Below are 144,179 nucleotides of genomic sequence, written 5' to 3' on the forward strand. Positions count from 1 at the left end.
GACTTCATTAAGCAAACAGAACACAAAAAGCTCAGTATCGTAGAAACAAAAAACGTACTGAAGAACAGGAGAGGGGCGAATGTTCCACTTTCAGGGAAAAAATCTGGTGACTCCTTTGATAACAGCTTTACAAATCCAAGCTGGATATTATTAAAATGTGCCTCATCTCTGTAATTGTGTAAAAGGTGGTGTAAATCTTTGGAGCTATTTTGCTTATATCTATCAAAATAGAAAGACTCTTAATTCATAATTTATTAGCATAGCCACTCCAGTGAGTGCTCCTGCAGGCTACTGTGACTACCTTAATAACCACCAGAGAATACTAAGCAGAAACAGCAGAGACCCTTCTGGACATAAACAACTTTTCTAATATCACTTAATGTTTTTTCTTTAAATCTTTGGATTGTTAAGTCCTTTGCCCTCTGCTACACATGATGTTACCTGGCCATCTCCATACTGTTGTAAAGATGGAAAGACTGGAAATAACACCTCACCATCTTCACTGCTCTGTGCTGACAGAGCCGAGGCAGCCAGTATCGATCGCCACAGCTAACCAGTAATAAGAATGTAAACTTAGCCTTGTGCTGCTCTCCATCAAAGCAAGGCAAGTCAAGCTTTCCTCTTGCAAAGGCCTGCACTCATTTCTCCAGTTGTCAATATATCCTGATAGAGCTTTTAGAGACTTATCAATATTTAACTGCACTTCTATTGACTCAGCAATTACACAGTAATTGATTTAAGATTGATTATCATCATGTTAACATTTTAATGGTCAAAGACTAATATAACTAACTGAACATGAAATTATTTTAGGCTTTTATTGCCTTTGTCCATGCATATTACTGTTGCTTGTCACCAGATTTTAAATTTTACTTAATGTTTTATTGTTCACCAGAAATAGCTGAGAATATTGTTTATAAATTTATTCTTTGCCAGAATTGATTCCTATTTCTACAGCAAAATATTTTTATTATAACCAAAACATTCAAGTGGTTACTGGTTAAAACATATGAAAAGTGTGAGTACTGGCAAGCAATTAATTAATCTACTGTGCCAAATGTGAGACAGTTAGCTAAAGGATAGACAACAAAGTTGTTTTATCAACTGCAGAGCTGTATCCAAGACCTAGGTTTGATGCATGATGCTTTTCATTAATCAGGTTTATTGATTTCTTGCATGGAGAGATCTGAGACATAGTTGGAACTACAACAACTTTGAGCTCTGCTAGCTGTGGTGGATATAAATATCAGCCAAGAAAAAAGTACCTAAAAAATAAAACCAAGAACGTGGAAAGATGGAACCTTTTGTTCTGACCTTGTTGCACTTTTCAATTACTTTGCACTGTTTGTAGATGACTAGACCAGACCTGGGGCCTGCATTGGGCTGTTTGACTGCTCTCATTCACTGGAACTAAATTAGGACAGTCAGAGAAAGTCAGTCTGCTGCCTCAGAGAAAGTGGGGATTTCTGTATCAAGGATTGCTCTGAATTCAGTCAATTCAGATAAGGAATTACACTTTTGGGTAATCATGAAAAAGCTGATAGAGGCTGGGCCATCACTAATTCTTAGTTTGATTTTTTTTCCACTTTTTGAATGAAATTTGCAGTAAGTACAAAACACAGCTATGTGTATGAGGTAAAAAAGTTGATTCCTGCTTAGTCAGACTACTGATTGTGAATTGAATAAAGCATTTTAAAAGGACATGCCAGTCTACATGTCTATCATTCATTTTAGAACTTCATGTTTTATTTAAAATTTTTATAAGTCGAAAATACTGAATTTCAAATTAAATATTTCATTTTAATTAAAACTCAACAGCAGGGGGAAAAACCCAACAAACACACCTCCTTTAAAAAAAAAAAGGGGGGGGATCAAAACCGAAATCCTGATGTGTCAGAATTGTAACACAATTCTTAGAATATCCTTTTGTAACTGTACTGCATGAAACTGAGTTGCTAAACTTTTAGAGCCATTGGGTGTCACAGTTTTACTTGAAAGTAGAAGAAGCTGCAGCCGCCTTGTATTTCTCAAAACTATATCTGAGATAACTCAAAACAGATATCTCAGATATCTGTCCCTGAGGAAAGAAACTAGTTCTTAATTTCTGGATCCCTGAGTGCTGCAGGCTCTTTTCTTCTTCCCTAATATCCAATCAGGACTCAAGGAATGCATTTTATTTGTTTCTTTCTTTGCTTGTTTGTTTCTAATGAGCTTTGGGTGAAATTTAGATAAAGATATGTGTTCCCTGGTTGCCAGTCAGAGCCAAAAAGAAGCACGCTGAGCCACCATGGTTCTCATGGTCTTCTCTCTGACATCTGCAAACCCCAAGCATGGATGTTCTCCAGCCTTTGATCTACCTCTTTTCATGCTGCTTCTTTCTATCGTGCAAAATCTAGGTGGATTCCTAAATGGACTCTGTGATGATTAACTGCTGCCAGAGTTAATCAAGGGAATAATAGTTCCCTTTCATGAAGGATTTTAATGAGGTGAGTGTTTGAACAGCTCTGAAAACTGTGATATAAGATACATCTCATTTTGACCACAATTCTGCACGTTACTTGTTTTTAAATGATCAGTGCTTTGTTTCTGTTTAGCTTCCTTAGAACAACTTTTTAAAATACATTAAAATTCCTTTAAATACAAAGTTTGCACTGCAAAAAAGTTAATCTGTTCAAGTTGCCAAAAGAAATTTGAATGTGCAGCTAAGAGAACACCTGTGTTAAATTGAGTCTTATACATGATACTCATTATAATGTGGCTCTGTGGAGCCATTAGTATTCAAAAAGCTAGAGAAAAAAGGCAATTAGGGTAGGACTGAACTTTTACAAGGCATCTTCTACTCTGACTTCATCTCTTTTGGGCCAATATTAAAAAAAATACCAAATTAAACAAACAAGCAAAACCTTCTTAGATTATATGTCAACATTCCCTGGCTCCAAATGTAGCCCCAACCCAATTGCTTCATTTCAGTGTAACACAGGATCCAGAAACAGCTGGTTTGCATGACCAATTACACTGTCACTGCTGCTTTTGTAATTAGAGTGGAAGGTAGATATGCTAAATCCACATTTAGGAAAAAAAAATCTACGAAAGATTAATAGTAGTCTATTAAAATTCTAAATTCATCATCACTGGAAATTTTCATCACTTTATTCCAGAGTGGAAGAAGTCCAATGCATTCATGAAATGAATCCCTTATGTGTTAACCTGCCATGCCAACCTCATTCAAACTTGAGGGCCCAAATGTATTATAAAGCATAATTACTCCAGAGTTAAAATCTTAAGCAAGGCTTTGAGGGCCATGTCTGTGAAACACAAATTGAAACTGCTACGGTTCATGTATAAACAGAGAACTTAATCTAGTAGAACCCATAAAACTAAGACCTTCTTAATTTACCCCAGGTATCAAAACAAAAGTATTATTAGAATATCTATATATCATAATGATTTTGAACCCTCCTCAAAGGGATTTTAAAGACCTCCAATGCAGTGAAGATTTCCATATGTCTTAAATGAAGCATTTTTAATTTCATTTACATTGGCTAGCAATTGCCACAGTAGAACTTTTAGTTTTTTTAAACACCATTATACCTGCAAACATGCAGTATTTGGGTAGATTATTATGAGTCGATGTATCTCTTTTTTATTTTCTTTCCTGTTAGGTATATTATTATAAGCTGAATTGTACCATAGAATACCTAAGACTTTTAATAATACATTGTCAGTCACTGAATTGTCATAGAGGGAAAGACAGTTGTTCTTCATTAGCCTTTTTTTAGGATAGCACTCTAACTTCTGGGAATACCGTTTGTGTGGCTCGGCCTCGCAAACGAAGATTTTGGGAAGGGCTGTCCCCACGTGGGTGTGCCCTTCCAGCCTGCGCAGTGGATTTTAGGTGAGGCTCAGCGTGCGCAGAACTGGCCCCACCGCTTAAGTCCTGAGGTTCATCTGCCACGGCCGAGCGAGCTTGGACAGTGCCAGTGAAGTCCTCAGGACTAGAACCTACAGCACCCGGCATTTCCCAGGAGGTCTCCCATCCAAGTACTAATCCGGGGCTGACCCTGCTTAGCTTCCGAGATCTGACGGGATCGGATGTCAGGGAGGCCGTTTAAGACCATTTAAATTGGTACATCATTTTTTTTCTTTAGGTAATCATAGAAGTCATCTTTCAAAAGTTACTTCATGAAGACAAGTGGGGTCAAAGCTGACAAAAGCAAATGGTTCTTTGCTACTGAGAAAACCATTTGGTAATGAAAAGTTCAGTTTCAACTAGAATTTCTGTTCTGAGCTTTGGGAAACTTGTATCTGTTTAGTACAAGTGAAGAAAGGTTAAATGCAAAACAAACCTCTTCTGCCCTCCCAGTCTGACTACAACATTAAAAAAACCCACAAAAAATAAAAAGGCAACAGCAAATTCCTGACACTAGCACTTCTTTACTTTTCTGTAATATCCATAGCTTAATTTATCCTAAAATTATTATAGCTTGATGATCAGCTAAGTAGGAACACTCATCATATGTTTCATTGGCTATTTGCAAAATATTACATCTGGGTAATTTAATGCAAATTACTTCATGAATGCTTGTGTAAAATAAAACACACAGTCAACATAAGCAGATGAGACACCTCTGTGCATGATAGCACTTGAAACAACACTTTGTAGCTGACTATGTAAATGCTCATAGGAACAAACTAAAATCATAGGAAATGCATAATGGATAGACCTAATGTGCAAAAACATGTTATCTTTGTTTCTGTGTAAATTGTTCTCTCTCAATAACTCTTTGCCTCGTATTTTTCCCTGCTGCAATAGATGATGTTCAAAATGTTTCCTTTTACTTCGTACGCATAAAATGATATTATGAGTTATTTTTTAAAAGCTTAAGTTTACTGTTAGTGTTCACCATGTGTGACTCATGACTTAATGGGCCTTATATGCACTTAAGAAATTAGTGCCAAGTATTCAATGCCCTGAAATCATTAGACTGGCTTTGCTATTTGTTTCAGTAAAGATGCTGTCCTGTGACCTAATAATTATGACTTTTTAGTGATAAAATGGCTGCAAAATAGGGAGCTCTCTGGCATTGTCTAGAGAGTGATTCTAATCCATTATAATATCACAGAAAATAGTTTGATATTTAGTTTTCATAGCCAGCCACAATCATTAGGGTATAGTATTTCTTTCCTTCTAATGCCATTCCTTCTACCTGAGTTTTTGATCAGAATTAATTTCTCCAACTCTGCCTTCTCTGATGTCCTGAACCCCTTCTCCACCACTCTCTACTTGGTAATTCACAGTGTCCTCATTCTACCTTGAGAACTAAAACAACGGAAGTTGGTAACATTCCCTTGACATTGTAGATACTCATTTCTTGCACTCACATTCCATCTGCCCCAGTAAGGCCTGTGGTCCCATGACAAGGCTGAAGTTGCCCAGGGGTGGACACAAGGCTCCTCCTTAAACTGGTGGTGATAAAGACTGGCAGAAGGGGGAAAAAGGGGAGGGTAGTAGTGTCATAAACTAGTAAGGGAATACTGAGGGAATGAAGGGAAAGGAAGATGAAAGAGAAGAGGGGTTAGTGGGCACAAGCTGTAAAAGAAGAGTGGTCAAAAACATGAGAGAGATGGTGACGAGAGAACTGGGGAGAAAGTATGAGCAGAATACCAAAAAAAATGGCCCATGCATGAAGCAAAAGGCATGGATGCACAGCAAATTAGTGGTATTAGTCCTCTAAGATGCCCTAATGATAATCAAGATTAATAGGACAACTGTCCAAATGAACATAGGCTGAAGGCAAGGCTGTAGCATGTTTCCTAGTGGGGCTTTCATTACAGCATTGCACAGGTTAATTTTATATATTTAGCAAACTAATTTCACAATTTCTTTTCAAGATTGCTCATTTAGGGGTCTCCCACCTGAATAGCTTTAACCTGTGTTCCTGACACATTTTTGGTTTTGTTAGCAATGGGTGTTCTAATACTGTTTTAGAGACTGGCATTGGATTTTAATTTTCTTTCCAGTCTGCTCATGTAAACCTCACTGAAGTTATCGCAGTTCTACAGGTATGAAATTTTTTGAAGGAGGATGTATCCAATCCATGTTTCTGGAAAGCTCATTTTGTACTGTGGCAATGGCTTAAAATATTCATAACAAATACAGCATCATTACAGCAAGTAGCAAAACTTAAATTTTAACTAGTAGGAGAGAAACCTCATTTGTGATTTAGGGTATTAATATAAAGAAAATGAAAGAGAATATTAGATTCTTACTTTTCTTATCTTTAAATGGGATTTATTTAAGGCAAAATTGTAAGATTCCTTAAGGAGAGCAGAAAATAAAGTCTCTTGGGGAGGATAGGGCAAGATGCATTGTGAGGTATTTGCTGCCCTGGAGTTGCAGCGAGAGGATGAAATGAGGCAAGAGAATGTTTTCAATTCTTTTGATCTGCACATTATTTTCAGTTTATATGGCAGACATAGTCCACTTCAAGATTCAAGAACAGGGACTCAATGGCAAAGCAAGTGGGGTTTCCCAGAAAGTGTTGTAGAGTGTATTCCAACTGCTATTCTATTTTCTACTTCCAATAAAATGGATTTTATTGAGGGTGTACATGTGCAGTACATAAATTTTCATGTGTCATAATTACATGGAATGGTTATAGCAATTAGACAACATACAGAAAACAGGAGAAAGTAGAAGAATAATAGTCAATTTTTTATATAACCAAAATAAGTATTCTTTTGACAGGCCAAAAATTTTACACAAATTTAAGTTTAATCATAGCTATTTATACAGTCATTGTTATGTGATCCACACTGAAAGTATAAGAAACTAATTTATTTTTTAAGTACAGAATGAAAAGGCCTGTTGAGTTGCAGCTTTTAAATGAGTAGCTTTCACTGTTTATTAGCAGTATTTATACAAATATGTCTATAAATAAAATAGGAACTCTCTACAACAGAGACTATTTTTGGTACTATAGAGCTCAAAACAAGTTGCAGGTGCTATAATTTTATACAAAACTAAACAGAAAAATATCACTGTCAAATAGGATATAAGGGCATAATCAATGTGCATCTTTTCCACACTGAGTTCACTGTTCTGTAAATTTGAATTTTACGTCTCTGTAAAAAACTTCATGAAATTTTAAGTTTGCAAAATAAAAATTTGATCTTTAGTCAGTTCAGAAGAAAAGCTGGGGATTTTAATTCTCTGGAAGGAAAAATTAGACATTCTTTAATTATTTTTGTTTGCTTTCTTCACTTTAAATTTGCTATAAATGATCAATTACATAATATGTTAATGTTATCCTCTTTAGAAAATGATTGTTTGAATCATAGAAACAGGGATATGGCTCTTCTTTTTAAATTCTTTCTTTAGGATAGAGGAAAAAAAGTTGCCCTGACCCCAAACTTGTCAGTTTTAGTGTGTTTCACCTTTATCTCAAAGAGGAATTCTTGGTAAACAGTAGGTACTGGTGCAAGAACTGAAAACATACGACTACAATTTGTGAGCTAGAAGTAGAAGTTAAAACTCTGAAGACAGAAGGAAAAAATAGAGAAGTTTCTAGATGAGGGAAAATATTGGCTAAAAATTGACAGAAAAGTCTAATAGTACATCAAAAAACTAATCTCATCCAAGTATGCATGAGTGTATCTGTGGGTTTTGGTTGTTTTACTACTAAGACTAATAATTGTATAGATAGATATCATAATGACTGAATTAATATAGGGAGGATTAATGCCAGGTAGACTGAATATGGTGCACAAACATGTCTTGTTATGTGACACATGAAGTACAAGCTTTCCAACACAGCAAATGTCCCTTAAATATGTCTGCTGGGGGTCTGACTGGTGGCTCACTGGACTACACTTAGCAGAATTAAGTAAATAATAATAGCAAACAGAAAACAAGGTTCAATAAAAAAGTTTGCTAAAGTAGAATGAAACAAAAGTAGCACAGAGCTCGTGATGACCATGATGAGTTAAGGGATTGTTACCATTGTGAAAGCAACACATAGCAGAACTACACTCATCAATGTGCCAGAAGCTATTGTCATATAATAACTTTCCAGCAGAACCCAGCCTTGGTGCTAAACATAGATTTGCCTTTTGGGTCCTCTCAGAGCCCAGGTGTCCTGTCTGAAGGGGATGTTCTCGTTCCATCTGGAAGCCACAGAAGGTCATTCTCTAACTGCACCGTGGAGTCAGGCTCTGTTTTCCTTAATTTCAGAATATCTTGGCCAGTAATTTGTTGGGGTTTGTTTTGTTTTATTCTGGTTTTTGGGTTTTGGGTGTTTTTAAAAGAAAAATAGAAAGTGACAGAAGTGTTCAGATATGGAGCTGCACTTGGAGAATAATTAGTTTCCTGTTTGGTGCTTCAAACTGCTTTATTTCACATTAATCTAGGACATAGGTTTTAAGAAAGTGGCAAATAGTCTCTAATTTTATGTATAATATAAAAATAATTGCTTTCTATAGCTGCTTGCATTTTAGGTCAATTCACTGTCTAAAAAGCTATGATACGCTTTAGTGTCATTTTTTTCAGCTACAACATTTTAAAACACAAAAATTCCCTTTTTGCAGATCAGTGTAGAATGCACTAAGAATCTGCCACTTTCACGTCTGATATTTGCTTCCTTGGTCATTTCCGTAATCTCTATCGCTTTAGCTGTCTATACCTTCACTTCTAGCATTAACCTTGATGTTTTGTAATATATGTGTCACATGGCCTTTGCTCTTTCCTGTTCTCTCCCTTAATTTCTTTGGCTAGCCACACTAGTGGTTTTCTTCTTTTATAGCCTATTTATTTCCTACTGTTATGTTCTTTCCTTGGACTCCTATTTAATTAAAGCTGTACTGTCAACTTTAAAATCACATTTCCATCTGAAAATGTAGTGTCTTTGCTTGTTATGCGGAGCCCTTGAGATGACTCCAGCTAAAAGGCAGAGCAGATTGAGGGGGTGTGGGGAATGCGCCGTCCCTTCTTTCATTTAGCTTAACTCATGTACCATTCCAGCATTATTTTAGTGTCTGGCCTTTCTGCCAGCTTAGACAGATCTGCCACTGGCTGTTTGCAGGAGGAGGAGAGAAATAACCCTTCTGTCCTCCCCTCATTTCCCCTGTGGCCCTCCAGGAGTATGAGAGTCAAGATCTAGTCAGTACTGAATGAATTAAGCTGTATTACAGTACTGCTTTAAGGGAAAATTAAAACCCAAGACCTCTTGCTCCCCCAGTTGTGAGGGAAGGACTACGATTGCATATGGGAAATTCTAGAACTTTAAAGCCATTCCCCCTTATCCTAAACTGGGCCTGCCCTTTGCCTGCTCTTGCCAGTCTGGTCTTCAAGCCTCTGTGCAATCACTTCTCAATTAAATGCTTAGAAATGCATAGGCTACCAGCCTGATTTCCTTAATTTTATAGCTCGCTCTGACTCTCTTTCAGTGCAAAGTATCACTGTGATTTTGGAATGAATGCTGGAAGAGGAACAGCTCTGCCAAAGTATTTTTTTCAGGAAGGCAGGAGCACAAATGTAGAAAATAGTAAAATGGATGTGTTATATGAAAACTGGTGGGGAATATGGGTGTGCTGTGTGTCCTGGAGGAGGAGGAGGGAGGTGTGTCCCGCATACCGCTGAAGGGGGACAGAAGTGCTCCGTGTGTCCCTGAGGATCTGTGAGAGGGGGAAGAGGCTTCCCTGAGGGGCAAGAGAGTGTGTCGTGTATCCCTGAGGGGCTGTGAGAGACACGGGGGCAGAGACAGGGACAGACAGTGCCCTGAGGAGTCACTGAGGGGCCGGGCGGGTGTCCGGAGGGAGCCGAGGCGGGCGGCCCGGAGCGCGTTCCCCGCCGCTCCCTCAGCCGGGCTGTCCCGCTCCTGCCCCGTCCGTGAGGCGGGCGCTGCAAAGTGCGCTTCGCGTACTTACTTTTAAAATGTCTAGTTTTAATGCCTCAACCAAGACAGTTTTATAATAGTATTGTCATCTGTTACTCTCTTTATCTGATACACTGTTTCTCACATTCTGCAAAAGATGTTACGTGTTACAAACTTCAAACTCATTTGAAAATAGGCACTGAAAATACTCGCATTAGCTGTATGGTATTAAGAATATGGAGCTATTAATGTGTTAGTGTAAACCGGAGAGTTCACATACAGAACTGAATTGGGAAATGTGGTCATGATTTAGATCTTTGAGTAAGTTATGACCTTCATAAGTTAAGTGGCTGGAAAGATTGACCACAGCAACACCATGATTGATCTCCCCAAACTCACAAGGACTCTTTTTTTTTTTTATAGCAGTACTGTGCAGCATTGTTGGTGGTGAATGCAGATTTATTGAGTTGTTGTAACACTTAAGATCACTTTATGGGGTAAGATAGGGAAGAAGTTAAGAATAAGGGGTTCTCTCTTTGCATGAAAGAAAAAATAAAAGGTTTTCAAAAGTTTTATACCATGCATGGTTCTCTTGCTAGCAGGCTTAGTCATGTAATTTCATGTCTTTTACTCAGAGCTAATGACTTTTAAAGGTTTTTACACAACAAAGAACCTAGTATACTAAAAAACCAGCACTGCACAAGCATCTTACCAAATGGGTTGTCACATGAAAGGGAAGCTTCTCCACATTAGTATTATGAATTAAATTGCCTACATTGTTAGTGGGTGTTTAGTCAATTCGAGACATGTTTATTAAGATTTTCTTATGAGCTACAATGATAAATTTTGGCAAGAAACATTTATCAAAGTAACTCACAAGCTGGCTTCCAATATAGAAGGCCTTTTTCATCCTGGTAAAAGAATAAGTGGTGTCTGGGCACATCTCAGAGCTTTCTAAGTGTATTATACAGTATCTTGAAAAATGCTACAGTAAGTAGACCTGATTTTACTAAAGTCTGGAAAGCAATGACTCAGTCAGCATGTTGTGTGGGTGAATTCCTAATGAATGTACTTGATCAGGGTTAGATATCTGTTTACCAGAGAGCACTATCAGTGCCTTATCTCATGCATTGTCACAGACCCCAGCTTTAGATCAGAATGTTATTGCCTGGCAATATTTCTGTTCCTACTCTGAAAGTGCTGTCTCAAGCATTTAAAAAAAAAAAAAGGTGCAAGCTTCTTTCATGTTTGGTGAAGAAACACTTTTATTTTCTGTAAACCTGATAATTAAAATACCATTTCTATGTTCATTAAAAAATCCTGACATTTAGAATCCAGATCAAAATAATAGGTTATTAAGGTTTTTGTCCTACTTTTAACCAAGACTTTTTTTTTTTAATAGAATGGAAGGGTTAACCCTGCCTGTTGTTATTCAGGGGAGTGTGAGTACAGACAGTCCATACATAAAAGAGAACTTTACTTGCCTATTACCAAAGCTCTTCAAGGTGGACTAGGCTCATTCAGAACCACCAGCACCAGTTCTCTTTCGCTCTGAGTTTTAGTATCAGTTCTGCTGTTGGGCAAACCATGCAAGTGCCATGAGCAGAACCGTCCCAGGAGGCACCGCTGGCTGCAGCTCTGTTGTAGCATTCCCTGTGACAATATGCCCTGGAGGATGCTCATTTCAGGCAAGTAACTTTCTTACATGTAAAATATATTTTTTTCAGTGGTAAACTTGACAAACTTTAACTGAGGTGTACTTATTACCGTTTTATCCTATGAATTTCATAGTCAACATGAAAGATACTTCATCCTACATGGAGGCAGCCATCTGAAATCTTCCACAGTGTACTAAATCTAGCAACAAATGTTTATAAGATAGAGCTGTGATTGAACAAAGGTTTCACTGACTGCGGTGACTAGCTGATAGGGACACCAGGTGGAAGGACAAACATGGAGTTTTCTTCCATAAGATGAATAGGAACATTGGAGATACCCTCATGATTGGGAAAAGAAGTAAAAATTTAGTTCTTTATAGAATGATTTATATAAATATATTTTTACACATTTTTTCACATACACGTTTGAGTTGTTCCTCTGCTTAAAATGAAAGATATTCAACTAACCTAAATTAGCTGTTTGGAGAAACAGAGTAGTGGGGGATGTTAAGCCCTAGAAAGGGCAAGGGTGGCTGAAGAGCTTATTTAAGAAAATGTCAAAATTAGAAATAAATCTTTTCACATTTTAAGGGTCACTACATTTTATTCTAAAGATTTCATTGCTGAGGGACTTTCAGAGCACTCTGCTGTCCTCCATAGTCCTGACAGTACTTGACTTTCTGTGACTTCATGGAAAGGACTTACAGAGCACGTTTCATTACCTGTTTTGATATCTCTGGAAAAAATGTCTGGTATCAGTATTTCCTGAGACTAATGAAAAATGATATTTCAAGGATGTTAAAGATTTTTTATTATGTAAGTTTTTAGAGAAACACCATCCAACACTGGTGTTAAAATTCTAATTTTCTTTGCATTGCTGATAAGAACTCAGAGATATGGTAACTGGGAATAGAAGCAACTGGAACAAACGCGAATAAGTCCTTTTAATGGAATTAAAGGCCATCTGAGCAAACAGCATACCATTTTCTCATTAAAGCACATAGTCAAAGTGTCTTGCTGGATATTCATCTGCTTCCACATGCCCAGACAGCAGCGAAAAGCATCTTTTCTGTCTGTAGTTGCAAAAGAGCTTGTGTCCTTTTCTGTCTGAGTGTCTCAAAATGGTTATCCATTTCTTTTGTTCCCAGGTTAAATTTCACTGAACAGCTTGTAAGGTTTGTTTTCTATTTTCAGTTCAGCAGCATTGTAGCAGCATATTATCAATGTGTGAGGTTGATTTTTTTTTCCTGTTTCTGTATTCATTGCAGGTTCCTACATTCAGTTTCTTCTTTGGATCTTTCAAATCTGCTTCTCTTGTCATGCTCTGCCCTTGTAACTGAGATGAGCTGACGCATTTGAGATAACCCTCTGCAGGTATGTTGGCAGTTGCAAGAAAGACAGTGTCATTGGCAGGGTATAATTCAGCATTTTCTTTCACTCTTGATCCTTGAGGATTATTGACCTGCACAGTACATAACTCAGCTTATTAAGTATATTTTTTAGTTGGCTTCATGGTGCACTTGAAGGAATACTGAGTTATGAAGGCAGGACTATGATTTTACCTTCAGTCAAATTAAGTGAAATTTAAATCAGGGGACATTTCACAACTAAAAGTGACTCACACAAGGATCAGTTTTTTCCAAGTGCATTGATTTTAATTTTTGGTTAATATGATTCTCCTTTCACACAATATAGATATACCAAACTTCAGCAAACTCATTGAATCCTCAGAATTAAAAAAAAAAAAGGGCATTTTCTGACTATGTACCTTAGCTTTTTTTACACTGACTGCTGGAAAACAGATGTACATGCACATAGTCAAAGACACTTGTTCAGTTTTTTCATTTCTCATGACAATGCAGGAAGACGTCATGTGCTAGCTATCTCTCAAATGCCTGCTACCTTAATGTCTAAAACAGAGTAAAGTAAAACGAGTCTTACTCCTCTCTCATTTCACAAGAAAATTAATTTTCACTATTGCTTTATATTGATTTGCATGATGGTAACTCTATGTTAAACAGACTTCTCAGCTTTTCCACTCAAATTTGTGACAGGAATAGTTCCTTGTAAATCTCATTGTCATAAGAAAGAAAAACCCAGAAACATTTACATTCAGGTCTGCTTTAGTGATTGGCATCTTTATGATACCTAGGTGCTCTTCATGCTTCTTTATGAGAATTGAATTACATGACCTGGAAGTTCAGAGTAAACGTTTAAGCTTTACTGGTCCTTGAGAAGCAGTAAGATGGAGAAGATGTTGCAATACTTGTTAGTGAAACTATTGAGAAATTGAATTACAGATGCTCTCAGGGCCACATCCCATCCTTATATAATTTACAGAAGCAAGTTATCTCCCTGACCCTCAAACCCGCTGTACAACTGCTTCCTTGTTAAATAAAAACAACTAGATCATCTACTTTGACAAGCCAAAACTAGGAATCAATTTTTAAAGCCAAACTCTAGCAAGCTATTAAGTGTTCCTTTCTCAGTATTGCCGGATTGCACTTCCTTCTGCAGCTGAAGGTGCTCAGCACTTGGATGATGTTTGCAGCACGTGTAGGCAGTGACCTTATTGTTTTATTCTGTTTAGTGGTGGTTGACTGTGTCTGAAAACTGCAAAATGCAAAGTTTGCTTTGAAATGGGTTGTTTCACTCCAAGCTTCCATTTTACCCTTTCTGTATTCCCTGACTTTGAAGAAACTTTAGTCAGTGTTCTGGCAGAGCCAGATAACACAGACACTGCAGCCTGCACTTGAACTCCATTACTGGGGTGTTCAGGTTGTCTACTCTACATGCTCATACTGACTCAGCTGTGCTGCCAGTGTGCATAGCAGATGGGGAATGTGCTGATAAAAGCATTTTTCTGTTGATGTAGATAGACTCTTTCATTGAAAGATGTGAAGTAAATGGGCAAAAAACATTTTTTCAGCATACTTCTCTATCAAAACACATCTAAAGTGTCCTTGTCTGGTTGTGGCTCTGCAGAGGTGGACCCATTAACTTATTAGCTCAACAAAGTGTTTAGCCAGAATTCTATGTATTTTGTGTTGCTGAAAATGAGAATAAGAAAATGGGATGGTATGAAGAGCAACGTTAATAATGCATGCAAAGATGTCAAAATAGGCAATTCAGTAGTACAACCAAGTTTTTACCGGATTCCCTTAATAATGTAAATATAGAAGGGTCCTGATGTAGCAATAGAAACTTAGTTGGGAAACTGAAGAATAACACTTCTGAGCTAACATATTGTATTTTATACTATGTTATATTAATCTGAAGTGTCATTGTTTCCAGTATCTGATGTAGATGGAAATTTGCAGAACTTTAAAATAAGGCTATCACAACCAATGCCGGAAGTTTTGGACAATGCAGTTTGTTTCCATGGGGAGAATATTTATACTCTAAATAATATTTTGTAGTCAAAAAAGAAAATTGTTAAGTTCTAGATCTCCTAGATAACTTATAAAAATGTGAACTGGATTGCAGCACAATAATACTTCTTTAAACTGTAGTGGACTATACTCCTCATTTTGAAATGCATTCCAGCCTCACTGACAGAGGGCTCATTATTTAAATGCCTTCATGACTGGCTTAGTTAACTACTCTGTCGTGCAAAAGTGCCAGAAAAATAAAGCTGTATTGGGAAAGTTGAACGTGCTAGTGGTGCATAGGTTACCTGGGCACTTCATCTCGAGAGCTTCTGAGACAGACATAATCCTTTAATCTTCTGTGTGTCTCAAGGCTCTCTTTTTTTAATGCTGTACTACATTTTCATCTTTTACTATTCTGAATATCCTTGCTAAATCTGTTCTATGTTTATAAGGTGGTAGAGATGTCCCTTCAACCTTACTGTCAGGAAAGGCTTTGGTGACGTATTTTTTATAGAAAAAAGAAGATGATTTCCCAGGGTATGCAAAGGGTTTATTACTAATGGCAAGGAAAAGATTTTGAAACCTATCTTGGCCAAATGACAGGACAGATCAGTGAAAGAAAACACAGGATGTTACAGAAAATGGGACAGGATAGTAGAATGGAAATATATATTGGCTGAATGCAAGTCTTTTATATCTAGGAGCCGACTTCTCATTCAAATATCTGAATTTAATTAAATGGAATTATATTTATTTATTACCTTCTGGTAAATTATGAAGATTTGTATATTTTACTCTTCCTCTTTTAGTGGAAGAAATGGCTGGGCATGGGAAGGTTGGTGCACTCATAGAACACAGATTAGCTTGGTTGGAACCTGGTGCCAAGAATGCCAAGGTCACAAGTTTGACCCTATATGGGCCATTCACTTAAGAGTTGGACTCGATGATCCTTGTGGGTCCCTTCCAACACAGAATATTCTGTGACTGACTTAATTTGCCTGTGGCATTGTTACCCTTCACTTTTTCACATTAACAGCACTACTACTCTTGCACTACAGAATAGCAGCTGCTGAACAGCACGTCACACACATCACTGAATCTGGCCAGGGTGCAACTGATAAGTCTTTATTGTGTTCAACAAGCTGTGCAATTTCTAGCCTAGTGCTGCTGAATATTGAAATGGTATAGCATCAGAAACTGATATATAGATAACAATAACTGTAGGTGTTATATCATCTTGGAGAAATTACAGTTTGGAATATAACGTTAACTGTGAATATTTGCATCATAATCTGTATTTGCATCAGTTCTATACTGCCTCCTAAATTCCTTATTCATATGCAGAGTAAGTGTACAAATGTTACCAAATACCACTAAGACACAGCATCTCAGAAAATAAATGTAAAGTATAACTTACAGACTATGTTCACACAATCAGCTCAATCACTGTCTTTGCCTGTGCTTGAGTCCTGACTCATGGGCTGTCCAAACGTATGTGACTCCCTTTCCTAGTACCTTATACAGTGATTATGTTGGATGATGATGTCTAAATGCCTAGAATTGCACTGCAGTTGATTCTGCCTTTCAGTATAATGCAGCAAATCCAAACTGGAAATGTTCCTAATTCTAATCACCTCCTTCAGATGCATTTGACATTTGTCATTCAGTTCTTCCTTGGTTTTGATGCAAGACCTAGTTCTGCATTGTTCTTAGTACAGGGTCCAGCAGGGGAAGAATAATAGGTAATTTGTCCAATGTCTCATCTCCTTTTCCTTTGAACATTATTTTAAATCTATTGTCAGAGAAATCATCAAATATCCTCATGATTTCCTTCACAAGGTGTTCTTTGTTGCTATAATGCTAGTTAAATGTCTGGTGAAAGCAATGGACAAGCGATGTGGGCAAGTTCAGCTTGGCCTGAGGGTATTTGCCTTATCTTCAAACTGACTCCAGAATCTGTGGTTTAAAGTGCCAAAGCAGTAGAACTGCTAAATCAGTAGAAAGCTTAAACAAGATAGCAATATCTTATGTTGCCATGTAATGTGAAGAAGAAGAGATAGCAGAAATAAGTAATATATCCAAATATAAATTGTACAAATTAGGGTGCTTTGCTTAGTTTAAAAAGTTTCAAAAACTAGAAAGAGTTTAGTACAGATACATCCATTGCAAGAAGTTCATGAAAATACCTCAGGTGGGCATTATTGAAATAATATGCATATAACATCTGACTTTTCTCCAAGCAATTTGATCTGAAAAGTCTTTGAAAACTTTTTGCTTGCAGATAATTGAAAAATCACACTTTGTATGTGAGATCAAAATACCATCTCATCATCTGCTATGAAGAAGCTCAGCATAGCATTGCCATGCCATTCTTTTGGTTTTAATTATATTTGCTTACCAATTTATTGACCCTTTTCTGCTTTCTACAGTATTAGTTACTCTGAAACTTTAGAATTTGTGTATATAAGATTTATTCAGCTACATGTACTTCTATAATACTAGTTTACGTCTTTATGAAAATTATCTATAAAACTTCTATCAGCACTGAAAATGGAGTAAGACTGTCTTGTCTGTGCAACTAATTGTCTAGAGCTGACTGCAAATTCTAGAGCCATCACCAGTGATCTTGTGTCATCATGAACACAGGCCTAGATTTTTATTTAGGACATTAGATACATGAATCAGAGAGGTCTGGGTCTCAAAACTGACATTCCACATTTCCCTTATCTGGAAACTGGTGCTGTTACCTATCTTGCATCTCCTTATCTCTTCAATTCCAGTTGCAAGTCGTTTTAATTATACTGTTGATTTTTGAGCACAGGCACAAAATTGTTTTTTCCAGAACCCTACCAAAATCATCCTAAAGGTGGGGACAAAAAATAAGTTATTTTGCACAAATGTAAAATATAACATATGTTTTTCTTTCTCCCTAATGGGATGAAGGTATTCAAGAAGCATTTCCTAAGTTGACCCAAGACAAGAGATAATTAGTTTAATTCAGATCAGCTCAAATTACTGGTTAGTTTCACTGGCTATTTGGGGGGAATATGCACTTAGGACCCCCTCCTAATCAGTTAAAAAAAAAATAAAGGAAAACATTCATTTTTTTGTGCCTCCAGGCCATCTTTATGAGAGAATAATTTTTATCATTCTTACCTATTTCCCCTTTTCACTCTTAGAGGTTTCATGCATAGTTAGGTCAAGAACAATACTCTGCATTGCATGACGTTTTGTTTTTAAAGCTTTCCATGCACTCACCTAGAGTGGCTATTACAGGAGGTCTCTTTTTAGGTTTGCAGTTTTTGAAAGTTTAAGTGATAAAAAAAATGAAGTAGAGGTAATACAATTACAGGTTTTTATTTCTTGGCGTTAGTCAGCTGGAAAACTGGCTATCTTGCCTTAAACTGTTTTGCTATTTAGATGTATCAGTTCAATGTTCTGAAAGATCTCTGTGGAATATATCTTTTATTTAATGGAAAAGGCATCATTACTGACATCTGACTGAAAACTGTCATGTTGATTAGTAATTAGTCTTCCAAGGTGCAGTCTCCAAATACACTGACAGTACAAGGCAGAATCTGGGCCAACAAAAAGGAAGTACTGGATGTTGGTGCTGCCTCCTGTGAGACCCCTAGAAGATGGGGCAATACTGGAGGACAGGAGAATATTGGAGAGATTTTTCTAAATAGCAAATATCATTGCCTTTTAGACACTGGACTAACCATGTACTAATATATCTGCAGGGATAGCTAAGGTAATTTTATGACTAGCAGAGAGGGAATTCAGGGAGGTGGTTCAAGCTATACTAATGCCCAGGGTCTTAGTTTCTGGCATTTTCTGAAAAAAACAGCAACCAAAAAAAAAAAAAGATGTTAATGTTATTGTAGTGGTGGTGATGCTGTTTGATGAGCATAACAGTGGATACAACCATCAATCTCAGAGACTTCTCTCAATGAGAAAAAAGGTTGTAAATTCAATGGCTTGTGTCACACAGGGACATAGGAGATGGGATCTGCCTCCTCTCAAACTCTGTGACAAAGTACAGCTTTAACTGCTCTGGAAGTCAGGGACTGTTTTTCATAGTAACTGTGAAGGCATATACTGATGTAAATCCCTTTGGCTTGATTCCATCCTCATATTGACCTGACTGAAAGTACACTGCAGTCAAGTAACTTACCTCAGGATGAAAAAGTAGAGTTAGATCATAGTTATGTCCCTGGTCTGCTTTTACTGATCTTTTTTCTCCCTTTTAAATTTGCTTTCTCACTCTGTAGAATCTTGTGTAGTCAAATTGACTTCTGCCAAGGTAATGCACAAACTTCTAACAAATGTTCACATTTTACTTGGAAAAGGTCTTGTTGTAGGCATCTCAGGATTAATATGTAGCTGGCAAAAAAAAAAAATCTCTGCAGTGAAAATTCTGTGGTGCTGTCCTTTAGCATAGGACTAAAATTTCTTGTGTAGGAAGCAAATTAAAGAAGCTTTTATTCCCTCACTTTGATTTGATGAAACCCCACTACTTGTTATCCCATAAGGCTCTTTGACCCACTCCAAAGGTAAAGGTCCCCAAGGTCTTTTCTCGTTATTTCTCACAAAGTCTGTATGTCCACCCTGAGTGTGCTGTGTCACACCCTGTGCAGTGCAGCGTTTTGCCTTCTTTGCTCTGTGGCTTATGTTAGGGCAACAGGAATATAAAATGGGATTGGGTAGTAACAATATTCCCCATGGCTACCTCAAGAGATCACATACTTTATTCATGGGTCTTTTGTGCCTAAAGTTGAATGCTACACCAGAAATAAAATAATGAAGAGTCAGATAGGAAAATTGAAGTTATTCCTGGTTTATTCTGTCAGAATAAGGAAAAATAAAGAAGGGGGGGGGGGGACCCAAGCCTTCAACCAAGTGGTTTTCATTTAAAAACTGCTGTTTACACATATCACTATAGTAGTATTTCTCAACTCTTATCCATACATTGTCCTTTAAAGAAAGAAATGTATCTATAGGCAGTCATTCTTAAGAGCAAAAATCTCCTTGATATGTCATTGCAGGTGGGGTTGAGAAAAAGCTCAGCTTTATTAAGTGCTGTGAGAAAACCTTTATGTCCCTTGCAAGATTTAGACAGTGCATTTGCAATTCCTTTGCATGCTTCAAGAAGTATTAAACAGGAAATAAATGAGACATTTTAAATGTTAACTTTCAGATCATTTTTCCCCAGACAAAAAAAAAATAGCAGGTTACCTTAATACAGTATTGTTTTTGTTGGTGAGACTTCATTAACAAATGCTGTTATAATACAGATAATACTTTTTCACTAAAATACTGAATGTGTGTGATAGCTGTCTATAAACAGATAATTTAAGCTGACTCCAGAAAACACTCACATTGTGTCTTATTGAGATTGTCTTTTACTGGCAGTTTTGCTTGAGTTTTCATTGCCAGCAAGGGTCATTTAAGTGAAGAAATGCAACTCCCAGCATGAAAGGATTATTTTGCTAATCTTCCTTAAAGCATCCCCCTGACTATTCTATCAATATGAGGTTGTTGGTAGGAGACAAACTTAATACAAATCCTGTTTTCTGGAACTGTGATTTGAAGTTGCATGTCATTCCACAGTCATGTGAAAGGGTATTTAGTAGAATGCTTGTTATTCGTTCTTTCTTTCTGCTGTCCTTTAAATCTAAGACCCAACGGGAATACTGTTTTCCTGTAGTTGCCCTGGCTTTTATTACAGGAGATTCACACAATTTTCAAATCCAATTAGACTCATGCCACCCTGCTGTGGCATACATTAAAATTTAGTAAATGAATCTTACTGAATGACCTGCTTCTTCTGCCATAGTATTTCTTTCTTTTGTTAAAGGCTCCTTCGACCTGAATTTTATTTTTTCTGTTTCCCTACAGTGGGTTCTTATGGAAAAGGGAAAATATGGAAACACAGAAAATGTATTCAGCAGCAGTGTTGTAAATGGGACAGTATGTTCCATCTGAGATAATAGACGTGACCTGCTGGTTAATAAAAGATAAAACCGTTTCCAGGCCCTGAACTAACTGGCAAGAGAACCCAAAAGGAAAAGAATTTTTTCTGTGTAGGTTTTTTAGAAAAACAAAACAAAAAACCTAAACCCCTTTCACTTTCAGCCTACATGTATGTTGGAAATACATCTCATTAAGTAGATGAATCTTCTGTTGCAAAGGTACTTTGCAATGTGATTTCACTAAGAATAAAATACTCAGATTCTCAATAGTGAAAGAGACACTTGGAAAATCACAGATCATTACAGCCAGATTTGGAGCTGACAGATTCTTGCTGTTTGACTGACCCTTGATTTTGTTAGGTATGAGAAAATTTTGTCTAGCACATCGGAATATGAGATAACACACTAAATATTTTATTCTGTGTTAAGTTGAGTATTACAGGTTTTAATTCATGTTCATCGAGTGTCCTTATTGAAAATAAAACAGGCACAACTCTGGAGAGTAGGAGGGCAGAAGCATATAATTAAAGCACAAATAGTAAGAGAATGTGACTATTAAAATTTATTATTGAGGTATTCTTTGCAAAATGTGTCATACCTCTGGAGGTGATTTGTCTAAATGAAGTGTTCCAGCCAAGGCGCTGGTGTGTTGTGTTCTTGAACCTTGCAAAGCCTGTGTGGGTTAAGTGGACTGTGCTGTGTGTGGCAGGATAAAGCCCCTTTTTGCTCTAGTAATTCCCATCAATTGAAGGACAAACTGGCCCAGGACATAGCCAGATCCAGGAAGACTGCACTACCCTGCACCCTCTAAATCCATCTCTAGAGCACCAAAGAGTGCTTTTTTCAGGTGCCTTAGAGAAAGACCGAACTGCTGGAGCACAAATAGTTTCTGGAGGTAGTGGTGCTCAGTGATTCCCTGAGAGCTGGCACTGCTGTTGATACAAACCCTGTGCTGCACAGTGGTGTGCCAGGACTGATCTGTTCAAGTGCTACTCCAGGATTAGTGAGACACATTACCCTTGCCTCTGCCCTTCCCTGTGCCTGGCATGAGCGCCGGGACTCTGAGGTCTGGACCTGAGGGGGTTTGTTCTTCAGATCTAGGCCTGCAGATCGAAATCCCACCAGGTCTCCAAAGGGCAAAAAGTGTTTGCTTTTGACACTTTAATGAAGACTTCTCTATTTGTAATAAAACTTTCTGGATAGCACAGTGGTTTATCTTTGTTTATCTATTTTATGTTATTTTCAGTCCTCCATTTTTAATGGTTCATTCATTTTCTCTTGTGTTGTTTAGAGATTCTTATAGTGAGATCATCCTATTTATGAATGCACTTAAGTTGTCCCTGCAGCTGCCATCTGAAAATCCTTTCTAGCTATGGCTGTTGCAAAGGACTAATCTGCATACACTGTTGTTCACAAAAATATTGTGTCATATTGGCTTTAGTGCATGGTCTGGTGTCAGAGTGTACAGGAAGCCTTTCTGCCATTCGTGTTACAATTTTTTTTTTTTTAACATGGAGTCTGAACTGAATGAATGGGATTTGGATTATGTTAATTTTGCTTTTCTGCCTTGTTACCTTGTGATGATGTGGTTCATATTACAACTTTGTCAATTCTTCAACCAGTCTGTTCAGTTTCCAAGGGAAATAATGATCCTTTTTCCTCTATGCAATACCTGCATTTTCATGTCAGTGATTCACTCAGACACTCTTCTGAACATGCAGTTTTAATAGAAATGCCAAGGGTAGTGAGTCTACTTTAATGACTAAATGCATTGAAAAACCAGAGTGCATGCATTAAAAAAGCAGTTGAGAACTTGCCCCCAAAAAGGTTTTGAAACTTTAAGAGCAAGATTGCAACTATGGTGTCATGTAGTAGGAACCTCTTTCATACCTTGAAGGGGGCTGGTTTGTATCTCTCTTCCAGAGGTATGACATTATCAGGGAATTTGCCAATTTTCACATTCAGCTAGGCAAGGGGGTAGGGCGGGAGGAACAGGCAGAAAAAGACTATACAGCCTGATTTCCTTCTTCTTCCCTCATAATTGGCTTTTATTTCTGATTTGGAACAATAATTATTTACTATTCACTTTTGCTCAAGGATTGATATGAAGGTAAAGTCAACCTTCTGTCAGACATTATATGAACTAATTGATTTTGTAGCCACTGATTTGTCAAAGATACTTTTTCCAGTTGAACTAATGGTACTCCAACTAACTGTTCTCCAGTTCTTGTTTATGCTTTATTTGTATCAGGTCCTTTCCAGAGCCAACAGGAGCCATTGTTAGCAGGGTTTGGTTTGGGACTGTAAGTTGGAAAGCCCGGGTAAAGCTCAAGGCTGTTACAAAAGTGTAAGAACTTGCTTTGCACAAGGCAGTCACTCAGGAAGCAGGGCTCTCCATGTGAAACACTCCTCCTTCAGTTACTGCCAGAGTCACAGGCTCCAGCCTCTGCAAACAATGTAGGTTGATGTGATCCTCAGGGATGAACATTTGCCTTGAAATCAGTGACCCTCTCTGCCATATTACCTCCCTCTTCTCTCATTTAGTACTATTTAATCTACATTTTCCCCATGAGTAATTCTGAGCTATTACTATGCTTTCACCTGCTTTCCTATTCTGCCAACAGTCCTCCCACACCATCTTCTACTTTCTTGTTATTAATTCTTTGTAAGTACTCACAGCCTGTTATCATGACATCTTTTCTTGAGACAGGTCAAATTCAGCAGTTGGTTTTCTTGTCTAACTACTCTTAATAGTATAGTTGCTGTCTTCTGAACTTTGATGATTTCTTTTTGTTTGCTTCCTGCCCTAACTAATTGTTCTTTTTTATTTAAATCTAATGTGATTTCCTAGCAGGGAATGCTCAGAGCTGTGCAGATATAGCCTTACCATCCAGGACTGTGTAAAACATTTCAATTCCATGAATATCTTTCTTCATGTAACCACAGAAACAGTAATCAATGAGATAGCAGAAATCACTGATTTTGAGAAGTTGAAGGAAAAATCTGTGAGCCCTGTGGAAATCAGTGAAAGATTAATAAGGAGAGAAAGATTAAGAAATTTACAGAATTAACTTCTGTCTTCTTAATAATCGAAAGCTAGATGTCCTAATAGCTTAGCATAGAGATAAGGTCTGCTCTGAAAGAAAAGCACCAGTTTGGGTTTGGAGTTAAGAGCATATTGGTAGTTATACTGTGAAAAGGAACACACAGCCTATCTTTTTTAAAATTGCTTTTAAATCAAGGGCATGAAAGTGTTGGGTTTTTATATAGGTCTTATACATTGTATTATTTATATTATGCTTTACATACTATTTGTTTGCTTTAATTTTGTTTGCAAATAATTTTCCATAACATATGCTCGAGACTGTTAGAAACAAATATTTGGTAACTTATTTCACTCTCAACACATTGTGAAAAAATAATGGGGGAGAAGGATATTTGCTTAAAACCAAAAAAACTTTAATTAAAGGTGTCTACATGGGAAGTTTCTTTCTGCAGAATATTATTAAATACTGCCACCTTTAGGTGAAAGTGTATCTAGGCATTTAAGGAGACTTTTTCCACACATAATCTTAAAATTTTTCATTTCAATTATTTTTAAACTATGTTACTTATTTTTCTTTTCAGGGTTGAGAGAAGGAGGACAGGCAGTGGTGGTGTACTGAATTTTGGGGAAATTAAATTCCTTGATCTTGAGGAAAGAAAATCAGAGTAGAAGACAGTGACACAGTTAACACATTAAACCCAAATAGTGTGTGGTTTCCTTTAACAAATCATCTCAGAGAACTACAATTATGTTTTTAGGTTTCCTGCAGTTTACTTTTATGTCACCATGTCTCTTGCAAAACTTCTCCCAAGTTTTCCCTTTCTTGTATATTGTATGGCCAGACTTCACGAACGCAGATTTGGGCAAGGCTCTCCCCACATGGGCGTGCCCTTCCAGCCTGTGCAGTGGATTTTATAGGTGAGGCTCAACGTGCGCAGAACTGGCCCCATCGTTTAAGTCCTAACGTCCATTTGCCATGGCCAAGCGAGCTCAGACAGTGAAGTCCTCGGGTCTGTCTCCAGCACCCAGTACTAAGAGGAGCTGACCCTGCTCAGCATCCGAGATCTGGCCAGGGGACTGTCCCCACTGAGACTCAAACTCAGGTCCTTGGGATTCAGAGTCCAGAGAGCTCTCCTTTACACCACGGGACCGCCCCTTTCTACTGTGGAAGGAGAAAGGTTTTTAAAGTGAATAGGTTGGGCTTGGTTAAAATTCAGATCAAAGTTAACTTTACAAGAGAAATTTCCTAAATTAGGGAGAGACAATGAATTCTGCTGGAAAAGAAAGTTATGATTAATTGAACTGTGATTTGTTGAAGAGTTTAGTGAAAAACTTTATAAATAACAGTAACCCTACTAGGTAGGCACTTGCATTAAGTGGCATTTGCTTTGTCCATAGTCTTGTCTCTGCTGGCTTCTTCCAGTGCTAAGTAGGGAGATTGGTCCATGGCAGTGTGTTATTGAAAACTGATGGCGGGATCCGATTTCCTGTGTATGCAAAGCCAAATCCTTTGGAAAAGATGGCATTGCACAAACAGAGCTTTCCACCAGGAGAAAAATGTCATGCTGTTCAGTAATAACAATGGCAAACACTCCCTTTGGACTGAGGCATAACGCTTCACTTCCCACTTAAATGGTTTTGCACTGTTGCACTAAAGAGCTGGCACATTACTCCCCACAGGTGGCTGCATTTCAGCGCCTGGGTGAAGAGAGTCTCTATTTCATCTTTCAGCTGTAGTGAGTACTAAACATAACATGGGGCTCCTCTATTTCCACAGGCTATTAACCTTCCAAAACATTTACCTCCGAGGCTAAACTTCTTGGTACTTCAGCTTCAATTCCGAGAAATGTCTCTATTCAAAAACAATGCATTGGGAGTGAATTAAGTCCCCTTGCAACAAATAGTAAGCATATGCCAGAGCTAAACATGGGCTTATGCAGATTTCTGAATTAGTGCTTCTCAAAAGTAACATTTTTATTTTAGCAAGTATGAGCAAAACCTCTTCCTCCATTGTTGAATAATGAGAAAATGGCAATAAAACAAATAACTTTACTGAGCTTCTGCTTGTAAAAGCATTTTGAAGTATGGTACTTTATCTATAGTATTTTCGTAGTATTTTCATATTTCACAAAACACAACAGAAGGTCAGGAGAACTGAAAGCTGACATCTCCAAAGGAAAATGGTACTTCTGCAGCACTTTCCAGCATCCTTAGCGTAAAATAAAAAAAAAATTCCCCTTGCTATCTTCTGGAGAAATAAAAGCCTCATGGCAGCAGAAAAGCACAACCTCCTAAACAAATAGTTTAAATTCTCTGTTAGCTGAAGGTGATGTTTGCATAATAGAGCAGATGGGAAGAGTTGTTTTCAGTAGGTAGCTGGGCTACTGTAGCCACAGGCACTGCAGTATCTTCAAGTGTGAGTACAATCCCAGTTGAATTTGAAGGGAGAGGATTTATCAAGGAAAAGGATGTATGTATATGTTACAGATGGACCAATGTGATGGTGTGTTGCCCCCAGCCCAACCTGACCTTTATTTCCTGTAATCTGCTTAAGTGAGAACCACCTGTGGCACTGCTCTGGCTGTGTCTGGTTGGGATGGTTGCAAACAGCTCCAAGCAGATTTGAGAGAGACAGATAACAACACAGGAGCCAAGGGCTAATTTGAGCAATACGCCCAACTAACCACAGTGCTGGTCAGTGTTCCAATTCAAGCAAAATTTGGAAGAAAGAAGCATCTGTAGTTGGTTTGCAATTGTAATTATGATTCTACGATCTTACTCCATAAATAGTGGACAGCCCATGGTCTGTTGAGCTCCCCTGCCGAGCAATGGGCTGCACACCAGAATCTCACCTTGAGTAAGGATGCCTCTCAAGGTTGCTACAAGTAACTTACTACCTCAAGTTTGAGAGAATCCTTATCATGTCAGATATTCAGTAAGTGAATTAGGAATAAACATACTGAAATTTTGAAATTTTAGCTAGGTGGTATGTACTGGATGATAAGGATATAATCCTTTAGACATAAGTCATGGAGCAATCTGGGACTAAGTGTGGATTCAGCTGCACCTGAACTCCCCTCTGAGATGTTCAGAATGCAAGGGGATCCTTTCTGAACATCAGTTTTGTCTGACCCCTGACATTTATGCAGTAGATTTTGTGTACCTCGACATAAAAACTCTTGTTAAACTGTGTTGCATTTACCATTGAGTGTTGTTTATTCACTGTCTTACATCAATCAAATGTATTGTTGCTTCTCTCTTACAAGTGAATGAGTCACTCCATCTGCAACAACTAAACAAGATGCTGTATACACCATGTATATAAAGTATTGCACAAAACTTGCAGAGAGAGGTAAGCTAAGCATTCAATACCTCATTTTCATTTCCACTGTCATTTAGAAAATGTAACTGAAGATGAGATATTCTCTGCATTTATAAAATGGAGGATTATAACAAAAAATGAAGGGCTGTAGAAGTGGATGGTTAGTCAGAAATACTTTCTACAGTAAAAAGAGGAAATAAAACTGAAATTAGGTACTGAAGGAAGGAAAAAACATCCAACAGTAATTCAGCATTCAGTCACTGGCAAAGGTAGCTTAGCAGTCCAAATAACGGATTTTGCAATATTTATTCTGCAGAATCTGTGGAATTATGTATAAGAGATGTCTTGGCTGTTTTGTGCAATTAATTTGATTGAGATCTGTGCATTTTATTCCATGGATTTATTCTGATTAGTTATAAAGCTAAAATGCTTTCTTCCAAAGACAGATTCAGAAACTGAAAAGCCTTTTTAAATTTTTTTTTTTACTTTTTTTTTTAATACCATGGGTTTATCTCAGAAACTGCAGTATTGTTCCTGCATCCGTGGTAGCTCAGAAACTGCCATGCCAATTGGCTGCTGCCTTGCACTTGGAAAACTTCTATGGTTCAGTGTGGCTACATGGAGGCAGCTATACCACACTCACCAGTGGTATCAGAACACTATAATCTCTGAAGGGCATGAGGATGAACAGCTTGTATAAATGTAGAATAGTATTACTGTATACTCTACTTAATTGGGCCATACCGAGTGGGGATAGTTGCTTTAGTGGTTCTATCTCTGTGGAAACTGATGACTGTGTAGTATTGACTGTTAGTTAATCAGGATAGTATTGGCATATGCTCTGCTTATGAGGTCTGATTTAGTTTCTGCCAAATAAAGTGCTGCTTAGCCAGGTGACAAATAGGTGTGAAATCCTGAACTGTTTTTTAATTGTGACAGTTGCCAAATAAAGATGAAGCAGCATATTTTCCTAACCCTGTGGGTAGCTCACACAGGGGTGGCTGAGTTCAGCGGTGCTGGCTGAGGGTAGGGGCACTCTGGCTGCATCTCACCAAGTCACTTTTGATTGTGGCACTGAATAGGCCACTAGTAGTGATAATTCTTGCCTGGCATTTCTGTGGTTCACAACAAGTGAGTGTGTGCATTGCACTGCATAAACACACACACACACACAAACACCGTGTCACACTGCCCAGTTAAGCACCTGACCACCCAAAACAAATCAGTGTGTGTGTGGCACCTTCTTCCCAGGTGCCCCAGGGGAAGAAAACAGAGCTTTTTCAGTATACGAGGAGCACGTAGCTCTCTCCTCACCAAGCTGTCTTGCTTTTAATTTCTTATTTGCCCGCTTCAAGTGTGCCTGAGCCAGAGTAGACCTTTTCATGCGAATTCAGTATTTTCCTTGGACTATGGCTCAGTGAAGTGCAAAGCAGTTCTGCTAAATTAAACAGCAGTCTATGGAAGAACTATTTCAGTTTTTAGTGTTGAGAAGCACTGGGGATTGATGGGCTTGGCATATGTGGAAATGCTACACCTTTGACTTCTCAACCTTAAATCATTCATTTAGCTGCACTATGGCAATAAATGAGTCCACCTTTTTCCATAAGAATGCTGATTTTCTCTCACCTGTGCAATCATATATCCTCTTTGCAGGAAAACAAACAAACAAAACCCAAAGGAACAAAACCCAACACAAAGTCTTTGATTTCTCTGTTAGAAAGATAATCATGCCAGTAAACACTGCAAATCATTATAGTCTTCATGATGGGACATTAAAATGAAAAGCCCACAGATGCTTTGTCATGATTTACAGTCTTGCTGGTTAAACACCTTGTGTTGTTTTATTTAACCATGAAATCAAAGAGAATCTACTGTTTCTTCCATATGGAAAACCCTGAAGACACTGATAAGCATTTTGAGTAAAAGTTAGTAAAGTAATCATGCAAATGGCAGCTGGTCTCAGATACTATTAAACATTGTTTTCAAAATTATTATTTGATACACGACATATTGTTTTCATATTGAAAATCCTTTTTCTTTGCAGTGAGTCTGGTAACTGCTGGAAGCTGTGTCTTATTATAGGTGCTTGCAAGATACATTGTAAAATTAAAATCATTCCAAAATGCCTTCTGCTTCTGAGTTTCTATAAAAGTTCACTGTAACTCTGGGTTTCTCTTCAGACTGTCATCAATTTCTGGACTCTGGAAAAATTTGTTTCTTTTTCTTAACTGAAAGACACAACAAAAACCAAGCAAACTTCATGATATTCTATTCTTCACTTCGAACCTGGACTACAAAACTTTTTTGTTAATAAGCTGTGATGCCTTATATGCTGTATTTGATGCGTTTCTTGAAACCTTACCTACTGAAATCATGTCCAGAATTAATCTCCTTTAACTTATACTTTCTGAAAATCAAAGCATCTGTTTTAAACTGGTTTCCTAAGTGCTCCCACTCCCATAAGCAGCTGTGTGAACAATCTGTTTGGTAGAGTTCCAGGACAAGGTGAGGTGTGAGACTCTTTCTGGAGAAGATTATCTCTCTTTTTCCACTAAAGAGACTTTTGCTGGCATGCTTAGCCTAAACATTACCTTTTCCCTTTCTGAAACTCATTCTCTGTATTATCTTATTTAACTCTTTATATACTTTCTATTGGCTACCTTTAAGCAGAGTAGTACCTTGCTTAGTGTTTATCTTTGCAGTTTAAGAGTCCTACACTTTTAAATGTGTCTTCTATTCCCTATTGCCTGAGTTGAGAATGAAATCAATGGCCCAGCTGAAGTGCATGTACACCAATGCACGCAGTATGGGAAACAAACAAGAGGAGCTGGAAGCCATAGTGCAGCAGGAAAACTATGACATAGTTGCTGTCACAGAAACGTGGTGGGATGACTCACATGACTGGAGTGCTGCTATGGGGGGCTACAAGCTCTTCACAAAGGACAGACAGGGAAAGAGAGGTGGAGGGGTGGCTTTATATGTTAGAGAGTCTCTTGACTCTGTTGAAGTTGAGGTCAGCAGTGACGAGGTTGAGTGCCTGTGGGCCAGAATCAGGGGCAAGGCCAACAAGGCTGACACCCTTGTGGGTGTCTGTTACAGACCGCCCAACCAGAATGATGAAGGAGATGAATTATTCTACAAGCAGCTGGCGGATGTCTCAAAATCTCCAGCCCTTGTTCTTGTGGGTGACTTTAACGTGCTAGATATCTGCTGGGAGCTTCATACTGCAAAGAGGCAGTCAAGGAGGTTCCTGGAGCGTATAGAGGACAATTTCCTTCATCAACTGGTAAATGAGCCTACCAGGGGTAAGGCCCCGCTAGATCTACTGTTTACAAACAGAGAGGGGCTGGCAGATGATGTAGTGGTTGGAGGCCGCCTGGGGCATAGTGACCATGAAATAATAGAATTTTCAGTCCTCAGGGATGTAAGGAGAGCCACCATTAAAACCTCTACTTTGGACTTCCAGAGAGCAGATTTTGGCCTATTCAAAAAACTGATTCAGAGCATACCCTGGGAAACAACCCTTAAAGGCAAGGGGGTCCAGAAGGGATGGACATGTTTTAAGAAGGAAATTTTGAGTGCACAGAAACAGGCTATACCAGTGTGCCGAAAGGCCAGCCGGAGGGGAAGACGGCCAGGTTGGTTAAATAGGGAGATTCTGAAAGAAATCAGGGATAAAAAGAAAGTTTACAGACTGTGGAAAAAAGGGCTGGCTACTTTCGAAGAATTTACAGATAGAGCTAGGTCATGCAGGAAAAAAATTAGGGAAAGAAAAGTGGAATTTGAAGTAAATTTGGCTATTTCAGTTAGGGATAACAAAAAGTCCTTTTATAAATACATTAATAACAAAAGGAGGGGCAAGGAAAACCTCCATTCTCTGTTGGACTTGGAGGGAAAAATAGTTAAGGAAGATGAGAAGAAGGCTGAGGTACTTAACACCTACTTTGCCTCAGTTTTCACCAGTAAGACAGGTGGCCCTCAAGACAACTGGCCTCTGGAGCTGATAGATGGGGAGAGGGAGCTGAATAGCCCTCCTGTATTCCAGGAGGAAATAGTTACTGACTTACTGAGCCAGCTGGAGCCTAACAAGTCTATGGGACCAGATGCAATCCATCCCAGGGTGATGAGGGAGCTGGCAGAAGAGCTTGCCAAACCGCTCTCCATCATCTTCCAACAGTCCTGGCTCTCTGGGGAGGTCCCAGATGATTGGAGGTTGGCCAATGTCACCCCAATCCACAAAAAGGGCTTCAAGCAGGACCCTGGCAACTACAGGCCTGTCAGCCTGACCTCCGTGCCTGGCAGGGTTTGGAGCAGTTCATCCTGAGTGCAATCACACAGCACCTTCAGGGTGGACAAGGGATTAGACCCAGCCAGCATGGGTTTAGGGGGGGCAGGTCCTGTCTGACCAACCTGATCTCTTTTTACGATCAGGTGACCCACCTGGTGGATGAGGGGAAGGCTGTGGATGTGGTCTATCTGGACTTCAGCAAGGCCTTTGACACTGTCTCCCATAATATACTCCTGAAAAAGCTGGTAGCCCATGGCCTGGACAAGTGTACCCTCTCCTGGATTAAGAGCTGGCTGGAGGGTCGGGCACAGAGAGTGCTGGTGAATGGAGCTGCATCCAGCTGGTGGCCGGTCACCAGTGGTGTTCCCCAGGGGTCTGTATTGGGTCCAGTCCTGTTTAACATCTTTATTGATGATTTAGATGAGGGGATTGAGTCCATCATCAGCAAATTTGCTGATGACACCAAGCTGGGAGGGAGTGTCGACCTGCTGGAAGGCAGGAGGGCTCTGCAGAGCGATCTGGATAGACTTGAGAGATGAGCTGATTCCAATGGGATGAAGTTCAACAAGGCCAAGTGCCGGGTCCTGCACTTTGGCCACAACAACCCCCTGCAGCGCTACAGGCTGGGCACAGAGTGGCTGGAGAGCAGCCAGGCAGAAAGGGACTTTGGAGTACTAATTGACAGGAAGCTCAACATGAGCCAACAGTGTGCCCAGGTGGCCAAGAAGGCCAGAGGGATCCTGTCCTGTATCAAAAATAGCATGGCCAGCAGGACCAGGGAAGTGATCCTTCCCCTGTACTCTGCATTGGTGAGGCCACACCTTGAGTGTTGTGTTCAGTTCTGGGCCCCTCAGTTCAGAAAGGATATTGAGGTGCTGGAGCAGGTTCAGAGAAGAGCAACAAGGCTGGTGAAGGGACTGGAGCACAAGCCCTATGGGGAGAGGCTGAGGGAGCTGGGGTTGTTTAGCCTGGAGAAGAGGAGGCTCAGAGGTGACCTCATCACTGTCTAGAACTACCTGAAGGGAAGTTATAGCCAGGTGGGGGTTGGTCTCTTCTCCCAGGCACTCAGCAATAGGACAAGGGGGCACAGGCTTAAGCTCTGCCAGGGGAAATTTAAGTTGGATATCAGAAAAACATTCTTTACAGAGAGAGTAATCAGGCATTGGAATGGGCTGCCCAGAGAGGTGGTGGATTCACCATCCCTAGAGATTTTTAAACGCAGATTGGACGTGGCGCTGAGTGCCATGATCTGGTAAATGGACTAGAGTTGGACCAAGGGTTGGACTCGATGATCTCTGAGGTCTTTTCCAACCCAATCGATTCTATGATTCTATGATTCTGTTTTCGCATCTATTTCACTTTTAAGTGAAAGGCTGTAACAAGTCTGTCTCTGTTGCTCTGTGTACCTCACAGGTTCTGGGATTCTTACCTGCCTTCCTGGGTGAAAAAAGTTATTCAGCTTCTTCAGTGCCAAGTTCTCAGTCGGACCAAGAAAGAGTCAGAGGTACCTCCTCGAGGAAATGCTCAGCAAAGCTCATAATACAGGCCAGGAAAGCATTTCTACTCAAATATTCTATTCACAGTTGCAGCTGTATAATCTGGAGGAATATCTCCTGATTTAGAGATATGAGAACAAAATGTTGCTCTATTAACTGTTCCTAGGCTGTGAGAATGTCAGTTATGAATAGTTTAGCCCTGGATAATTAGACAACAAACTTTTTGTTGACTGCTCTAGGAGTCAATTATTTTTCTGCTCTTAATTTATTGTATTTCACAGAGAAAATGAATCAGTCTTGTGATAATTTTTATTCTCCATAAGCCTTTTCAAGGCATAAGATGACAGATAATTATGACCAAGTCTAATGGCGGACATAGAACAAAATGTCTTTTCTCTCTGTCATGAAATGGAGTGTTATGAAAAGGTTTCCATTGTTAGTTCAGGAAAGAAGAATCAAAATGAAAAACAGGTCAGAAAATAAAGGGGGAATTAAAGTCTGCAGTAGACAGAGAAGGACCACTTCATCTCTTCCCCATGAGCTAGAAAATTCCTTTCCCTCTGTCAGTATCACCTTTCAATCCCACATTATACCCAGATTATGTTAAAATATTTACTGAGATTGTTCTTTAAAACTAAAGCAGCTAAACCACTTTGGCATAGGGTGAATTTACAACAGGTTTCTTATAGTTTGTGCCCAAGGACTACAAGGAACAGTGCATCATTGTATTACTGGCATATGTAATAGTCATGCTAAATGGTGAAACCAAAAGGAAAAGAAAGGAAATCACCTGTGGACATGCCTGAGAATCCACACAATAGTTTTCTCTGATGCAATTCAGTCATATTATGAAAATACATGTTTGAACCATTTTAAAACTTATTATTTACCCAATAAGCTGTTCTAAAGCTTACAGCAGTGTTTGTTCAATAGGCCAGCTCTCTGTATTTGGTCTATCATGTCAAAATGCATTTGAGCAATTATAAAAGGGCACATTTTACTGAATGTAACGTAGTGGGTCCTTTGGAGCCTGTTATGTTGTATAGGGTTTTGTAGTTGCAGTTCCAGTGTTAATACAGACACACTCATCTCCATGGTGTGCTCCTTCAGTAAGCTCTAAGGGTGGATTCCCTTCTAACCACTCAGGTACCTGCATGGGAAGAGAGACTGTTCCAAGCAACACTATATGATGCCAAGCTTCTTTCTCTCTCTCTCCTTAAAATGAAAGACTTGCCTTCTGGGTGTGAGCAGACCAGTTGGAATTAATGCTAATTTGCAAATTTTACCAGAGGATTGTATAATTAAACTAAGATAAAAAAATCAAAACTTCCTTCCACCCCCTGGTAACCCCTGTCTAGTTACTTCAAAATACTATTTTTTGGTGTACCTGTGAATGTCTCAGTGATATTATGGTAAGCCCACAAAATTTACTGACTTTTTTGAATGACACAGACATTTATCTGTCTTGCCCTGGTTCCTGTCAGCATCCCCCTGCAGAAGAGATCTGTGTGTTTGTGGTGACCCAAAAAGGAAGTGAAGCAGCAAGCTGGAGGATCCTGTGAAAGCCTGAGGTGCAAGGCTGTACTTCTCCAACCAAAAACATCTCTCCAGGTTACATGAGGGAGGAGCTCTCCTGTAAGCAGCAGTCATGAAAGACTACAAGTGTTTTCACTTCTGCCTGGCTTTCCCACAGAATGGAAAATCCTGATCCTGAGTTATTTGCCTGAGGCCCTTTGACAGGACAAGGAGTCTGTATTAGCTATGAAAACACCTCCTCACTTAAAAGCTCATCCAGAATCTCAGTTACTGCATGTTGGCATTATGAAAATATTTAATAGCCATCTCACTTTTGTGAAAAAACCTGATTGTTAGATTTTTTTTTATTATTTCTGTCGTTTATTGTTTTCTTATTTCCTTCAAAGCTGCTGGCATTGCTGAGGCATTAACACCAGTAACAGGGGAGTGTGCATATGCAAATGTAACTCCCTTAATTAAAATTGGAAGGACTTGATTACACTGCCGAGCCCCAGAGCTGCAAATATGTAAACAAAGTTTACATGCTCAGAAAGGAAAACTGAGCCCTAAGTCATGGCTTTGTGACAGAATTTTGTTAGTTCTTAGGATGCTGTTAAGATGAAACCAAGTGCCAAATTAAATGCCTTATATCTAGATTGAAGTGCATGCTGTTTCAGGACCATGCTTTTTTGCTGTTTTGTTTGAGGTCGGGATTGTTTTCATTTTATGTTTGCTCCTATGACTTGGAGTCTCCTTCCTTTCTGGCTGGTAGCAATAAAGAAATTAAGAGCAGGGGTATTTTTGAAGAATCTAGAAAAAGTGATTAACAGGAAAACTAAGCCACAGGTTTTAATTTGTTTCTTAATTCCCATCCAGGTGTGGCCTTAGTCCTTAAAAATCCTAAGATTGTGTCTCTGCTGATTCTAAGAGTCATGAGGACTTTGTTGGATCTGAGATTATGGTTTGGTGAGACCTTGGCTTTTGTGGTAACCACTTTTCTCAAAATGCTTGTTCCTGTCCTTGCACAGCAGTTTTTAGTCCCCTCAGTTATGCTTATATGACTGTCCTCAGTATGACTTGGTCACAAGAAAAACAAAAAAACAAACAGAGCACCCTAGTACTGCGTCCTTTCTCCAAAACAGTTAATTTCAATTATGTGATTCACAGCACTGTTCCACAAGGAGTGCTGGTGTGATTTAGAGCCCTGGGGTTAGCCAAGGAAAAAAATGGCTGGGGAGAGAGAAGCTGAGGAATGAGAATTGTTCAGAATATATACACCAATGCCATGAGCATATTATGCAGACAGGCACACTCTAACACAGACAGTAGTGTTTCCTGAGTTTTTGTAAGCATAAAACAGTGTAGCAATGCAAAAGATTCCCTTTCCTTTACAAGCATATGTGTTCTTGAGCTGAGAAGTTCCATTTTTTATCAGTAAGTTATCTCCTAGTCTTAAAAAACAAGAGACTAGGTCTGAAACAGATATGGGAATGAAAAGGATACAAGATATTGTACTGGTGTAGCTCCTAGAAACCCATTCTTCTCTGGGTGTTTTCTTAAGAAATTATGAAGTGGTGCAAAGTATTGTGATACCTTTTTGTGCTGTTTTGCTACACTTGTTCTGCAAGGCAAGGGTGGTTGGGCATGCTCTTAGCCAGTGGAGAATAAGGCCTTTCTTAGGTAAAGATCTCTGGAATTTTTAAGGTTATGGTGCAGTATGCCCTGTTTACATTTTTGAAAAAGAATATTACAGGGACTTTTTCCTTTGACAGTGGTCTTAAAATTAACACTTTGAGATCTTGTCTGTTTACAGTCTATCTGTAGGCTTTTGATAATGTGAAAGATACATAGCAAAATTCTGTAAAAATGATCCCTCAGAAATAGCAAAGGTTGCTGCCCATATGTTACATTTTCAGTTTGTAAATTCCACTAAGTCCTTTCAGTTGAGTGCACAATTCAGGCCCAATCACACACAGCCTCTAATCGATTAGAAGCAACTAACTACAAAAGAAAAATTTTAAAATAAGTTGCCATAAAGTTTACAGGTCCAATTAAAGCATAGCTGGCACGACCCAAGTTCAAGGCAGATAACAGTTACCTAAGTACCTATCAGAGTACAGCTTTGGGTGAGATTTATTGCCATTCAGAAAGGCAATTTTGATCAAATTCCACTGAATCAAAGCAAATAGTCACTGCCTCCACATACTGACCCCAGCATAAATACTTCAATTGCTCTTCTGTAGTCTGTGACATAGATAAGAGAATTCCCATCATTGAAAAATTAATCTCTGCATTTAGTCTTAATTTTGCATAGTTCTTAGTACCCAGACAAACTAACACCCAAACTGATTTTTAATAGAAAGCAATGCATTTCCTAAATATGAACTAGAACCCAAACACAAAGGGCAAGTTTCTGTTATCAAGACAAAGTATATTATTTTGTCAGTTCTTGCATACATCACATTAGCATTAATGACAGTTTCAGCCACATGCATGTATATCTTTCATTAACACTAATGGGCAATAGATACACACAGATCTCAGGCTAATACTGATGGGAACTACATGTACGTGCAACACTCATTAGCATTAATGAGAGTTCTCCTGTGGATATCTAATGATCATTAATGAGAGTTACATGCATGTGTGTTTCACATTATCATTAGTGGCACGTGCATCTCATTAATATTGATGGAAAATACAGAAAGCCATATATGTCGTTAATACTAGTAGGAAAGATGCACTCACTGCAAAGAGAAGTTATTGCTGCCATATCCTCAATGAGGAAGTTTGAACTGATGTTAATTCTGTTCTAAAACAACTTCAGACTGTGCTGTCTTTCAGTGAATTATCCAAGTCTCCAAAGCCTTGGCTGCAAGGCACAGGTTTCCTTCTCATGTGAATGAAGTAGTTTTACAAAAGCCCAAACACTGTTTTCTATGGAACCACAGTTCTTGTGATCATAACTCTGTTTTACATCATGCACTAATGTAGTATTGTGTTAAACTCTGACATAGTTCCTGATTAATGTAGTAGAGACTAAAGGCCACAGCCTCCCTTTGGAGTAAAAATGGGTATGAATTTGGGTATGAATTTATGACAGTACTGAGCTTTTTATCCTTCATTTAGTGAGGGATTAAATACCCCTTTCAAAAATGTGTTCTAATGCCTCTTAAAGGGTTTCCATGAGTTTTCCTGTAGGGCTGTAATTTGGATGTCCTACAGAATATATGCCATCGCTGTTGCCAAGTGTGAGAGCAGAGCTCAGGGTTTCATGCTATGGGGCAGCCAAAGGCTTTGCTTCTGGAGTGGGCTTCCCTCTCTCTCCTCCAAGGGCATCACTGCTTGGGTGGGTGCTGTAGAGCTAGGCTGTCTCCATGGTATGAGCAGTGATGACCACACAGGGCTAAGGAATAATGTTGATATCCCTGTCAATTATATATATGGAGACAGGGGAAGGTGATTGCATCAAGTGATTTGCTGCCAGTTCTCATCTTCATATCCTACAAATATCATATTTATAGGACAAATTCTACTTTTTCCATTTTTTTATATTCCTACCAACTTGTATGCAGAATTATAACCTGAAATAGGATCTGTCTAGATGCCACTGTAAGGGCTTAGCTACAGTTAATATGAATAATAACAGCCACATCAGATACAAGTTATTTAAAACAGAGAGCAATATATTTAGTTTTAAAAATGCCCTTTGGTAAGATAGTCTTATTGCTTTTCTTATTGCCTTGCAGAATTAGAATAACCATTGCCCATGCAAATTAGTTACAAGAAACAATGTTTGCAAGAAACAGATGAAAATGAAAGGATTGAATTTGGCAAACACAATTACTATATAGGATTCCCTTTGGCTGGGGGAAATACATATTGCACCTTCCTATGGCTGTAAGTCCCCTGCTGTACAGGAAGACTTCAGTGAAGGGAATGGCAGGCTGTACCACTGTCTCTGTTTTTCCATTCCAGGAGCCTTCTCCAGAGAGGGAGTAAACAGTGTGAGAGCAGTTTTCAACTCTCACAAGGATGGTGCTGCCCCTTTGGTAGCACGCGTGGGGCACTGTTTTGTTGCACATTGGTTCTGTATCAGTATGGTGATGCAAGATAAGTCATTGCTTTCTGTACAAGCTGATGTTTCATTTCTGGACTCTACGACCACAGCCCCTGTAGGGGCTCTGTATCTAATCTACTTCAAATCACATGTAAATCAGGAACAGATTTAGACACAACAAGCGAAAATGCATGAAACTCTTTATAAGCCCAAACATACAGGCTCAGATGAACTCTTGCATAAGACACATACACAATTATCCACACTCACAGTCACCCATCCTGGAAAGTCTAATGCAGGAAAGGTGATTCTAATGTTAATCTAGTCTGGGATGACAGATGTTAGAAGACATTAAGGAAAATCACAACAATAGTATTCTGCCTGGCTACAGTGGCATTAAAGATTCTAATCTGTAACTACAGCTTTCACTTATAATTCAGACTTCAGCTGCTAAACAAACTAAATAATTTATGAAGTACAATATGTTCTAACTCTGCAGCTTGCAAAAACTGCAGCCATACCTTTGTTTCAAAGAGTCACCAAATGGTGGAAATGTCAAGCTCTTCCTTAAAGTGCATCTTCCTCAATTCCCTTGGTAGATAGCACTGATTTTTTTTTCCTGGAGATGTTTTATTGTTTTTTTACTTTTTCATCAGGGTGGTGTTGCCATGGCAATAAAGTAGGATGTCTTGCTGGATTTCACCTTTGCTGTCTTGCTTCATATGGTTCTTTCTCCTCAGAGCAAACATGGTGGATGCAATGCACATACAGATGTCTGATTTCAGATTTCTTTCTCGAGTCTGCTTGGCAGCTGCTCTCCTGAGACAGGCAAAGCAGCACTTCACAAGCAGCACTTCACTTTACATTCATCTCCCCACTCCCTAGTGGCCAGCATCACATCTCCTGTGCTTTGAGAGTTCTCTTTTAAGATGGACAAAGCTTTTCATGAAAGACTTCCTTCCAGTGTAAACAAAAAGTTTTGTTTAAGCATTTCAATTAACTAAATGACCAAATCAGTTGTACTCTCTAAGTTAGTTGAGATAAAATGGTGAAATATGTTGCAGTAAAAGTTAGAATCATCCATTTCATATCCCAGCAATACGCCCAGAGCTATCCCAGTTACTGGATTTCAAAGGCTGAGTTTAGATTGTGAGGCTGTGATGATGAACTGGGTCTCTCTCTCCCTCTCCATTAGTGTTTATTTTCATACCAATTTTCCAAGTCAGAGTTCTCCCAGAATAAAAATGTTCAAAAATTAAATCACTCACTGGGATAAAGAGTTTTCATTTTATATTATCTCCTGCATCTTTCAAAAATAGATTATAAATCTGTTATCTATATCTGAATTTCACAGTGGTAGCATCTCAGAAATCTGGATGAAAAGGATGGTAAATGCAGACTTAAGTCATGGTCCTTCAGTTTGAACATTGCAGATCAGCTCTTTTTCTCCTTGTGCAGTGCCATCGGGGAAAAGAGCTGAAATTTCAGGGTACAGTAATGAATAATATATACCATGCCATGAAAGTACCTCTAATATCATGAGAATTTAAAACTCCATATCCCAGTAGCAATGTGTCACAAAAGAATTTTAAAAATACATAGCATTTTTAATATGATGTGGAATTTTTCTCTGGTATTTGGATTCCTCTTTGCAATTCAAAGTAAAATAGGGATGTATTACATGAACTCTTGTGGATTAGCCATGATGACTTTCTTCGTCACTTTTCAATACTCTGCTTGTAATAGCCAAACTGAGAAAATTTTTCTCAGTTTGCAGGTCAAGTCTTATCCTCTATTTTCCTTTTGCCTTACTCATTACAGTTGCATTAAGTTTCCCTTTTTCTCTGATTTTACTAACATTGCCCTGGCAGAACATCAGGGTCATTTTGAAGTATCACTACTGTGTTTGTTCTTCTGATTACACTGGTCTCTGCCAGTCCCACTTTTTCTACTGAAAAGACAGTATTAGGATTATTCAAACATAAAAGCACTCAAGAGACATGAGCATTGTCTAGCTTTTCCATTTAGTTAATGCCTTAGGAAACTTACAGTCTGTGTAGAAGACAGAAAACAATACATGGATATCGAGACAGATGAGAGGAAGAGTGATACAAGACTATACGCCTGTGCAAGCCAAGCAGCAGTATCAGCACTGGGATATCTCTTACTCTGAGGGGATTATGATAAAAGGGAGATTGAAGAGGAACCTCCAGAGCCATCAGATGACCCTGTAGCCGTTCCTTCATAAGCTCTTTCATAGGATGTGGAGTGGCAAAGAGCATGAAGTTATTTCTCTGAAGGTCTTATGGTTAGCATAAGACAGTGGCTTGTCAGATGAATGGATAGTAGGAATTGATTTCTTAGTTTAGAAGTCACTCAGAAGATTGAAGAAATTCTTGTGTGATGTGAGAAAATTTAGTGCACGTTACTTTGCTGAACTGGAACATCTGTTTTCAAGATGGTAGTTATGGCCTGCTAATAACAAGTTTAATTCTGCCATCATGACAAGGACTCTCTGTATTTTAGAAGGCAGATGCCACTATTTCTGCCCCAAACTAATAATTCTGAAATGACATGTCAGCGCTACAGCGATAATCAAGGTTGTAGAGTAAGCTCATCATCATCTGCTTCTCTCCAGGACGCTACTCAGGGCAGAGGCCAAGCTTCCTGCTAGTTACTTGGACAGGACATATCTTGTGCCTTTTGAACCAAACTTCAGCCCAGTTTACTAATGCACAGTGCCCTATTTCATCTGGCACCAGTAAACCTTTCCTCAGACCAGTTGTGACAGTGCCTGAGTATAGTGACCTAAAAGCAGGTTCTGCACAAAAAATCCCCAGTGTTCATTCTGTCACCTGAAATGTGCAGCAAGTGTAGGTTCCATCTACTGTAAAACTGTGCCTCATCTGCTGGCTTGCTGCTGTTTTAAGAATGCACCAAGCCCCAGGCTACATGTGAGATGAAAAAAATCAGAGTGTTTTAAAGGTATTTGCATTGCTTAACATTTTTATCAGGAAGGTTTCAAAGTATTTTGTGTATTACTATTATCTCCAGATTATAGTGGGTAGGACTGAGATAAAGTAGAGATCAGCTATTTGCTTCAGTCCATAGGAGAGCGAAGTGATGAAATCAGGAACGGGACCCTCCACCTTTGCTTTCCATTACATGCTGTAACTATCACATAGCCCCATGGCATGCACATTTCTCATATTTGCATTTGCAGGAGTGGGGGGAAGGCCTTTTCTTTGGGCAAGCCAAGCATGCTCTTCATAGTCTGAAAACCATGTAGTGTGAAAATGTGATGGCTCTTGAAAATATCTCCCTGGACTTTTTGCTGAGCCTGCCAAGAAGACTGATAATTAACGAAAGTAATTTTTGTGACAGAAAGAAAAAGGCTGACCATATGCTTTGTTTGTAGTCTCTGAAAGAAAAATGGAACTTCAACCTGCATTGCGAAGTATTGAAACTGAGAACGTGTTTCACTGCTTACCATGTTTACACTGAATGAAAGTAGAATTTTGTTATGTTCAGCTGAATTTGTATAAACATCTAAACATTTGACTAGCAAGTTTTTCTAGGCCTGAGGGCATCTGGCTGAAGCATATTATGGTGTGGTATTGTGTGTCAGTGTGTGAACTCTATCCATAGTTGATTCAAATAACACACACACAAAAAAAAGATAACTGCTCCAGATTTTCGTTACTCTGCAGAAAAAAAAAATCAATGGAGAGTGATTCCTCACTGCTGCTGAAAGAAAAAAAAAATCATATAGGTTTCTTTGCTGTAGTATAAAGCCACTAAAATGCAACAATGCAACTGCAATAATGATAGACTATGTAGAAGTGTTCGACATGTATGCATGTGAACCCATTGATGAAAAATATTTAACTGTAGTCTTTCATAAACTCTTGCAGGCTAGTGAGATGTCTTAGATTTTTCATATTTCATATTTCAGTTATAACAATGGTAGTGAAATATTTGCACATATAAGAGCTTCTATATATTAAATATGAAGTTATTTACAACCTCCATCTAAACAACAGGTTTCTTTAAGCACTATATACATTCATGATGTATGGCAATGGGAGTACGAACAACTCTTGTCTAGGGTAGGGGAATGACAATTCTCAGTCACCCTTTAATTCACTTTCTAACCTTTCTGCCGAGATGCCCCCAGTAAGTTTGTTAATTGGTAGTGGTCACTTTTGACAAGAGCAGCAGTAGCTTGTGAAGCACAGCAAGACCTGTGACCTCCTTTTTCCAGCTGCTACAAATATTTGTCTGTCTAGGAGGATAATTCCAGTTTGTTTTTGCTGACCTGTGCTGGATTAAAATTACTGTCCTAAAAGGAAAAGCCTGTGCAAGGATCATGATGAACTTTAACTGCATTTATTTTTAGGACACTTCAGCAAAGGACAGACAGAGATGATAAAGACTTTGAACAACAGAAGATCATCTCTTTTCAAACAAACAGTGAATATCTGACCTATAATTGAAGATAGCTTATGGTATTGTATTTCTTGTGGGCATTATATATAGTACCTGCGAGCAGTCAAAGAGGCAGAGGCATTGTGATAGTAACATAATTCATATGATGATGAGCCAGAGCTCTTTCATGCAAGAACTGAGGTATATTTTGTCTGTGCAACTGGATGAGAACCATTTCAGCACACATTATCCTGTTATTCTTCTGCTGTGTAATGTCTTTACTATTAATCTGTCTTTATTTCTCTATATGAGTAATTCCCTGAATAGGGATAAAATATTAATAATCTTGACTAGTTGGGAAATTTCTGATTTGTCCATGCTCTCATTACCTTGCCAAACAGAATCTATAAGCAAATATATGTTGTCTGGAAAATAGTTCAGATAAATTGAACAAAGTATCTGCGTTTATTACTGAAGCAATACTGAATACTTTTTTTTCAGAAATTTGTCGCAATGTGGCTTAAAACCAGCAAGAAACAACTCCTTTCTGATTAAAGAATACTGTGAAGGGCAGGCATTGGTGTCAATGTTCATTTTAGACACACTTGCTGTGAATACAGCAGTAATAAAAATCTGAAGGATTTAAATGTGTTTTAGGGTGGCACAAGCCCACAGTTCTTGACAACCACACTACTCAGCCTGAGGGAGAGCAGGACTTTATTGCCACTTGCAGAAACCCAGAAGCTCTCTCTGAAAACAGAAACTGGTTTATATCATCCCAACAGACACAAAGAGATATATCAGCGAGGGCTGTGACTTCAGTGAAGCATCTCACAGCAAAATCAGACAAACTCTTTAGTTACAAAGATTCAGTGTTAGTGCAAATGCTATTAGATATAAAATAGTGAGGGAGAAAAAAGACATGCTGTATAGGTGAAATCTCAGTAGACTGATTCCATTTTTTCCATGAAGCATTAGCAAGGTTTTAAATAGCTGCAACCTGCATATTAAAAATGCCCATGTGTATAATACATGAATAAGGGCACCTTGGCTGAATACATTATGGAACAGAACTGTCATCTTTACCCCCTTCACAACCATACTTTTGCTTGCTTATGTGAATAGTCAAGAATAGTGATGAGCATTTATCAAAAGTTAACTTAGGCAGGGAATCAATGGATTAAGATACTATGTTTTTTAAAAAATAAGTATCTCTACCAGTTCCTTTCTTTCCACCACTTTCTCAAATCAGGCCATTTTTCTGCAGCTCTTTATTTAGACACAAAGCCTGGAAAATGATCATGTTTTATCTACAGGCTGACTGAGGGGGGTTTTGTGATTCATTCACCTGCTGCTCCAGCAAAGACATAATCCCATCTTCATTTATATACCTAAGAGACAATTCACATACAGGAGAGAATGTCTGCTACTGAAAGGAGACTGCTACATCTGCTGTGCTTGATATATGTGAAGTGTGGCAAAAATCTCTCTGCAGCTGTTTGTCTTTGTATTTAGGATAAGACAATATAATAATGCACTTGCAGGGCAGGAGTTACTTGCTGAATATTTCAACAAGATATGTAGATTTTATGCTGTGCTATTAAAAAAATACTTTGACTAGCTATATATTCCTGGCCTATAAGCTCATTTCAAGAAACAGAGACACAGAATTTTTTGATCAAAGTACTTTGACTTTCTCCCCTTAAGTATTGTTTCCCTGTGCACCCACTGTTTTGCAGCTCTCTCTTGAAAGGCCAGCAATTCAGCTTTCTAATGATGCACTCTCTCTAATGATGAGGAAAAATAAAAGAGTGGCAAGTTTTCTGGTGGAGGTGGCTCTTGTCTATGACACTGGCTTTTAGCTCTCAGGTGAGTGGAACAATGTATGACTTCAAGTGATGAAGCTTTTCAATTGCTGTTATCAGTGAGGGCTTGCTGAGAAAATGAAGTGCATGCCTACGCTTCTATTTTATATTCCATGGAAATTAAAACCATTCTAGGCCCTGTATGCAGGCCTTTACAGGTACCTGAACTGTATGTTTTTCCATCTGACTCATGTCTCTGTGAGTGATTTGTAGAGCTTTCATACGAAGAGATATTTTTTAGTCTATTTATGATGCTCCTTTGAGTATATTTAAACCCTCTTTTTTAACGGGGACTAAGCACATAAGAAAAAGAAGTTTCTTCTGGATAATTATTCACAATTATAGAAATTACAGTGATATTTAGAAAATGGAAATCCCTTCCTGTAGTAAACACAAGTAATTTCTAAGAGCAATTTCTAATTTCTATTTACTACATCATAAGTAAGGAAATCTCTTTTGCCCCTTCTTGTGTGACCTTGGCAAATAACATAATCTTGGCAACCCTCATATTTCCTATGGCCCCAGAGCTGGACAGAAGTCCAGGATCATGCAGTGGCAGGGCAGGCTGCCTCTGTTCCCCACAGGCTGTGCTGGGGAGGGCAGAGCCACAAGAATCATTAGCAACCCCTGAGACAACACTTTGGCAATCTACATTGTACCTGGGAACAAACATCAGTACTGCAGGGAAAAACAAAAGATGCAAGATCACTAAAATGGAAGAGCACTGTGTTTGCTGAAAGAAAAAATAGAACCAGCAATCAAAGGCTTTGGCAAATAAAGGACTTGGGCTTTATTGTTATCTCCAGCAGAGATTTAACTGTTCTTGAGTTGTGCACCTTCCTATTTCACTAAAGGAATGAAATTATGTTTCCTTTCTTCTCCAAGACTATTTGCAAGCTGCTCCCACATCAATGCGTACTTCTACTTGAAATTTTGCTAAATTTTGAAGATGATAAAACAAAACAATCAATTCCAGTTTAAAATCATCAGATAAGAGCACTTTTTTCTTTTCTGGCTGCCTTTTCAAATCCATATTGAGACAAAAGGCGTTTGTGTGTGGAAAAATCTGAAACCTCCAAGACACAGCCCTTTTGCAGGAAGGTTGGAATGGTCTTTTCAGGACTTCCTTTTTATTTTGAAAATTTTTAGAAATACAGATTTGAACAGACCAATGAAAGGGAGGAGGCACCCTAAAAGAAAAGCATAAAACAATATTGAAATGTTGTGTGATTTCATTCTTGCCTGAGGGCATGCTGAATTCCTAAAGAGAGCCCCCCCGGATATTTCGCAGTGTGGTGGTGCACAGCCTGCTTCCCTGCAGATCACGCTGGGAGCCCCTACACCCCGTGCTGGTGGCTGCCTTACCTGCCTTGGTCTCAGTGTAGTCCCTGTAAACATAAGTCAAGGACTCTCTGTCTGTGGCATCCCAGACATCCAAGCAGACTCATGAGACAAATGATTGATTTCCACTACAGGACAGAGGTGTCAGAAAAAGTTATCTTCAATTTTGAAGGTTTATAGATGGGCTCCTTGAAAAACTTAAGTGCATAACATGGTCAGCTATGTGCGGTTGGCCTATTGAAGAACTCTTTTCTGACTTCATGCACAATAGCAGACTCTGAGTGACTGAAATACATTCATTAGAAAGCAGCAGAGAGTAGAACAAGTATAGAAGAATAGGAAGTCTAAATGTAAAATACATAATAGAGATGCTTTAAAATGAATGTAGCAGTGAGAAAAAATATTTCATTAGTGGGTACAGTGAAGGCACACCTCTCAGCTAGCAGAAAAACTGCCTTTCTGTGTTGCATGGTGTATACAAATGGGGAAATCTGTGTTGGTAGGAGAGTTCTGTATGGCTGTTTGGAAACCTGGGCTGGCTCCTCTGGGCTCACAGGAGGAGCATCAGTGCACTGAGGACCCTGAATAAGGAGGAGCTCCCCCTCCTAAGAAATATTCCTCTGGCAAGAAGTTACCATCTGACCTTGGCCTGTATTCTGCCAGGTCAAGTACCAAAGCAGTAACAGAGTAACAAACATGAGTCTTTGAACATGGTCTGGGCTGAGTTTCATGATCCAAGACCATTATCAAGTTTAGGCATTCAGAATTTTGCATTGCTTCTGCAAACTTTTAGTGAATAAAAGGATTTTGATAGTAGCTGATGCTTGTGATTTTGAGAGCAAATGACTCATCTTCTGTTTTATAACTAACTTAAGGGATATATGGAAAATGGAAAATACAGCATTACTTCTGTCCTGTAAAATATTCAGCCTTCTGAAGGCAGACAAAATTTTAAGGGTTTCAGACATACAGATTGTTTAGATCTGTTTGCTGTTGAGTCAGAACCTGAAAATTTATTTTTCTGGGACTAAAATATCAGTTAATATTAATAACAGATAGACACTCAGGATGTGGCCATGTAAATGAGAAAAAAAATCCTCAACTTTTATGCTAGATTAACAGAATTTAACTTTTGGCTAGGGTTAAAAACTGTCCTTCAATCCACTGTGGTCTTCCTGTGTCTTTCCTGATTAATCGGACATTGAAATGTTTTTGTATGTATGGTTAAACCCCATCTACTTAGCGTTAGAGTGGGAAGCGTAATCTGTGACCTTCTTGTTCTTATTTTAAATCTGAGAGAATGTTTATTATAATGGATAGAAAAACGTGTGAATCAATAAGTAGAACTTCAGTGCTGGTTTAGCAGAATTGAGGAAGTGCAGCTGGGGATAAAAAATAGCTAGAGGCTGCTTTGTAGTTTCTACTAATATACCCTGTGAAATCTTCACCTGTATACTTTTTCTTTCTTCCTTCCTTTCTTTGTTCTTTCTCAGAAATAACCTCTGTCAGTTTATTGATTTGGTTTTACCCCAGATTTTTAAATTGTAAAAGTAGTTGTGACTCCTGGTTTTACCAGGTACCTGTCACCTTGACAGGACTTGTAGGCTTGAATCACAGCTACCTGCTATGTCTGGGAAAGTGCTTAGTTTATGAAGGCTCTGATAGATCATTGTATGGGACATCAGAAAGCAGGGCTATTTCACTGCCCTTACTTGCAATGCAAAAGTTTACATCAATGCTTTATGTGAGGTTTTAATAATAGCTTCTTGTTTGAGCACTAGTGTTTTTAAGCCAACAACATAATAATATGACAAATAGAAGGCAGGGTGTGGAGGACATGTGTATGTGACTAATCAATGCATGCTCATTCTCTGTTTGATCTGCATTACTGAATTTAATCCTGCTTCTTTGTGAATACAGATGGCTCCTTTGCATTGCAGCCAGCCTGATTATTCTACATAAGGACAGAATACAGTGGAAGGCCACACAGCAATATGTGGCTGGGGTACTGCACAAACCTCAAATTCTTCACTTGCTCACAAGGTAGTAACATAATGGAAGTAAATAGATAAAGAACTAATAATTCTAAAATAGAGATAAATTTTATGCTGCACACAAAACTGACCAGGCAAGTAAATGTGCAGTCATGTCATGGCAGGAAATGAGGCTTCTCTGCCTTAGCTTCCACATCTATAAAGGGAGTGGGTCTACAAAGTTTCCTGGCATCTAAAAAAATTTAAACCCACTTTATAGATCACGCAGCTTTTCTTTCATGTGACTATTCCTCATTAAAAACGGTTTCTAGTTATGACACTTTCCTTCATGCTCATCTGGTTTTGTACTGTCCGTTTATTTCTAATTTCTGTATTCCATTGTTCTCTGAGCGCACTCACTTAAGTTTCTCTGCCAACAAGGTGACAGTTGCCACACCACCCTTGGTGAACGTTCCGCTATGTTACGGAATTCTCATAAATGTTCCTCATCAGTCAAATTGTTCCGTGCTTAAACATTACCGTTAGGTTTTTGGGGTTTTTTTTCCCTAAGCTCAATATTTCACCATCTATAGTAGGCCTTTTTAAAGCTTGTCAGCCAATCCATGAGACAGTGCTCATTTCTAACCCAAATGAGATTAATTTTTCAATTATGATTTCTGAGGTAGAGCATCTGATGTCTGCTGACACTGGATGCAAGATCCAAAATTGCTCTGTGTTACAAATTTGTGGTCCCCCCGCTGTAGTCACCCTGTGCTCCTACACAGATGTCTCTGGTCATAATTTCATAACTCATTGCTGTTCATCGCTTGTTTCTGCTGTTAGCTGTTTACTTTCCTTTAAAAAAAAAAAAACAAAACGTCACTTTTGTTATTTTCCATGGAACTGTAATGTGATTTACCAGATGATAATTTCCACGATTACTCTTTATTCATCTTCTAAAGTTCAGTGCCATCCAGCCATCTGGTGTTTCATTAGTTCTGCAAAAGCCCCAGCCTACAAAGGAAAGAAAAAATACTCACATGGTTAATTTTAAGTGTGTGAATCCTAATGATGCAAAGGAGACTGCTCATATTTTTTGAGTGAGGCATATAGATAACTCTTAAAGGACCAGGCCATAAAATACTTTCAAAATATTTCTGTGGTTAATGGTATAAAGTAATTAGCATGAACACTGCAATGTACTTCTGACAGAAGTGCTAATAGGCTGGTATTAAGGTTTTCCTGCTTTTCTGTATTAGCTCTTTATCAATCACCAAAGCATCGGATTTTTGACTAAAGGCAGAGCAGTGTAAGTGTTCACATGAAGCATGTTGATGGATGTATGCTTTCGGGAAAATTGGAATCAGATGCAAAGTCTTCATCATTTCTTAACTAGCCATTTTGCTTTCCCTCTTCCTCATGGTGCCAGAGATCCACGTACCCGCACAGTCAGCTTAGAACCAGCATGATCATTTCTTTGGTCTTCTTTCTTAAATAGCCGCTTTTCTCTCTTAAACTACTTGTCCTCACTGATATACAAGTAAAACCCCATCTTATTTGTTCTGTATTCTGAAATGAGAATTCTTTTTTTTATCTCTGTCTAGAGGGGTGTTACTGCAAAGTAGCAGCTTTTTTCTATATCCTCTTTTCTGAGAAACACCTTTCAATCTGTTAGAGCACTGCTTAGTTAGAAACATCTACCGTGTACCAGTTTTTAGAGTGCCATCATTTAGGTGTGAACCATTTTGTGAAAGGCAGTTGTTATCGCTTTATATCATAAATATCCTTCAAACACCCACTCTTTGAACTTGTGACTCATCAGTCTGCCATCTCAAAGTCCCTTCTGTTAATTACAAAATACTGATCTTGCTCATTACCACCGTAACAATAACACCTAGTTAGGAATAAAAAGCTGCTTCTCCTGGCAAACTGCAATGTTTCCTGTTTCATTGCTTTCTGCCACTTAGCTCGTTAAATCAGTGTGCACACAGCCAGCTTCCCACATGCCTTTGCAAAATCGTGAATGGCCTTTTGTAGGTTCCTGAATTCAGACTGGGGGATGTGGAATACACGGGATAAATGTCAGCTGTTACCAGTTACTTACAGGGCTTACCCCAGCTCAGAAAGGCATTGTCACACATTTTGTTAAGCAATTCAGGAAATTTTGTATTTTTGTCTCTTTGAGTATGGATCAGTAAACCAAGCAGAAATCAAGTATGTTTCTCAGGACCTGTAGTAACTCTGCAAGTGAATTACCTGAAAATCGGTAAATAGCTTAACTGCAACATTGTTCCTTCTGTAGAGGTGCAGCCCCTTGGCCAGTCATTACCTGCTAGAAAATATTAATCAGATATGACAGAGGCAATTCACCTGCATACCCTAACTGATTTGAGACAGCAAGGAGTATCCAGGGTTATTTTTTCTGTCTGTATGCAATTCATTTTTATGTGCATTTTCATACAAGAACCAGCATTTCCCCAGCCTGTGAGAAAGGAACATTATGAAGTTAACTCATCCAGAGGAAACAGACTGGCCAAACTCTGGAGCTGAACTACGTACAAATGTAAATAATCAACAAGTATCTGTTTCCTGAAAACAAAACCAAACCATAACATATCCTCAGGAGGCTCTTTCAGATTAAGATATTTAAATTCCCATTATATTCTTATGTAATTGCAGTGCAGATGAGAAATTGTTAATGATAAGAAAGTGTTTGGTTCACATAACAATATTAAACTCACATTTGGAAGTTTACATATTTAAGTAAGTTTGAAATAAACACTAGAAGGAATGATTTTCATTGATCATGGAAAAATTTGTATGTAAACATCCTGACACAAGAGAAAGTCACTTTTAGAAAGCCTCTAGATTTAAAACATTGTGAATTCACTTCAGGCTTAGCACAAGAGCCCTCATGGACCAGATGCTCTCTGGGATAAAGCAAACATAGCATCTCCAGAAAGAAGGAACTTCAGGAGAGCCAAGTCAGTTCAGGATCATTTAATGCAAAATCTCCATGCAATTTCCTTTTATTTAAACCACTATTAAGAAATATCCTTCAGCTTATCACATATGAAGCATAAGCTTCCTTTGGTATTAACTTTGACACGTGGGGGATTATATTAATATAGGTGATAGTACCTGATAGTGAGCATTTGATTGCTCTCAATGCAGGAGGATTTACTCTTGTTATTGATTTGTTGGCTAATATATTGGTTGGAAATCCCCTGGTATTGCTGGTTGCTGTGTATTCTAAATTTTATTGGAGTTGTGAGCAATTTTCCTCTGTCTTTAAACTTATGATCACTCTATAAAAGAACAGCCCAAGAGCAAGCTGAAAAACAAATCCTTGTTTTTATCTTGCTGAAAGGAAAGCTGTCTTGTTTTGCTTTGTTCCTGGTCGTTGATTGCATTAGTCTGGCTTTTGTCATGGTTACTCTTGAGACAGGCAACAGAGAATCCATTGCAACAGGAGCCAGCAAGACAGAAACCATTACCTCTAATGGGTAGAGGGTCACCAGGGCAAATTTTGTTTCACGCAGAGGATAGAAATCAAATCCATCTACCCTTTAGTTGCCACGAATAAAAGTATAGGATGATGTGACTTCCTTTATAGCACTATTTTCCTCCTAATAATTTCAATCCTTTAGGCAGGAGTTAATGAAAGGCAAGGATAAGCCAGATTGAACCCTTGCCAGCCTGACTCCTGAGTTTGGGGTCATGGGCATCCGGCAGCCCCTGCCCACACACACAGCCCATGGCAGGCAGTCCCTGGGCCGAGAGGCAGGCAGGGGGCTGTGTCCTTGCCCCCAGCGAGGACACAGCCAGGGAGAAGGTGCCTGCACCCCTGGGAGTGTGTGGTGACAACAGCGAGCATCCAGCTTCCCATGCTGTGCATCAGCCTGTGCTCCACTGATCAATATATTCTTACTCTTTATTATCCAGTCCCCAGGAGAGAAAAATTGATTTATCTTTATCTGTTCTTTGCCAAGGTGTAATTGCTCTGTCCCTTACACACAAATTTCTGGTAGAGTACCTAGAAGTGTCACAAATAATAAATGCAGAATTGGGCCTCTAGGACACAACATGTCTCCTCTTTAGGTTTTCCTTAAGACTGATTCATAAAACTTGATCAGAATGAACTACAAGGAAAAAGATAGTTTAATTACACCTATATTGGGAAATGTCTAAAGAAATAGTGTGTTTCATTATGTTCTCTTAATATATCCTACAATATTCATCCAATTAAGGTTGGCACTCATGTTATTTTTAAGATGTGGCAGGAGTAAGACAACCTAAGATATCATACGATTGCTCCAGCTGAGACATAATAGTTGAAAGTCATTTTTCCCAATAAAAATAACAGCAAACAGTGCTATTAATTCATTGTAATGATGCTACTGGGAGAAGTGTATGACTTCCACTGCTGAATAATCAACAAAAGTAAATTAGCTTTAAGCAATGAAATGTGTGTATATGTGTATGTCTGTAAGGCTAAATGACCTTGAGAATGAAGAACTGAGAAAAACAAATTAAATACAGTTTTAACCATCATAACGTTTTTTTTAAATTATGTATTTTGAAGTGCAGTCCATGTGAATTCAACACTCTGCAGGGCAAAATTCATTGTCATTCACTTCTTATATTGTAACTGAAATGCACAGATGTATATTTCTACCTGAAACCTTTCCAGAGTTCAGCTTTATCACAGGAACAAATGTGGCTCCTGGTGCATTTCATTCCTGCTTCTAAAAAAATCAGGAGCAAAACATTAAATTCAATAAATCTGCAGTTTCTTAGCCTTTGTCTCTCAGTCCTCACTGTCTCTTTGAAGTGGGATGTATTTAAAGAGAAAGCATTTATCTCCATTGCAGAGGTTTTTGATCAGCCTTTTCAAGCTGATTTAAAACATTCAAATTCTTAACATAGGAAATTCTTTCTTAGCTGTATTTATCTATTAACCTGTGCTTTCTTTTCCACTTTCTTTCCTTCCTACTCTTCTCAGAAGGTACATATTTTCCTAAATCTGCCTGTTTTTCACTTCCAGTGCATTTTTGCTATTTAATCAGGTGTGCACAGTTTGTACTTTTACCTGTTCAAACACAATGTGTTAGTCCAAACCCATGTTGTCACATCTGAAAAAAACCAACTTTGCCTTTTTTGCAGTCCATTCCTTACATTTATTTGTATACAAATACCCACCTCCACTTCCTTAATGCTTCTTTGCATTTTTTCAGATCACTTTCCTTATAGTGCTTAGTGTTGCTTCCACTTGCAGTCCCTCTCACCAAATTAGTAGATTGGGAGCAGTTGCATACTTTTTCTTCCTTAAACAGTCTCAGATACATTAAATGTGTATTAATGTATTAAATGAGAGAAGCTGCTGTGTTGTGAAGCTGATTGGCACAGACTTCTATGGAAAAGAAAGACAAAATATTTACTTTCAAAGACAACATGTTTTTCAGTTTGAAGTGCTTAAATATTCATAGCTGGAAAATTAGAAATACCTGATTAAGTGTTGATTATTTAGTTTAAGAATATCCTCCAATAATGGGTCTTTCTTATTTGTTTGTTTTAAGATGGCTGTTTTCCTATGAAAATGTAGATAGAGATACATAAAACAGAGTCAAAGGTTTAATGAAATATTGATTTTTTTATCTTGTATTGAAGGGAACCAGTACATCCACAGTTTCTCTGCTATGAATGTTCTGTGCATTAATATATATAAACAGTATTTTTGAACAGAACCTCAGAGAGGCCATTGTGAAATTATTATATTGTATTGGCACACAACTGTTACTGACAAACTGTCACTTTTCAAGCAGAATTTAGGACAGCTTTTTAGCAGAGATACACACAGGGGACATGTGAATTCCCTAGCATTCCTACAGCCTAAAAGGGCAACTTGAATAATGATTAATGTATGAGACATAATTAAAAGCCCATTAAAGATGGATTAATATGGTCATTCTAAACACAATTTATTTTAAGAAACTGGAATCTTCCAGTACTGATGCACTTCAGCCCCTCCGTATTTCAGGCAACAATGCACATGTTTATGTGTCCTTGTGTTGCTTTAGAGTCAGATGAAGAATCAACACGTAGTTTGCTTTGTTTGGCATAGTAAATGGACACCCTGTAGCAGAAAACATTCACTGGTGTGTTCAATACCAAGTGATCTCACCTTGTAAATTCCTCATTCATTTCAAACTGCCTTAGTATATGAGAGTTCACATGTTGTTTCTGATTATGTAATCAGGATATCCATGTGCTTTCCACTCAGCAGAAATAATAGATGAATGAAAATCTCTGCCATTCAAATTCTTTCCTGAAATGGCAAATGAGTTTGTGACCTCCTTACTAAGCAGAGGTGATCACATTGTATTGATGATATATGCTGGTTTGACTCTACAATTCAGGAACATAATGCTTTAGGCATAAAGTCAAAATCTCAGGGACTAATTGAAATTAGTGGCTCTTCCTATTATTTTTAGTTCCACAACAATACCATATATTGCCATCTTCAAAAATATAATCTGCAGAATGCTTTACTTCTGCTTGTTAGGAAGTCTACTTAATTAATTCTCATCACTTCTATCTGTAAAACGTCAGAGTCAAAAAGGCCAGAGACTTCTGTGGGCATTCCTTTAAAGGGACAGTTAAATATTATGAGAAAATCTATTAATGTCTCAAGATACATTTGCTGCCTCCATCTTCAGTTTAAAATGAATGTCATTTCGCTGGAAGAATGATTTAAGCGTGAGAACTGCTTATGTGATTATGTAATTATCATTAGATGTCCCAGAAGACAGACATTTAGAAAAATACATTTAAACAGTCAGTTATTTTAAAAGTTGGAAGTTCCCTTAGTTTTTGTAGTAATGAGCAGGTAATTCATGCTCAACAATTTCTTTGATTCACATAAGCTATTAGTGCTCAAGAAATATTTATAAGCAGATAGGGATTTTTCTTAATTTATTCCAGATCCAAAAGTATTCTCCAATTGCTTTTTAAATTGTTTTCTATTCCGTGTGATCTGCAGTTCACATTGCTTTGTTTAGCTATGAGCTGCCAAACAGTGCTTCGGGGTTTTTTCTCACCCACTCACTCATGAGGTGATCATGTACAAATTTCAGATTAGAGCAATGCAATGGACTTTTGGCAAAAGTCCCAGGAAAGGGCATCAGCCTGCTGCCAGTTAGAAACAAGGGCAGAACTGCTGCAAATCTCAGCTAAAGAAACTTCATCCACAAACACATGTAAACAATTACCTTACCAGCCAACTTGCTCTAATCTTACCCAATTATACCATTCATTATCATAAGATCCAAGCTATTTGTGGCCAATGTTCAGCACTTAATGTTGTGTGTTGTTTTCAGCTCTGTAAAGAAATGGGGTACCCAGAAATGTGTTATGTTCTGTCCCTGTAAAGAAAGAGGTGAGAAGGGATTACTCTAGCGGTAAGGAACCGCACTTGGAGCAGTGGGAGTCTGTAGGCAGCACAGTGTTGAACTTCACACCAAAATGAGAAGAATGGGTTTCTGATAAACATATATTGTCTGAAAAAATCTGGAGAGTATTTTTGCTGATGTTCATTGTAATCTTCCAGCTAAAGAAAAGAGTCAGTTACAGGACAACACAAAATAACTGCTAATGGCTAATTAAGGTGAAGGAGCAGGAAAGGCATTATTTGTCATCTCAGTTCCACTAGGGGATTAACATTAACACTTTACAGTTAGCAAGTTGAAGGCAGTAATTTTTAAGTTTGTCTAAGGATATGCCCAGTGGTCTTCTTTTTCCATAAGTTTTTCTGCTTAGTTTTTTGTATATTGCCAGATTTTTGCATTACTTGCAATAATGGGAAATGTTCCATCTTTAAAGGGCACATGCATGAGATTTAGTCAGGGTATTGTACTATTTATCATCAGACTGTCCTTCCCAGAGAGACCTGTGCACTGCCTCTTAGGAAAAAAAAAAAAAAGGAAAAAACTCGCTACAGCAAATTGGTTATCTTGGGACCATGTTAATTGCTGGTTGTGTAGGGGATGGAATTTGTTCTGTTTGGCCACTGGGGCTTGGCAACAGAAAGAAGGGGGGGGGGGGGGGTGTTGTTTATTTTTCAGTTTTGCTGTTTGCTTTACTGTTAAAAATACAATGATCTGGATTCCAGTGCCTGTGACTTGAACTGTTAAAACTGTCTTGCCAGGGTAGAATAACATTCCAGACTTAACACAAACCTTGGAAAATACTTACAGCTTTTACAATGGCACCTTTGCCTAAGTTTGAGACAAGTCATATTCCTTGCAAAAGTCCTCACCTCACAACTAAATTTCACCAATATTGAATTATTTAATCAGTGTCACTCAAGTATAACAAAGCTTTTAATAAACTGATTTAGTGGTCTTTTTAACAATCCTTTAGGATAAATAGTTTCAGTTGAAAGGGACCTACAACAATCACCTAATCCAACTACCAACAACTTTTGGGCTGACCAAATGCTGAAGCATGGTATTAAGGGCATTGTCCAAATGTCAGTTAAACACTGACAGGCTTGGGGCATTGACCACCTCTCTAGGGAAGCCTGTTCCAGTGCATGACCACTCCCTTAGTAAAGCAATGCTTCCTAATGTCCACATTAAACCTTGCTCGACTCACATCTTTCTTACAGGCCTTGTCAGTGCCTCAAAACCTTTTTATTTGAGCTGTTAAGACTACTTAGAGGAAACGTTCCCCCTCTCTCCACAAGTCATAGCTTAGTGTGCAGAGCTCTATGTGCTGGGCAGAAAGACAAGTTCTGGATTCTATGGCTGTGAGAGGCAGGAAGGACAAGGATTACTCAAGGGGACAATGTCCTTCAGAGCCTCTTATTTCCTGCAGGGTGTGTGTGCCTGCGTGCAGGTGTGTGTCTGTGTGTACAACAATCAGGCACAGAGGGACTGCTCAGGCTTCCCATCTTTGTGTCTAAGGGACGTTTAGGTGTCTATCCAGGCGTTTAGGTCTTGAAGCCGAATCACTGTCTGGAATTTTTCTTAACACACTGAGAGGTAGTAGAAGTGGTAACGCACTTGGGCTACATAGTTGTTCTGCTTTGCTTTTATATAGCACCTTGTGAAATAAAATGTATGAATAAATTTCATACAGCCTAAAAATCTGAGGCTCTAAGTTCTTGAATGGTTGGCTGAAAAAAATCCTTAAAGAGATTTTATCCAAAGTATATTGGTGTTGGCAGCTGCATAGTAACAATGAGGATTGCAGTGTGTATTGCTGTGTCCTGGGAAGACTCCTTGGGAGAAGCAGCGACTCAGAGGCTTTAGATGGGCTATTGGAATGATGGAAATGTGTGTCAAACTTTATGTCAAACATCAGAGCCCTACACAGCTGAAAAGAAAATATTGTTTTTCTCTAAATTCTAGCCACAGGGGGCTTTTAACAGTGGTTTGCAACTTGCTAGAGAAATCTAGAGGTGAAAACTCAGGTATGGAGCATCCATTTTGGCAGCCAAACTGATACTGGGTAATCCAGGATTTTCTGAATCCATAAGAGCTAAGAACAATTCTAAATGGTAAAGCAAAAGCTTGTTTTTCAAAATGCCTTTTTTAGCTATGAAGTACCACATAAAGTAGAAAACTCATTCACAGAATTTTTTTGTTTTTACTAAGAAGCTGCAGAATCTTTAAAACAAGTGGCCCTTCCATCCTTATGTACCATGTAGAGTGTTTTAATATGAACTGACTTTAGTGATTTGCACTTTGGCCTTGCCTATTAAAATAAAAGTATACTAAAGAAGAAATTATAAGAAACAGGTATTAATAATGGATACTTCTATTGCATTCCATTTTTAGGAAAGTCCTTATAGAGGAAAGGATGTTTACACAGAGATATGCTATTTAATTTGTTTTGCATGCTCATTTGAAGTTCTAAGAGAAAGTTTCCAAGACCAGAGCAGAGAAAGTCTTCCGAAGCAAATAAAACTGTAATAGTGATCTAACATATGTCTTCAACCATCTGTGCTTTGGAGGCTTATAAAATTTCTATGAGAGTTTGTTTTGATGATGTAAGCAGCATTTTCCCATGCTTTCTATGCATGACAAAACAAACAAATGCAGGGATATTGCACTGCCATTTCATAAATGAAATATTGTCAGTAACCTGTTTTCTGTAGCAAACAATGCTATAGTAGCACTCCATATCCTCTCCACCTGAGCCTTAGGAAACAGAAAAAGAAAATAACCTTCTCTCTGATCATACAGATTGCTTTTTTCTGCACTTTTTAAAGTAATATTATTAATAAACATTTTGTAAGACTGTGATTATTGTGATATTGTGATTAATGTGAATTTCTAGAAGTAAACCTTTGTCCTGAGAGAACATGCTTTTTTACAGAAAGAAGAGTAAGAGGACTCTAACATTAAATCTTTTTGATGCTTTAAACTTGCTGTGTATATTTAAAGCTATTTCTGTTAGAGTAAATATGAAGTGATGAAATTTTGGTTCTATAGGTGATAAAACCACCATAGCAGGTTTCTTTAGTTCCACAAAGTTTCTAGCTCAGGCATTTAGACTGAGCTTGAAAGTGTCCATGCTCTTGAGAATCTGTCTGCTAAATGTAAGCTTCCATTCTTCTGATTTAGAAATCCAGTTGAATGCTTATAAACACAAAAGCAGCCCCTGGAGAGCTCTGTCTGCATTGTTCTCTGGATTATGCATTTTGAAAATGTGCATTAAACTTCTGAAGCTGGCATATCTCTTAGGGCTGTTCAGTGTAAGTACCAGGTGTTCACAATGCTGGGAAATCTGCTCACTCATCTGGCTTTTATTCTTTTGGTCCCTATTTCAGTAATGTTTTGAGAAGTTAAATTTACAATGCTATATTTTTTTTCTATAAAATTTGGATGTGTCCTTACTGGATCACTTTTCATGCAAAAATGCTGAAATTATCATGGTCTTCTGACTTTCTAATAGGTATGAAAATATCTGACAAGTTCTGCCATCATCAAGTGTGCTGATGTTAAAGCTTTAGCTGGTCCATCTTCTGCCACCTCTCAAACACAAAAATAAAATCAGTGCTTCGCGCCTCTGTGGCAGCATTATTGCTCTTTAATAGCAAGTAAAAATGCTAAAAAAATAGTTTATTGCTGTAGTAAGGATTTACTAACCTGAAAACATTGTGAAGGAATGATCTAGATTATATTTAAGAGAGAAGGAAGAAATGTGAGGCTGGAAACTTTGGTGCTCTGTGCTTTGTTTTATTTGATTAAGCAGTTCCTCACATCTAAAGAAGTTATCCCATGATTTTCCTTTTCATCCTTCTTTTGCACTTTCTGTAGAAGTCAGTCACTTTCACAGACAGAATATTGGACAAGATATGTGGGTCTCCTGCTCTGACACAGCGGACTCAGGGCTCCAATTCAAGGTGACTTATGGCACAGCTGGTGTCCTTTGTCCTGTAGCCTGTTCCCTGTGTCATCCTCTGATAAGGTATGGCAGAGTGACAGCTTACCTAGATGTATTTAATGTGAAATGAAATATGTTGCCTTTTTTTGCTTCTGTTTATTAATTTTTTATTTTAATGGCATGTCATCTTAAAATATATACTTGAAAATAGTTTTGAACTAGGGAGCATATTAGTCTACAGGTCACTTTATTATTTATTTATGCTTTCCTCCACACTGTCATTCTACCAAAAATGTAGCAAAGAGATTCTGGTTTTAGATAGGTGGGTAATGTCACAGTGCAGAGTGAATAAATTAATTAACAGTATCAGGTATGATTATCTTTCTTTGGCGTGTCTTGTACTGGTTTTGATGACACAAGTGTGTGTGTGTATATGTATGTATATATATATATATATATATATATATATATATATATATATATATAAATGCTAGAGGTATAGGAGAAAATTCAATTTCTAATACTTGTCTGGAGAAGTGTTGCCTCTTTCTCAGGAAAAATTGAATTATGACAGAGAAGTTACACTGAAATCAATATGAAGTTTTTGCTTCTATGAAGGGTAGATATTAGTGGGTGCTGATGACAATTATACAGCAAAATCTAGGCTAAAAATCATGCCTGAGCTGTATGTCCACAAGGCCTGAATGTTAGGCAGCAGTGAGTAGAAAAGATGGATTCATCTGGCACTTGATATCATCTCTTTGAGAAGAATTCTAGCTGCAAGGGTGAGACTGTGCAATTCAAGATATGAGACAGATACAAGATTCAAGACACGAGACAGAAATATGGAGGATGAGATACTTGCTATTGGTTATTCTGAAATCTGCTGTGTGTAATACAGTATCTCATTGTCTAATAAGGTTTTGGTTGTAATAGTTTGGTTTAAAGGGTATTCTTAGTTGTTGCTATTTTCTGGAAATTCTATAAGACTTTTCCTTGAGAATTGAGCTAAGTTCCAGATCCAGTAGAAACTGACATAGTTAGGGCTAAGAACCGCACTATTAAATTAAGGTCCAGAGTAGCTACGCATGAGCATCCAAGGACAGACTTATTTTCCTCAGGGTATGTTTTACTTTGATGTTCCTACAGTCTATAACCTTCTAAAGTTATTGGGAGTTACATGCTGTAGTATACGTCAAGGAAAGAAGATATAATATAAATACAATAACATTCCTCTTCATAGACCAATACTGTGTTCATATTGCTGAAAAACATACCTTGATAGAGGCTCTGTACTAGCGAATTTGTGCAGTTATTTGCATCTGTCAGTGCAAACAGAAACGGGTATGTTGCGTTTGTCATGGCAATTGGCAGACTAACAAGTTCTTACTACACCATGGCAAATTTTTAGTTTGGCAAATCAGCAGTTCTGTAGCCTGCAACTGCCAGCTCCCTCACAGAGCACTTGCTCTCTGAGACAGGGACTGAAACAGCAGGTGCTGACCTGCTGTAAGTGATTTTCTGCATGATTCTGAAGGCAGGCATGTGTCCAGGACTGCTCTTGCCACTACACAGTCTACAGACAAGACTGCATTTTCTGGCTTACATCATTATGTATGTCCCTAGAATATAATTTCTTTATAATTCTGCATCATTCCTTTCAGCACTGTATAAGCATTCATGTGTATGTTTACGCACGGGAGTTCACGTGTCTTTGCCCAAGCCCTTTGCTCAGCTGTGAGATCATCCAGCCCTTGCTCCCACACTGAATAGGATCACCACGTGTCTTCGGGCTGCAGAAACACTTTGGTGTGATTGTTTTGTTATAAGAGACAATAGCAATAACTATTTAATAACATAACCTGGCAGTGCCCCAGAAGAGGGAATGTCATGTTTACCCTTGAGTATATAGTATCATTTTATCTGCTTGCTCTGAATGGCACCTTTCACATGCAGCACTTTTTATACTGATGAAGCAATGCCGCAGCAGCTTCCTGCTTGTAGCATTCGCTGCTGCCTGAAAGTGGCTGTAACTGATAATGTGACAGCTAATCCAGAAAAAATAGCTGCCAGATACTCTTTAATGGCCTCAAATTCCTCTTCTGCAGAAACTGAGGACATGAAAAAGAGTGTGCAATATGTTCATTGCTTGCAACACTTGCTCTTTGTTGAAATCCAGTAGCATTGTTCCATTGGAGTCTGAGCCACAATACTGAACAAGAACTTGTTCTATAGTACTTCTGAAAAGGAGAATTAAAACAAACCCTGTAGATACTCCTAACTTGTGATTATGATTATCTTCCTTGAAAATATCCATCTTACATTATAGTTGTAAACAAGTGGTATGTGTACTGTCTGCTATGAATGGTCATCACCCTATTGTTTTAGTCGAGTAAGCTTCATATTTTAAACAGTAATGCCATCTTGTGGTATGACAAGTTTTCTCAATCTGTTTCTTTTCATAACCTTCTTTTTCTTCATTGTATTGCCAAGAACTCCTGAAATGCCATGGCACATACAACACAATAGGTATTGCCCCAGTTGCAAAACATTCACAGGGGAAAAAAAGTCTATATCTGCATGTAATAGACTATTTCATCAGTCTTTTAACAAGATAATTTTATCTCCTTCCACTAGAAGGAAGGGAGTAGGTAGTTAGCGTTGTTATTAGAAGGATCATTGTGAGACACATGATTGTAAGAGCTGCCTTATTAATTATTGCCCACTTTTGAAATGGAGTTTGTTCATTCAGCAATTGTGTGGACTCTTTATGTGTGGTTCCTGGGCCACTGGTAGCCTACAGGGACATTCACAAGATCATGCATAGTCCAGATAGAGACCTATAGTATATTAAGGGCTCTTTTATTTCAGATATTAATGATAAGGGCTCAGAAAAAATGTGAATTCACAGTAGCAGAGATCCAAATTCTACTTTTCTCAAAAACTCATTGTTTTCTGTGTTTGCAGAGTGCAAGTATTAAGGGACCATGCTCAGGCTCACTGTGGACTGTTAATCAATCATAGTGTACCACTGACACTGGCCTCAGAAGATGCCCTGTCAAGAGTTCAAGATGTGAAGCCCATTGGCAATGGACAGGACTACTCAGCATTTCAAAGGGTGAGTGCAATTAGCCTCTTGGTCCAGAAGACTGAAGATAGGATGCCTTTGTCCCCTTTGGTGACAAGGCTGAAGCCTTTTTACAGCACCAATCATTTGTCAGGTAACTTGAGAGCTCAACCTTGTTAGATGCGTCACTGAGCACCTGATGTTACATGGTCCCACTGAAAGAAAGGCTGTGACTTCTGCTGCAGCTTAAGAGACAGGCAGGATTTTTGTTTCACTCTTTTCTATGAAAAATGTCTAGCTACTTATTGTCTGCTCAAACTTTTATAGAAAATAGCAAGTCTCATATCAGAACTACTTACGTGCTTGGTATCAAATCTTCTGGTGACCCCAAAAGAGTGTCACCCATCACACATACAGAGCCAGGGCTTTCCATATCTGAAGCCAAGGCCCTGCAAGCAAGCAATTGTTTCCCTGGGTCATTACTCTTTCCCACTCATCTTGGCATTATTTTATCTGGTACAAAATCAGTAGTTCTCAGTATTCTGGATTTGAGGTCCTGTAGAAATTTCCCAAGTACTGAGCAGATACATTTGAAAAATCTCACCTTATTGAGACATCCATTTTGTGTGCTCGAGCAGTGAGCATTCCTAGAAGATCTGTGCTACACAGTTCCTGTTTTAACTTCTAAAATGAATAGCCTGTCCCAAAAATACCGTTTTCATTGATAAGAAAATTTTACTCTATAGTAAACCAGAAAGCAAATCTATGAAAATAAATTAAGCTTTCAGCAATCTTTATGTATTCTCATGGATAAAAGCAAAACACATCATTCTTTTACTGTAGCGATACTAGACAATGCAGTTATCATGGTTCAGGTTTCAGATACACTCCACATGATATACTGCACATCCTTTACACCTAAACCCAGGCTGAGACAAAGATGAGGATTACATTTATTTATGCATGACTGTAATGAACATCTGCCAAAATGTATCCAGTTATTTTAATTCTCCATTTCCACAAAGTTGACCATCTGCTGTGTCATCAGCAAAGATCTTGTATTAAAAGCTAAATCAAAAGATCAGCTGTCTTGTGTATCTTGTTTTTGCTTAACAGAATCAAAATTTCAATGCTATCCATCTGTAAGTGTGATGGTGACCTGCAGCAGGTACATACTCATTGAGCCAAAATTAGCAGCTGGAGATGCAGTGAGCAGAATGATAGTTAAAACATTTAGACTCTATTCTTGACTAAAGGCCTCAAATTAGGTGTGCTGCTTGAAATAGTCACTCTATATAATTGTAATACAGAATTTTTAGACACCTATAAAAGCCAGTGATACGGAAATGAAAATAGGTACACTTAAGGTGATGCTAAAGTCCACAGTGAAGCTGTTGGACTATCTTTCAGGGTACACAGCTATGCAGAAAGGTTTTATGACTGCATTATATATAAAATGTAATACAATAATGCACAAATTGACAAAGTAGTGTTTAATATAAGAAACTGAGTTTTGCAATGTTCTGCTTTTAACATAATCACTCAAACTACAGAATAGTATATTACAATTGTTGTGGTTGGTGGTTTTTTTCTTGTTTTCTTCCTTGCCAAGATGAGAGAAAATAAGAGGTAGGTGTTAGAACCTTTACACTACTTCAGTGCTCACTAACAGAAAAGTGTTAAAAAAACCAGGATATAATCATGTTATTTAACTTAGTTCATGGGTTTTTGTATTGCTTGCACAGCCATCACTGGCCTTGCAGAATTATATTGTGTTAGTTTTAACGATAAAAACGTGGGAGCTTTGCAGGACTGTAAAGACTTCAAAAAAGTATTAACTTTGTCCTAGAAAGAAATGTTCCAGAACCAGTGATCAGAGACTGACTCCCCTGGCTCAGGCTACCTGAGAAGCTGCTCTAGCCAGAAACACCCTGTGCTGCTGCAGCCCAGGCCAGCTGAAACTGCTGCCAACTTTTACAGTGTTTTGTTCCTGTGGTCAAAACCCAGTTTTCCATAATTGAGGGTGCTGATAACAGGATATTGTTGGTGCTTAGCACTTAGCAAAAAGGCAGCATTTATGCTTGTTTGCCATTCACTAAAACTGTCTTGTCTAGCATTGGAGTGAACTTGTTTCTGTGTGCTGAGTACTGTCTGTCAGCAAAAATTACATGACTTCATCATTTTCTATCAATACCAATTAGCAGTTATTTTCTAGAACAGTCCAATTTAGATTAAGCTAAGCTATTAACGTGATTAGTATTTACATTATCCTGATGATCATGATGCCGCTTCTTTAATTAGGCATATCAGTGTGTCTATGTAAGATTGCACTTTTGTAGACAGACTTTTTAATTTTAGGGGTTTTTGTTTGTTTTCTTTTTTTTAGAAACTCATTAGCCTTACTGACATGTCATTCCCAGAAACATGGAGCAATTGGGCCTTATCTTTGAATTACACATGATGCTTCTGAAATATTTTTAATTGAAAAATCATGGGATGGCATTCAAGGAGTAGAGATGATTTGAAATAAAAGAAAATAATTCTAGTAATGCTGCACTACATGCAAACTTAAGCTGTAGATTAGTAGAGGTAACAGAATAAAGGATGCTATTTACTCATGAGGAAAGCAAATGTCTTGTCTCTCCTATGAATTTGCTATGCCTCTTTAAAAATCCTCCCCACCACAACACACTGACCAGGCCTGCTCACAGGATTACCTTTGCTGGGCACAGGGCAGCCCTTGTCATGGTAAGGCCACGTGGGGCCCACCCTGTGGTACCTGCACCAGGCGGGCAGGGTTCGGCTGGCCAGGGAAGCACCACAGCCCTGGAGCTGGGCAGGTCCTCACAGAGTGCCAGGCTGCTGCCAAGGCAGGGAGCTGGGCCAGCCAGTGGGGGAGAGGGAAACCTTAGATGTTTCTTTCAGGCAGCCATCTAACAATCTACTTTTCTCTTAAGTTTTCCTGAGACTGGAGCCATGGCCAAGTAGCAAAGAGGAGGTGGGTCCTGGTGTGTGAGGGCCCTGCCCAAGCTCTCTCACAGCAGCAGGGGTTTCCCAGGGCTCAGCCTGTCCTCAGCGTCTCACCAGGACACTGCAGTTAACTCCTGCACTGGGTAATACTGGGGAAAAAGGCCTGAGATATTTCATATGTACTTGATGCAGTTCTTCCTCCATATGGAATGGTTTCAATATATCTGATGTTCCAATAGATAACATTAGCATGCTATCTGTGAACAAAGCACTTCCCCCTGTGTTAAAGTTGTCCAGGTAATGGCAAAAAGTAATTCTGAAGGTTGATATTAAGTATAATTGAATGCATTCAGGGCACAACTGCAAATCTCTTGAAACTGTCATAAACTGTGCAAAGCTACTTCCTCAGTGACAGTTTGTTGAGCATAAAAATGGAATCTAAAGACCCTAAGCTATTTATTTCAATTCAGTGAGATACTCAGCAAAGCTTACAATTCTGCTACATTCTGTAGAAATGCAGTCTCCTGAAAACACAGATGATGCTATCTATATTATAAATACGGGTACAACATTGCCTTTCTGTGTATCTCAGTGTATATGCAATATATGTACATCAGCACCTAGAATAAGAACTTGTTAATTTAAATACTTTCTAAATTAGAAAGCAACAGAATTTTGGTTTTATACACTCCTTATCTCTGGCCTATTGTTTCTAAAGTAAATAGCAGCATGGTTTAAAATAGAAAAATTGTGCCTGTGACTTCAGTGGAAGTATGAAAAGTTTCTCTAGAATCTTGATATATTTGTTTGAACATTTTAGTAAGTCCTCCATTTGGCTGATACAAGGATTTGTGGAGTTGTGTAGTATGGCTCCAAGTTAAAAACAGGCAAAGGATGTCATAAATGCAAGAAGTGTCTAAAAGAGTATTACTTAGATGTGAACAAAATAGTTTTCTAATGACTTTTTTTTTGATGGTTAGTTTTTTTGAGAGCAGACTGCCTTTTATTTTCCAAGAATGATAGAAAAATGCATGGAACCATAGACTGAAGGGGTGTTGCCAAGGTGCTCTACAGCAGTACATTCCGAAAAGTCCAAAGTAATTTTAATTAGTAGCACCACAAATATATTTTGAACACTTGAGCAAGTAATTATTTCATTCTGTATGTGACCACCTTGTAATCAGACACCAGACAGACCTGTCAGCTCTCATACTTTCTTTATGAGGCTCTTCCACATGGGCTTCATTTACTATTCCCCAATTACAAGTATGGGCATTGCAAGCACTTGCAGAGCAACTCCCTGGCTCCAGGCTTCACACCAGAACCAGCCACGAGGCTGCTCAGTGCTACAGGAGTGGGGTTGTCTCCTGCTGTAATCCCTGAACTCAAAAACATCCTGCAGCACTGCCTGTGGTTCCTGACTCACGTCACCATATCACAGCTTCAGCAACAGCTCATTGTCTGCTATCAGAATACACAGGAAGAGAGAAAAATCCTCTGTTCTCTTTTCCTCCTTCCAAATCTGAAGTCACCTCCCACCACAGTAAATATTTCAAGTGGCCCTGTAGAAACAAATTGTATTCCTGCAAAATAGTGAAGGGAGAAGGACAGACATCAGGTTTGCTTTAAAAAAAACCCCATAAATACAAGTTTGAAAAAGAACTACCATTTCTGTCAGTTTTGAGGAAGAGAAGAAGGAGTAGGGAGAATTCAGACTGCAAGTATTTTACTGTGTAAAGGGTGTTGGGCTTCCATAAAAAATTCTCCATTTTTTCACTCACTTTATTAGGATAAGGGCCAACTAAAGTTCCATCTTGCTGCAAAATCACACAAGCATCTATAAAGATGTTCTAATCTCAATTAGAACTCAATAAAACAATAAGACAATATTTCAAACATTTTAAGGGAAATATGCATGAATATGATCAGCCTCAGTGCTAATTTTTTCCCCCATACTGTTGTCTCCCTTGTTCTCAGTGAAAATTCTGGAGGCACAAAAAGTGTGAGATTGTAGAACTGATTATCTCAGAAACTTATTGGCTAATTCAGATTCCTAAAGAGCTATTTGCAGAAATTGAACACAAAGGGATCTGTAAATATTTCATTTAAGTGCCTAAGGGAGGTCCTGGAGGCATAAGGAATGAAAACAACATCCAACACATTGTTGCAAACGTACATAGATGTAGATGTGTGTGCATGGAGACGCCCCCCCATACAGACAGAGACTATATATATACGTATATATGTGTATATATATATATATGTATGTATATATACATGATTATATGCTACTTGATTTTACATTAGTCAGCCCACTTGGTTATTATACCTGCAATTATAACAGATTAATGAACAAATTTTATAAATGTGTAAGAATCGATCATGTGAGGCCAGAAAATCTACTGAATCATGAAGGATTAGAAAAATTCTGTTGCTGGATTTTTGTGCCACTTAGATAAAAAAGGGGAAACAAAATCTAAATTGGGTTTCATTCTGGAGCAGTTGATTTAATTCTAATAAATCTACAATACTCTGACATGCAGCATACACTTAGTTTCTTTGTATATTGATAGGAAATATTGTTAGGGGAAAGACAAAGCATTATATAGGGTGATTAAAGAGCAATGAACTACAAAAGGAGAATGAAAATTTGGTCTTACCAATAGAAAGAAATCTGCCCATAAAGTCCATTCAGCATTAGAGTAGCACTTCAAAAGAAGTCACTGAGGCATCAACAAAGCCATGTTCAAAGTAGACCAGATAAAACATTTAAGAGGCAAGTTGAGAGGATCATCTTGTAATTACAGTGCAACTGAAATGACCCCAATGGTCTTATCCAACCTTCTGATCTCTAATTGTGGCATAAACAGAACATGGCATTTGAGTGTGAAGATCAAATGAACAGAAAGTTACCTGTCACTCTAGAAGATGAGTCTTTTTCTGAAGTCAGCAGACATAGAAAGAGCAATTCTATGTAATGCATGACAAATGGGAAAGACAGTAATAGTAAATCAGGGCTGAATTATGGGATGGTTCTTTTTTTTTAGAAAAAATCACAGCCTTCCAAAGAGAAGTTACATCACTTCTTCAGTTTGTCAGCTTTATAAATATGCTGCATATTTGCCGAGACAAATCTTCACCAATCTCATACGAGGTGAGAAAATAACTGGACTGGTTGTGCAATGACTTTTTGATACACAAAGCCACAACGAATATCAGCAGAGATAATATATGCTTCCCTAATGAAAATGGGTAGAAAGCATTTTCCTACAGTGTAGAAAATCAGGAACATGGTTTTTAATTGCAGTTATTTTGACTTCTGGTTTTGCAATTTTTACATATTTGGGGCTTCTTATGCAGAACTGCCATGTTCACTTCCCTTGGCAAGCAGTGGAGTACTTATGTAGGGACCACAACTTAATCTGTGACATCAAGGCTGGCAATGAATGTGGTAGGTAAAGATGGCTAACTGTAAAATTCTGTAGGAGAGATTCTGAAATGGATTTCAAAAAAAATAGAAAACTACATGCCAAGCTATTGCTCATTTTTTTCTGATACATTTCCTTCTCTCTTGTATTGTCTAACCACTCCTATCAAGAAGTTTTAACATCCTGTTCTTCTTCTATAGCTCACGAGCCTTATACAAAAATGTGGCAGTCTATTTGTCCACACAAGGTCTTCCTGCTCTTTCAATCAACTCCAATTCCTACCCATGAACAGAGTTTTGTGCTCTAGGCAAGTGATCCAGAAGGAGTTTGCCTGTTCTCTGTTTGTATTCTATCTTGTTCTACCTTCATTTGTGTTAATTCATCTTGTCACTATCATATTTCTCAACACTGGAGTTCATTTAGCTTGTCCCCTCTCTCATTGTTCTGCTGTGCTGTCCATCCAACATGGACTACTCTGTCCCATCACTGTCACCACTGTTGATACCAGCTGTCCATTGATAACTGCACTGCCTAGAAAAGGGCAGATTCAAGTATTTGTACAAAGGAACCCAGAAGGAGAAAGCTAATTGTTTCCCTTATGATTTATTAGCCTTTATTGCCTCAGTTACGGTTATACCTCATTATCCTATTATTGTAACTTATTTCAGTTACAATGATAGTATCGTGGAAATCCACATTCACTCTGTGGCAATTCAGGTATCCTAGATCAAAACAGGAAGGTTCTGATATGTTGCTATCATGATACAATCTTGCTGCAGCTTCACAGTAGAGTACTGTCCTGCGATTTTCTACCAGACTGTGAAAATTATTTATGTTTAAATATAATCAAAACAGTGGTTACAGATGCTGAAAAGCAGGAGAGTAAAAGACAAATGAAGAGATTTGGATGTCAATTCAGGTGTGGATATATGTTTGGGACACTACTATAATTTAAAAAAATAAATCCATTTAGAAAAATGCTATTCTTGAAAACTGCATTGTTTTGTGGGAAGCATTAGTAGGTCTCCAGACCAAGGCTGCTGCTTCACCTATTGTGCTTTTAATAGTGGCATGTGACCCCATGACTTCTTAATAAATGCTTGATAACCTCATTTTTCTTGCTAAGAGTATAAAAAAGGCTTTTTCCATTAACTTGGGTTTAGTACCTGAAAAGAAGACATGGGAAAAAACTATAAGAAAACACCTGAGGGGAAAAAAAAAAGACAGAAAAAGAAAAGACCATATTACTCTTTTTGCCCTGGGTCAACCTGGCTGAACAAGTGTTCATTTCCTCTTCTTTTTGTTGCTGCTAAACAGTATAACTGGTGAGATTCAACTTGATTGGTATCTAATGAGCTAAATTCAGTCAACAACTATTCAGAAGAAAATTTTTTTATCCTCTGAGCTCAGGCAGCAATTACTTGAACTTCCTCGGCAATTTCCAAGCACAGATATGCTTACCAAACCTTAAAGATGGAAGAGTTTGGGCACTAATGGTGTAACAAGTGACACATTTTAAATACAGACCAGTTAAAACACTTGAATTATACATGATGTCCTGTTGAAGCCTTAAGATTTTTATATATTTGCAGATTTGATAATGAGTCAACATTTTAGTAACTACCTCCCACACATTGCAAGGGAACAGCTCAGGAATAATACCAATATACAGTAGGCCAACATCTGAATGTTGATTATTAGAAACATTATTAATTCCTTGTAGTCATCTTACCCAAATGCTAAAGGTTCACTTTCTTCAAGGGTGTCCTGACTGACTTCATGCTCCACAGAGTATTCAGAAGGTTGCAGAAATCAGCATCCACAGTAACCAGCATTTGTCAGCTATAAGCACACAGAAACTGCCAAGCTTCCAAACACTTTCTTCCCAACTGGTATGAAAAATAAGACATGATGGCAATGTTCTATATTACTATGACATCACCCTTTCTTTTTTCTGAGGGGGAAAAAAGAAAAAAAAACATAAATCTTGGAATAAAAAGGAAGTATAATGCAGTTAATTAAGCTGGCTACTTGTCACTCTTGGTGGCTGGATAATGCAATCTAATTATTATTTCAGGACCAAGGAAGACAATGGAATTTCATTCTCTGACAAATGTTTGGTATTTCCATTTTCAACAACACTGCTCACACTTGACTGCTCTCCTACAGGTGTAAGTAATTTTCTTAATCCTACATTAAATGCTGGCTATTTGTGCCCACACTCAGTACTTTATGGTGCCAAATGCGGAAAACCCAAGCACTCACTCTCATTTTGACTCCAGTAACTGCAGAGAATCCACCAGGATCATCTCAAACAGCATGACCAGAATATTCATAAGCAAGACCTTCTCATTAAATGCTATCTGAAAGACAACATGTTTAATAACATATTTGCTAGTAGCATTCATTCTTACCACCATTCTGATTTAACATTAAGGCAAAGTTAAAATTGTCATAGCATGGAAACAGTTGCAAAGGAAATATCTGTATATTGTTCAGAATGCTTTGTGCAAGGAGACCAATAGACTAAGACTGTTAAAACCACAGATTGCAGATAAACACACGATCAGCAATTTAAAAGTTAGTGTTATGTTTTGAGTTTTTTATTAGTTTTCCATTAAAACAAAATGGTAACTTGAATAAAATTTTTACAGTCTCAATAAAAAAGACAATAGACTGTTAGCTTCCCTTTACAGAACTCCTTCTTCTATTAGAAGAATAACAGTGATTCAGCAAAATAATAAACTGACACAGAGGCATGCAGAGCTGAACAAAACTCTCCCTATTTGTTGTTGCACTGAGCTGAGAAAATAAATTGCCGTGAAAAATTCAGTAAACTTAACCCTCTGGTCTACTCATAGACAGTACACTAGAAGTTCATGGTTTTTCTAACACCACTACTTTTTTTACCTTATCTGACAAATATGTAATTAAACCCACTAGAAGGATAAATAATCTTATGACATATCAAACTCATAATTTCTTTTTTCTAATTGTATGAATGCGAAAGTGTTTACTACCTGAATATGTCTATATAACATAACTTAAATATGAGCAGTTGCACATACAAATAACCATTCACTTTGCTTTATTGTGCATCACTTCCACTAAATTCTGGACACTATTATGCTGACAGCTACAAAAGGAGACAGAGATATGGTGAAAAAAGACTAAAAGGAAATAGAAAGAAAAAAGTAAGAGAAAAAGAGAAAGAGAAAAAAGAGTAACAAATTTCCAAACATGCATTAATCAGAGATTAATGTAGACTAAGACAATTATTTCTCCAGTTTATCAACTTACTTGCTTATCTTCTTTAATCTCTTCTCAGTGACTGCTAGTTTTTATTCAGTAATGCTCTGAGAAGGCATCCTCATACATTGCATAGGAAATCCAAATAGTTTTCTTAAATCTGAAAGGTTGGAGCAAAATAAATTCAGTGACAAAAATACTGATTTTATTGTGGCTTAAAGAAGATAGAGATACAATCAGAAAACTCTTACTGCCTGGAGCCAGTCCTTTCAAGTGTGAGCTTTCACACTACACCAGTGTGTTCTCTGATTACAACAATCTGATTTTTGTGTGCAGGATTCTGCTAGATATGCATAAAGCTAGTAATAAAAAGTATCAAATTAAGCCATGAAATATATATTATTTGAAATTAACAATGTTTGTGAATTTGCATTTTATGGTATTATATGCAGCTTTTGAGTGAACAAAGAACCTGTCCTTCTCCATCCCTAAGATTCTGCTATGGTCAAATGACTATTTAAAGTTATTTAACCTCTTGGCTTAATGTAGCAAGTGGCATTTTGCAGTGACTTTTACTTCCGGAATAGCTCAGAGTGTGTGAAAATTTTGACAGGATATCCTTTTTTGAGAGCTAATAATTTTCTTGGTTTGGGTGTAAAGATATGCAGAAGGTTAACCAAATGCCATACCATGCCTTTATTCAGTCTTGGAAGGTAGTTGAGGCCACTAAGAAGCTAAGTCTGCTGGTTTTAATAGTTTTGACTTTCTCACTTTTAGGGGTTTTTTTAATTATATGGGTATAAACAATGCCAAAGGTGAAATATTAACCACATTTTCTTTGAGCCACATCATTAAGTTATTTTGAATAATTTGCTTTGCTTTCCTATCCCTTGTCGTGAGTCAGATAAAATGTGGGATTTGACACTGACATTAAAACTGACCTTACTGAGAACATTTAGATGATGTTCACAGGAGGAGACACATGTAGTTCAGAAAAGCTGTGCAACTTCACAGGGAGTTGTTGTTCCCGCCTCTAAAGGAAATGCTTGCAGATGCTGATGTCTTCAATTTGATTACCACCCCTTTAGTCTGAGTAAGTATGACACTATAAATATTCACTAAAACATAATATTGCTGTGAGCAGACCAGGCAACTCAACAACAGACAATTAATAGTATAATACAGCTCTAGGCTCAAAATCCCATGTGTAGCTTCTAAGGGGACAGAGGAACTTTGCTTTTGTGAGGACATTTCTATACTTTCCTCACATCATCTACTCATAAAATTAAAGATATCCAATGTATAATATATCTAGCTAGCTGCTCCACTAGTGTTATGCCTAATTCAGTGCAGCTCTTTGTTTACACATATTCAGAGAACACGTGGCCAAAATAAATGGGCATAGCAAGAAAATTACATCTATTGCTATGCTTAATTTTATTTTTATGTATTTTAATTGTCAGAGGCTGAAGTGAACAAGTGTTTTATACTTACAAAACCGAAAATTTTCTACTGCCTTTCCTGCCCCACTACAATAAAACATCCCATCATTTAGAAAGCAAGGGACATTCTTTCTTTATCACCCAATTAAACACAAGTACAATTAATTGAGAAAATTATAAATTATTCCTCATTGATTTTGCAGGTGTTAACCAGTTCAGCAGCCCCAAAATTTCCTTAGTGTAGAAAGGACAGAAGTTAAAATGGTCAACTAGAGGACCATAATGAAGTTTACAACAAAAATTGTTAGTCTTAAAATTTCTCTGTAAAACCATTTAACTATTGTCCCTAAAATGTTCTCTAAGGGATATCATTGCTAATAATGGATACTTATAGACCATCTGGGTGAAGTAAGTCAAGGAATTTTTCTTGTACCTGCACTGCAAATTAATTATCTCTGCATTGATCTTCCGTCTGTTCCAGCCTACTTCCCTTAATGCCTCCATATGTTGTATGGCACAAAACAAACCATGCTTGAAAAACATGTTGATATATACAAAGTTATGCTTAATTTTAGTTATGGTACCCGTGAAATATAGCTATTCCAAATCACACTTTTATAGGCTTCATATTGCATGAATAAGGGAATTACAGGACAGTAGTTACAGACTCATTCCACTGTTGCTTCAGCAGATTATAAAGAAAATAAAGAGCTTGTTCTTTATTTAAAGGTGTCCTCAGCACTCACCATTAGTAGCTTTGGTGTACCATAAATGCAAGAACTTCCATAAATTCATCGTTTCTTTCAGGGTTGGTTGTTTTCTACATTATACAATCAGACACTATATTTCTGTAAAAAGATCAAATTGTTCAAAGAGTGGAGGTGAAAATGGCCCTCATATAAGACACAACAATTCCTGTCTCTCAAATGAAACAAATATGAAAGACTCTTCCTTCTTCATGGCTGTCTGAATCTAACACAGTCCTTCTAAGCTTTCCAAAAAGCACAGAGGAAGAACTGGCTAGGACTGAAATGGTACTTGGCATGTGACAGAAGGGACAGAAAGGCAGGAAAAGAAAAACTGGGGTAGAAGTGTGTGGAAGAGTAATAGGCATTACTCAATTAAACTCACTGGTTGGCCAATCAAAGTGAGCATTACTTGCAACAGAAAGTGAAATATTCCATACTGCCCACAAAATTCTAATGTTTTACAATTCAGCAGACCTGTTAGACATCTTCTTGTGCCCCACAAAATATCTTACTTTAAACTTGATAAATTTCATAACATAAATTCAATTTTTCACTGAGTACTGGTATACAAAGTTAAGGGCTTAGCGTCTTTATTTTACATACAGGAAAGTAACAGTAGAAATTATAAAAATAAGTATTTCCTAGTACTATTTTTTTAAAAACCTTAGAGATCAGCAGTAAAGCTGACTGTAACTCTGGGTATCATGAGTTACCTGAAAGATCTGGTGTTGCTCTTGATGACACTGTTGCTTTCTTCATCATCTTTATGCTCAAACTATAAGGCAATGTGCCAAAAAGCCTTAAATAAAAGGAATAAAAACCAAAGTCTGAATATAGGTCAGGTCATTTCAAAGCAGTGAACATTTGTCCCACAAAGTTTTACTTACACATAAGGCAACTGTCTCATGATTTCTTTTTCTCCATGTTCTATTTAATTCCACTGTGAAATGCAGAGTGATTTGAATCTACATTAGGCAAAATACTCGGTGCACTCCAACATAATTGGAAAGTGGATCCACATATGTTCACAGGCACAGACATAATCTTCTCCATATTCAGCACCACCTGGTGATTTATGGACACTTCAGTCCAGTGTGTGTCATTTCAAGCATTTGCCACAAAAGCTGTGGGGCTTGGAGGTGGAGTTGTAATTTGAAGTGTGGACTGATGATTCCATTTGGGATTCAGTAATGCCTGAATAATAGCTAGTATGGAATCACAGTGTTTCTGAGGGTTAGAGCTGAAGGCAGGGCTTAAACAAACCAGGGTACAGTAACCCAGAGAAGCAGGCAGTGCCGATCAATTTCAAGGGGGCAGGAGAGCTCCCTGACCTGCCCCTTTGAGCACACAACATGTTTGCACTGGCTATGAACATCCTGCCACACGATTCTTCTGATCTCTGACACCATTCCAGTGAGCGGATCCAGGAGCTGCATGGCTGGATGCAGGTGGTGCTGGACACAGCCAGCAAGGGTGATGGACAGTAGGGCCAGCACTAGGACAGGGACACTCCTCCTACACCATGACTGCCTTGGCAGACACTCTGAGCCCTCGAGCACACTGAGAGCCAATAATAACCACCTCCAATATTCCCATCACAAAAGGGAAATAGCCCTTAAAAATACACTCTGACCACAAAAATTGCAAATACGAGTAACCCTCTTCCACTTTCCCCTCCAGACCAGGACACAGTGAGTGCTTTTGGCCTAGCAGACACTGATTTAAAGCAAGGCCTGAATATTTGCCTTTACCTCAGTATTTTCTCACAGACAACAAGGAAATTGGGAAAGCTTCCAAATCTGTGATCTGTCTGAGTAATTCTCTAAGACACTACAGAATAAGGAAGCCTAATGCACCACAGAGCCAAGAATATGCCATGTTGCAGCCACTGGCACAAGGTGTGAGCAATGCCTGGACATACAGAGTGATTCTTGGACACCTTTGGAACGCCCACAGTGAACATTCACTTGCAGCAAACCTCTGGAGCTAATGACAGAAGAGCTCTGGTTTTGACTTGTACAGGCACAAGCTGACTGTGAACCAGGTAACCCAGTGGCTTGACTGATGCCACAGACCAGAATAACTGATTGGCACAGCCCAGCTTCCTTCACTGACCCAATCCCAGGTTTGGTTTGCCATAAGAAAGGGCTAAACTGTGTATAGGCACTGCTTGTAGCTGACTGCCCACAACGTGGCTGCTGTGGGATACAGATGTGTGTATGCATTGGCCTTGAAAATACTGCATTTTAACTTACCAACATGCTGGCTTGGGTTTTTTTTTAATTTATTTTATTTTCTCCTGTATTTCTATTATGTGGGAACTGAAGTACTGCATTGCCTTAAAACCTACCACTGCAATGCCACTAGTCATGAGGTGATAAAGTTACATCTAATTCATTAAAGGGAAAAGAATTAGTCTTCAATTTGATTGGCATTTATTATGCACTAGTCACTATACATAGTCACTCATGCTCGAAACCAGGGAATCACATATGGGAGAAAGAGTAATGCACAGACTAAACAGAGGAGGACATTTCTCTGGAGTTATAATTTGGCATTGACATGAATTGCAATAAATGGATCTTCAGCATCAGTATTAATCTGGAAATTAGCCTTTCCATCACCAGAAACATACACCTGTTTTCCAGTACATTTGTTGTCCTCCTTTTGTCCAGAAATAACATCACAGTAAGTACCAGCAGGCAGTCCAGTTTGCAAATAGACATTCATATTCCTATGTGAAAATAAAAAAAAAGCTGTTTGTCCATTACTTTAAAAACAGGTATTTCAAATTGTGTGTAAGACTTTTGAACATGATGCTACTCTCCCTTACTTTGAAGAGCAATATAAAGCATGACCTTCCTGATCCTATCACTGCTTCACTCCTTATCCTCCCTAGCACCAAGCCTGCCAGAGTTCAAGAAGAATTTAGATGATACTCTCAGGCACATGGTGTGATGCTTGGGTGTGGTGCTGTGCAGACCTAAGGGTTGGATTCGATGACCCTTGTGGGTCCCTTCAACTCAGAATATTCTATGATTCTGAGATTTTGGCTCTCTAGACTTGACATACACTTCATAACTCAGGTTGTATTGCTGATGAGGGAGGTTATAGTTCTTTCTGGGTATTCTGTTTGTCTCACTGACTTACCAGTCATCATTATTGAAAATGATGAAGCCTTTATTACCACGGCCAAAAGCTACTTGATTGCTGCCATTGTCCCACCAGTTGGAGAAAGGCTCACCATCCACCACATTGCGGAAGATAACCATGTTCCTGAAAACACAAGGACTGGCTGTCACTGCAGCTGCAAGACCTCTAAAGCCACAGGGGACAGGAAGCAAAAGCAAATGCCTTCACTTATGGTTTCTCCACAGCATCTTACTTGATTTGACGCCAGCGATGTTCACAGACCCAGTCGTTGCCGCAGGTAGTGTCCTCATTGATTGTAACAGGCTTTATTGATCCATCCGAGTTACTTGGTGGTCCAACCCAGTCATTGATGTCCTGCAATTAAAAGGCAAGTTTATAACTTCGTACCAAAAGTGCAGAGAGCCTCTTGGGAGGCAAAAGCTAGAGGGAGCATCAAAATTCCACCAGCTAGATCCAACATGGGACAGTGAAATCACTTAACAAACTGAAATGCACAGGACTACTTCTCTGGCCCTTCTCTGGCCCTCCTTATCCACCATGTAGGGATCCTCAGCATAGCAAGCTTACCTTTCCATCTACAAAATATCTTGGCCAGCGAAAACTTGACATCACACGGGTAAAGCCATATGGGTGGGCCAGCATGAAACCAACTGCCATTTTATACAGCCTGTTGGTTGGACAAAACAAGTAATGAGACATGGAAAGAGAAACCTGCCAGAGAACAGACAGACAAGCCAAAGAAAGAAGCATCACCCAGACAAGAGCAAGCCCTTACCTGGCATCCCAGAAGGTCAGAATAGCAGATCCACCAGCCCCATGCCCACGCTGGTTGTCGTGATTATCCACAAAGACCAGGGCTCTGTCGGAAGGCACAAAGCCCCAGCCTTCTCCCCAGTTCCTGGCCAAAAACACAAAGACTTGAAGCTATCCTGTCAACTGCTGTATCCACTGTACCCCAGAGAAGTTGCAGCACCCCCATTCTTACTTGAGGTAGGCCATCTTTTCTCCATTCCACTTGCGGATCACTGTCCCCAGCTTTGCACCATATTTGAATTCTGTCACTCGGCCATTTCCAAAGTAGTCACTGCCCTTGATGGGCTCTCCACCCAAGTCAATTACCTGGTACAGGAAGGAAAATCTGTACATCTGTTCTTGCCTGACAGACACCAAAAATGGAGTGTACAGAACTCAACATTAGTTCTCACTTTATATCGAGTGAAAAAGTATTTAAGTATGTGTATTTCTGCTGGATAAGTCAACCCAAAGTAAAAACACGACCAAAGAAAAAAATATATTTAACTGACCATCTGTTTGCCGGTATTTTCACAAAGCAAAATTACTTATGTTTGCAGTGCTCTTCCAAAAAATGGTTAGCTCTTTCTGGGGTAACTTGAATGAGGATGTATTGTTGTTCCTCTGAAGGAGGAAGGTAAAGAGATAAGACAGAGAAAAACAAACATAAAGGAGAAAACATGAAGATTACCTCCTGGTAAATGAAAGGTTTTGTTCCTTCAGGAAACCATTGAGTATTTAGATCTTTCAGTTTGTCCAGATATGCTCTCATGTCTCCAGGCCACATATGCTTGGCAGCATCAATTCGGAAGCCTGCTACGCCAATGTCAATGAGATGGTTCATGTACTCAGCAACTTTGGAGCGCACATAGTCCTTCTCCAGGGCCAGATCCAGAAGGCTGACCAAGCGGCAGTCACGCACCTGGGCAACACAACAAAAAAAAAAAAAAAAGGAAATTATATCTGTGTAATATATCAAAGGAGGGGGAGTAGGGTGGTGGTTTGATTGGATAGTGTGTTACTTGAGCATGATGTAAATGCTAAGGCACAAGGAGTGAAGAATGTGCTGGTTTTGGCTGGGATGCAGTTAATTTTCTTCACAGTATGAGGCTGTGTTTTGGGTTTTTACTGAAAACAGGGGGGGGGTTTGACTCTTTTTTGCACAGAGTCAAGACCTATTCTGTTCCTCACTCCATCCAGTCAGTGGGTAGACTAGGGGTGCACAGAGCATTGCACAGAGAGTTGAGGGGACACAAGCAGGACAGCTGACCCCAACTGACCAAAGGGATATTTCATATCATATGGCATCATGCTCAGTAGATAAAAATCTGGGGGAAGAAGAAGGAAGGAGATGATATTCCAAGTGAAGGCATTTTTCTTCCCAGGTCAACCTTACATGTGATGGAGCCCTACTCTCCTGGAGACAGTCAAGCATTTGCCTTCCAATAGAAAGTGGTGAATAAATTCCTTATTTTGCTTCACTTGCATGTGCAGCTTTTGCATTACCTATTGAACTTTATCTCAACCTGTGAGTTTTCTCAGTTTTACTCTTCTGCAGATTCTCTCTCCCATACTGCTGTAAGCAAGCAGCTGCATGGTGTTCAGTTGCTGCTGGGTTAAACCATAACTGTCCTTTTTGATGTCCAACATGGGGTTCAAAGGCTTTGAAATAACAACAGGTTTGATTGGAATGTGCTAGATGGACTTCATAGATGTTATGCTGTTTGGTTATTAATTGGCAGACTCTTGTGCTTGCACAGGGTTCACTTGTGTATTAGAGTCTGGAGCTCATTAGTGGCTGCGTTTCACTTTCGCTGCTGGCTGTACCACTGTGCTGCTGATCACCTCACTCTGGGAACATTTGGATAACGGCAGTGGAGATGCTCCTGGGCTGGCAGATGGCCCGGTCACTGCTGCTGTTTCTGTGCTGCCATGCTGGATAGGCTGAAAGTCCAGAAAGAACTCGAGTCAAAGGCACTGCGACCTGTGGATGAGTCCACGGTGGAGCAGGTACATCTCAAAGTGTCTGTGGCCATGAAAAAGTTCACACCACAGCGGGTACATCTTAATGTATGTGTGGCTGTGCTCCAGTAGGTACACCTCTGAAGGGAGTGTGACCTAGGGATACATCCATGTTGCAGCCGGTAACCCCTGAAGCATCAATGGCTGTGAAAGAGACCATGTTGGAGCACCTCAAAGTGTTCTGCCATGGACAAGCCCATGACAGAGCAGGGACACCCCTGGAGGGACTGCAGCCAGGGCTAAGGCCATGCTGGGCAGGTCTGCTCTTACAGGATCAATGGCTGTGGGTAAGGCCACACTGGAGCAGCTGTATCTCTGAAGTCACCGTGGTCCATGGGTAGGGCCCTGCTGGAACAGGTGCACCTCACAGTGACTGTGGCTATGGATAAGTCTGTGCCACAGCAGGTGTCCTCCTGAAGAGACTGTGGCTCGTAGACAAGGCTCTGTCTAGAGCAGGTACAGCCCTGGGGGACTGCAGTCTGTGGATGAGGCTAAGGCAGAGCAGGGGGAAGGGGAGGACTTCATTGTTGTGTTAAACACAAATGGGCCACAGGGAGTGGGGTGGAGATTGTAATGGAAATACTTTTAAACTGCTGTAACCCTGTTTTTCAGATGAATGTTATAAGAATTACCATAGCAGGAGCCACCTGAACGAGTGGAGAGCAAGTTTTATATGAAGTAGTGTAAGTGCACAAACATCATGGCCTATTGCAAAGTGGTTGAAGAGCTTGAGAAGCAGCTGCTGCACATTTCAACTATAAAAAATAGTAAGTCACTGAACCAGGGCACCACCTTGCACTGCTGGCAGTTTTCCAAGGTAGCTCCTTATCATGATCAGCTGAGCTTATAAGCTCTAAGAATGAGGTCGTGGGCTGAGCTGAGTACATTGAGCTCAGTTCAGAAGCAAACTTCCACACATAGGTTCTTGATTCCTCACTACTTATTTTGCACCACTAATAACTATAGTCATCCCTTGATTCACTTGTGAAGTGACTAAGCCCAGGTTTTGTGAGAAACCGCCCTTTGTTTGGTCTTACTCTAGAGTTTAAAAAAAAAAGGAAAAATATTTAAGACTTTTGCCAGAGGAAGTTACCTGATATATATCACCATAATTTTCAATTTCTCCACTTCCAGTTCGACATTTGCCATCATTGAAATCCCAGCCAGAGTATGGCACAGCTGGAAAATCTCGATTTCCAGCATTAAAAAAGCTTCCACAGGTAGAATGTGTGCCTGAACCACCCGAAGCCCCACACATGTGGTTGACGACAGCATCCACATAAATATGAACCTAGAAAAGCAACACATACATTTCACTGTGTTTTGTAGTGATCATGAAATGATAGCCACAACTCTATCACATCACTATTGATTTTTTCCCCTCTTCAGCTTCTTCTCTCTATATGTCTCTTTTCCTTCAGCTGATATAGCACTTTTTTTCAAATCAGACACAGATTATCAAGGCACTTACTCCAACATTGTTGCATCTGGTCACCATGTCTCTGAACTCATCTTCGTTCCCTGATCGAGTGCAGAGCTTATAGCTAACAGGCTGGTATCTTTCCCACCAAGGTCTGTTTGGGTTAGTAATGACAATATTTTCATTTGGAGGTGAAACCTGCAGATGAAATTAAGTACTTTAATAAAAAATCAGTTGGTTTTATTTCAGCATTTGAAGGGCAAAACCTGCACTCAGCCCCTCTGCTCTCAGAAGAAGGCTAGCATCCAACCCAGCCTCTCTCTCACAGCATAAGCCCAGGTCTGTGTGATGTCTGTTTTGTATATAAGGAAATAAAACATCTTCCTGGCAAGAAAGATGTTTTGTTTCTGTGGGTTGCCTAGGTCCAACATGGGCTTGCTTTCAAGGACACGTGCATGGGAGGGCTGAAGCCACAAGAATTGTTTTTACCTGAAATAATGACAGCCTTATAGAAGCCAAACCTCAATACTTATGCACTTCCCTTAGAACAAGGTAAAGAGTCTTAGTTTTTACTTAGCTTTCAGGGGAAGCCGTTCAGACAAAGGTAAGCCCTTTGATCTGCTAGAGATACATCATTCACTGGCCCTGTGGGCCTGTTAAGATTGTCTCTAACAGCAGTTACTACTTCCATCCTTCCCTCTCCAACAGCAAAGTTACTTGGAAATGGCTTTCTCCATCTCAGGCATTTTGATTTATTAATTAAATTCTACAATGCCATTTTCCTACCTACTTACAGGAAACAACTTACCTGAACTCCTCCAAATCCATTAGGAGCTAAATAGCGTTCACACTCCAGAGCAATATCCACCCAGCGCCATTCAAAGAGATGTACAATAGACGTCCTCTTAGAGAGAGTGTTGGGGTTGTACTGCCCCCAGCAAACCCCCACAGCTGTGAGGAGGACAAGGAGAACTTGCATGGCGCCTTCAGTAGAAGGCTGTGGTCTCTCCTCTGGCTATTTATGTTCCTGCAAGATGACAAAGTTCCTGTTGCAGCTGGCAAAATTCACACAGATCAATGCTATCAGTTATTATTTAGCTAGCTAGCTCAATATCATTCCTTTAGTTTGTTTTTCTCCCTGATTGCCCAACAGCTGAAGATAAAATACTTTTCACAATGATTATAAACTATCATAAACGAAGCAGTCTGTGAGCACTGCCCTCAAATCAAGAACTCCACTCCAATTATGTAAACAAAGATACTTTATCAGAAGTATTTCAAGACATAACATACAGACCCTGGAAGGGGTCTTTGGAAGGTAAAAGGAGTGGGAGGCGATGGAAAGATGAAAGCCTAACAGCATTAAGAGAATGCCTGAGTTTGTCTAATCCTGACAGTTAGGCACCTCTGAATGCAGGCAGGGTTCAAACCAAGGTACATGATCAGCCACTCTCAGTCAATAACAGATCTGACACACAACAGGTTGTGGGTCTTCACCAGGTGACTCTCACTGGTCAGTAGAGCACCCGTTTCTCTACCTGATTGAAAGTGATTAGAGTTGCAAGTGTTTTCCTCTCCAGCAGAAACTTTGTATAAAGTTTCATCTCATTTTAAATGATCAATGATTCATCTGAGTCAAGGAACGAAATCCAAAATCAGATGTAAATGATGCTGCAGATGAGTGTCAGCTGACTGACATAAAACTGAATTTGAAAGCCAGAGCTGTTGCTCAAATCCCTTTTGGCTTTTATTACAGTTTCTTCCTTAGAAAAAAAAAAACCATCGGAGTTCAGCTCATGAGATGATTTCAGGTCTTCATTAGGAACTGACTTACTTATAAAATCAAGGTCTCAGCAAGAACCCTCCATGAACAAGCTTGTCATACCAATGAAACAACACCACTCTGAGGGAAAACAAAGACCAGAAAATCCCTAACGTTTCATGAATATCTCTGAGAAAAAAATTAAAAAATTGTCATGTCTACTCTAGGGAGAAAAAAAAGTTAAAAAACGCCACATCTACGTCAGGAGAAAAGAAACGTCAGTGCACTTCATACCTAAACTACCTCTTTCTGAAACTAGCCATGCCAATGTCACATGCATCCTTCTCTTTCCCAGAATTTCTCTTCAAGGACAAAACACAGAAGCAGGTCCCATTTGTCCACCTGTTCATTTTCATATCACAGACCTTATTAGAGGCCTCTTTTTCCACTACTACAATGAAATAGTAAATTATTGCAAATGACCTTGCCTACTCAATAACAGCAAGGAACCAGTGAGTGATTTCACCTTGTGATTACCAGTTCAGTGAGAACAGACCTCCTCATCCCTCAGCGTTACTGAGAGCAACCCAATATGCCTCAAGTTAATTTTTACATCCCTGTTTCCTGTGGGGTTCCATTGATGTGACGGCATGTCACTGCGTGACTTTCAGTTTCCAAAGACATGCATTTTCCACTGAAAAATACACTGCTGTCAGGAAAGAAGAGTATGAACCCATCCTTGTGAGCCTGATGCAATCGATGGCAAAGGGGACTGGGAATCCTCATACAATAGGCTCTGCAGGTTGTGACTGACTGTCCAAGGATGTTGTAAAGAATGCTGACCTAATGGCAGCACAAAGGGGTGGTGGAAGGTTTACATAAACAAATAAGCTGATAGCGTAACTGTTTAACCCTGAGTTAATTAAGTGGGTGTGAATGTCTCCTTCCTTTAGCCAGACCAGTAGGAGCATACACATGGCTCAGTATAACAGACATTATACAAAGTTAACAACTAACAAAAAGTTTTTGTAGGTAGCAATGGGCTTTATGTGGTTTCAACTTACAAATTCCTTTCCCACCACTGGGAAAGCCCATCATCCTACTGGTAATTGTATTATTAGCACCAGTAATGGAGATCAAGTCAGTTTTGGGGTAGTGATGGAAGATTTGTGTTTTTGATTTGTACATGCACAAGCTGTGAACTAGATAACACACCAGCCTGATTGATGCCACAGGCAGAAACAAATGACTGGCATGGGCCAGCTTCCTCTGACCCAGACCCTATGTTTAGTTTGTCACAAAAAAGGGATAAACTTGATTTGAATGCCATGTTTTATTCACTAGATACAGAAAATGTAGAAACCAACAGAAGAAACACATTTTCAACTGAGTTACAATGTAGCAGCAATTTGAATTTCAGCACAAAGGCATCTTCTCTTGGTTTTTGGACATCTTGTCAATTCCCAGTCCCACTAGCTCCTAAAGAGAACTGCATTTCCATTTATGCACAGAACAGCATCATTTCAAAGGAAATAATTTCCTTTTTCTCCTTTCCTTTTCTATTAGTACTTTAACTGAATAAAGTGCACTTACAAATGCAAGCAGGTGTATAGCACCACTCCCAGATGTGCACTGGCACCACCAGCTCCTGTCTCTGTACAGAAGCTGCACAGTATTTCATTAGTATGAGCTAATACCCTTTGCTCTACCTTAGTTCAGTCAGTGCTAGACAGCCAGGAGGTTCGGCTCACCTCTACACTCCTAGCAAAAATACAGAAGAGTTAAGAAACAACACATGCACAACAGATCTGGTTACAATTTAGCATCAATGTGAATGGCAATGAATGGATCTTCAGCCTCATTACCAATCAGGAAATTAGCCATGCCATCAGCAGCAACACGAACTTCAACCGCTGTACAGTAATCACCTTTCTTTTGTCCAGAAATGATGTCGCAGTAAGTGCCAGCAGGCAAACCGGTCTGCAGAGTTACATTCAAAGACCTTTGGAAAAGATTGAAATGCAGTAAGGATTATATGGAGTCTAAAATGCTCTGCAACTCATATTGGAGACCTTCTCAGATGTTAGGTAATTCTGGATTTATCCTGTAGCACTTCTCTGGACACTGCAGAATCTGTCCAACCACTACATCCTTCAAACTGCTCACCACCACAACCTGCTCCTAGTTATTACAGGCCTCACACACTCCCATTCTCTTACCATCTCGTTCTTGCATAACAGTTTTGCAATACAGATTGCAATACAGTTTTTAAACTGTCACTTTTGGACCATATTCCCGAGTTTACAAGTTCCTTCATTTCTGTAAGTTCAGACTTTTCTAGATGACCCTGCTCAGTGACACAGCCAAATTCAGAACTAGAAAACAGCAAGATCACAGTACAAGGCCTAACTGCCAAGAGCAAAGAATATTCCTGGTACAGTGAAGAATGGCAAGTTTAAACTGTCAGCAACTGAGATAAAGGATGCACCCGTTACAAAGATCTATTGGAGCCAGCAACACCTTAAAAGCTTTCACTATTAACTAGATTTTTAAAAATAAATAATAATTTATTTATAATAACTTGTATTCTGTTTGTCTCACTGACTTACCAGTCATCATTATTGAAAATGATGAAGCCTTTATTACCACGGCCAAAAGCTACTTGATTGCTGCCATTGTCCCACCAGTTGGAGAAAGGCTCACCATCCACCACATTGCGGAAGATAACCATGTTCCTGAAAACACAAGGACTGGCTGTCACTGCAGCTGCAAGACCTCTAAAGCCACAGGGGACAGGAAGCAAAAGCAAATGCCTTCACTTATGGTTTCTCCACAGCATCTTACTTGATTTGACGCCAGCGATGTTCACAGACCCAGTCGTTGCCGCAGGTAGTGTCCTCATTGATTGTAACAGGCTTTATTGATCCATCCGAGTTACTTGGTGGTCCAACCCAGTCATTGATGTCCTGCAATTAAAAGGCAAGTTTATAACTTCGTACCAAAAGTGCAGAGAGCCTCTTGGGAGGCAAAAGCTAGAGGGAGCATCAAAATTCCACCAGCTAGATCCAACATGGGACAGTGAAATCACTTAACAAACTGAAATGCACAGGACTGCTTCTCTGGCCCTTCTCTGGCCCTCCTTATCCACCATGTAGGGATCCTCAGCATAGCAAGCTTACCTTTCCATCTACAAAATATCTTGGCCAGCGAAAACTTGACATCACACGGGTAAAGCCATATGGGTGGGCCAGCATGAAACCAACTGCCATTTTATACAGCCTGTTGGTTGGACAAAACAAGTAATGAGACATGGAAAGAGAAACCTGCCAGAGAACAGACAGACAAGCCAAAGAAAGAAGCATCACCCAGACAAGAGCAAGCCCTTACCTGGCATCCCAGAAGGTCAGAATAGCAGATCCACCAGCCCCATGCCCACGCTGGTTGTCGTGATTATCCACAAAGACCAGGGCTCTGTCGGAAGGCACAAAGCCCCAGCCTTCTCCCCAGTTCCTGGCCAAAAACACAAAGACTTGAAGCTATCCTGTCAACTGCTGTATCCACTGTACCCCAGAGAAGTTGCAGCACCCCCATTCTTACTTGAGGTAGGCCATCTTTTCTCCATTCCACTTGCGGATCACTGTCCCCAGCTTTGCACCATATTTGAATTCTGTCACTCGGCCATTTCCAAAGTAGTCGCTGCCCTTGATGGGCTCTCCACCCAAGTCAATTACCTGGAACAGGAAAGACAGTGATTGATCACCAATACCTAAGTAAGGCTTGGGCCATAACAATTTTATATTTAGTCCAGTCTCTGCTTCCAAGAATTGGGCAGCCTGATTTTACTATGTTTCATTATTTTCCCTAGACCTTGCAGGCAAGATATTGATTTAGCAAAATGTGTCTAGCAACTTTAATTTCTGCTGACTGAAACGAACTACCTGATTCTTAGGTCTTGTTCGGATCTGTTACTCAAATATAAAGTCAAAATTTGGAATATCAAATAACACTAGTTATGCCACTGAAAAACTAAGTTTCAGACCATACACACCATTTATGTCTTCTGTTGTAATTTATCATCCAGAATTTTATATTCAGAAAGTGAAATCACTTTTTTAGATCAATGCAATTTTTACACTAACTTCAATGTAGTAAATTTCATCTCAAGTGAAATTTCTGGGTGAAAATTCTAGAAGATCCAAAACAACTGAGGTATTTTGCATGTCAATTACCATTTATGGGCAGATTAGATTATGGTTATTAAATCTTGATCAAGATTTCTATAGATCTTGAATCTGAAAGCTGCTTTGGCTCAAACTAAGCATTGCTTTCTGTGTGTGACTGAGTCTATACTGTGCCTATAAAAATGTGTTTATGAAGTAAAATTTAAAAAAAATAAAGATTACCTCCTGGTAAATGAAAGGTTTAGTTCCTTCAGGAAACCATTTAGTATTTAGAAGTTTCAGCTTGTCTAAAATCGCCTTCACATCCCCAGGCCACATATGCTTGGCAGCATCAATTCGGAAGCCTGCTACGCCGATGTCCAGGAGATGGTTCATGTACTCAGCGACCCTTGAGCGCACATAGTCCTTCTCCAGGGCCAGGTCCAGAAGGCTGACCAAGCGGCAGTCACGCACCTGGAGAACAATTCCAAAATGATGCATTTTCCACCTCATGAACTAAATGCAGTGTTGTGCACACACTATGAACTTTCTTGACTATGTTACAATACCAAATAAAGCATTCACCAGCCTTTGTTCGCCAAGCATATCTTTGCTTTGGGCAGGTACCTTAGTCATCTACATAGAAGGAGCATTAAGAAATCTGCATTTACCCAACTTCCACATTTGTAGGTGCTGTAGGATTATAACAGCCAAGTTATTAAATCTATAATCAGCTTTTTAAATGCAAGTACAAGGCAAAAACAGGACTAATTGTTTTTACTCAGTGCACTCATTTCTGATCTAGAAAAGATTTCTAGAAATTACATTTCTAAATATTTTCAAGTTATTGTAGCCTGAAACATTAAACTCTTGTTTCCTTAAATATAAAATGATGGGCATCAGTTTTCATCAAAAGAATACCCGACATTGAATATTCTGAGGTGCCTTTTTACTAAGAACTCTCAGTATGGGTTTCCATGGCTATGCACATCTTCCTGGAAAGAGCAAGATGCATTAGCCTATCCTGCAAATTGCACTAAGGAACTGGCTATAAAGATGCTCCCTTAGAACTTCTGCTGTCATTTCTCCATAACTCCTTTCCTCTCAACTTTGATTCAGGAAAGATCAAATGCATATGAAAGACATAAAACATTATTCAAGAAAGATAGGTATTTTTACTTTCAGAAGGTAAATTTTCACTCTGTGGTAAAGTTCTGACCTCATAATCTAGCACAGAGGAATAGATAGACTCCTAGGAAATACCTGAACAGAAGGTCAGTTTTCAAGATTTTGGCATTACTATTTTTCTTTAAAAAATCCTAATCTCTCTTCTGAAATTAAAAACTTGCAAATTACAATAGAAGGCAAACAATAACTCTTTTTTTTAACCCAAAAACCCCACACAAGATAATTGCTAAATAGATTTTATGAGCATTAAATTGTCTTTATAAAGTACCTAAGCACATTTGTCTATATCTGAAATTGAGCCATTGTCTCAAGCAGAGCTATCTGTTTAAGAAGTGGTGTTCTTATAGCAACACTAACCTCTACTAATAATTTGGATGGTTTTCCATGAGGCTTTTTGTTCTGTTTTAAAAAATGTCTGACTGTAAATGAGAGCAAAGTAACCACAGCACAGGAACAGATGTACATGAAAACCATAGTTCTAGGTTTACCTGCGATATATCATGATAATTCTCAATGTCTCCACTTCTAGATTTACATTTACCATCATTAAAGTCCCAGCCAGAATACGGCACAGCTGGAAAATCTTCAGTCTTTGCATTGAAATAGCTTCCACAAGTGGCATGATCACCAGCACCAGCATTAGCTCCACACATATGGTTGATTACTGCATCCACGTAAATATATACCTAGAGAATAATATTCACATAACAATTTGAGGAAGCTACTTCCTATAGCACCACTAATCAATGTGCTCACTCCCATACTTCCTGCCCTAAGCCCCTATTTTTCCTTGCTTTCTTCACCCAACTTTTTATTCAAATTATTTTTTTTCTATTAACCTACAGTAATGTTGATACACTGCAGCTCTACAGACAAGCAGATAACATTCCATCCATTTTTTTTAAACAATAGAAAGGGAGATCCTGGGAATTACTGACCTGTCAGTGTCACCTCTATGCCTGGGAAGATTGGAACAGATCACAGAATCACAGCATGGTTTGGGTTGGAAGGAACCCTAAACATCACCAACCCCTCAGCCATGGGCAGGGACACCTTCCACTACATCAGGCTGCACAGAGCCCCATCCAGCCTGGATCCTCCTAGAAACTGTGCTAAAACCCATGAAGAACAAGAAGGTGTTTTAAGACAAGGAGCATGACTTCAAGTCCTGTCTGACTAACCTAGGGACCTTCTATAATGCATTTTTCAAAACACTTACTCCAACATTGTTGCACCTGGTCACCATGTCTCTAAATTCCATTTCGTTTCCAGATCGTGTGCACAGCTTGTAGCTGACAGGCTGGTATCTTTCCCACCATGGTTGCTGGGGGTCACTAACGATAACATTTTCATTTGGAGGTGAAATCTGTGAATAAAACAATGGCACTTGGTGACAGGATACTGATAATAGTTAACTTGTTTGCAGACTATTGTGAGAGAAAGAACATAACCCACATAGATCTCAGTATCCTCTGCTTACACTGTAGTGGCCTGGAAAAAAAACAACTCAGGCCTGGCTTTCAGCAGGTAGAAACATACTATAAAAATTAAGTGGATGGACATAGTGTCCTAATTATCTTTGTTACTGCAGGCCTTAAAGATAAAAAGAAGTGTCTGAAACCAAAGAATTAGGTCAGCACAGGTAGGATACGACTGCATAATAACTGATGTAACATCCTGTCACTAAAATAAATCCAAATTCTCATTTTTGTAATGTTTTGAACAAAAGCATTCTCAAACTAATTCTTCTAAGTTTCCAGATGAGTTATACCTCTTCCAAAATTTTATAGACTCTTTTAGGCACTTTTTAAGCAGAAACCTTTTGCTGCTACCTCCAAGTCTCTGAGCATAACCACCCAATCCCACCATTTCTCAGAAAGATCCCAAGGCTGCATCCTACTCAGCTGCCACACCTTTGTGACCAGCTCAGCAAGCTGTCATCTGAAAAAAACTTTCTTTCTGAAACACTGTCAAAGAATGGCTTAAAAAGATATACAGACACACACCACAGTCCTAGAAACCAGTTTAAAATCAATCAGGTCTGTGTGCCTGGAAGGAAGGTTGCAAAGAAAAGCTGTTATTATTTGAAAATTATGGGGAAGTTCTTACTTAGGCCAACTTGCAAAGTCTCTGGCTACAAGAGAAATGTAGACTTCTCATCAATTTTTCCTGAGCAATCTGACAAGCAAGCTGAAATAGTTTAATAGGTGGCTGCTCTCCAACCATGTTACCCCATCCATCTGACAGCACTGGTTCCACAGCAAGACATCTCTGCTATTCAGACAGAACAGACATAGGCACACCCCCACCATAACCTGTGTTCAATCCATCTCTGCCTGCTCACACTACATTCCTACAAAGAAGCATCTCTTAATGGCTTATTGTGACACTACAGAGGGAAGCTTGCCAGTTTGGGTGACCACAATTAGCAGCCTTTCATATTTAATTATTTAAACTTTCAGCACTTTGTTTTTCTGAAAGCTAGTTTCTTCAGTCATGGTTCTATTTTATGTTTATCTAGGTTTTAAGAGCTTCCCTTCATTTAAATTATATCAAACAGATAAAGATAGGTTAGTCTTCACAGCAGTAAGAAAACGATTTAGCCAATGATATGCAATTCTAATTCATCTAAATGTAATAGCAGAGAGTGCAAAGCAAGCACTTTGGAACAATGAAATAAACCCATGTTTACACAATGACAGCTGAAGAATATCTTTGTCAGCATTTACTACTTCCATTACCAATTTCTATTTTTCTTTCTCAGTACCTGTCCTTTGGCAAGTTCAACATTTCTCTGTGAAACAAATTATCTCTGTAACAATTTTACTGCCTACTGATAGGGACAGACATACCTGAACTCCTCCAAATCCATTAGGAGCTAAATAGCGTTCACACTCCAGGGCAATATCCACCCAGCGCCATTCAAAGAGATGTACAATAGACGTCCTCTTGGAGAGAGTGTTGGGGTCGTACTGCCCCCAGCAAACCCCCACAATTAACAGAAGAAAATAGATACCCATCCTGTCCTCTGTGATCAGCTGCACTCTTCCTCCTACCTAGTTATGTTCCTGCAAGAGGATAAAATACACTTTAGAAAATACACATTTAAAAGTAGAGGCCCATTTCTGGTATCACATTTATTTACCTTGATTGGAATTTTGTATGAAAACTGGATTCTATCTAAGCTGTATCAACCTCCTATACTCACAGTAACTTTTTTTTCCTGGAGTTACAATTCAGATGTTGATAGACTGTCTCCAGTAAGTTGTATTTTTATTGTATAAAGCCAAAAACAACCCCAAAAGGCAAAGGATGAACATTTTGTTTCTCTTTTCAATGCCTAGTATTTTACGTTCCTATTTGCCCTTGAGAGGCATCTTTTTTTTTTGAAAATGGTGTTACCGATTTATGACTTGTACAGATTTAGACAAGACCCTGGAGAAACAGAGTGTTTCATATTGTGAGTTGTCACAAACCCCCAGATATTCTGGAGATCTAATATGGGAGTTTTTCATTCATGATATGCATGACATCTGTCATTCAAACAACAGCTCTAACCTTGGAGGATCTCTCAGATACAGAAATTATAGTGACTCAAACCCAGAAATGTAATGTCCAATCTCTGTACATTGTACAATTTGTGTGATGTTTTCCTCCCAAAGAACATAGGGCAACAGCAGATGTTAGAAGTGTTGTGAAGCTCCATAATCAAGAAATCTCCTTCTCAGGGCCAAGGTATAGAGTTCTGCAAATGAAAGAGCTTTCCAGAGGCTGAAAATCAGCTGCCTTACCCTCTGATGAGCTAGGCTAGGCACTGTATTTCCTGATACATACCCTATTTGTATTTACCAATGGACAAACACAGACTATATTTAAATTTCCTCTCCTTTTTCTTACCTAAAAAGATACAGTATGGAACAAACCAGAAGTTAAACAACTATCAAGGTTTGCATTACTCTATTTAGGATCTTATTTTGCACTCTTCGTGTTTAGAAGCTGATTTAGAGAGTCTGGAATATAAAAAGTCCTACGAGGAGAACTCCAGCAAACAAAAGGCTGAACTACCACTTCCCTTAAATAACAAAACACAGAATCTTGTTACTTTCCTTTAACTATCTATTCTTTATAAAAAGCTGTCTTAACACAGGGCAAAGAGGGAATAGGGAAATTCCTAGGTGATGTTATAGGTGCTACTGAATATTTCAGGGAAGCTTTAAACATGAACACAAATGCCTTCAGGTTTGCCACATAAAGGAAACCAGTGTCTTTCCTGATTTCATACACATTTGGGAATGGATTGCTGAAAACTACAACCTGCTATGACACAGATACCCAGAGCAAAGTTTATAACAAACCACACATGACTTCCACAAAATTACTCTCATTTTTGTTTCAAGGAAATGATAATTCCTGTCTCTCAGGCAGTGGAGCTGCACTCTTTGGAGCAAATTCAAGTGCAGACTATAACAGTTTAAAAAGTACAGAACCTCCTTCCAGAGCCCGTTGCTCTCAGTTGTCACTATTCTTCACGAGGAGACTGAGTTATTTAGAATTATTAATTTGACATCTTTAGCTTGATTTTCTGCTTGTGACCAAAACAGTTTTAATGAAATTACTGACTCATAGATCTTTGGTAAAGTACACAGATAAATTTCAGCCACAAGCAGTTTTTCTATGTGCTTCCATTTTCAGGAAAGACTGCTCCTTTGCCCTCCTAGAAAGAACACACATTAACAGAAAATGAGCTAAGAAAGTTTGATTTTTCTGTGATGAGAGAAGCCATTTATCAGACTGGCAAGTTTTCCTTACAGCAGTAAGTACACAAAGCAGTGAGAATAATGTACTTTGACCTAATCAGCTCCAAGGCCTAATGCTTGAAGAGCCAATATTATTGTTTCACATTTCTTTGAAATAGGTATGCAGCTGTTCTGACTTCAGTTCAATCAGAAGAGAACAGGGATCTTGAAGTCCCCATTACACTCTGAAGGCTCTAGCTTCAAAATGCTTTAGAAATTTGGAAAAAAAACTAAGAGGCCTGTATTCCTCAATGGAAGAGAGCACAATTGATTGTACTTCAGAGAATATGGGAGAGAACTGTGTCTGAAGAGCACTGCTGCTGTCTTGGACAGCACGAGAACTCGGTCACCTTGTCTTGTGGAGCTCGGCCACAGTCTCCGCATATGAGCAGCAGTAATTTACACTTGCGAGAGCTCCGACGCTGCTGTTGCAGCTGCAAAACGCAAAGGCTGTCACAGGAAAGCAAAGCAGCGTCCCGGTCACTTCTGGTGGCCCCCCAGAGCCCCCCTCACCAGCTCCATGTTTCGCACAGGCGAAGCAGCCCCGCCCCTGCCGCTCCTCCAGCGCCGGCACGGCGTGTACACGACACGAAAGCCGCGGAGCCCCGCACGGCCGGGCTGTGCCGAGCTGGGCCGTGCCGATCCGTACCGGGCTGTGCCGAGCCGATCCGTACCGGGCCGTGCCGAGCCCAGCTGTGCCGCGCACATCGCCTGTGCCCTCGGGCAGGGCCGAGCGCCCGCCGCGCCGCCCCTTCCGTCGGCCCCGCACGGCTGTGCCAGGGCGCCCGGGCACGGCCCCGCTCGGGGCTGCCGGATTCTCTACGGGCGTCTGTATCGGGGATTTGTTTGTTTGCTTTTCTGGCCCCCGGAATGTTTGTTTTGTTTGCCACTGTTTTCCTTAAGTAGCTTCCCTTGCTACTGTTTCTATTGCAGGCAGAACACTTGGGTCCCGAAGTTCCTACCCCGAACCAGCAGCTCCTGGCGGAAGGGTCTTTCATGTTACACACGGACAGCGACATGCAACTATTTACTCTAGTGGGTTTGCCCTTGCCCACAGAAAAGAAACAATTTTATATGACTAACTCCATTTGTTGTTTTGTATGTCAAAGCCACTCTACCAACACTAAAGTAGAACATGCCTGAAAGTTTTATATTACACACAATTATGTCAATTCAATACAAGATTACATTCTGGAATATATTTGTTCTTGAGATTTTGCAAGGAAAGCTCTGTGGACACACTTATCAACCATTTTAAAAAGTGTTTTTGTCCTTGAGCACAGCACCACCTTGCTGTTACCCTACTTCAGCACTCTGAAAATTCACTGGCTGACCTTTTATGTACTATTTTAATAACTTGGTCCCATACTTGTAGCTCAACACGAGTGCCAGGACAGACGATCATAGAACCATAGAATCGTTAAGGTTGCAATAACCCTTTAAGATCATCGAATCCAAACATCAACCCAGCACTATCCAGCTCACCACTGAACCTTTTCTCCAGGTGCCACATCCACACAATGTTTGAACACTCCCAGGTATGGGCAGTCTGTTTCAATGCCTGACCATCATTTTAGGGAACAAATTTTTCCTAGTATCTAATCCAAACCTTCCCTGGTGCAACTTGAGGCCATTTCCTCTTGTCTCATCAGTTTTTATCTGAAAAGGAGACCAACCCCCACCTCACAACCCTCCTTTCAGGTAGTTGTAGAAATCTATAAGGTCTCCCCTGAGCCTCATTTTCTCCAGGATAAACACCTCCAGCTTCCTCAGTCACTTCTCAAAAAACTTGTGTTCCAGACTCTTCACCAGCTTCACTGACCTGCTTTGGACATACATTTCCCATTTTCTGTATTATATTCCTTTTCATGTGTTATAGAGTCATAAATCTTTGTAAAGTAACTCCATTCAGATATAGACTAAAAATGTAGTAGAACAAGGGTTCCACATCTTTGAAGGCTACAGTGGAGTAACTAGTGTTTTCTGCTTTAATGTTGATACAGTGGGTTTGAACATACAAAGTAACAAAAGGAGTTTGTCATTATCAGAAAAATGTCTTTTCTCTGGCAATGGGCAAAACCACAACTAGAGTAAATGGTCTGTATGTGAGAGAAAATGATCTACCAGGAGCTGCAGGACCCAAGTTTTTGGCCTACAATAGAAACAGTAGCAGGGTAAGCTACTTAAGGAAACCAAAATACTTACAATGTCAAATAGAACAAATATTCCAGGGGAAAGAAAAGCCAACCAACCAACCCCCAAATACAAACCATCAGCAGAAATGGGTATATAAAAACCCAGCTGACTTAAAGGAACGAATTCTCCTGACTTTCAAAAAATGTTCTCTCAATGAGACTGCAAAAGTTTCCTTGATAGATTATCAGTGTAAAATGGTGGACAGCATGTTATATTTATACTTTACCCATCAAGAACACAGCTTAGCTTTATTTATAATGGAATCGCCACAGAACACACAGACAAAAAAATTAAGCCACTTTTCTCTCTTTCCTAATCATCATGAACCAGCCATTCTCATAAAATTTCTCCCAGTATACTTTTTCTGGCCTATGGCTCCAAAAACAAGATAAACTAACAAACAACTACACAGTTCACATGGGAATGCAGCAAATAAGCTAAAAAGAATTTCAGTAAAAGCATTTTCAAGCAATACGGTAAGCCAGTTCATATGGATAAAACAGCAAAGAGACACTTTGGTCCAGTCATCAATACTAGTGATTTAAATGGTCTGCAGCTGGAATAATGACAAATTTTTTACACCACCCAGTTATGAGACCATCAACCATGACTTAGTATTTTATGGAGTAACTTTTTCTTTAAGTCCACTGGACTGGACTTTCTTGACAAGTAAGTATGATTGCAATGTTTCCCACACGGCTTTGGAGAGCTTCACTGATCTGCCCAATGTGTAAGAAATGCTACCATGTGACCTCCATAGCATTTATTGTTATTAATCACAGTTCAACAGGGCAAGGACCACAGCCACACAGGATTAATGGTTTTAACTGCTATTCTTGTTTTAATGACTTCAGCTCACTATTGACATTTTTCAAGATGCAGATGAACCACGAAAGTTAATTGCTGAGGAAAAACAGTGCCTGATTTCACAGTACAAATTCATGCCAGTCCTCCTGCTTGGTTTCAAGACAAGAAAAGGATCTGTCCCACTCAAAACCCCCACAATAAAAGCCAAAATGAAGAGAAAAAGGCAAAATGAAGAGAAAGGAAATAATTTATTAGATTTCACAAGCAAACTAGTACACATTTATCTTGTAAGTCTTGTGACAGTTTAAAGATATGTGGAATCTTTAAGATGAGAAAATTTATAGTCTGCCTTAAATACTTTAGAAATGCTACTACGCACAGTTCAAGAGTCCTGATGATTTTACTGCTTCTTCCCCCAGCTTGGTAATACTTGAAAGAGATGGAACACAAAAGGGACCTGGAACATCACAAAGGCATGTTAAAAGTAAGAACAACCAGAAAATAGCAATGTTATACTTTTTTTTGACAACTAAACTGAAAGATGCTTAGTATTTTAAAAAGTACTTCATGTCTGAAAAAAAAATGACTTAATAGATGCAGGCATATTAATTTTATATTACAGAAAGTTAAATAGAAATGTAGCATGAAACACACAGGAAAAATAAGTCACTGGCAACAACACTACCTCAGTGCAGAGAACAATCTAAAAAAAAAGCCAACAAAAACGTAGCAGTGATTAATAGTTGAGTATTAGTTCAACTTCAAATACTTCATTGCAGGATACTGTTAATTTTTTTCTTTACTCAAAAAAGACAAAGTAAGGAACATACAAAGTGAATCAACTACAGATTGTTTCTCATATACCAGGAAAACAGTAACCATCAAATGATCTAGAATACCTGTAAACCCCTCAATATTAAGAATTGCTCTGCAACATATTTTAGCCAACATATTAATATAATAATATTTATTTAAAGAAAAACAAAGTAGCATCCTCAGTGTGAGCTCAGCACAGCTCCACATAGATCAGCTTGCAAGAGCTAGAACTGTTCCACTAAGGAATGGGAGCATAAATTATAAGGGACATGACCTTTGAGGGAAAAGGTGAAGAACACCTTTTAAGACTAGGAACTTTCATTGTGTCTATTCACACAACACAGAAAACTCATTGATTTCTTTTTTCCCCCTGAAAAATTACCCTTTTATTTTCAAAATTACCTGCTCAGCTCAAGCTTAAAACATGTAAGCTCCTCCCCACATCTACTCTATACAAAAACTTAGATGTAGTTGAGTGCTACAGGAAACATTGCACAAAAAAGGATACAACAAGAAAGGATACACTCTGCATGACAGTATTACTGCAGTATTTACGCAGGAATGTTTCTAAAGAAGAACAGCAGAATGTGGTTTAATTTTACTTGATTCTCAGTTATTTCATACACATAACTTTATGCTACCTAAAAGCAAAATGTGCCTCTTTGATAAAATACAGTTCTAACATTTTACTTGATTTAATGAGGGTTGATGGGTCCACCAACTAAACTCCATATTCAAAAGTAAATGCATTTTTGATAACTTGAACTACTACGACAATATCAGATTTTTTTGTTTCATTAATTCTCTTCAAGTCTTTGGCATTGTACAGACTCACTTTTATTCCCCATCAGGTACCAAAACCCAATCATGTTACCATTTAATGCTGGCTTTTAAGTCACTTCTTCCCTATGAAGAAGCTGGAGAACTCCCAACATGAGTTTCTTCTACATAAACTTTCTCCCAAAAAGTTGTATTTTAGCTATAGGAAAAATAGTCATCCCAAATACTAACTGAACTTTCATCAGTCAATAAAGAAAGACATTTCAGCCAGCAAGAAGTTACGTAGTATTTTTATAAACCATATGTATTACGTAAACTTTTGTAGAGAAATAAATAAACAAATAAACCCTAATCAACCAAACGGAAAAAAACACCAAACAAAAAATCAGACTGAGACTCAGATTTCTATCATGAAATTTTGCATGTTAAATCACCCACCAGAATATTCCAGAAGGAAAAGGAAAGCACAGTCATGCAGCAGTAGGGTTCAATTTCATCATTAGTTGGGAAATAAAATAAGTATTTTTAATTAAACCTCACAGATCCTTAGAAATCTGTATTACTCTATGGAACATTCTATGATTGCTACATGTAAACAGCCAAGCTAAGGGAGAAGTTCTGCCCATGGCACATTAAACCAATGACATCTGTAAGATGACAATTCAGGTACAAGTTGCAGGTGCACAAGTAAGTCTTACATAACTATGTTTTTGCTCACTCTAAAAAAGGCTTCTGAGATGACCATCAACATAACTAATAACCAAATAAGCACCTTGTTATTTTCTTTATGTAATTCAAATATTTAGCATGTTTAGTAAAATTCAGAATTAATGTACAAAATTAGTTGAAAAGACATGGAATTTCTAAAAAGAATAAAAGTGCTAAGGCTTCATCTATCAGCCTTTCCAATAGCTAAAGTGCTTAGAGTTTATTTTTTGAATATAAAGAAATTTAATAATCTTATTAGACACTAGATAAAATAATATAAATACAAGGGTCTTTTCTAGCAAGGAAGAACTAAGAAACAAGACTGAAAGTCTCATAAGCACTTGCTCCTAATAGGATACTTTAGCCAAGGCTCATTTTTCTCTTTTCACTGAGCAATACAGAAGAATGCCTGTAAAGTCATCTTTAATTTAACACAATACAGATTTTGCAAACCACAATAACACAAAACAGGAATGTCTAAGACCAAGAAGCATCTCAGATATGAGAGGACCAAGCAGCATATCAGATATGAGAGAAACAAGGTCGAATATAATCTGATTAAAAATCCTTAAGACAATGGATACAACAAGGAATCTGCAATTAAAGTAACTGCTCTAACTAGAAATACCGCCCGCACAATAACCAGACTGTAGGGTCTCCAACCAATCTGTAAAAATCAAACCCAATTGTTCACATCCTTTATTTCATACTTCAAGTTTCCTTCAGAGTAATGAGGATGAAACCTCCAAATTAAAAAATACATCATGGATTAAGTAGAATGGTTCATAAGCAGTCAAAGATTTGAGTTCATTTTGTCTTAAGTGGTGGCATAACCAGTTTGATCCCCAACTAACCAGTGACTAAGTTCAATGCTGTTTAATTTGAGCTGGCTGATCTCTCAGAGGGTAAAGACTGAAAACTACGTGCTTCTTACTCTTGCACCAGTTACTTCACTAACACAGACATTTTCAGGCCACAAAACCCCTCACAGCTAAATCAGACCTGATTTTGCCTTTTACTCTCATGTAAAGGGAGTAGAGTAAGCAGTAGTGACATAAAGCTACATCATGAGAAATAAAGTTAAATAACAATTACTTTCTGCTAGAATTTACGTTCCCATCCTGTTTAGACAATAGTGCCAAAAATCAGGACCTATGCATTCCACAAAGGAAGCCTTGATCAATGCAACATTAAGCAACACTTTCTGACAATATCCTTCACTATAATTCAGCCAAGTTTAAAGGATGCTGCAACAGCACTAAGATCTCATCTTCCAAAGTTAGCAAAGCCAAAGGTCCTTTACAGCTAGCAGTAGTTTATTGCTGGAACCAGTTCTTCAGGATCACTTTCCAATGGCAGGGATGGAAGAGAAAGAGCAAAGAGGCAACTCTTTTCAATACCAAAATCCTGGAAGATTACTGAAAGGTAAGTGGTCCTATTCCACAGAATTATTCTCCTTAGCTTCTGAGGTTAAGGATGAGAGAAACAGAAAACTACTCTGTGATATGAGAATTAGGGAAATGTCAGTCTCTGAGTTCCTACACAGAGGAAGAAGCAATGTTTCACACTTACACCAACTAGGTACCTTGCACTCTGTTTTTCTGACATAGGTGAACATATAAGAAAATAAAATTGTATGGAACACTTCCCAGTATTCCTAGAGAAGCCATTCAAGACATATTAAATAAAAACAAATGAACACACACATTAACCAAAGAACCCCACCCTCTTTATTTTTATTTTCAGGCACAGAGTCCATACCTTGTGCAGTGTTCTACTTTTTCCTTTTCCCTTCGTTGGCATCCTGCTTTGGTCTAGCTGAACGAGCAAATTGCTGAGTTTCTGTTAAGGACTACAAGTGTCTGTGATAAGCAGAAGCCAATCAAGAAGGAAAAAAAAGATTATTTCTGCAAATTACAGTTTTACCTGTGAATCAATTCTACTACACTACCAAGTATTGTAACAACAATGTCTATTAGTGACAGACTAGGACCTCACTGTTACACAATATAAATGGTATTAAGAAAGACTGCCCAAGAGTTTGCAATACAAAGTAAATAAGGAGAACTAAGTAGGAATAGGTTAGATGCAAACAGAGTAACTACATCAGGACAAATGCTTGGTATTTACAATCTTCCATCCCAGCATGTTAATTCTGAAACTCTGATGTCTTAGAATTTGAGAAGAAAAAAAGGTAAAAGGTTGGGATAAATGTGAGTAGACAGAAAACAAAATAAAACTACAAAACATTTAAGTGAAAAATAAGAAAGTATTTCCGGAGAAAAACCAGTGCCATACAAATAAAAAGTGAAAGTTCCAGTTGGAGAACCAGCATAGAGACCACTGACCCAAACAGGAACATTTCTTATTCTCTTAATTCTGTAAACACAGGTCTAAGCAAGTCAAAAGGCTTGTATTTAATTTAAATACAGTGGTTATAGAAGCTAAATTATTTTTGCATTATCTTTGCAGGATCAGAGGTAAGACCAGAATTTTACTGTTTTATATAAATCACTTTTACTGTTTTAGAAGAGGTGCCTCTATTTTTTTCAGCTACCATAAAACTAAGAACAGTACACTGTGTTATGCTGACTGGTTCTCTTAAGCTATTTCATCTTTTGTAGAACACTCTGACAGCAAAGCAAGAGATCAACAGACAGATTACAAAGAATATAACATAAATGCTTGAAAAAAAGATACAACCACCATGGGTTTTTCAAATAAGACATATCCATTTGCTTCTTTTAATGCTTTAGCAGCTGCTTTTTCATTAGGAAGTCCAATGAAAGCCTGTCCCTTCATACGGCCTTCTTTCATCAAACGTATATCAAACCTAGGGGCAAAATGGGGAACTGGGAATTACTCACATTCACAACAAAACTTTCCTATTTCACAGTAAAAATTTAATTCTCATGCTTCAAGTTGGAGAAACAGCAGAAACAGGAGCCTACAAGCCTACAAGCAGAAATGATGTCCTTGGAGACAATTTTGTCTGGTGGAACCATTTACTAAAAAGTAACATCAGACTGCAGGATGGCAAATTGATGTGCAGTACTACTAAACAAGACATATGCAAAATGATGAGATACACACAATCATCTGCACAATGAACAGCAAAGTTTGGAACTAAAATATAAGGGCAATATAGTAGGGTCTTCAGTCACTGTTCATAACGTAATTCTGTTTCTGTACTTGTGATAAATGAAGATTTTCAGATGAAGCACATTTTTTTCTTTATACAGAAACATAAAATGCCAAGTTTTAAAATAATAATTTTCACCACTATTGTAGAAGGTAACATAAGAAACTTAAATTTAACCTAGTACCAAATGAACTCACATATTTCGTTCCACTTCTGACTGGAAGTCAACGTATCTTCCAAAAATGAACTTGAGATCCTGAAATTGAAGTGTAGGTGTAAATGAAAAGCTAAGAAAAAGCCCTTTCAGGTAAATATTAAACTTGCTTGTTTAATTACCTTTTCCTGGACTTGTTTAGCTAAATTCTTCACATAAATCCTGCAATTTGGATCACCTGGCTCATAGTTTTTGAAAACAGAAAATTTTTCCATTTCTTAAAGAAAACAAAAAATAGAGAATGTTTTAGGTCATTTACTTACTTTGTATATTTGCTCAGTATAAAATAATTTAACATATGACCAGTTAAGAAAGGAAATACTTATTTAAACTATTTGTTGCAACAAAAACTTATTACTAGACCATATATTCTCATACCTTCTCTAGAAAGTCTATTTTTTTCTAGATCCTTTCTAGAAATAAATTCTGATGGTATTTCATCCTCCTCCTCTTCAGTTTCCATTTTATCATTTGAGCTAGGAGCTGGGAAAATCCTCCCAAAGCCTGTATTATTGATTTCTTCCCTGGCTGCAGAAAGATCTGAAATTTCAACACATTATTTAAGTGGTTTGTACGTTTATGCACAAGAGGATCAACAGCAAGCAAAAGAAGTACACCTTCCAGTATTATTTTAATATAGCAGACTTTGTAAAACAATTTGAACACATTCTATAAAAAATGGTCTTAATCCCTGGTTTTACAAAACCACCTGCTCTATACAGTCCTACAAAACCAAACACACTACAAATAAAAGCAATGGCATGTGCTGGTTAGCATAAAACTAGCCTTGCCCTTCAAGCCTGCTTCCATTTCAATGGTTTATCTAATTTTCATTTACAAAAAGTGGATATCACTGTAAGGATCAAGAAATCCAGACTGACCATAACCCTATAAAAAATCACCACAACTCATTGCTATGATTGCTCAGCACTTTTATAGCAGATAATCAATCAGTGCCTCACAGAGGACTTGGCAATCACCTGGATGCTGCTCCCTAAGAGCTGGAAAATGAAAACCTGAAATTAGCCTGATACATCCAATTACACTGTAAAATACTGAGACTGAATTTGTAATATTTGATAAAAACTTCTTAACATTTAAAAGACAGTGCAATTCACCCTTAACCTACAGAGCACATAGGAGAGAAAGAGACCTTTAAAATCCTCTGGATCCTTTAAAGTTTGTAACATGAGAAAAACAGCAAATGCAAACATGATGGAACTTGGTGTTGAAAGCTCCAGCACAAAAGCAGCAAATAATCTGCTGGCCTAAATTCATCATCCTTCTACACACTGAAACCAGATGATTTTAGTATTAAATACATTTGAAGAACAAACTCTTACCATTTTTTTCTTCTTTTGCTGAGTTTATCTGAAGAACAGCTGGGATGTCAGTACTAATATGAAATTCTATTTTTTTATGACCTACATGCTGCGGCTGCTCAAAGACATCTGAAGGTGACAGTGTAGGATGCAAATTACTGTTTAAAACAACAATATGTTAATTAAAGATTCGGACACTGATGAATGCATAGTCACATACAAGATTTCTTTCAGAGATATTTTATGCTGTTGTTCATCACAAATACATGCGTTCTCCATTCCATAAATCTCACCCAACACAGTTCAAGCTGATTGGAACACTGCAGTAGGTGTGGCTGGCAGTGGGGGCAAACTCAAGAATCACATACCACATTACAACACAGAGAGGCATTTATAAAAAAGTTATCATAACTTGAATAAGAAAAATAACTGGCCTTGCTGCTGCTCTCACCCAGCGTATAAAATATACCAAATTTTAAAAAAATACAGCAAATGACTTGGAGGAAGCAGGTGGCTATTAGGAAAAATGCATTCACAATCACTTATCACTCCATAGAAACACTACACTGTGGCTACTGTGCCATAGAACTGCAGTTCCAAACCCCAGAGTTATTTTAAACCAAGTCAGTTTCTATTCTTCCAGTATATAATTTTATTTGAAGAAGTATTCTAAACAATAAACCCAGATTTCTTCCATCATAGCTGTGATACAAATTAATTATCTTTTCAGATTAAAGTTGTTGAGAAGATTTTAGCTTAAATTACAGGAAAATTTTTACTTTTCGAGTAATAAAACCAAGCATGAGGGTAAGGGAAGACCATCACTACCAAATTCACCTATCAGTGAAGAATGCTTGTTTCAAAAGAGCAGCACTAAAGCAAACATGACACAGAGAAGATAATTCAGTGAAAGGGGATTTCAGTAATCTTCTTGAACAAGTGAAAAAAACACATAAAAAATACAAACCTGTGGGGAGTACACACAGGAACATTCAGTAAGTCTTTAATTCTTTGCTTTTTTCTAACACTACGTCTCTTTGTGTTTATTGGTCTTTTAGGCTGAAGTGTTGCTAATTCCATCAACTTGGTCATTCTATTTTAAATAAAAACAAAAAAACAAAACAAAGTGGTTTACAGTTTATTTGAAAACACTCATTTTAAAAGCTGCTCCCCTTTCCTTAAAGCCCTTGAACTAGAACTTTTCAGAATATGATTATAAAACTAGTTACCTTAAAACTGAAACTACATTAATCATCTATAATTGTAACAAGGTCAATGATGTCCCTCCCTCCCCAAGCACGCTCCTAATTAGGACACGGAAGGTGTAAGGAAAGCTGTGACACCCCAAGCTGAACCTGACTTTGTAACACAATTTCCACTCAACAGAAGTGCCTTTTTCCAAATGCATGTATTTTTATGAATAAAGCATAGAGACTTTCTGATTTATTTTTCAGTTTAAATAGCAAATTAAAAAAATGGTTTTCAATTTAGTATTAAAGTAAAAAAAATACCCTTTTGATCTATCAGTCCAAAAATTGCAAGAGAATCCTTAGTACACAAGCTCCAATTATTATATGATGCAGGCTGAGTACTTTAATCAGTAAAGATATGGAACAATGAAGAATTCAGAAAACAAACTAATTACTGCTTCCTTACATCTGCACTGTTTAGTTAGGGGGGTTGTGACATGAGAACAAATTATAGTTTGCACACCAATAGCCTATTTTCCTTTTCTTACTGCATTTAAAACAGCACTGTCCTGTTATTAAGTTACTCTGAAGTCTCTCTAAACATCTGGAAAGATTTCTGTATACTATGTACTAGATCTTGTATCTATACACTGCAAATGTTAAGAGAGATTCCACTATTTGCTGAACTAGAAGCTAGAAAAATAAAGCCAGCACATTAAGTGAACCCAACAGTTTGCAAATGGCTGTAAAACACGTACCTCTCCTTTTCCTCATCATTATCACTTTCATATTCCGATTCCTCCCCACTAGACAGTTGTTCCTCTTCCTCCTCAGGCAAAGGAGGCTCTTCAGGAGGCAGTGGGGGGATTGGGGGAGGTGGCACAGGCACTGGTAAATACTCTTCATACTAATTATGGGGGAAAAGTTTAAAAAAGTATCTAAACTTTTCAAGAAAAGAAACAAGAAAAAAAGCGTGTATCTTTTTCGTTTACTTAATAAAAATAGTCAAAGCAATAAATTATAAGATGACAAGAAGTATTTTCTCAAAATATGCTTAAAGGGATCTAGATGCTATTTTAATAATTACATTACTAATGAAAAACTTTCCGCAAGCCAAAAAAATAAAATTTTCTGCTTTCTGAAGGTAACAGTGAATGTTTTAATTCTTTTAAGTTGAGGTGATAAGAAATATAGCAACCAGCATCCTGGGTTTTCACTGTGCACTCAGTTTTAAGGACTTTCCTGAGAAGAACATGGTCAAAATATATAGGTGAAGGCCTAAGCTCCAAAGCTATCTCAGTTTCTACAGCCAACCAACAGTTTGAAACATTCCAGTGCTACTGTCATACATGTATATTTTATATTCCTGTGTTCTAAGTACAGCCAAAAAGATTTCTTTACAAGACCAACATGCAAATTGCATCCAGTGAAATGCAGCAGTATTTGCTATCCTCTGGAGAGTTCTCCAGCTTACAGAACTTAGATCTCCCACCATGTTGCTGACATTTTAAATTGTGAATTAGTTCTACATATTTTTAAAAAGTTACCATGGGAGGACGAGCAGTAATTGGTCCAAAAGGTGGAGGAAGATTCATTTTATTCATTAGATGAAGTACCTGAAATGATTCCAATTAAGGTTTCTTTAAATAAATAAGTGGTAACAGTCCCTTGCTAGATATCTTAGGCAGTAACTTCTGGCAGGTGTAAATCAGCAGAGCTTTAATGTTAACGAGCAATGTGAAAGACAGCACTTGAGATCCAACACTAATGGCAAATAAAAGCAATACTCTAAAACGGTTGATCAAAAAGGTAAAGCATCTGCTCAGAATGAAATTCCAAGTACTCAAGTCACATTTAATCAGGAAGGACATATCCAGTTAAGTTTTCAGCATCAATTAAGTAAGCTACTTCTGGCCAATGAAACCTTATTATCACAACTTAGTAAAAAATTAACACTGATTAACACTATCACAGAAAAATTAACTTAATTACTATGAAAGGAATAATTATTTCTGTTGATAATTGAAAGAGGAAAAATGAGATTTTATTTTTATACTTTTTTTTTTACTTACCTGGACATAAAATTTGGGCACGCTTGCCAAGGCATTTGCTATATTTGCTAGAATTGCACTTGAAGGTGGTGGATACAAATATTTGAGGCAGGAATTGATGGGAAAGGTGAGGCTGAGGAGAGAAGATTAAAAACAAGACACCTTAACACCGCTGCCACATGATTATTGGTCATGATTAGTGGTTACTGGAGGTTTAACTCTTCATTACATCTGAAGCAACACTTAAATATTATTATTTCCCTGAGAACTGCTTTGGGCCCCTTCCATTGTCCTTAACACCAGGGAGCAGTCCCCAGTGCATGACAGACTTACTGGGCTTGGGCAAAATCAAAGCATCAACCTACACACAAAGCCTAAAGAACACAGAAACAGTCAATGTGTCCAAAACCAAAAGCACAGCATAGCAGGCTCTAAAAACATCATGAACTCAATATTTAAAGTGCTGAATTTAATAGCCTCCAAAAATTTATTCTTCATATATACAAAAATGCAAATGAGGGGAAAAAAAAGAAGCAGCAGCAGCATGTGAAAAAACAAAATCTGCTGTTAACACTGGGACAACCTACCCAGCCCTCAAACTTGTCCTGAGAAAACAATGCATAGAGCTAGGAGGCTGCTGTGCAATCCACAACCTCATGGCTCAAAGCACCACTCACTACTCCAGTAAGGATTCTAAACTTGAGGAATTGAAATTTCACCTTTATGACAATTCCTACAGCTGTGGCTGCAGAACAGTAGCATAGGAAACAAAACTCTCAATATTATGTAACACATTTCAAAATAACCTGTAACAGAATAAAATAATTAAGACAAATAAAAACCCCAACACTAACCCATGGCTGGGTGCAATTCCATTCTCTATTTTAACACGGCTTGGTTCGATCTTCTCTTCCTCTTTCACTGGTTCTTCTGAACTGAAAATTAGTTTAATCTTGATTAAAACAGGGCAAAATTTAAATGCCTAATGCAATATATAAAATAGGCATCATGCATTATTAAGAAACAGATTAGCATAGGTAATTTTAGCATCTTTATCAATGGTATTACTACAGCTATTATCAATTCTCTATAATTAATGCATGTGGACAATTACAGTAGCCACAGTCTTCTGAAATAAATACTCATGCAGCTTTAAGTAAGTCTCCCTATATTAATACACTCCTGACTTAGATCTACTCCCAGAAAAAGAACTAAAATTATTTCACGTTGCACTCTGTTCAGAGACTGTACAAATTCAAAGATATTAAATTATTCATTTGTTCATATTCAGAATGGAATAAGTAACTTGAAACCTCTACTACAGGTCTTTTAATTAAACACTATCACGTAGCTTTTATCACTTAGCTACATATTCCAAGGGTAATGACACAGTTCTAACGGGAGGAATGCAGTCACTTACCTGTAGATCTGAACGTGCTTGTTAACATTTCTATGTGGTTACAATTTATCCTGAGTTAAAAGTACTACCAAAGTATCATGAATACAGACTTTCCTTTCCTTGACCAAACATGTAACAATTATTATGCATTATGCACATACCTTTTGCACTTCTCTGAGGCAGAAGGCTGGCTAAGTACCTGTACACTCTCTTGCTCTTTCGCAAATTCAACAACTAAGGTGTGGCCTAAAAGTTTCAGCTGATGCAGTCTTGATAAAGCCTTCAAGTAATTACAGTGGAGAAAAGAAAGAAAGAGAAGAGGAAAACCATGAGAATTATTTTAAAGTGTAACTGCTTTTTCTTTGATTGGTAAATCTGCGATAGGATACAGTCCCACATGCTTCAAGCTAAGTCTGTGCTACTATGGACACAGGCAGTCGTGCACGGCTTCTGCCTTCATAGCCCTGCTTTTAGCAGACTCTTCCTGCTGGCAAGAAGGAAAGACACAAGGTTGCAGAGCAAAAACCACCAGGGTTAGGTCATCTGAACACAGCAGCAAGACCACGGTCAACAATGATACTCATTACACAGCCTAGTAAATCTCAATGATTTCAAGTAACCAGCCTCTTGCTCATGAACTATGTCTGTAACAGCTGGGAATTTTAAAATCAAGATTCTCAGCAGTGACACCAGGGAGATCCAGCATTCTGAAAGTCCAGAACCCTGGAGGCTGCTGAACACAAGCAACCTAATTCACCTCACCTAGTCTTGGTAACTTTTGAGTCCTTTAAAGTGTGGCCTAAAAAAATAGAAGCAACACAAACAAAAAATAAAAACCAAAAAACCCAAACAACCATAAAACCAAACACCAGGGGGAAATTCTAAAGACAGGATTTCTACCAGACTGGTATTTAAAAAGTATTATTAGTATTACTTTTCTGGCATCTGTCCCCCATTAATGTGGTAGTTTTCTTATCAAAGTTGGACATTCAAGGCAGTCTTGAATTGTGTACATCACTGGGGCTGAGTTTTACAGCAAATATCCAGGAAACAATTCAATGTTTGGCTTAGTTTGCATAAAAATGCACACAAATCCTTGACAAGGCCCTGATCAGTCTCAGCTCCTGTAAGTTTGCCATGCTCTATGTGACATGGGTCAGATGACTTCCACAAGCCATTTTCAAGTGTTGATTTCATCAAGTTCTGCAAGGAAATCCTGAAACAGAACTCTAGTACTACATTGTGCTGCTTTTTTAACTAGCACCGAGTACTACACGACCAATAAAACATTGCACAACTGGCAACCTAGAAAAGTGTTTTCAATAACAAACTCAATACAAACCTTTGCAGCTGCATTTTCACTGGGAAAGGTGGCAAAAGCAGTATGTTTCTAGAAAACAAGCAAAAAAAATTACTGTATTAAAAACTGTACCAGAAAGTTGAGACTGCATGTAAAATATACTCCCACAAGAAATTTGTAAGTTCAAGTTTACATATTTGAAAGCTTCCAGATGACAGTCATTCAACTCCCATGTGGAGCAAACATGAAGGACTAAGAAAACGTTTTTGTTAGGAATTTAGGACATGTACCTCCTGCAGTCAAAAATTAAGACAGGGAACTTGGCAGTTTGAGGAATAGAGGAACAGCAGTTTTTCTAGTGAGCAAAAGCCACCCTAAACTGCAAGAAGTACATATGGTCAAGAGGTCTAACTTTTTTTTTTCAAACAGGAAATTTATTTCAGCACCTCACAGCAGTCCATTTTCATCAAAACAACTCCTAAAAGTAATACTGTTTGTGCTACAAAAGTTGCAAACACTGTTGTGCTCTGACCTCCTGAATGGTTTCTAACTTATTCTCAGCTTTTAAGGTTTAAAAGAACTGTCCAAATCAAATCCTGTCCTCCCAGAGCAGACAGTTCATCTCAGAAGTTACATTTGTTTTAACAAACTTTATTATTTCACCTTGCTGCTATGTGTTTTGGTACCCAAAATCATTGTAACAAAGTCAGTATTTTTGATATCCTATAAAGAAAGCGTTACCCTGACCCTGACTGAAGATGCAGACATTGTTCATCCGCAGTTCCGCAGGGACACAAGGCTCTTTCCAAGCAGCACTTGTCACCAAACAGATAGGCCCCTGCCCCGGCCCTGCCCTGCCCCGGCCCGGCCCTCACCAGCCGCCCGTGGTCCGACAGGACGCGCACAGACACCGCCCCGAAGTGCTGCAGCAGATCCTCCTTCTCCGCCGCCGTCAGCTCGGCAGGCAAGTGCCGCACCAGCAGCGTCCGCCCGCGCCGCCGCGACACGCCGGGGTGCGGCGGGGGAGCCCCGGGGTGCGGCGGGGCAGCCCCCGGGTGCGGCGGGACAGTGCTGAGGTGCGGCGGGACAGCCCCCGGCCCAGCGCTCGGCCCAGCACACACCGACACCGGCACCGGCGCCGCCATCGCAGCGCGGGGTCGCCGCGCGCAGGCGCAAACCGCACGAAAGGGGAGGCGGGTCTGCCGCCTCGAGTCTCGCGAGACTCGCTCCGCCCCGGGGCAGCACCGGGCAGGCTCGGCCCAGCCCCGCTGTCACAGCGCAGAGCGTGTCCTCACACCAACTGCCAGGTGTTGCTCTCAGGACTTCTCTCGCCTCGGCGTTTTGCCGAAGAGACTTGGCTGAACAGGCTGACGCCTCGCTAAGTCATTCCCTGCCCGGCTGTGGGCGGGCAGGGCAAGTGGTGTGGGGAGGGAGGGCCGCAGTGACAGCTCGTGGCTCATCCCGCAGCACCAGCCAGAGCCACACCGCTCCAGAGCCTGCTTTGGAGGCCAAGGGGTCGGGAGGAAATCCCCAACCTTGACTGATGGACTCTCATGTCTTACCACATCTAATTAGCTGCTTGCTGGCTGGCAAAAGCATCACCTGACTGTAACCACTGCCCCGCTGTGGGTCCCACCTATGCCGCGGTGCAGAGCCTGGAGCCCTCACGCTGGGGTGCTCTGCAGCCACCTCAGAGAACATGTTTGGTGGGCTGTCCAGTGCACCTGCTGAACAGGGAATGGCTGTTTCTTGCAGCTTCCAATAGGAAAAAAACAAAGCATTCAGTCCATAAAGTGCTCAAGGCCCCTTCTGTTCCCTGAAGAGTCATGTCGGAGCTGGCACTGTATGTGCAACACACCTGGAGGGGCTTAGGCTGTGCTTATTTCGTGACTGAACATCGACAATCTGGGGAGAGATCTGGCCATTGTGAGTGGTCATAGTGGTCTCATTCAGTACTTCAGGTGACAATCCAAGTTCATCCAAATGAGTTCGGGAAGGAGTTAGGTAAAAAGCAATCTTTAAAAGGGATTTAGGAGAGAAGCAGAAATTTAGTAGCAATTTCTTACAGGATCCATTAATGCATTTTTGTTGCCGTTACTGGCATAAGCTAGGAAATATCTATGGACCTGGAAACAGGTGGAATAATTGACACAGTGTGCACATAGGGCAGTAGACTTTTTTTCTTGATAACAGCAGCAGTACTATTTTTTCTGAGGCTGTTAAAATTTTAAAAGTAACACTGACCACCCTAACCAGTTCTGTGTGTGACTTGTGGTTGTATAAAGTCCAAAAGACTTTCTGGGATATGCTGGTCAACATGCAGTTGTAGCAGATGGGAGGATTAGGATTGGTGTAACAAAGTAGCCTTAGAAATAAGGTTGCAGAAGAACCACAGTAACTGACAAGATAATGCCCATTACTGCTGGAATCATGTCCATAGAGAACCTTCAGGCATGTACAAGCTGCATTTTGTTAGGTGCTATTGTACACAGTTTGTGTGGCAAGGCTTTGGCAGCATGGGCATTACAGGGGTGGTTTCTGTGAGAAACTGCTGTAAGTTTGCCCTTCCAGAGGAGCCCATGCCAGCCAGCCCCAGGATGGATCTGCCCCTGGCCAAGGCCTAGGCCATCGGCAGCAGTGGAAATGCTCTGGGGTAAGATAGTTAAGAAGGGGGCAAAGTTGGTGCAATAGAGCAATTGCAGATAGAGAGAGGAGTGAGAATATGTGAGAGAAACAGCTCTGCAGACACCAAGGTTAGTGAAGAAGGAGGGATAGGAGGTGCTCCAGGTTCCAGAGCAGAGATTCCCATGGAGGACCCCATGCTGGAGCAGGTGGATGCTGGAAGGATGCTATGACTCCATGGAGAGCCCGGGCTTGACCAGAGTCCTGGCAGGACCTGTAGAACTGTGGAGAGAGGAGCCCAGGCTGGAGCAGGTTTGCTGCCAGGACTTGTGACCCCATGGGGCACCAACCCTGGAGAGTTTGTTCCCGAAGGAGTGCACCCTGTGGAATGGGTGCCATGCTGGACCAGTTTGTGAATAACTGCAGCTGGTGGGAAAGAGAGAACTTCATGGAAGACTGTCTCCCATGGAAGGGACCCCACACTGCAGCAGCGGAAGGGTGTGAGAAGTCCTCCCCATAAGCAAGAAGGAGCAGCAGAGACAGTGTGTGATGAACTGACAGCAACTTCCATTCCCCATCCCCATGTGCCTCTGAAGGGGAGGAGGTAGAAAGAATCAGGAGTAAAGTTAAGCCTGAGAAGAAGGGAGCAGTGGGGCAAATATGTTTTTTAAGATACAGTTTTATTTCTCATTATCATACTCTGACTTGAATGGTAATAAATTAAAATAATTTCCTAAACTTGAATCTGTTTTGCCTGAGACAACTGGTGAGTTATCTTTCCCTGACCTTACCTTCACTCTCAAGTGTTTTGTTATATTTTCTGTCCCCTGTCCTGCTGAGGAAGAAACTCATAGAGCGGCTTTGGTAGGCACCTGGCACCCAGCCAAGGTCAACCCACCAAAACTACGTGAGCATGCATATAACCTCAGAGAGATTGCAAAATGATTGCTGTGGCAAATGTTATTCTGTAAAAAGAGGAAGTTGATATTTAAAGAAAGCATTAAGTCAGAAAACTGCTTTCCCAAGCTTGGCCTGCATGGTTTCCTGAAGCCTAAGCAGCCATTTTCTTTATACTTTTCATTTTTCTGTCTGAATATAATACCAAAACAATAGGTAATTCACTAAGAATTCTCCTTTGCATATATGACCACTAGATGATGCTGTGACTCTTAATTGCAAATGATACTGCACTGTTAACAGTTATTCTTTCATTTTATAGAACTCTGCAGAATTTTTATATATGAAAGGTGGTATTTTCTTTCTCTTTCTTACATGCATTGTAGCTGTAACCACATATATATATATATACTAGGTGCTTTTTGTACAAATCCATATATATCAGGCATCTTAGCAACAGTTCTTTCTGACAATTTCACTGAGAATTTCACACGATTTTTGAAACTGCATGTATGTTCTCTGTAGGACTGCTTTAAGCAAGACTTTTGCCAAAAGGGGAAACTATACTGAGAAGAGATTTGACATATTTGATCTAGGTTTATAGTTATACTTCATTCTGTTTATCTGTCCTACATAATCAATTAGAATGGTGTTTCCAGTTTCAGGTTTGGATTTTATTTTTCTTTGCCATAACAGCATCAAGAATTAAGGGAGACAATTCTATTTAGCAACTATTGCTAAAAAATTAGGTGATCTTACCTATTTCCACAGGCCTTATTTGTGTGCTCTGTTTCCGTAAGTCATTTACCATTTTTACTGTAAGTGCAGTGGTTTGATCTGCACTGTCGGGCCTCTTAGCCAAGAGCTCTGTTAGGCTTTCACAGATGACACCATTTTACTGATGGTCTTCTCAAAGTGACTGCAAAAGAACAACATTCTTTCATATGAGTGAATTGTTTTTCACCATTTGCCATTTCTATGAACTCCTACAATGACTTTTTAATTTTTACAGCAGTTCTTCCATCTTCTTATCAGAAATGTTAACACAGTAAGGTTAAATTGATTTCACCAGACAAAGCAAATATACTCAACTAGTCACCTGTATAGAAGTGCTAAAGGCACCACTCTGTTCAGGTGATCCCCATATGTCAAAAACAGAGGAATGAAAACAGGTTATACAATTCAGAACAGCTTGCAGGCTAGGTCAGTGCCAGTCAGTTCCAGCAGAAAAGAGGTTTGGAACTAGCTTAATATCAGCCTTTCCCACTTCTAGACATGCCTGTAGTACACTTCTGCCAGTCAGAGATCTGGATCCGATTTTCAATATGTAAGCAAGGAAATTACACACCCTGAGAGGTAAGTAGTACATAAAGACTGTGTTGCCCTTGCTGAAATGGCATCTGCCAGTCCCACTGAAGTCTAATTAGGAAATGTCTACGTGGCACTGCAATGCCATTGTTATACCCACAGTAGGCTCTAAGTTGAGGTATAATTCGACATTCATTTTAAAAGTGAGCTTCCTTTTCGCGAACTCAAACAATTATACTGAAACTGAGGTCCTGTCACATAGATGTGCTAACTCTTTCTGGCACGTGTCTTTACTAGTTTACTTTGAGGTAGGCTTATAAAAAACACCAAGTTGAAGTAGTTATGCTAAATACATGGGATATTACTCATTTTACTTACAGCTGTAAGTTTACTCTCACCTTCAAAGACACCTAAAACTACCTTCCCAAAAAAAGTAGATACTTCTATAGATAATAATAACATGAAGTTTAAAACACCTTAAGTAAAAAATTTGTCATTCAAACATGTTGAAAATGCTGTGCCACTGGAATGACAGTGTTAGGGACCCAGCCCACAGCTGCAGGGTGCATGCAGGAACACGTTCCAGTGAGGCAGCAGGACCGAGAAACATAAAGCTTTCTTTGGCTTAACCAGAGGCCACTCTTGGGTTCCAAGAGACCTACAGCAAAGGCCAAAAGCAACTCAGTTTTCTTCTACCCCATGACCAGGCAATTTAGATTATTGTTTCAGTAATAGTCCCACTGATATCCAGGTATTGAATGAAGTATTTATTGAGTATTGGTAAGGATATCAGCAGTAAGGATATCTACTTGGACTTACTCTGGTCTTAAAACTATTGGTTTACAAGTGTAAGGATTAAAATTGATTCAAGAGGCTTCATTACTAGAATTTCCATTTAAATAAATCGATATATTTTCAAAACTCTGAATAGCCTTAGCTTGTAACAGACTCCTATTTTGTTTCAGTGATTTTCTTTTTAAACTTTCTTTGTGTCTCAACTTTATTTTTTATGTTAATAAGTATATCCACTTCTACTCTGGAAGAATTTCATTGGTGGGAAGAAACTTCTCTGCTGCAAAAAGAATTTTTTTGGATAACTTTAAAAAGTCTTCTGGAGATTCATTTACTTGAACTACAGCAGATCACTTAACACTAAGGCTCTGTGTAAATCACAGAAAACCATGGCAAATTTCATTTGGGAATACAGTAGATTTCACCCATTGTCACTGATAAATAGAAGAGCTCAAACAATCCTTAATATTAAATGTGTACATCTACTTTATATATTGGTGACAAAGTCAACTTAGAGATTGGAGTCAAGTCATATTTAAAAGGAGGAACATAAGAGAAAGAGAGGACACTATTTTAAACCAACTGGCAAAACAAAGATATTTACTAGGGGTTAAATTCTTCCAGTTCAGAGTATCTATAAAATTTATTTTGCAGCTCTGCTTCATTAAGAAACAACAATAAATGGCTGTATTTCCCCCTAGGATCTTCTCCTTGTTGTACCCTAATTAGAGTTTTTATCTAGCGTGTTATTGTTCTGGTTCTACTGAGTAAGAGCGTGACTGCTTTGGAAGGCTTTTAAGTGCACACTCTCAAAAGTCTCACTAGCTTTCCCTCCCCCTCCCAGCTTTTATAAAGCAAATAATTTTTATTTTTATATTATGATATTTAAATACTAATTCTCCTCTTGAGACAAACATTCTTTTTCTTTTTGCACACTAGATAGAAAAGCTGTGGGGCTAACAAAGTGGCTTATACATTGAAACAATTTTGCGGTAGTGCAAGTTCAATGAAATCTGTGCAGTGAAGCTTGACATTGCCATCACCTGTATGCTCCCAGACTGATCTGGCAGAGATGAAAGATCAACATCTTCGTAAACCTTTTTCCCCATAAGGTTGATACTTTTCAGGCCAGGCTACCTTAGGCCAAGGCCACTCCATCCAGTTTCATGGGATCCTGTAGTTGTAGCAGGTATTACATATGCAATTTGGATAGTTTGGGCAGGTTGGCAAGAAGGGGTTATAGCTCCACTGTCAGCTCAGGCTCAGGGTGGTGTGTCAGGAGCAGTTCCCTCACGGGCCACATGCTCTGCTGTGTCCCCTGTGCTGCCACCCTGCAGGACTGCCCTGCCCCAGGGGTGTGTGTGCTGCGCTGGCCGAGGGACAGCCCAACCCCAGCAGCGTTGCTTCACTGGCCTCAACGCGTGCCTGCTGCGCTGGCCGAGGGACAGCCCAACCCCAGCAGCACTGCTTCACTGGCCTTAACGTGTGCCTGAGGTGCTTCTGCTGCAAAACAAGCTCCCCTGGCCTAGAAGAGATGTATAAACTGCCTGAGGGTAACGCAGACCACTTCTAAGTTAGGAGCTTTTTCCCTACATTGGCTTTCGAGATCATAAAGTTTGTGAATAACGCCTCAAACAGATAACCATGAACATTAATTTTTATTTTCATTTTGAATATAGTGTTTACAGAGTGCCTAAGTGAGATGTCTACATGTTAAAAGGCAGATAGAGCTGTTCTGAGATAAAATTTATTCCATGCTAATGTTATTATTTGCCCCTTGGTAGTTACTTCAGTTTTCTATCAGAGTTAAGCAGACAAATCACATGCTCTACTCATGTTGTAAGCCTTTGTTTCCGCTCAGGAAGAAAGGTGGTTCTTTGGCTATTGATAGAAATAACAGGTCACTGTGTGTCAGAAACCCAGATGTCTTGAATGGCTTTTAGAGATATAATTGGATAACCATGGGCAGGCACTTAGGGTATCTGAAAGAATACATATTGTGTCCAATTTTGTTTATATTGAGTAGGCCTCAGGAATAGTAACCCAAAAGATTCACTAATATTTTTACCAAAAGTTCATTATTCTAAGTGTATTAAACTTTTCTTCTAAAGGTTTCTCTGATATTTTTACCAAAAGTTTTCTATTGTAAATATGCAAACTTTTTCTCTTGTTTTTCCTTGAACACTAATAAAGCTGCATGCTGAATCAACTATAAGTATTTCCTGTGAGTTGAATTTTATTTCTGAAGTTGCTGACCTGACTTTTCTGTAGGACTGCATCAGAGGACCATCTGGGAGACATCTGTGAAGCTGCAATATCTCCCGAAAAGGGAACTTACCCTACAGTACAAATGTAAAAAGCTGAGGTAAACTTCAACATCTATCCAAGTGTTCTTTGGTAAATAGCAAGTAGTAAATAATAAAACACTGATCAAGTTGCTTGGATTCTGTCCAAAACTGTAGATAAGACCCACTTACGAATTTGTCCATCTTATATTTGACTACAATAAACAATAGTTCAACATTTCTCTTGCATATCTAACTTTTTTTTTTATAGTAGTCTCCTTATCTGCAGTAGAACTAAAAATATAGTCCATGATGCAAAGGGAGCTGTTTCATTGCTTTTAGCTATCCCAATGGGCTTTAAGAGATTAATATTTCAGAACCACATAGATTTTAACACATATTCTTATGTGTTTTTTGTTTTCCAGCTGTATTTTTGCAACTTACAGTACCCTTAGTTTTAAAAATATATATATCTGAGAGCAATGCATACACAATATAAGTAAAAACAAAAAAAATCTCAGTGAAAACAGGGGCTCCACATCCATAAATGTTGAATTTCAGAAAAGTATCCAGTGGGGAAAAAGTCTCTGACAACTATATTTTACTTTATATCAGAAATCTCTGTAGACATGCCTTCCCATTATAAAGCCATTTATTTGTCTTGTTTTATTCTAGCATTATAGCAGAGTTCTTGTTGAAAAAAACAGAAAAAGGTCTCTACACTACACACACTGTAAGGCTCAGAACAAAATGTATCTTTCAAATTCAAGCAGTGGCTTCAAATTTAGAAAATGAATTCTTTCCTTGAGGAGTATATTGTTTATCTTGTTTATTAACACGGCATAAGACACAGTCTTTCTGCATCGAAAGACTCTGCATCCTCACCTCTAAAGAAGAGTAATTTCCAGTGATTATCACTGATCTACAGTAATTCCCTGGTGTATTATACAGCAAAATGAATCTGTCACTGGCACTTAACACTATAGTTCTAATGAACATCAGGAATGGACTTGCTAGCTGTAGATGTTACCATTGAACACATGATTATATTAAGCACAATATAACATGTACGTTTGGCTTATTAAGTAGATGTAAAAATGAGTTACAGAAGTTTTTCTTAGTAATTGTATACCCATAACATTATATTTAAATAATAATAAATGCAAATCAAGATCTTTGAAATAGTTTGATATAGAAAAGTACTCTTTTGTTACTTACAGAGTACACACTGCAAATTCATTCAATGATGAGAGAAATAAAAGTAATTCACAGAAGGCTAATAATGAAGTAAAAATGGTGTAGTTCCCTATTATTTTCTAAAGTGAGAGCTGATATTACTGTAAAGCAGAGAAAAGCGTGAGTCTAGAAAGCATTATGTCTCATGTTGGTGTTCTATTGCAAGAAAACAGCAGAACAGACATAATTTGATTTCCAGCTTTCTAATGACCCCTTCAGCCTCCTGGTTCCTATTTAGTAGGAAAGTGAGTACAAGAGTAGGGACACGACCAACCTTCTGCCACGGCACTGCAATGTCCTGACCATTCACCAACTGACTGTGCTGCAGATCTCCTGGGATTGTCTTAATTACCTTGGACAGCTATGCTTTCCATGATTAAATTGTGCTAGGCCATTCTTCTGTACAGTGTCTCGTACAGTCTGTACTTTTATAATTTATTTTTAAAACATTCAGAAAACAGTCTCTGTTCCTGTTTTTCAGCAAAATCATGCTATAGCTAACAAGTCACCAGAAGTCTATCATAGATCTTCATCTTGCTTTAAACATAGGACTGAATTGCCGCTGAACTTTGCTGCTTTTGCATCAAAATCCAGTTAAACAATATTTTCTAGTTCAAGTGGGAAAAGAGTTGGTTTTCCCTTCCTTTATGCTGCAGGCATCCACAATTGACAGGATATTGGGTTTGTGGGCTTACCTAAAGTAACGTCACATCTAAGAACCAAGGAAGGCATCAGGAAGCAGTTCTCTGAGTGAAACCAGACATAAAAGATACTATTTTCCAAAATGTAGTATCAGCTAAAAAGTCTGCTAAGAAAGTTGGTCTTGCTGATGCTTCTGTTTTGCTGACCAGATACATAGCAACAAAGATCAAAGATGTCTCAGCAATCTGGAAAGAGCTACTGCAAACAGAGCTCATCCATCAAATCCAATACATTTTAAGCCAGTTGGCACTGACACAAGTATCTGCACAAGGTACAAGACAGCAGGAAATCAGTGCCTTAGAAGTGCAAGACAAGTACACTTATAACAGGTCCAGTGAGTTTGTGACAGGCACACTCACTAAGTGTGAGCAAATGCTATGTCCACTATGTGTGGACAGGCAGCTAAGTCCGGTGCTATCACTAATTTATCTTATTTACATAGAAAAACACTTCTGACCTATAAATTTTGTTCATATCTTGCCCTTGTTTCTCTACTTTCTTATCAGTCCCCCTCTTCTCTGGCTTGCTTACCTGGACAGGTTGTGATACCCTGTCTGAAATCACGTCATGGTCCCACCACTGGAATGGCACAGAGGCAGAGCCCCATTCATGGATGGTGACACTGGAGTTCCTCAGCCTCATTCACTGGCTGTTGAAGTATGAAAAGTTCCTTCCATTAATTTTAGTTGATTTGGGGAAAGTTGCATGCGTTTTAAATATACTGAAGCAATACTTCCTCTCTCACTATTTCTCTAGAACCTGTCATGGACAGTTACAATCTGCAGGTATTGCTCTGAGGGAGGTGAATAGTATCATGTAAAAGAAGCTTAAACTCAAGGCTTTCAATATTAGATACTTGCAGTAGGTGTCCAGTCTAATCCACAGATCAAGATAGTACAAATATATTGAATAAAGCTTTGGGGAAGTCCTAAAACGAACAAAGTGTATAATGATAATTTTTTACATCTTTTTCCTAAGGAAATTTTATTTTAGTAAGTCTACCACTGTGCAGTATGTTTTTTTGTTTCTTTAAAATTAATTACGTATTAATATTATATGCCTAATGGGAATGTACATGTGTGTATTAACTTGTCTTTGGTTCAAAATTTAGTGTATACTTCCTCTCTAAAACAGTAAATTTTCTGCTTTAATCTTTACCTTGATGTCTTTACATCATTTGAACCAACAGCTGATGGTAAATGAAATGAATTTTCTTCTGAGAAACTTTTAGCTGCTAAAACAGCAGATCTGTTTAGCAGTGTTTTAATAGTTTCAATGAATCTAATTGACCCTTATTTAAAACCATTCTACCATTTAAAATGGTTAGTTTGCATAAAAGAAACAGAATATATTCCCATTTCACTATAGCCTATTGCAAACTGGGTAAACTGGCACAGACATTGAGTGATGGAATATGAAGGATTTCTGATGAAGGCCATGCATTGTGTCACCTGAGCTGTGCCAAACCATGGTCAATGTCCCATAACAGTGTCACTGAGTGTCCTGTCCTGGAAAATGATCTGTTGGCCCACTGGGATCTCAGACTCCTGCTCACGCCAGTTGCTGCCAGTGGTGGTAAACAGCACAAAGGATGGAAGTCCAAAGCGGGGGAATGCACAGGAAGTAGGAAAAGAAGACCAAAGAAGGGTGGTCCAGTTTTGAGATTTCCCAGTGACTTTCTCAATTAACAGCAGGTCTCAGTTCTACTCACTTTAGAATCCTGCACTATTTGGTTGACTTCACTTACTCATTAAGGTTCATTATCCATCTGTATCCATGACATAATCTTTAACAAGGACATATACAAGACTCATGTATATAGATGACTCATCCATATTCACAAAGCTCAAAGCTTTGCAGTTAAAACTGAGCGATAAAGTTTTAAGAGAGAAAGACCTCTGACATTGAGTAATGATGCATTTGAAACTTCAGCATATCTGCAATCACCCCAGTGGGTGACATAAAAATATTTATCTCTTCCCATTTTGATTTGACAAAGAAATAACTGTTTGTCCCATTAAGAAGACTTTCACTACATTACAGGGGAACATACAGAAAGGTATGATGTAATTGATATATTCCAACTGTCTCTTATTAAGGGTCATATCACATATGTATGACAGTAGGAGAACCATCAGTCCTGTTAGGGAAAAGTGTAATAATATTCACAGTTTATGCTATATACCACAGTAAATTGAATAAGTGTAATTGTTTGAGAACAATAGAAAATAATTTTCCTGTCAAAATAACAAAAGAGAAATTATATTTCTTTACTTAGGGTATTTGGGCTGACAGACTGTCAGAACTGGTTTTTCTGGTCCAAAAATGAAAGGCTTATATACCACCGAATCAGAAAATAATATTTGCATTTTCTGAACTTGAATGACCTCCTTATCAGTGACTTCTGGTAATATCAAATCAGGACATAAGTGATTGCATTCATTATCTCAGAAATTTCTTACAGTCCTCATCTTCTTGTAATTGGTATGGCTTGAATATCTGATAATATTCAAGTGTGTATATAGATTTTCATAAATCAAATAGTCTTATTGGTAAATAATCTTTGCCTTTCTTCCATGTACAAGATATCATGACATTGGAAATATGCTTAGGATTAGGTATATTTCCATTGAAAGACATTCTCTTTTTGTTTTTATGTCTGAATAACTTCAAGCATTACATGAAAAGGAGGACCAAGGACTTCAGTTTACGTAAATAAGAAAGACCTGATTTGCATCCAAAATCCAAGTCTTTCCTGGTTTGCTTGGCAAAATTACCTCATTAGGCAGGAAATTGTAAGAATGTATGGTTGAGATTTTCTTCAAATGTTTGTCTATTTAATGTATTACAAAACCCTAACATATAATTTGGAAAATGTAAATGCAATTTTCAACCAGCAATTTGGCAAGCTAACAGTGGCATCTATTGGCAAAGCAAAATGTGCAAGAAGGGCAAATAAAAGCAAAATACAGAAGGTAAGTTGATGGGTATGTGAAGAGATCATAAGCCAGTTATGAGCCAACACCAAGCTTTATTTTAATTAGGGCTGTGTACAGAATAGGGTTATGATGTTCATAAAGGCTTCATAATTATTGTATTGGAGAAAAAAGTTGTCATTGTGCATATTGGAATTTGAATTCTAAGGCCTGGAATTTCCTCCATAGTGTATAGCAAGTGCAAGGTAAATGTGGAGGAGCAAATCAGGATTCTCTGTGTTGCAGGATTTGCCCAAAGTAACTGAGCCTCCCACCAGACATGCCAATCAGAACAAGCAAACAAAAAGCACAACACAACTGGGAGGCTCATTTCTACTGTTTTGTTACAGACAATTTAATAAAGCCTGCAGAGGATGTGTAGAATGGAAAACATCTGTGTCCACTGATATATTTAGACTGCTCTGGTGTTTAAAATAAGTATCTCAGACTATAAAAACACCAGGGAATTATGTGAAGAAAGATTTTCATTAAGGAATAGCTTTCATTCTTATAGGCAGATTTGGGGCTCATTATCACCTACACTTACTTACCCATCCTAGGTATTTGCCTTGGGAGTTTAGGAGTCTTTGTAGGCAACAAAAATAAAAAGTCACTTTTACAGGACAGATAAGACCATAATTTCATAGGAAGACATATTTGAAATGGCATCTAAGTAAGGTGATAAAAACAAGCTAGAATTGATAGGCCTGATGTTGTGTACATGTATGTGCACATGTATTGCAAGACGAAAGGTGCACTAGTCAAGTACATGGAAGGAATGTGCAGTCTTTACTAAAGCAGCTCTTGAGAGTAAGGTCGGGCAAGGGAATGTTTTCTGAGTTAGACTCTCCCACTTTTTTTGAAGTAAAACCTGATTTATCAATTCCAGCATGTACCATGGAGAAGCAAGGGTCTTCTGATAAAGCTGAGCTTATAAAGAACAGACGTCAAGAGTTTCCTGGAGACAGGAGAATCTTCTTTCTTTATGTTGTTTGTGTAGCCCAAACAATGAGATGAAGCCCTACTTGTTAATAATTTACAGATTATGAACATTTACTCAAAAGAAAATTGTAACAGAAATGATACCAGCAGTCACTAACTGAAAACTACTGTAGTACAGAAAGACAATACATTTTTCACCTACCATTTCCTCTTTCTGATTTTATTTTGACTGTGGATTGTATTAGACCACTGGCCAGGCACAGTACATGAGGACAGAGATACTGAATCAGAGTATGTTCAGATGCTGTGGGCAAGCTCCTCTGATTCACTGGAACTCTTATCCCCTAAAGGTGCCTTGCAAAAATAACTAAAATCCATGCAAATCACCATACGAGAAGCTATCACTCCCAACAACATGGTGAACTCTCTGTTTATTCTCCTAATTGCCTAACATCAAATATAATCCATTTATGTCAGCTGAAAAAATGCTGCAGCTGTCACCAAGAGCTGGATCAGACTCAGTATTCAGCTAAGGAACTTGATGCAGAGATTAGTAAGGGATATTCTTTAGCCTGTATCACACTTGTAGTTGTTAACATAATCTTATTTTCTTACTCCAAACCAGAACAATTGCATGGAATTTCAGCAGTTGTAGAGCAAAGCTTTGCCTTTGCTTTCGTGTTTTGCTCAGATGGCACCACACTTCAGAGATGGGCAAAACTTCAGCTGCATGGGAGCACAGCAGGTTTAAAGGATTGCCACAGATGATACTAATTTAATGCATACCCATCCTACTGCCTGGATCAGAAGCAAGGAAATTCTTATTTCTGTGTTTCTTCATGCTCAATTCAGGTTGAACAACAGCAAGGGCCATAGCATTGCTCCATTCCTGACAAGTTTTAATCTAAATAGGGAGGACATCAGTGCCTCATTAAAACAATGGCATTTCTTTTAAGTTCTCGCCACAAAATTATCCTTTTACTACGAAGCAGCTCATGCTTCACAACATGTATCACTTTGAAAGTGTGGTGCTTCTGAGTCTTCCTTGTCGGAATGGAGACCTTGATCCCTGAAGGGTTTGCAGCCCTGTCTGAACAAGCTGTCTTGGTGCTAAAGAGAGAAACTGAAGAGGTGAAAATAAACCCCATCACTGCTTTTATATTTAACAAGTGTTTCACTTAGTCTGTGACAGGAACTAGCTTTCTCTAAACCAAGCATTCAAACATAATAAATGAAAAACATTTATGAAGCACCATCACTTTGCATATTGCTGGGCAAACGAGAGGATGCTGTCTGTGTTCCATGGCACCCACCACCTATAAAAGAGAGAACTGTTCCTTCCTTTACCACCAGCAGTATTATTTAAATATCTAACAACAAGAAGACTCAGCTTTTATAAAAGATTTGTATGAATATGGGTAAATAAGTTTCAGCTCATTTCTATAGAATTAAATAATGTGACAAACTTACCCAAAGAAAGACAGTCTTTACTCCCCAGCAGATTTAAGATGCCATCTTAGAAATTTATCAGAGCTTCAAAAATACAGTTTTACTTCAAGTATGTGAAAGTGCTAACTGGGAAAGTAGATCTTGTGGAGTTTTTTCTCCATTTGTCAGTTTTCCCAACTGGCAGACCCCTTGTTTCTACTAGTCTTTGATTATATTGTTCATGTTCTGTCCAGGTTCCCACATTCTGCTTTAAACCTGACTTTAAAAAACCCCGGAAATCTAGAACAACAGGTCAAGCAGATAAAAGCATTTGACAGAAAAAAAATAAAAAAAGATTTGCTTTCTTCAGTATCTTCAACTATTATGGTGGAGGACAAGTAACCATACCTTCTTCAAGTTTGTTTTGTGTATCATCTGAAGACTTACACAGAGAACTGTGCATGTTATTTAGTGTGCTGGACTTGAAAAAAACCCCATGCGGTTAGATTTGAATCCAAAGGAGTCTCTTTATTTAAGATATTGTCTGAGCTGACATCTTTGTCTGTGACATATTTGTGGAACAACGTGTGTGATTTTACAGTAGATGAGCTCTGTAAAACTTTTCACTGCTTATTTACCACTGATAGTCTAATCTATTTAACCACTGTATTATTGTCTCTGTATTTTTGCTTCAGAATGGTCTTTAATTTTTAAAGACAATTATTTCTCTTTCTTTTCCTCCCTATCTTTTGGGCATTTCCTCTGCTTGAGGAGGTGACTGTTTTGTCTGTTTGAGGAGCTGAGGAGGTGCCCACTACCCCCTCTTTGCCCACATGTCCGAAGGGCAAGCCTGCAGCCATCTCTGTGCTCAGGAGGGAATTCTGCATTTGGGACTCCAGTTTCCCGCTCAGCTAGTCTTTTATCCAAACACTAAAATTCATACGGGCTTGATCTGAGCACAGGTATGTCTTGGTTTGTGGGTTTTAGGAAGAAAGAATACTTCTGTATGCAACTTCTTTACCTTCAGGTGATTGCAATGTTGGCTATTTTTGAAGTTACATCTCAGCATTTTTACAGGAATTCACAGAACTTTAAACCTAATGAATTCTGGTTAAAATTTTCCTATGTCTTTATTTTTAATTGGTTAGATTAAAATGTAGTTGTATTCATTTCACAGATCAAACTGCTGACTGCAAATGTTGTGTAATCACCAGGTCAAATGATGTAAAACAAGTGTCAATCCAGTAAATTGAATTGTTTTACAATGTGCAAACCAAATTTAATCACCCCGTAAAGTTTCCTGCTCTATGTGTTTCCACTTGGTTTAACCCATGAAGCTGTATGACAGATTACTAATGGTAATGATAAAAGTATCCTAGCCATTTGGAAAGAAAAAAATACATTCTTTTCATGCATAGGAACTATCAATTAAACATACAATATGTAAAATATGTTCCCAGTCAATATTTCAGTTGTGCTCCAGGGGTGTTAGTTTTATAATGTTTGTTAACCATAGCAAACTAAAAAAGAGTTACACTGAAATACAATTGTACTTTAAGATCTTAGTTCCTCAGTTGATTTACAGTGCTGTGATATATTGACATAGTACTGTCAATGGATCTGTGCCAATTCAATACTGCCGAAGATCCGGCTCTGCTGTACTTGTGTTATAATTTTGTCTTTCATCTTTTTCCTTTTAGGAAATTCAAACATCAGGTGCATGCAAGATGTAAAGTTACAATGAAAAGGAAGTACTGCATAAGTACATAAATGCTGAGTATGTTCTGCTTTTCTGGTGTGGAATTGAGACTAACTCATGTATCCAAAGTTATAGTGTTATTTTAATATATTTATTATATTGCTTCTGTTAAGCCAAGAAGCTCAATCTGTCACAAATAAATACACACAAATGATTAGTCATAACATTCTGGGTTCACAGGAAGTATTTGGATTTCACTAGTTCTTGCATATTTTAATGCCAAACCTCTTTGTATATACTATTAAGGCCTTGTTGGGGAGTGGCAAATTAAAATTTGAAGGTCTCTCAAAGATAAAGTCTTAGTTACTGTAATGCAAGAATATTGCTGTAAAGTGAGCCATTTAAGGTTGTTGAAAATCTACTGAATTTAAAATTCCTAGCAGGATCTGGGATATTTTTTCGACAAGAATGTCCAAAATCCAACCTTTAAAATGAAATTTCTTAGCTTTGCAGCTGACATTTAATTTTAATTTCATTGTTTTCTAATTCTATAAACTACTGTACTTCTAGGAAAACTATGTTAAGTCAGACACAGTATGTCTGTGTAAACTGTATAAACTTGTATGTTATGTATACTCAGATTCAGTATTTCTCTATGAAAGTTTTGGAAGTTCTGAGAGGGCTTTGGAATTACTGAGCTATTTCCTAGTCTTCATTGTGTCTGCTGTCCAGATCACTGCTAGTTTTTCACTGATGTGCAGTCCTTACTATTGTCTTGACTAAAATATTTACATTAGAGTGTCAATAGCAGAAAGTTACAGTTCGGTTCTAAATTATTGTCAATTATATGTCAATAGTATTTCATTTAGAAGAAAGGTAAAGTGTCATTACAAGATGTATATTTATTCAGTGTAGACTAGAGCTTGTAGGTAGCTTTAGAGTACCCAAGACCAAAGAGGTTCTATATTTCCTTTAAAAATTCATAATTTTGTTAACTGTAATGCTTGATACATAAAAACTGCCAAACAGAGGTTTGCAGATAAAACCTGTCAAAGGAATTAAGAATTACATAAAAAACCCCCAGAAAACAAACAAACAAAAAAAAAACCAAAGAGGATGGAAAAAAAACACCCCTCCCCCCCCAAAATACCAGAACATAAAAGAAAGACTCAGCAAAGTACAAAATGAGTGATAAGCAGCATTTATCATTACATTATTACTGATTAAATTTGCTATGAATATACATAATCACGATTTCATGAAGTACATAAAAATGCTAACCATATATAAATGTACCTCCAATAATCAATATTTTGCAATTAAGTTCCAGGTGGGATTAACTTGTTTGAATGTAGAGAATGCTAATTATTTACAATTGCAATTATTAAAAACGTGTGGGCTAGAGTAACCCCATAGAGAGGAGAGGAAGGGCAGATCTTACTCAGACTTTTCTCAGTGTTAATTTGTGATATGCTGATAGCCACACTAATCACCTGAAACTATTGTCATACCTTCAGTGATGGAATAAGAAAAGGCAAAATAATTGTGATTACTTTTGTTTTTCATTAAAAGAAAGAAGAAAAAGAGAATAAAAATAAAGTCATGAGAAGGGAAGCAGCCTGTTTTTCTTGTATATCTTCATTTAGACACTTTTCAGAAGTCTGCTGTAAGAACATTTATGAAATACTGTATCTTCAAGTTAAGAGAGCAAACAAACCATTTTGTTCTTCCACTAGAATTGTCCTGTGTCGTGGTTGCAACCAAGGTATGAGTAGGAAGACAAGGTTTCTAGTAGGCATGTTCTTCTAACATAACTACACTAGGTATCCTATCAATGAACAAAGACAAATGTAGTAACGTGTTATGAAATCAAAGGAAATAGTTTTATCTCTTCCTTGAGAAGCAGATTAATAAAATTGATTGTATTTTCTGTGATTACCAAGACCAATTTATGCCTCATTTCCAGTAATAAATTTATTAATAAAAAAGAGGTATCAATACTTTAAAATATTATTAATAATTCCATCTACTAAAAATAATAAAATATTTTGACAATGCTTTGTCAAAGCTCTGTTTTTTTAAATTCTGTTGAAGCCTTGGTGCTTGAAGTCTTAGTGGTGTTTCCACACTGCAAGAACAGGTGGGGCTAAGCAGTTGGTTTGTTCTGGCTCTTGCTTTTTCTTATTATCACCTAATAGGTTATTGAGGCAGGATTTTTCCCTCCAGAAGGGGATAAATTAGTAACATGAATAAAAATAAGGATTAATTTTCTAAGTACAGTCTCAGCTTTCATGTAAACTTTCATTCACTTATATAATTTGAAGCATTCATAGGAGTTTCATTGCATTTTAAAATAGGCCCCAGGCAATTCATCAATGCTTCTTTGACTCCACTTAACAGTCTTTTCCAATGGCCAAAGAGTGTAAGAAATGTCTAACAAGAGGAGACTAATTGTTCCATCTGGTTTTCTACTTTGCATCCAGCTAATGACAGGTTTTGAAGGAAAAGTAGCAAGCATTAGAGTGTATAATGCTGTGATAAACATTTCTGTTTCTGTGAAAGGCAAGTAATATGTTCCTCAAAGCCTCATGATTGACAGCTCTTATAATAAGTGTTGTCCTAGCTACTGCTACTGCAACAGTTATTGCTTTAGAGTGGGATTTTTAATTCACTTTTGCATCTGTCAGAATAGTAATCTGTGCCAGGCAATTTCATAGGTTAATTATATGTTGGGCACAAGGATTTATTAGCCCTTTCAATATTTAAAAATCAAAGGCCAGATTCCTTTCTAGGATGTTAACTACACTTATCATAACCAAATGTACAGCAAAGGCAACTTTATTTGTTCGGAGGCAGAAAGAGCTGAAGTAATTAATTGTTAGCCAAACTGATGTTAATGGAGCCACACTAACTCATGTGCTCAGGATCAAGTTCATAAACTCACACATAGATTTCATTTAGTGCTTTTCCTAGTCTACCAGGATATTTTGTACTGGTGGCTGGAGGGTTAATCCCACTTTTCCTGAGGTTCCCGAAAAGGATGCACAACTGCATAGTTATTTTTTAATTTCTCAATGTCTTTGCCCTTGGAAATGACAACTTTGACATTTCCTGTGACTTAAAGAAGGAGCATGTATTTATAGCTGTGTGAGTTCACATGAGATGTATTGTTTCTGTCACAAATTTCTTGCATAAATATGTACTGTGTATGAGACTGTAGTAAGACTATTGCCTGATTCTTAATGTTTACTTTTGGCTTTCCATATCTATGAAATATGTTGGTGTTTTACCAACATCAGGTGATCTGTATTTTCCAAAAGTGGAAACTGGAAATATTTGGGGTTTGCTTTGTTTCTTTTTCCTTTTATTTAATTTTTTTTTAATTTTTAAGGATATATTTTCAGTATTCCAGTTTCATATAAGTAGTTCTATTCTTTCTCAAGTCTTCAGAAACAAATACGCAAACAGTCTCAGAAGTGAGATAGGAAGCACGATTTCCTTGCAAAAAAACCAGCTGAAATAATGCAGGATGAAAGACAAAAATAAGGTTCCATTCTTGAGTAGTCTTGGAAGTGTCATGTGAATTCAGGGTTGTACAGGGGTCTGTTCTCCTTTGCTTTCTTGTAGTGCAAAAAAAATATTGTTGAGAAGTGAGTTGAAGTCTATATTCATGCATCAGTTTTACAGCCTTACTATAAAGCTTAGTAAGCAATACTTGCTCATTTGACCTCTCTGGGTGACAGTCTTCTCTGCATATAAAAGGAGCTTAAGTAGTCTAGAATATGAAAACTAAGGATATTGTTTATAAATTATTTATTATGTCACTAACAATATTTGCTTCATGGCTCCAAATTGCTTCCTCATGCATCCAGGTTGGCAGTTTGTGGGAGGGTTGATCTCATTTGGACAGGTTGTACTGGCAAAGTCATTGTTAACATTTACCCAACCTCTACCCATTAGAATGGGCTCTTTCTTTATATCGTTATGATGGAGTTATATTCTTACTGTTCTGTAAAAGATTGTTAAATTGTTCAGTACCATATTTCAGCACGACAATATAAGCAGGCAGCAGCATGAGTCATGCAGTGGCAAGTCCAGCCTCAGAATCTGGAAAATACTTATCTCACTAAAAAGCACCACAACATGTTCTCCAATCAAGAGGCATTCAGCACAATCATAGCCTAGACGATATTTGGCAGGGATATTCATATTCTGAGTATTCTTCAGGGTATTTTAATAATGATCACATTCACCTGATTCATTAATGTTTGTGGTTGTGGAATGCCATCATTTACCTATGACAGCTCTCCTCACACTAAAAATCATACAGGTGAAAGAAGGAATCCGTTTCAAGTGTCTTTGGTATTATATCAAATACAATGTATGATGACACAGCATTAGCAGTGACTTCCAAATAAAAACAGTATCATAACTAATGTTGGGGTTTTGTCTGTGCTTATGTCTAACACCAACTCATTTAGCTGCATCAGAACCAGGGGAAAGACTGTTTTAAATCTCTATCTCCACTTTATGGAGCAGGAAGAAACCAGTCACTCGAACTATAGGGCTCATCATTGTCAATCAAATTACTCTGAGATGCCGGGAGTTAGGAAATCCTAGTTAAAAGGGATTTAAAATATCGGAAAGGAAAAAATTGGATTTTTTTTTTAATATCAGAAAAGCAAAGATGGCATTTGGCTCCAGGCTGGGCAATTGCGATAAGGCTGTAAAGGGCTTTGTAGTTCTTAAACCCGTCCCGTGCCGTGACGCTGCATCACGGCCCGTTCGGTGTTCCCGGGGGACAGGCGGTCGGTGTTCCCCATGGACACACGCGGTTGGTGTTCCCCGGGGACAGGTGGTCGGTGTTCCCCATGGACACACGCGGTCGGTGTTCCCCGTGGACACACGCGGTTGGTGTTCCCGGGGACAGGCTGCAGGTCCCCTCGGAACAGGCGGTGCGGTTGCGGCGCTTGCCCGCCAGGGGTCAGTGTGGGCTGGGCAATGCGGCCCGGAGGGGGCGGGGAGGTCGCGCCGGGAGCGCGCAGGGGCTGAGCCGGCTGAGGATGCCTCGGTGTAAATAGGGAAAAGCGACTTAGTCCCTCCACCCCCTTGGGTTGGCCTTGTGGCTGCAGTGTCAGCCGCTGCCCCCGTGGGTGTCCGAGCACAGTGACACAGGCAGCATGCAGCCGGGATGAGTTCCTGTAGGTTTGGTTGGGTATACCTCTATTTTATCCAATCTAATTTTTCCAATGGAATCTGCAATTCTGGAGGATCTTCCCTCCGCAAGAGCCAGCCAGTTCCCGCTCTCTGTGTGAACGTGCCCGGCTCATGCGGCCCGCGGAGCCAGGAACGCCCCGCTTTGGAAGGACGAAAGCGGGGAGGGGAGGAAGGAATGCAAAAAGCAACTGGGGGCTGCAGTAACAAAGAGCTCATCTCTAGGGCTTCTTGCAGCTGAAGAGGAGGTAGCGGGGACCTCCTTTACCATTAACATTACTAAACTATTTTAACACTAAAGGCAATCTGTCATTTTGAGTAAATTCTCTTCTGCTTCTATAAACACAGCCGTAATCAATTAAAGACCTACTTGTGAAGGAGCCATTGTGTGCAGCCCCATTCAGACATTGCTGAGTTGTCTTTTAGACAGCCTGTGGGGAAACACTGGTAAGGTGATGGGAAAGTTCAAAGTGCCTAACTTTTCAATGTGGATTTTGTTATTGAGACTTTTTTCTCTCTCTTCCTCCCCCCGCATATTGCTTATCACAGCCAGGGTGAAAAATGGGTGATACCTCTCTCTGCATTTAACATTTATAAAATGTTCTGCTTGGGAGGCTCTGCACATGTTTAAAATGGTTCTGTAATGCAATTCCTTGGGGGGCTTACACATGGCAGCAAATCAATTACTAATTTGAAAGTATTGAAAGAACAAACAAATCTTATAGAGACTTTACATCCATATTACATGGATGGGTATATATATATGGGTGTGTATAATTACATGTAAATATACATATTTATAACTGTGCACGTGGGCCCAGTTCCTGACATATTGGACTCAGTCCAGTGCAATTTTGTGCAGTGAAATGGAACCTGATTTAGAGTAGTGTGAAGATGATACAAGCCCTTCAAAAACTCAGAGTTCAATTTCATATTGAAAGAAACAATGAAAAAGATCATTGCAATGACTCAAATGAGTATTTTCTTATCTATTACACTTGATCACTTGTGCCTTTTGAGTCTGTGGATGTTACCAATCTTTACTGAAGCAACCAAAATGAACAAGGAAACTTGAATGTAACTTGGTTACTTTATTCTCTTTCATTTTCCTGAATGAAGGAAAAGGAAAGGTTAAGCAGAAGTGTGTGTGTACAGAGACCAAATTTTTACACTTGTTTCATTGGGTTTGTTTTTTCTCTCCCAGAACAACAGCAGGGATTTTAGGTACATGAATAAGAACAGAAAAAATGAAATACAAATAGAGTTAAATTTTTCCCATTTCTTTGTGTTTGCATTAGAAATAAATGTGATGAAATTTTAAGAACAGCCCCTATTAAAAACAAAACAAAACAAAAACTAGATATTTAGAGATAGTTGTGGAAAGAATCACACCTGTATAATCTGGATTGCATTGGGCTGTCTGATGTAGTTACTTGTGGATCCATTGTCAATTTTCTTTTCATAGTTGCGTGGGGGAAAGCCTCATGGGAAAAGTATGTTTGTTTCACTCTCTGGAAATTCATAAACACCCTGCCTGGGAACTCCAGAATGAAGGTGCCTCATTCCAAGGAAAATCACTTAAAATTACCATTACACCAAGCAGTCTCTTGACATGGTGTAAATTATATTTGAAGTGACAGTTAAAGAAAAAGGAAAGTTTGAAGATCATAAAGAAATTATCTTCCTTGAAAATGCACTGAAAAATCATAATTATGAGAAATGAATTTCTCTTACTGTGCCTATGCATCTACCAGTTGAAAGGAAAATGAACAGTAGGTTTTTCTAGGGCACTGGGGGCAGGCTGAAACCCAGTCGTGTGCTATACCAGTTCTAGCCAGCAAACTTTCTTAAGTTCATTTTTCTTTAAATGACAGTTTTTTGGAAGTTATACAGGAGAGCCTTGGTGCATATACCAGGCACTTTGTAGATGAGTCAGGACACCTTAACTAAATCTATTCATTACCCTGTCCCCAGTGGGACAGGCAAAAGCTGCCAATTTGATGCTGGTAACGTGGCTGCTGCATTAGGGAATTGGCTAAGCCTGCCAGATTTCATTCCTGAACTTTAGCAGCCACAAAAGAGTATTTCTCTGTCGTCTGTAATTGATTCAGAGCCAGGTCCCAAAAGGACAAGCTTCCTTTTGTGTGCCATCTATACCAGGGTCTAAGGACACATAGTGCTACAACTTTTTTTTTTTTTTTTAAGTTAGATCACAGGAAACGTCTTGAAAAGGAAAAGTAATAAAATCCAAGATGTCATAAATTATATTCCTGAGCTCTCTAAAATACATTATTTATTAGCCTTATTATTACATTCTGGACCATACTTTCAGAGAACAGGCACAGAGTCAGTTTATTATAATCTGAGTGTTACCGTTTGGAGATTAAATGAGGTCTGAAACCAAAACAGAGAAAAAATGTATTTGTACAAAAAATAAAATTTCCAGTGCTTCAGCTCACTAAGCACAGTACTTATTATCATCAGTTCATATTCAGGTCAGATTCCTCCTTCCTTTGAAAAACAGGTTGAAAAACCCTTGGAAGACTCCTTCCATCTTCCCCTTACCCATCTGGTTACAAATGTGATAATATTATTCATCATCACTTTGTGTTTCACATTTGCATGTCCTGCATCTATTGTGCTATGCATTAAAGATTTCATGGCAGTAAATCAAATACTCCTAATAAGGATTATGAAAATTTAGACACCTTATTAGCATCACCAGTCCATCCTGACAACAATCTCAACTCATTCTGCATAAAATATCACAGAAATTTAACAAGTAGTACTCTTAGGCAGTAAAACTGTTGGCCGGTCCCAGTTTATCTTTTGCCTACATGCTTGTGTTTCAAGTGTTTTTAAAAACACCAGAGTATTCTCACAGCTTCTATCCCCACTTTTCACTCTAGCAGTGACTTAATTTATTGAAGCAGGCATCACGTCTCTGAACTTGAACACATTCACTGTATTTGTTCGTTGTATTCAAATACAGGTATAATCTATTAGAAATGTTTTTCAAAGTGCTCACTAAACATACAGGCTCATTCACATGAAAACACACAAGTGCTCTAAGTGCTTAGGATAGAGCCAAGAACAGAGAAACCTGTGTGTGGAGGCTAATCACAGTTCAAACCCAACAGTTTGAGTGGTGAAGCCTTCCTTCTCCTTCCTACCCACTTGGCAAGGGTAAGCAAAAGAACCCAGCAAGGGTGAGGTCCAGCCACTATAAATGCTCAGATGTTTAATGAAAGTGCCATAGCTTTCACCTACTAACTGCAAGGCCTTCTCAAGCAGACTCCAAATTCCTGCTGAAATGAAGACTCTCTTTCCTGGACTAGGCCTGGCATTCCTGGGAAACAATGGCCCTTTTCAAGTCATCTCTGAAATTTCACAGGTGAAGGGAACAGGGCAGTCATTTGATCCCATCCACAAGGAGCCTGTTAGCATTTTAAAAAGTGAAGACAGAGTCTATCATGGAAGCACTGGCAAAACTGGTTAGTGGCAGAAAAAGGCAACTGAGACCCACAGCTCAGGAGAGCTCTCTGAAGTATAAATCAGTTTGTCTTTTATCTCATGATACAACTTCACTCTCAAATTATTTCAAGCATGACTACACAGCCCACAGAGCTCAGGAGACAGGTCTCTAAGCTGTGCCATGTGCTTTGGAACAGTGGTTTTCATGCTTCCTTTAGCCAGAACTTCACTTTGAGAAAGAACAAATTAAAGGAAGCTATTGTGGGGATATAGTATTGCATATGGAGAACATTCATAAGTAACACATGAACTAAGGCTTTTGAGATGTACTTTAGTGTCCTTATTTCAGAAAGCTTATCATAGTAACTCCAGTTAATTTTATATAACAACATGGTCAAATACATTAGAAAACATTCAGAATGGGATGCTATGAGTGCTACCTGTGCATTGATAACTAAATGCACTCAGAACACAAAAGAGTTGGATTTCCAGATCTCCCTTACTCCAAACATCCAAGTACGATATTCAGAAGGAACACAAGGACTCTCTGTTCTGTGAAGACAACTACAGAATGACAGAAGTCTCCCTGATGATTTGGGAAATATTCAGAATTAGCAGATCTTAAGCTAGAATGTGTCACCAGTTCATGTTATAGAGGGTTATTTTCCTCCCGTAGCTAAAAAAAGAAAATAACAACAAAAAAATCGGAACACACTTTCATATGGTAATTGTTATATAGAGAAGTGTTTTGCCGTTAAAATTCTGAGAACTTATGCACTCTCTGCCTCCAGCATGTTATGGGGAATATGATGCTTATTGATCTTTTTTTTTAGGAGACCTTGGAGGATACTTGAATACTGAAACTCATTAAAGAGTTCAAATATGAACTACTTTCTAAGTGCAAGTCTGGGTGAATTAACGAGGTCATCTGATATGCAGAAGTACCAGCAAGGAGGCAATAGACATGCTCAAGACAAACAAATTAATGACTGACTGGTAAGAGACCAATATTTCATATATGACTCTGACCTAACTTATCCAGGCAGGGGAAAGTTGCCTTGATTTTATTCAAGCTGTTTATTTTGAAACAGCTAGTTCCTAGTATTACAAGTGGAAACTTGCTTCAATACTTCCTTCACTTTCTGTCTTTGTTCCATAAAGAATACTAGTGTTTTCTTGCTTTTCTCCCATACACCCTCCTCCCCGCAACTCACTGCCAGGGAACAAATTCTTATTTAATATTTTTGCAAGAATCAATAAAGAAATCCAAGTGTAAAAAAAAGTGAAACCCAATTAGCTTAACTAGAAAGCAATTTAACACTATGACCAACCTTCATTTCCATTTTAAATCTAAATTCTGCTCTTGGCTAAATGAAGGTCTACCTTTTGAGTTTTCCGGTAAATGTCATTAACAGAATAATTCCCTTTTCTCCTCATGAAAAATTCAACTTCATATGTAAGTCAATCAAGAAATTTACAGAGAAAATGTGAGATGGTTCATGTGACTAAGATGACAAGCCTTTACCTTGTGTAACCAATAGGAACTACCAGTAGTTTCATACTTCACCTATGGAGAACATTTTTCATTTTAAGTCCGTCTTGGTTTTACAACATAACTGTTTCTAGGCATTTCACTGAAATGCTGAAGCCAAAGTAGACTGTAATCACTGAAAAAAATTTCTGAATGGAAATAAACCTTCCATAACTTACTCTTCCCTACTTCCATCCTTCATTTCTACTCCACTCACTGCATACATGCATATGGCCTTTTTTAATTCTTTTAGGGAGCATCACTGGATCAGAGATGTTCTTGGTGTTCATTGCTATGTGAAGATACTTTTCCATAAAAGTGGGATGGGCACACTGCCCTACCTCAGGCCTGACAGCACAGGATAGAATGTTGCTAGGCCTACACTGCAAATCTCAGCAGTCAGTTTTGCTGCTGTGCAAGTACCAGCAGCACCACCAGAGGTGCTTCCATTACCATTGCTGAATACCTTTACAATTATTACATTTGCTTTTGTTTTCCTTGAGCTTTTCCTGGCATAGTTTAGAATTACTGAAAAAAATCATCTAGCTTTCTGCCTCATTTTTTAGACATCAAAAAGCTGAAAATGCCACTCCAGGTTTCTTTCCCCATTACTGGCCGCTGCCTCCACATCATAAGGCTCAGCAGCAGCAGCAGACTCAGAGGAGGCCTCGAGGGACACAGTCAGTGCAGGGTGAAGCACTGCAGGGGAGGCAGCCAAGGAACTGCTTCTTGGGTGAACAGAAAACAAGAGAGCTCTGGAATGTGCTCACAGGACTTGTGCTGAGGAGCTTTCCACAGAAAGTGGGTCAGCCATGCCATCATCACAAAGACTGGTAGAGTTTCCCACAGAGAGATTGTTTTACAGAGGCACTCCACCCATTCTGGCAGACAAACAGGGTTTATTGGCACAAGGAAGGATGAGTTGGTGGGCACATCTCCTTGGCGCAAGTCCGACTGAAAAGGCTGGAAGCACTTGAAGAGGTATGTGAGGCAAAGAATGGTGTTAGAATATTACTTTTTTTTTCTTAAGAATTGAATTTAACAACTAGAGTATTGGATAAGGCAAAGGACTTTAGAATGACCTGAATAACTCTTGTGGCAACCTTGGTCTTGCTTTACCACAAGAAATCTTCAAGATCTTTCCATCATTGTCACACCTTGAAGTTCCCTTTCAGTCTTTCTGCAAGTCTCCCTTTTAGTATTGAGTTTGAACTGTTGATGGCTTGTGACTTTAAAGAAAGCAGGAGTACCACTTTGGTATTTGAGTTATCATTAGTTTCATTCAGTTCCTTTATTTGTACGTGTGGAAGTTGTTTTTTCTCGTTTTCTGGAACTCTGTTTCACCACACTGCTGTTTGAGTTGGCAGTGTTATGCTTTTTATTAGAACAAACTTAGGTCCAGAAACTGATGAAACAGAAATAGAAGGTTCACTGTAGACTACTCTTTTCAGAGAAAATAAACATCAGTGTGCTTTAAAAAAAAATAAAAATTCCATGATATACCTTCGTGATTAGCAGCTAAAATCTAAATGGCTCCTTCTTAGCTGTAAGACTAACCACAAAGATTATGCTGATCTTTGCTTAAAGGAACCCATTTAACTCTCTATTTTTATAATTTTCACAATTTTCCACTACTTCAGATGTGTGTAATTGTTTATATATCTTGCTACAATGTTATATGTAAACCTTATCAATTAGAGAATGAAATCTTCAGGATTATTGCAAGCAGGTTTCCTTTTCCTTTTCCCTTTTCTGTTTTCCCTTTCCTTTCCTTTCCTTTCCTTTCCTTTCCTTTCCTTTCCTTTCCTTTCCTTTCCTTTCCTTTCCTTTCCTTTCCTTTCCTTTCCTTTCCTTTCCTTTCCTTTCCTTTCCTTTCCTTTCCTTTCCTTTCCTTTCCTTTCCTTTCCTTTCCTTTCCTTTCTTCTTTTTATTTTCCTTCCTACAAAGTAATGGAAGAGGATGGGTGGTTTGCTTGTTTGTTTTTCTTAAAGGATGGGAAAAGGGTTTTGAACAGGCTGTGTTCAAAGTTTTGTAGGAATTTCAGCTAGGAAGAACAAGACAAATATAATTGATGCTAACAGAACTAACTCTGGCAGAATGTGCTGTCTATTAGTGTCCTTGGTGAGACACACAATGCCTGTCTGTTAGCACAAAAATGGATATTTTCCTTCACTGGGTTACCCAAAAGCAGCTATTCTCACTTTTGGTTGCCAGCCACTGGAGATGGGCTAAATTTGTAGTACCCATTACCTGTAAAGCATACCAAAATAGCCACATGAAACCTGAGCCACACAGAACCTCAGAATGCCGGGGCTGAGAGTTTGCTGCTCAAACCTGAAATGTGCCTTCTCTTCCCCACCTCACACCCCAGCTCTCCCCACTCTCGGAGGAGTAAATAGGGCCATTCATATACAGACAGAGAAAGAATTCTGAAAGTTATAAAAAACTCACACTATGTAAAGATACCTCCTACAGTGCTGACCACGATACTAATGATGAAAAAGCTACACCCTACATGTGTAAACTGGCATCCTTTTTGCTGTATATTACTTTTTATCCTTCTATGAGGCTTAAAGTCAGTGGTTAACCTCCTACTGGATCTCACTGCCATTAGATTTCTCTAATCATGCTTTAGAGCTTAAACATATATAGGCATTTTTCAAACATAGCACTACATATTCCATCAGTACACTGCACTTTAACTGCCCTTCTCCCTTTTAATTTGTGTATTACTTAACATGTTACTCTAAAGGCTCTTTGCATCATTGGGCAGGGTCTGCCTGGATGTGTATATAGGCAAAGTGAGGGTTAATGTGATTGACATTAAAAATTTTATTATCACTGTCCTGCAGAAGTTTCCAGTCTAAGATCATATCATCCAAAGGGCATTATTCAACTCACATGTGGGTGTTTTTGGGCTGGTATAACATTTTGGCCATAAGCAAACACAAAAGGGTTCTGTTCACAAGACCTCTGCTCTTACTACTTGGGTTCTTTAAAACTTAAAATATTTTTCTGTTTTTCCCTTATTTCTCCTCTGCCCATTCCTTCCTTCCTTTCCTCATTGAAAGCCATGCAAGAAATCAATGCTGATGGTAAGGCAGAGAGCACAGTCATTACGATGCTATTAATTTTTACCAATTTTACTAGGTATCTTCAGCTTTTACAAAACTGGATTCTAAATGATCTGTAGCAGAAAACACAGTATTGGAGGTTTTCTGTCAGAGTCATTGACAAGAATAATTGCTTTGATTCAGAAAATATTACTCAGGGCAAGTAACATTAGCACCGTTCTCAGCAGATTCTCTAGCTGTAACCCACATGGTAGCAGGTTGGAGAGAAAATGGATGGTGTCTCCTTGAGGGAGAGCAAAAGGAATCAAGTAAAGTGTTCATTAGCATGAAAGGGAGAAAGATGGAAGGGTAATACTTCCTTCTGTCACACCCTCAGCACAGAACCTGGGTAGATGTTACCGAGCATGTGTGGGTTTGCTTTCAGTGACCACTTCATCAGGAGTACTTCTGCTGTTTTCTTCATTCCTATTCAGATTTGCACTGCTACCTAACAAGAGGGTTCCTATCTCATAGTCAAGGTCAGATAGAAAGCTTTGCAAAAAGAAACCCCTCAGAAAACATGAATAAAAAATAGAAAGAAGGGAAGAAAAAGTGTTTATTAAGTCTGAGCTGCTGATAACCTATGGAAACCTGTTAGAGGATGGACACTGGAATCATACCCTGACACAGACTTTATGCATAGCAAGGAAAACCTGAAGTTTATTTATGTCCATCACTGGTAAAAGAACTGCAGTTTCTCTGTTGAAAACATGCTGGCAGTAGAATTGGAACAAAACAGCTTCTGTGGAACTGAAACAGAAACAGGAGTAATGCCCCAGCATTGCTATTTTTCTGTGTCATTACTTTCAATAAACAATGTTAATCTCTGAAAGAGGTATTTAAGCATCCATTTCACTTTTTTACCTCAGAAAACATGGTATTTTAATCTGAAAGTAATCAGACTTCTCAAATCACATTTTGGCATCACCTTCAGAGCCATTGAAAAGCGTAGAAGAACATATGCCTAAAGGTGAAAATGTCCAACTTAAAAAAAAAAAGAAAGAAAAAGAAGAGTGTGCAGAAAGAAGCAATTGCAAGTCTGTTTGACCTCTGAAACAAATGGAATTGCTCACCCAAATCCTTTGAATTATGAAGTTAAACAACAAATGCCAGGCAGTAGGTTTTAATTGAGTGAGGACTACAGGAATTTGGGTAGCCTGTTATTCATTTCCTTCCTCTCCTCTCCTTCATAGGTGTATGGCAGCCTCCCATCCCATGCAGGGAAGCTAAAACCTACTTTTCTAGACCTGACTCCCCCAGCCTACCCAGGCTTCACAAAGTCCCTTCAGAAACCTTTCTCAAAGATCCACTAAAATGGGAAATCAAATAAACTTGTCTAGATTCAATCTTCTCCAAACTTGTGGGGAAAAATAAAGCAAATGGCCTAGGAAGTATTACATTATGATATATCCCATTCATTATGGAATTCCCTTCAGGGAGAACTCTATGGGCAGTCCGAGCTGTAGAATAATTTAGATTCCTTTTCCTTTATCAACTTCACAGCTGGGCTTTTATAGGATTCTGTGATAACACTGCAGCAAAGCTACATCCTGTTTTTGTGCCTGGGAGACAGAAGTGTTGATTGGCATAGATGGGATCAGAACAGTCCCTTAAAATACATTTTAAAATGCCACAGGCTCCCTTCCATCTTTATTTTCTCTCCTACTTAATTCAATTTATAAAAGTCATAGGTCTAAATTAAAACAAACAAACAACACTCCCCACCCCCCCCCCCCCAAACGCCCACAAATTTTGCTAAGTGTTGTAATAAATGGATTAGTTGAACAAAAGCCTTACTTTTATTCTTTAAATGCTGTGAATGCATTGCTGATAATTTACTTGTCTCTGCACAAACTGGGGAAATGGAAATGGAATTTCACTAACAGAGATGGTAAATCTGTAACAGTCTTATAGATTCATCTATTCTTACTGTTAGGATTAAAAGCTGAAACTTTAACTAAACCTTCAAGATGAAAAGCTACCAAGAGTTCAGCAAAAGTTATGTTAAAAAGAAATGTCTAAAACAAAGCCATTCATCAAGAGTAGATGTGCAGTAGAAGCGCTGCAGGGACCTTTGCCCTCTGTGCTCTGGTTCTGTATAGGCCCAGAATGGGAATGGTGGGGATGCCTGACCCAAAGCTTGCTCTGATGTGGCCAGTCAAATGATACCAGTTCATTTCAAAAGACATAAAAATCTCTAGTGTCTGATGAGTTGTTTTAAGTGTGCTTCCTGTCTGAATGATGGGCACATCCCATAGATCTGTATCTGCATACCTGTTAAGTTACTTCTATAGTAATTTCCATGCCTTGTTGATATTTTTTCATTTGAAGACTGAGCAAAACTCTTTCTCTTGATTTTAAAGTAATAATTCCAGATACATAATGAAACTAATACCATATAGCTGAGGCCTGCTGTTCAAGGCATATTTGGGGGCATACTGTGGGTGTCACTCTGTTTATCTGTGACCTCTCCAAGTTGTTTTCCTAAATAAATTTTTAATTATTTGAGTGTAGAGGCAAAAATACAGTGACACTAACAGTTTGCAACAAAAGTTCATTTGTACAGCTTACTAGCCCACTATACCTCTGTAAAAGCTGTAAGTGTTTGTAAATCATAAACACTGGAAGAGAATGTATATTACTGGGTCTCTGAATAAGATTCAGAATGAAAATAGGTTAATATAAAGTCCTTGTACTCTGTCTTCAGCTATGTCTGTTTTGATTTTCCTCTTTCTAACACACATTTGTCAGTGCACATGTACACACAAGCATAAACACACATGACGTGAGTGGATACTAAATAAACAGCCCTATAGAGAGGGAGTACAATATTTCACTGACTGTAGAATGAAGCCCAATTTTATTGGCAAACTTCAATGATGCTGGACAATAAAACATTTGTACGTTTTGCTGCAGACAGTCTGGCTGGCAGTTTCAGCAGCTCTAATTTATTGTGAATAAATAATTTCCTGGAATCTCTGAGGAGTCATTTTAATGCTCTGAAAAAAATTAAAATCTGGCAAGCCATTACATTTGTTTTCTGTTGTTTTGAACCAAAAATACTTAAAATGAAAGAATTAGAAAACCCACCCTGATTTCAAAGATAGTACTTTGTAAATGTTAAATCTCCCAGTTTCACACTGGTTTTACACATGAATAATTTCTGCTTACTTCATCTTTATATTTAAAGGCATGCCAAATACCATCTGTTTGCAGATTCTTTTCTGTGTGTTATTTCTCAGTTCCAAGCAGAGAAATTGTCCAGGCTAAAGAACTCCTGCATTTCTGCAGAGTATATTTAGACTCTGTTTGTGTTTCTATCCTACCATAAATTGATTATTACTTGTAGCATGATGGTGATCAGACCATTTTCAAAGGCAGTGAGTTCTTGAAGCATAAAATAGAAACTCAAAAAGGCAGTGTAAAAACCAACTTCAGAGTATGTTAGAAGCCAACTGTAAAAATATAGATGGAGTCAATTAGTTGATTCAGTTTTGCAGCCATCAGCAAAAAAAGAAGCTTTAGTTTCCACAGTTGCTGAGTACATTTTTTCCATGAGGCACCTCACAGCTCCTGCCAGTGGACTAATATATAAGTACCTATTGCACTTTTATTAAATTTTTATTATCTTGATGTATCCAAAAGATACCAAATAAGAAACTGAACTAAGAAAAGGGATAAACTTTAATCACCAATAGCATCACTTAAATACCTAATATCATTCCAAGAAACAGTACCAGGTATAGCCTTGTTAATACTCAGCATAAATAATTTCTATACAGTTCACAGATATATAATAAAGCTAAAATCTGTAAGGTAGCAGGGAATTATAATGGAAATCACTGTGTGAATTTAATTGTAGGTCTCATTCTCTGTATTGTCCAAAGTGCTTTCTACAGACGAGTTACACTGCCAGGAAACAACCTGCAGAGCTGCAAAGTTAAATTCAAGAAACAGGAAAAGGCTACATACACATCTTTTTGAGTGATTGGATTGCACCAAAAAGCTAAAATGAGCAGTTGGACACTAGTTCAGAGAAACAAAGGATCTTCTTTTTGTAACAAAGTGGCACAACCATCAATTCCCATATAGTCACTATTTCCGTTTTGTTGCCAGCCTTTAACTGTTTCCGGTTCAAGTGCAAACCCAGGTTACTCTCCTCACTGCTCAGCCAGGGGGAAGGCCTTCAGCATGTTTGGATGAAAAAGGACAAAAAACACTAACCTGCTCTTGC

General features: G+C 38.6%; 3 protein-coding genes and 1 long non-coding RNA gene across 6 annotated transcripts; all 4 read right to left on the bottom strand.

The window, feature by feature from the left end:
- Positions 1-49,181: 49,181 nt before the first annotated feature.
- LOC139676250 (uncharacterized) lies at positions 49,182-76,020 on the bottom strand. Its single transcript, XR_011698626.1, has 11 exons — positions 75,397-76,020; positions 75,223-75,308; positions 74,507-74,608; positions 73,260-73,436; positions 72,370-72,478; positions 71,335-71,432; positions 70,802-71,023; positions 53,718-53,801; positions 53,413-53,623; positions 50,467-50,539; positions 49,182-49,224 (listed from the first exon to the last, which is right to left on the bottom strand). It is a non-coding gene; the product is annotated as an uncharacterized lncRNA (long non-coding RNA).
- Positions 76,021-76,927: 907 nt separating this feature from the next.
- On the bottom strand, positions 76,928-82,923 carry LOC139676204 (pancreatic alpha-amylase). The gene is made up of 10 exons (XM_071564928.1): positions 82,705-82,923; positions 81,948-82,094; positions 81,570-81,767; positions 79,146-79,376; positions 78,648-78,781; positions 78,438-78,560; positions 78,230-78,329; positions 77,895-78,016; positions 77,660-77,785; positions 76,928-77,243 (listed from the first exon to the last, which is right to left on the bottom strand). The coding sequence occupies exons 1-10, from the start codon at positions 82,873-82,875 to the stop codon at positions 77,054-77,056; spliced, it is 1,542 nt and encodes a 513-aa protein (XP_071421029.1). The 5' UTR covers positions 82,876-82,923; the 3' UTR covers positions 76,928-77,053.
- A 2,059-nt stretch (positions 82,924-84,982) lies between these two features.
- LOC139676171 (pancreatic alpha-amylase-like) lies at positions 84,983-94,544 on the bottom strand. 2 transcript variants are annotated; one of them, XM_071564850.1, is made up of 11 exons: positions 94,452-94,544; positions 91,859-92,074; positions 90,226-90,372; positions 89,495-89,692; positions 88,062-88,292; positions 87,256-87,389; positions 87,046-87,168; positions 86,838-86,937; positions 86,503-86,624; positions 86,268-86,393; positions 84,983-85,660 (listed from the first exon to the last, which is right to left on the bottom strand). In XM_071564850.1, the coding sequence occupies exons 2-11, from the start codon at positions 92,024-92,026 to the stop codon at positions 85,471-85,473; spliced, it is 1,539 nt and encodes a 512-aa protein (XP_071420951.1). In that variant the 5' UTR covers positions 92,027-92,074; positions 94,452-94,544; the 3' UTR covers positions 84,983-85,470. The 2 variants fall into 2 exon arrangements, with proteins under 2 accessions (XP_071420951.1, XP_071420949.1); XM_071564848.1 differs by having other exon boundaries at positions 94,316-94,539.
- Positions 94,545-97,034: 2,490 nt separating this feature from the next.
- Positions 97,035-110,886, bottom strand: RNPC3 (RNA binding region (RNP1, RRM) containing 3). Of its 2 annotated transcripts, none has more exons than XM_071564847.1 (15): positions 110,603-110,886; positions 109,770-109,817; positions 108,589-108,707; positions 107,883-107,963; positions 107,050-107,161; positions 106,525-106,593; positions 105,736-105,884; positions 104,755-104,880; positions 103,809-103,945; positions 102,844-103,005; positions 102,588-102,682; positions 102,449-102,507; positions 101,810-101,942; positions 100,871-100,943; positions 97,035-97,262 (listed from the first exon to the last, which is right to left on the bottom strand). In XM_071564847.1, exons 1-14 carry the CDS (start codon positions 110,870-110,872, stop codon positions 100,884-100,886), a joined length of 1,620 nt encoding a protein of 539 aa, XP_071420948.1. In that variant the 5' UTR covers positions 110,873-110,886; the 3' UTR covers positions 97,035-97,262; positions 100,871-100,883. The 2 variants fall into 2 exon arrangements, with proteins under 2 accessions (XP_071420948.1, XP_071420947.1); XM_071564846.1 differs by having other exon boundaries at positions 97,035-98,188.
- Between the last annotated feature and the right edge of the window lie 33,293 nt (positions 110,887-144,179).

The sequence above is a fragment of the Pithys albifrons genome, chromosome 10 (assembly GCF_047495875.1).
Source record: "Pithys albifrons albifrons isolate INPA30051 chromosome 10, PitAlb_v1, whole genome shotgun sequence".
In the NCBI taxonomy this organism is placed as follows: domain Eukaryota; kingdom Metazoa; phylum Chordata; class Aves; order Passeriformes; family Thamnophilidae; genus Pithys; species Pithys albifrons.

Excerpts from the sequence above, each read along its gene's own strand:
- LOC139676204 (XM_071564928.1), bottom strand. The coding sequence starts at position 82,875 with ATGCAAGTTCTCCTTGTCCTCCTCACAGCTGTGGGGGTTTGCTGGGGG. Across the intron at positions 78,330-78,437 it reads CTGACCTTCTGGGATGCCAG|GCTGTATAAAATGGCAGTTG; the intron begins GTAAGGGCTTGC and ends TCCAACCAACAG. Across the intron at positions 77,786-77,894 it reads CATCGCTGGCGTCAAATCAA|GAACATGGTTATCTTCCGCA; the intron begins GTAAGATGCTGT and ends TTGTGTTTTCAG.
- LOC139676171 (XM_071564850.1), bottom strand. The coding sequence starts at position 92,026 with ATGGGTATCTATTTTCTTCTGTTAATTGTGGGGGTTTGCTGGGGGCAG. Across the intron at positions 90,373-91,858 it reads ATGGATTTGGAGGAGTTCAG|ATTTCACCTCCAAATGAAAA; the intron begins GTATGTCTGTCC and ends TTTTATTCACAG. Across the intron at positions 86,394-86,502 it reads CATCGCTGGCGTCAAATCAA|GAACATGGTTATCTTCCGCA; the intron begins GTAAGATGCTGT and ends TTGTGTTTTCAG.
- RNPC3 (XM_071564847.1), bottom strand. The coding sequence starts at position 110,872 with ATGGCGGCGCCGGTGCCGGTGTCGGTGTGTGCTGGGCCGAGCGCTGGG. Across the intron at positions 104,881-105,735 it reads AATGATGAGGAAAAGGAGAG|AATGACCAAGTTGATGGAAT; the intron begins GTACGTGTTTTA and ends TATTTAAAATAG. Across the intron at positions 102,683-102,843 it reads AAATAGACTTTCTAGAGAAG|AAATGGAAAAATTTTCTGTT; the intron begins GTATGAGAATAT and ends GTTTTCTTTAAG.